This window comes from Amborella trichopoda, chromosome 2 (assembly GCF_054954075.1).
Source record: "Amborella trichopoda isolate Santa Cruz 75 chromosome 2, AtrichopodaSantaCruz75HAP2 v2.0, whole genome shotgun sequence".
In the NCBI taxonomy this organism is placed as follows: domain Eukaryota; kingdom Viridiplantae; phylum Streptophyta; class Magnoliopsida; order Amborellales; family Amborellaceae; genus Amborella; species Amborella trichopoda.
The window spans coordinates 13,480,236-13,624,414 of NC_142337.1; the positions used below are offsets into that span (position 1 = coordinate 13,480,236).

The 144,179-nt window shown below is 36.8% G+C and overlaps 3 protein-coding genes across 18 annotated transcripts; 1 reads left to right on the plus strand and 2 right to left on the minus strand.

Moving 5' to 3' along the window:
• The first annotated feature begins 4,204 nt into the window (after nucleotides 1-4,204).
• FTSH12 (FTSH protease 12) lies at nucleotides 4,205-85,197 on the plus strand. Of its 3 annotated transcripts, XR_016049215.1 has the most exons (20): nucleotides 4,205-4,779; nucleotides 5,336-5,523; nucleotides 11,160-11,386; nucleotides 24,857-25,134; nucleotides 25,774-25,851; nucleotides 25,970-26,212; nucleotides 26,816-26,956; nucleotides 27,091-27,258; nucleotides 44,011-44,123; nucleotides 47,043-47,259; nucleotides 49,828-49,899; nucleotides 52,381-52,499; nucleotides 52,771-52,890; nucleotides 53,016-53,132; nucleotides 53,345-53,521; nucleotides 53,608-53,727; nucleotides 53,839-53,913; nucleotides 58,004-58,111; nucleotides 63,454-63,534; nucleotides 84,686-85,197. XR_016049215.1 is itself a non-coding variant. In XM_011630175.3 (19 exons), exons 1-19 carry the CDS (start codon nucleotides 4,342-4,344, stop codon nucleotides 84,761-84,763), a joined length of 3,039 nt encoding a protein of 1,012 aa, XP_011628477.2. In that variant the 5' UTR covers nucleotides 4,205-4,341; the 3' UTR covers nucleotides 84,764-85,197. The 3 variants fall into 3 exon arrangements, 2 of the variants coding, with proteins under 2 accessions (XP_011628477.2, XP_088714224.1); XM_011630175.3 differs by lacking the exon at nucleotides 52,381-52,499; XM_088858098.1 differs by lacking the exon at nucleotides 52,381-52,499 and having other exon boundaries at nucleotides 25,774-25,844.
• A 6,382-nt stretch (nucleotides 85,198-91,579) lies between these two features.
• On the minus strand, nucleotides 91,580-104,174 carry LOC18448103 (uncharacterized). Its single transcript, XM_006858179.4, has 7 exons — nucleotides 104,063-104,174; nucleotides 103,515-103,604; nucleotides 99,495-99,730; nucleotides 99,112-99,405; nucleotides 92,296-92,376; nucleotides 92,126-92,185; nucleotides 91,580-92,042 (listed from the first exon to the last, which is right to left on the minus strand). The coding sequence occupies exons 1-7, from the start codon at nucleotides 104,142-104,144 to the stop codon at nucleotides 91,923-91,925; spliced, it is 963 nt and encodes a 320-aa protein (XP_006858241.1). The 5' UTR covers nucleotides 104,145-104,174; the 3' UTR covers nucleotides 91,580-91,922.
• Nucleotides 104,175-117,625: 13,451 nt separating this feature from the next.
• Nucleotides 117,626-128,458, minus strand: DEG15 (protease-like protein). 14 transcript variants are annotated; one of them, XR_016049226.1, is made up of 16 exons: nucleotides 128,244-128,458; nucleotides 128,060-128,146; nucleotides 127,873-127,919; nucleotides 126,891-127,074; nucleotides 126,728-126,775; nucleotides 126,535-126,615; nucleotides 123,385-123,531; nucleotides 122,675-122,806; nucleotides 122,396-122,499; nucleotides 122,117-122,220; nucleotides 121,380-121,536; nucleotides 121,168-121,262; nucleotides 120,373-121,078; nucleotides 119,266-119,461; nucleotides 118,475-118,566; nucleotides 117,626-118,116 (listed from the first exon to the last, which is right to left on the minus strand). XR_016049226.1 is itself a non-coding variant. In XM_006858180.4 (15 exons), exons 1-15 carry the CDS (start codon nucleotides 128,253-128,255, stop codon nucleotides 117,872-117,874), a joined length of 2,262 nt encoding a protein of 753 aa, XP_006858242.1. In that variant the 5' UTR covers nucleotides 128,256-128,458; the 3' UTR covers nucleotides 117,626-117,871. The 14 variants fall into 14 exon arrangements, 2 of the variants coding, with proteins under 2 accessions (XP_006858242.1, XP_020531565.1); XR_016049219.1 differs by lacking the exon at nucleotides 122,117-122,220 and having other exon boundaries at nucleotides 120,373-121,091; nucleotides 121,380-121,465; XR_016049222.1 differs by lacking the exon at nucleotides 122,117-122,220.
• Nucleotides 128,459-144,179: the final 15,721 nt, after the last annotated feature.

Consider the following 144,179-nt stretch of genomic DNA (forward strand, 5'->3'; position numbering starts at 1 on the left):
GGGGAGGACTTGAAATCCACAAACTGGGATTACGATCCCTTAGCTCATTGGTCGAACTTTGGTGACCTGCTAATGAGCCCCTGCTTGGACTGTGGGTCATGGGAAACACTGGGTCGGTCTGATAAAGTAAGTGTGATCTGTAGTCCACAGTTGAAGGTGGAGTGCCCCATGATTGTTGATTCCTAAACCATATGAATCATTTTCCCATCAAATTAATTTAATTGTATTTGTTTTATGATGAAAATTATTTTAAGATTATTATTTGAATTTTTATGAACCTCTGGATATTTTATTTATAATTTTTGGATTTATAAAATTAAATATATTGATTTTACAATTGTTTAAATATTCAAATAATATTTTAAAATCATTTTATTAATTTTAAATATATAAAAATATCATGGGGGCCCATTCTGCACATGGGCCCACCATATTTTTAGAAGATGGGGCCCATGAGTGCCTCCTTTGGGTGGCATGCCTCACCCTTATTCTCTTTCCTATTTTTGGCGATATGACATGTGGCCATATGGTTGGAAGATATTGACTAAATATTGACTTGACATATCTTTGAAAGATTTTGTGAAAAGATTGAGTCAAAGATATATCTTTGAAATCTAATTAAATCTAATTAAATCTCTCACCCCACAAGGCACCATCGATCGACAGTCTATGTTTAATCTCACAAGAAGAGGCAAGCCAAAGAAAACCCTAAGAAACCATAATCTTATTCAAAGCCTATAAAAAGAGATTGTCTCTACCAAAAAATCTATACACCTTATCTTTCTATCTCTCTCTTAATAAAGTTTATTTCTCTCATGTCTGATCTCTCTCTCCCACATTGTGAAAGAACCTAAGGGGTTAGTTTATGTAGTTATTCTCTCCTATTTCTCAAATATGGATTTATGGCTGAGGGTTTTAAGGTTTAGCAATAAGAGAATCCATCTCTCTCAAACTAGATTGCTAAGAGAATTCACCTAGGGTTTGAGTTTGTGATCAAAATAGTTCATGTTCCATTGGTGTGGCTTGGCCGAAATTTACTTTCCCGGTTCAAGATTGAAGCTAGACCATTGATCCCGTGCCATCGGATGGTAGTGACTCGGTGTGAGGTGTAATAAGCCTAGTTGAGGTAATCTCCAGCACTCTTCATTTTGTTTCTTACAATCTTATCTTTTATTCTCAAGCATAATGCATAGTTGTTTCAATGGCATCAAGTTGTTAAGATCTTAGTTTTATTGTTATGTTGATTTTATTTTGAAATTTATCTCATTATAATAAAGACCACTTGTAAGTGATCTTTTGCCAAAAGAAAGGGGTGAATAGAAAAAAAAATAAACAAAAATATTCCCCAGTAAGTGATCACATAGGTCTTTCTTTCAATTTCATGAGTTTATGTTTATTCGTGAATATATATATTTTTTCTGTTATTTGATAAAATTTCAATTGTTCTACATGCATTGCACGCAATATGAATGAACCGATTTTAATGGACCAGTCCAGTGTTCACAAAATTGAACCGGAGCGATTAACCAGACATGGGGTTGAGAGCGGTTTGAACTGGAACCGGACTAACCAGTCAGGTAGATTTTTTTTAACAAAAGGGTAAAAAACTCCCAATTTTTTTTGTTAAAAATAGAAATACTTAGATTAAGTGTATAATATCTTATTATATATATATATATTTATTTATTTATTTATCTTACAAAGAAAATTTTGAAACAACTTTTTATAAAGTAATATTCGAATACTATAGTCTTGTACATGAAAATATATGAAGATATTTTTGTCATGTAACGTTTTTCAAGAATTAACATATTTATCCCAAACGTTACATGAAATTTTTTTTTTTTTGCAAAAATTGCTCACATTAGGAATGAAAGGTTATGCAATTTTTTTTGCAAATAATAAAAGTACCTCGATGCTATTAATGAAATAAAAATGCCAACTAATTCAGATAAGCAATAAAAATAAAGCATAATTCATACAATATTTTTTCGATGAAGTTAAATAAGGCATGCTTCACAAAAAGTACATCTCATGATATGCAACAAAACGAAAAATCAATGCACAACACAATGATATGTTCTACTGTTCTTATATGTATCTATCATATCCATATCAGTGTGTTGTGCATTGATTTTATCAAAAAATAAGAACAATAGAGCAAATAATTTGATCAAAAAATAATTTTATTACGCAAAATAGAAACACAGTTCCCATATTTAGCATAAAACATATTTTATTAAAAAACCATAATTTTATTAAAAAAAAATTTACTAAGCAAAATGGAAAACCACTTCCCATATTCATCATAAAACATAATTTTATTAAAAAACCATAATTTTATCAAAAAATAATTTAATTAAGCAAAATTGAAAAGCAATTCCCATATTCATCAAAAAACATAATTTTTTTATTAAAAAACATAATTTTGTTTGAAAGATAATTTTATGAAGCAATATAGAAAAAAAACTTTCCATATTGACAAAAAACATGATTTCCCTGAGCAAAATGATTTTTTTTCTAGAAAAATCAATTTATAAAATGAGGGATGATTTGAAATTAAGATCACTTTTGTAAAACTCTCTATCTCTCTTTGTAGAATTGAGCCATATTGGGATTGGCCAGTGATCGATCCTAAGTTAGATGGCCGATTTTTTAAAAATTAGCTGATCTTTTAAAGACTCTTTCCATAACATTAAAAAAACCTTGATAGAAAATGAACAAAAAAAAAAAAAAAAAAGAAAAAAGAGAAGAACCAAGCACATATATGAAAGTGTAGCCTTTCATTGAACATAAGGCAACACAAATTTTTACATGGACTTAAAAAAGCAAAATATCTCACTTCCATCATTACAAATATAACTATATCAACTTAAAAAAATATAATTAAAAAATTCGAGAGACATTATCATGCACTTTTAAAAAAGAAAGAACAATTTCATCAAAAAAATAATTTTATCAAAAGAATAATTTTATTAAGCAAAATAGAAAAACAATTCCTATATTCATCAAACAACATAATATTATTAAAAAATCATAATTATATTAAAAATAATTTATTTAGAAAAATAGAAAAACACTTCCCAATTTCATCAAAAAACATAATTTTCTTAAACATCTTTCTAAGAAAATCTCTAAGAAAACATCTTTCTAAGAAACATCTTTCTCAAAAAACATCTTTCTAAGAAAATCGACTTTTCAAAAACCCAAAAAATGAAGCAACATTTCGATCAACAAACGACCCTCAATGTTTGAATAATTAAACAAAGGAGCATACATACATTGTAAAAGCTTCAATCATCTTTCAAACGTACTAAATATTGTTAAAAAATATTCGGTATTTTTAATTTAATTGAAGAAAAGGCGAAAATTTCAGATCTATGAAATTTTCATGATATGGTGCAATGAAAAAATTCATATAAAAAAAATTATTTAATCATAAATAAACATGCCAATTTTATTTGAGATATGAAGCCCCAATGATCAAAATCCACAACTGAATTTGATAAAAAAAAACTAATAAATGGACCAAAAATCTGTGTTTTTGGGTAGAACACAGGTTCTCGGAGAAGCAGCTTTTTGGGCAAAAATAAACCCATGATTTTTTGTTTTATGAACAAATTAAAATTTGAATCTAGTAAATACTTCGAATAGCAATCAAACTGCTCAAATTTCTTTAAGAACCATTAGGTATTGAGGAGATTATTGAAATAATGGCCGAAATTTTAAAAAACCTAAAATATCCACCATTTCAATCCAAGAAACTCTTTTTTTTTTAATGTTTAAATCCAAATTACTTGTTTTATATTTATTACATAGTGATTTAAACCATTAAAACATGAAAAAAAACCAAAAAATGACCGCAAACTGAATAAAACAAGGAGAAGAATTGGATTCACACTTTTCCTACTACATATAACGGTTTGTATTTCAAAATAACATCGTTATCGATAAATTACCGTTATTTACTCTAAAATGCCATTATATCGATGAATCGGTCCGATTAGCTGAAAACCAGCCGGTTTTAATAAAATATCGTCAGTTCGACATCAAATCGATTGATTTTGATACCGATTCTTTTTTAAAGAGGGCCGTCTATTAAGTAGTATTGCAAAACCGGCTTTAACCGGAGTGCAGCGGGTTCCGGTTCGGACTGTTCGGCACTACGCTACACTACATAATAACTTCCCGTAGTCGTTTGCACATGGAAGGTGGTACCCGTGCAACAAATGCATTGAGATGATAAACCCTTCTGAATCCCAGAGTTCATAGCTCGGTGCCTCCATTCCCGCCCTCTCATTCGCACCAGCCTCCTCTCCAGGGCTGCCTCTCTCTCAAGCCATGTCCTCTCAACCATTTAAACCACTTCCACTCTCCTCCATTCTCACCCAAAACTTAACCCACCCATTGCTATTAAACCTTTCTCCATCTCTCAACCAACTGAATTTCTTCACCTCTCAAAGGAGACTCTCTCACAGGAGGATCCATCTCCGTGCTTCTGCTTCCAACGAAAATGGTAAAAATGACAACCCACTAAGAAATTTTTCTTGGGAGAAAATAAGCCAGGGCGTTTCTCGAGGCTCCAAGCGCTTGTTCTCGAATTTCGGCAAGCAGCTCAAAGAAGAAACTGGTTTCGATGTGGAGGCGGCTAACTCTAGGGTAAATGGGTTTATGGAGAGATTTTCGAAAGCTAAAGAGCGAGGGAATGTGGTACTCGAGAGGTTGAGGGTGGAGTGGTTTCCACAGTTTATTGAGTGGAATAAATGGGATAATTGGAAGGTAATCTTTTTTCTGTTAATAATCAAGTTTATTGTTTTGACTGAATGATTCAAAGGTATGTTCGCATTTTTTATTTGAATCAAGATGTTTTTGCATTTTTGCTATCCTTATTTTTTTTGATGTGTTGGTTTTCTAAGTTTATTATTCTCCTTCATTGTCACCACATATTCCTTGAGACTTTGTTTGGGGTTGAAATTGTAGTTTTATGAGAAAAAAGGGTCGACATTTTGTTTAGACTTTTTTCCCTATATCATAATTTTGGATTTTACATTACACTAGGAAAGTTTGTAGTATGTGAACCTGCTCTGATCGAAATGAATAGGAATATTAGGATGTATGGTTTGAAGAGTGGTTAATATAGGCCATCTTATGTTTTGCCTGAATGGGATTCTTGAATTCATGGAATAGAGAGGTGTAATTCTTCTTGTCATTCTCTTTTGACTTTGTTTGGAATTTGTATCCTCTTGGATTTGGCATTTGAATCAAGTTAGTTGCTTGTTAATGAACCCATTGTTTTGATAAATGGAAGAATAAATTTTAGCTGGTTTTTCTTCAGGACCTCAAAAATTGGGAACCTGCCCGAATTGGTGCTTTATTGTTGTATACTTTTCTACTGGCGGTCACTTCTCATGGGATTTTTATGGCTGTCACGGTTCCACGGCTGGATCGTGGGGCCAAACAGAAGTTGACTGATGCATATATGGAGGCGTTGATTCCTGAACCATCACCAATTAATGTGAGGAAGTAAGGACATCATCAGCATAGTTTTGTTTTGATGCTGTTTCAATTTCTATTCATATCATTTAAATGTGGCGTTCTCTTTTACTGGCTTTATAAGAAATAATTTTTTTCTTTATTTTTTATTTTTGGGATAATTCAGTGGGGATGGGGTCTCTTAACCGTGATAGGAATGGAACTCAAGATGTCATGTCGTGGTGACCCACAAACCTACCACCTAGCCTTGAGCCCATTCCTAGAAAGAAATGGTTTTCCAACACATTGTATTCGTATATGCTAGAAAGAAATGCATTCTATAAGATGGCCATAATTATTTGACTTAAGTTGTTACTTATAACCGCGTCTTCTTGAAGTACATGTGCTTGCTTCTTGTTAATTTCCATGTGTGTGGGTTGGCCTATTTTCTCACTTACTAATATTCCAGACTGCTCATTGGAGATTAGTAGATAGGCATATATTGGCGGGCTATTTTAAAAATTTAGACTTTTAGTTATTCTCTGAGATCATTGTGTTTAAATGTTTTGAGGAAACTAATGATACAATGTTCACTTGAAGAAATCCAGAATCATGATTATTTAAGTCATAACAGCTTTTTTTATGGACAATAGTTGATGCTTTTGTGTTTTGTGGTACCCAAGATTCCATTGAATTAACACCTATGGGAGTTTTGTTTTGGACATACTAGGAGAAATGTTGGTTGTGTAAAATTCGAAAATAAATAGTAGGGAAAAGTTTATATAAGGTTGCAACCTTAAATTGTAGAATCACAGATGCACCTAAAAAATCTATCGGAAATGTTGTTTTAATGTTGAAGAAACCCTCTAATTGATCATCTCGACATTGAGATGTATGAATATGAAAAAAAAAAGTTTTTGAGTCCTAGAAATAGTGCATCTTGCAATACATTATCTAGACTGTCCATTTTCAAGATTTTCATATATTTATAGATCTACTTAACTTTGACCATTTTTGGAATTTAAAATTTTCTAATTAGGTATGAAAATAGGTTTTAAGATAATGCTAAGAATATTTTATAACAAAATTACATGTTATGATAAAATTTTAAGGTGCACCTTAATTGGATTATTTAAGGTTGCAACCTTATAGAAACCGCACCCTAATAGTATTAGGGAAATTATTGTTTAGAGTGAGCCAAAGTAGCTTAGGTTTAGGGGTGGCAATGGGTTGCAACCCAGACCCAACCCAAAAATGGGCTACCCTGGCCCGGACTTGGACCCGAATAGGTCCAGAGTCCCCAGACTCGGACCCGGACACAAATTGTTTATAAGGGACCCGGACTCGATCTAGCTCCAACCCAAAAATAAAAAACAGAGAGAGGAGAGAGAGAAAGCTTGAAACCCTAAAAAGAAGAGCGTACAGTTAGTTATGAGATGATTAATCCCCTCTGTTCATCTTATAAGAGAACAACAATGGGGATTAAACACATATTTCATATATATGTTAAATATATTGCATTATTTAAATGTTATAACTCTAAATGTCAATGTTGTTAGATTCGCTTCGAACCCTACTTTGGTTTGGTCTAAAAAAATGAAGCAATGCGATGCTTCGGCTGATGTGGGGGAAGACTTTGGTTCTTATTTATTTATTTAAAATACATAGAAATCTATTATTTAATTATAAAAATTTTAAAATAAAAAATTAATATTATATAAATTTATTTCTACACTTAATAATAAATATGATGGTTGAAATATTATTTTAGTACTATCATTTTTAAAGTTATATTTTAATCCTTAGAATTATCAGAATAATAATGAAAAGTACTTAGAATAGTGCTTACAAATTTTTTAAAAAATCAATCCTTTATTACTCCTTTTGACTGTTTTTGAGCCTGTCGGACTAGGTGAGGCAGTACTGCCTTGTTTGAATTCTCTCTATACGTGTTACAGTATGAAAGGGGGATTGTTTGTAATTCTCTTTATACGTGTCACAATATGAAGAGCTGGCATTTCCTTTTTGTTTTTTCTTGGTGTATGTGGCATTCACAAGTTTACATTGCTTATGGAAAGTTTTAAACTTTTAATAGTACTAACAAGTAAGTAATCTTCGGTTTGCCTCATTATTGAAGTAAGATCCGAAGACTTCGGGAGCTTCGCGAAGATAACAACAGTGTTAAATATAATTTAACGTAAGTAAATAAAATTCGCGTCGGGTCCACATTGACCTGGACCCTGACCCGAATACTATTCGGGTCCAAAACTTGCACACATATCCGGATCCAGATTAAGTCTACCCATCAAGGTCTCGGGTCTCTGAGTCCCGATTGCCACCCTTACTTAGGCCAAGCCCTAATCTCTTATTATGAGCTAAGACTGTGATCTTCTATCATGAAGTAACTTATCCCTAAGTTGTCAGTAATGAGATTCCCAGCCTTATTCATACTTGTCTTGTTCGATGATCAAAGCAGTTTTCCATTAACCATGGCCACTGTGCTACGAGCTCTTTCTCCTAAGAGGCTAAGCAATGGTCCTCTAGTGTTTATAAGTGTCATTACCTCTTATCGTTGGTTTTTATTCTTCATTAGAAAGGTTAACTAATGAAATGTGCCGTCTTTCTTGTCAGACGCCTAAAACGGGCAGTAGCCTCTTAAGGACTTGTGGCCAAACCTCTTGCAAATCTCCAATCTTCCACTTCCCATGGTAGCTGATTGCCTTCATTTCTCTTAGCAATCTTTTTTCTAGAGCCCAACCTTTAGAAGACCGCTTTCAGATGTTGAGACCAAAAGCCTTCTAGCCCTTCACGACCTTTTGCTAAACCTTTTTCTCTAAGTCTAATAAAATAATATGGACCCCCTCCCAAACCGGGATTTTCATTATGTCTTCTTTCTATTAAGCCTTCTCCCCGGTTCCTTCAAACCCTTCTCCTCCAAGCAAAGTTTGGATTGCTCCCATACTCCCCAGGATTCGAGTGTTTGGTTGGCCGATGATCTGCAACCCCCAACCATGCGGCAACAAGTTGTGAACGAGGACCAGCGAGCCCATAGTTGGTAGTTGCTATGCGCCGATTCTTATCAGAAATTGTCACAGTGTTCACCAATTCGTGATCTAGATCGACATTATCTAAAACAATGAAGGAACCAATTATCTAAATTTGAGAAAATTTAATAGGAAGTTTAGGAAAATAGAGATAGCTTGAGTGCTATTTCTCGACAAATAAAGTGGGATTCCAACATATCTAAGGACCTATGTAGGCCTATGACCAAAGACCAAATCATTGAAGTTGAGTAATAAAATTTTTGGGTCTTTAATTGTGGTGAGAGGCCACCTTTAGAGGAGAGATTCCTCAACTCTTTCTATGGAGACATTGATTGTACAATTCTGCCCTAGGTTTGGAACAATTTCCTAGGTTTGGAACAATTTCCTCCAAAGGTGAGAGTCCTGCTTCCTTTAATTTTTTGAGGGATTCCTTAAAACCCTAGCTTGTGGGTTCGAGGTTCTCCCCATTAAACTTGGGCACCTTCTCTAAATTACCCTCGTGTGGTACACCTCCATGTAAGATGCCCACCACCAAATCCTTGACCAATTCAAGCATTAGCATAAACAATAGTTCAAAATTTTCTGCCTCAGCTAATTTACCTCATTCCATACAACATCTATATACCCAAACCGTTAGCTCTTAAATTTGAGTTTAGACCACAAATTTGCCCTAATTCAGTCCTCAGATCCATCCCGTCATCCTCTTATCTTGCTGGATCAGCTAAATTTCAACAACTTTAACTACCGTCTAACTCTTTTATTTCAACTGTAAACTTCACCCTGACGTCACTAACCCATGGTAGTAAGTATGAATGGGTGACAAAAGGAGATAAGAGCTTGGGAAGCAAGTAGTAAAGTGATACATAATTTTCCAGAGCTGCATTTGTATTGATTTGGGGAATTTTAATTTGGGAAATGGCTGTAGATTTAAGTCTGATTCAGATAACTGGTCTAGAATTGTGGCTCTTCCCTTGAGCTTGGGGTTAGTGGAGCCTTTGGGTGTTACTTTGGAGGTTTTGGGTGACGTAACTAGATGCTGCCCCTTCAGATAGACGTAGCTGATGGCAAATTGAAGGACTTGATGCCATTGGTCAGAGAAGTTATAAGTTCAAAATATATACATTAGAACAAAGATAGGGTCGTCTAGGATTTGTAGGAGTGCGGTGTATTTGCAGTCAAATGCATGGATGAAGGTTTGTTGTAGCTGGTGGTTCCTAAGTTTTCCTAAGGATTTGGTTTAGAGACCAGAGACCCTACTTGCTGAACCTTTGGGTGTTATGTTGAGGATTTGGGTGGCTTATTGGATGTTGGCTCTCCAGATAGAAATGTAATTTCAAAATCTACACCTTAGCAATAGTGATATGAAAGATTAAATGGTCTGGGATTCGTAGGAAGCTGTTGTCTTCGTCAAATACATGGACAACGGTTTACTGTGTCTGGTGCTCAACAGCAAGCCTTTAAGTATGTTTTTTTTTGAAGAAGTGAAACCCTTGTTGTTGGTTCTTGTGATTCTCTATGAAGTAAAAGCCTTTCAATTTGATAGTTTTCAGACAATGGCATTCTTTCTATTTAACATGTAATTCCTATGTGTGCCTGAGAAGGATGATGATCATTTATTTTGCTTTACATGTTCTTGTTCTCATTCAAAGTTATGTTTTCATTAGCTATATTGATATCATCATTTTCACTCAAAAGAAAAAATTTAAATGGTTTCCTGGGTATGTTGAGGAAACAGGTCGTTATATTCATAGATTCCTTCATTATCTCTAGCGAAAGATTCCTACCTCTCAAAAAAAGGAAGAAAAGAAAATCTAATAATGGATTCTTTCTTTTTCCATCAAAACATCATGAATTGTCTTTTGTATCTAATCATCATATGGAGTATTGAAGCTTGGGATTTTGACTTCAATTATTTTCTTCAACAAATTATATGTAATCATTTCAATGAATGTCTTTGGTTCATGTATCCTATTATTACCTGTATTAGGTTTTCTTGAGCGCTTGTCTTTTAAGTTGCCTTCCAGGTTCTCATTGACTAAAACATGGAGTGGACTTATTCTCAGAATTGGTTTGATTGATTGCAATTTGGACGAATGGCTAATTGTTTAATGTGCTATTCTTTGGTTCGGCCAGCCAATTTTTACATCATCATCATCATGATTTGAGCCTTATCTCAACTATTTGGGGTCGGCTGTATGAATCATATTCCGCTATTGCACTCTATCAAGGACCATATCCTCAATCAGACCATAAGATACCGTATTTTTTCTCACTACTTCAGCCGTACCCTTTGGAGCCTTCCCTTGCCCTTTTAGAGTATTCCACTTGAATCAAATCACCCCTCGTAATTGTTGCTATTCTAGGGCGGTGCTGCACATGACCAAATCACCTAAATCTACTTTCTCTCATTTTATCGCTTATTAGAACTACCTCTAAGTACCCTCGAATGTATTCATTCTGAATTTTATCCTTCCTTGCCTTGCCACTTATCTATCTTAATGTCCTCATCCCATCTATACTTTCTATACTTAATCTATGGATATGTTGTTTATTGACCATCCAATTTTTATGTTGTTCATAAAAATAACGTTTGTATTGTTTTGTTTTCTTTGCATCTAGTTCTAATTTTGTAATCATATGCAGATTCAAAAAGGGTATGTGGAGGAAGACAATGCCAAAGGGCCTTCGAATGAAAAAATTCATTGAGGGCCCTGATGGGATACTTATTCATGATAACTCGTATGTGGGGGAGGATGCTTGGGAAGAAGATCCAGCTCCCAGTCAGGAAGATGTGGCAAAAATGATTGACCAAGAAACAAGTTTGGACCCAGAACAAAGAAAGGAATTAAAGGAAGAGTTAGGCATTAGAGGTTAGATTAACATATTTTCATTGTTATTTATTTCGCTTTTGATTTGAATTATTGTACTTATAGCTTAGTTAATTATCGACAATTGAAAACTTCGACTTGGGTAGGGCTTCAGCCCATGTCATTGGTCGGATTCAGTTGAGTCTCAACAAGTGTTGGCTTTCTCTGTTAGAAAAATAACATAGTAACTTGGAGAACTGGTGAGATTCTGTCTGTTCCTGAGGTTTTTCAACACTAATCAACACCTAGGGTCCGAGAAACTTGGGTAAGTTATAATCGCACTCGTCATGTTTTTAAACATTGGTTATTGATTTTGCACTATTGTTCTTTGTTAGTTTCTAAAGTAGAAGGCTGATATTGATTATAATGTGTACATGTGTAGACACACACGTGCAATTGCCACTGTACCTGTATACATACTGATTATGTATAATTTAAGCACATGCATATAGTTTCATTGTGCATGTCGATATGTGTATGGATATCTTGCATGACCTTGCTTTACTGTGTCCTTGATATAAACACCATTCAACTAGTGCAGTTTATTGCTTTATATATAGGCAACTTTCTTAAGTTAGATAGAATGTGCCTCGCATGTTTTAACTCATGCACTTTTTTTATAGGTAAAAGTGATGTTGTTAAAAGGGTGAGGCTTGTATAAGGTGCGCTCCTTATACTATACAAGCGCACCTCTAAATTTTGCTAGAAATTGTAGTTTCGGTGTCGGAAACTTTACGATGACTTGAAAATCCATGTTTAACCGTAATTATGAAATTGAAAATTCTATAAACTGTGCCGATCTAGTAGATTGATAAACACTTGAAAATTGACGGTCCAGATAACTTGTTACAAGATGCACTATTTTTAGGCCTTGAAATTCTTTTTTTTCTTTATATCCAAATATATTGAGGTCGAGATAATCAATTAGTAGATTTTCCAACCATGTAAACTCTTTTTTACTAGATTTTTTAGGTGCACCTTACTTCTGGAGTATAAGGTTGCAGCCTCATTTAAACTTTTTCCTTGTTAAAACTTTGTTGCTAAAGCAATATTCATCGTCATATCCTTAGTTTAAACTCGTGTGTGCTTTCAAAAGTGAAAGAGGATCCCATGAAAATTCTTAACATGAGCTTTCTGTTTATGTATAAATGTTTTATAGTTCAAATATGAACTTCTCAATGTAAGCTAATAAGTTGCTTAACACAAAGGGAATTTGACGTTCCAATACGAGAGCATAATGTTGCAAAACGCAAATGGAATTTGAGGTTCCAATATGAGAGAAAAGATTTGAATGCTTGTACTTCATTATGAGAAGGTGATGTCCGCAACCATTGGGCCTGTCATTATACAAAACATTAAATGCATTATTGGGGCTTGTATTGTAGAACTAAATTAAAAATGGTCCTTAAAAATATGGGATGATTTGGTCATTGAATAGTAGGGGCTTTACTGTTTTTTGGTACTTAAAATTTTTTATTCTTTGTAGTCCCCTCTATGTAATAGAATTTCTAAAGTACATGAGAGTGAAACCTAGGGATGAAAACACATAAACCTTACAATATTCTTAAATAATCATGACAAAAACCGCGTTTAAAAAATTAAGTCTACAATTGATTTTTGGTCGGTCAGACCTTCAGTAACCAAATAAATTTCCATTTCCACAAAGGGGGCCACAAGGGGTTAAAATTTTGGCCGTGTCCCCCTTTCAAGATATTTTGAGAATTTTCTAAAGCTATTTAAATGTTTCGAAAGAATTTTCAAAAGCATTTTTTGAAGGATATCCCCCCTAAGTGCAATAGGTAAAACTGCTTAGTCATTTTAGTCTCATGGGCTTCAAGGTAATTGGTTTTCAACTTTTGATGGGGTGACCTCAAGGTTCCTCCATTGTGCAACTCTTCAACTTTACTTTTGCATACCACTATAGTGTACCAGTTTGACTTGTATTACGCCTTTGTTCATGAGTAAACACATTACGATATTTTCATGCACAACCTATGTGGTTCACAAATTGACCATTTCCCATTGATATAGGAAAATAGTGGAATAATGATGGGCAAAACATTTGGTATATGTCCAAGGGCGTATGTGAACGATATTTGCTCTCCCCTGTATTGGGAAGCTTAGGGACATTATAGAAAGCTGAGCTCTCCCTTTATCTCTCATAAACAGCATAGATTGCAGTCCCCCTTCCTCCAAAATACAGCTGATTGAGCTCTCCCTTTGTCTCTAATACAGGAGCCTCCCCCTCCCTCGCTAATACAAGGGCCTATTGAGCTCACCTTTCTGTCTCAAAAGCACAAAAGAGAGCCGATCTCTCCCTTCCTCTCCCTAAGAAAGGATAGATTGACCCTCCCCCTCTCTTTAAAATAAGAAAGATTGAACTCTCCCTTTGTTTCTCTAATTTAGAGCATATTGAGCTCAAGGTTTCAAAAAACGCTAGGCGGCCTGCCTGGCGCCAAGAACCTCGGGTGCCCTACGGTTCAAATTCTTAGTCTTTTTTATATATTTGCTATCCAAATGCACATATATGCATATATTTGTGTCAAAATTTGTAATTTATTCCATTTGAAATTGAAAATATCGCAAGTTCGCAACATACGTTTTTATATACTGACATATCACATGTCTCAGCCTCTCAGGTAATCAGGTTGAGAATAAACTTATTCAAAATTTCGAACCATACAAAACATTTAAAAGTCTAATAGGCTAGGTCTGTAACTCTCATATTCTCCATATTCCATATCCATAAAATAAACCATAATACCATCCAAGTCTCCAACTGTCCAAGTCATCAACAAACTGACTTCCAAAACTATAAAAAATTCAGTAAACCACACAACGAAATAGTCCAAAAAGGCAAAAAAATTGCAAATCACATAACTAAATAAAAATCGTTCAAACTCCAAATGTCTAAAGCCCAAACCAAAATGGTGCAATAAAGTATTAAAGTTACTTCAAAAGCAGAGATAAGACAATCAGGACATCAATAAGAATCAGAATCATCATCTTCATTGCTTTCATCTGCATTAGAATTGAGGCCGTCATCATCAGAATCATCACCCTCTTCAACATATTCTTCTGAATCTGCCTCCTCTTCCTCTATCTCCCTCCTTGAAGTACCAACAGAAGAAGTTGCTCGAGTGGCCCTCCTAGGATCAGAAGCTTGCTTCCTCGACCATTTTCAATGTCAAACCCTCCCCAGGGAAGACCTCCTCAGTACCAAGATCATTAACTAGCCAATCTGAAGCATTCTCCATGTCCTTCTAAGAGATAGGGTCCTTCATAGGTTGGTTTTTCTTCTCCTTGAGTCTTTGATTCTCTCAAACAAAAACCGAGTCATTGAGCCTCTTTTGCTCAAGCCTATTTCTTCTCTTTGTATGCACCTATAAGGAAAAATAATGCATAAGTAACTACTATAGGTCTATGATCTTCTTACCTTTTATGAATCTATATTACAAAATGAACTTATAAACAAAAAAAACATATAAAATTGTAAAATAATAAAATAGTAAAATACCATCTCAAATGAACTCCAATTGCGCTCACAACCAGACGAGGTAGTTGTCAAACTCAAGATCCACATAGCCATCTTCTGGAGGTTTGGAGCGCTACTCTCATGTTGTTTCCACCATTGGGCTGCAATATGTGGGCAGCCTTTATAATTAATTTAGGTATTTAACATTATCAGAACTTGAAAGAAAATTATAAATTTATATTTTATAAAACAAAGTTACATAAGTCAAAAGAATATTACCTGGTTCGTCTTTGTTTCTCTGCCTTAATGCCATATTTTTCCCAAACGACATCAAAGAATACTTGTACGAAATTAGCTCTTTAGTTGATATCTTATCTTGGATATTTGGATCAGGAACTAATTTCTCAAGGCATTCATTAAAGCCATCCATGATTACCCCTTTTGACTCAATATCTGCATCTGCATAAAAGAATTTGGGGTTCAAGTAATACCCCACTGCATGCAATGGTCTATGGAGTTTCCTATCCCATTTGTCATCTATAATCTCCCAAATTGGGGCATACTTCGCTGCATCATTGCTCAAATTCTCTGCAATCTCATTCTTAGCCCTTTCCATTGCATCATATATAAATCCCATGGAGGGCTTATCAACATCAACCAAGCGCAAGATCTTCATCAAGGGAATAACTACTAATATCACATGCTTCACCCCCAGTGTTTTAAAATGCGGGATGCGGCCCTGATGTGGTGGGGGGCCGATGCGGCCCGGATGCAGGTGCATCGCGATGATGTGGTCAATAAATGTAAAAAAATTCTAAAATTTTTTAAAAAAATAAGTTAACGCATAGGAAAAAATATGAAAATAAGTTAATGCATAGGAAAAAATATGAAGGTGATATATGTGATAGTAGGTATTTTAGTTTAATGATGAACTTCAAAACTATTAGCTGTTGGAGATTCTGTATCTAGTTATCCACCCATATAAGTATTTCGACAGAGTAAGCATATCACACAATTTCTATCTTTGGGATTTTTTAGTTTAGCATATTTCCTAGCCAGATCCTTATTACTAGAAGATTGGGAAGAAGACATTGCCCAAAAAATATGTATAATAGTAATATTGTACAAGAAGGAAAAAAAATTTACCGACTCTGTGAAGTACTGCTCGATTTCTTTACGACCTCTAAAACCCCCGATTTCTTATCATAAATTCACCTTAACATCTCCAAATCAACAATCAAACGCATCCAATGAACATTCAAGTATCAAACAACCGCCAAATCAAAGATTTCGATGAAAAAAAAAATTTCGCCTAAATTTTTTTTTACCTCAATTTGATGTAAAAAAAGCCACAAAAGTGGCTGAAAATCTTTGTTTAGGGCCCCTAATACCCCCCCAAACAGTTTCTCTAACATTTGGATGGTCAAAAAGACCATTTTGCCCCTCCCCGAGGGGCAAAACAGGAAAACATTCGGCAGACATTGTAGCAGTGGGATGCGGTCCTGATGCGGCGCATATGCGGCCACATCTGTCAAAAGCGCATGTGCGCCTGTTTCTGATGTGGATGCGAGCGCATCTCGCGTGATGCGACGGTATTTTAAAACACTGCTCACCCCACGCCAAAATATTTCAAAAGAATAATATCTCGTGTCTTTTTTCCCTTGCATCTCTAGACCACTTGTACCTATTCCACTCCTCTGAAGCAAACATAGACCTTAATGCGATCCTCCTCTTATACATGCTCTGTAGACTAAGGTAGGCAGTGGCAAATCTAGTGACCCCAAGCCTCACTAGCTCTCTCGTTTTTGTAAACTTGCGCTTCATGCTAAAGGTAAGTATGCGACTGTATATGAAGAGTTTAACCTCCTTAGCCTTAGAAATAATTCCTTTAATAGGAGGTAATTCACCAATTGCCTCAAGCATAAAATCTACGCAATGTGCAGCACAAGGAGTCCAAAATATGAGAGGTCTCTTTTGTTGAAGCAAATTACTTGTAGCTAGATTGGAAGCAACATTATCTGTGACCACTTGAATTACAAGTTCCTCCTCAACCTCCTCAATGCCCCGCATCATGAACATCATTGGAAGCAACGACCACTTGAATTACAAGTTCCTCCTCAACCTCCTCAATGCCCCGCATCATGAACATCATTGGAAGCATCGATTGAGCACAAAAAAACTATACCCGTGGGACAATTTACTAATAAATTCATGTTACTCCTCCTCCTCTTATCACTTCACATATCTGTCATCAAAGAAACCCCAAATTTAGCCCATCCCTCTTTATGAGTCTTGAGATATTCATTAGTGTACTTGACTTCTTTCTTCAGTAGTAGCTCTCCAATCTCATAAGGAGTTGGAGCTTTCAAACCTGGCCCAAATTGCCCAATTGCTTCCAACATTGTATGGAAGCTATTCAAACGAGCAGTGTTAAAAGAAATGCTCGCTTGGTAAAATCACCGAGCAATATACTCTATCTTCCCTTTTAAACCTATTTTCAATTGTCACTTATTTTTTCCCCTTTTCCTTGCCTTTCTCAATTACTGTCTCAGGGCTAGGTGTAAAAAAACTATCTATAGGCCCTCTCGTACGAGTCTTCTTAGATCCAAAAGCCCTCTTAATCTTAGAGCTCTAAGTACCAACCATGGCTACCTCTTCTTCCCCCTCTTCATTATACTCTTCTTCAGTTTCACTATTATCATGAAAAATATGAGCCCCTAACTTTAATTCTGCTATATCCTTTATTTTTGCAATTTTTTTACTCTTTTCAGCTTCAATGTACTTCAAAATTTCTTTCTTTACAAGATCTGGGACTTTCTTACATGGGGTGACATCACCTCTAATACCGGCAAGATGTTTCTTAAATCTATTTATGCCGGCATTAGAAACATGTCCACATAAATTGCACATAATTTTATTTCTGTCATTCTTATTAGGGTTAACACAATATTTCCATCTTGGATCTCTAACCCTAGTAGACCCCGCAGAAGACATCTCAAATTGAAAAAATAACATTCAAATAAAGATTACAGACTGACCTTTTCTACCCAATCTCGGATCTTTGATGTTGGTTATCTCAATCGAGCTACGAATCTCAAAAGTCATCTAACACCACTAATAACACCCTAAAAATAATGAAAAACAAACTTTATCAATCCACAAGAAGTACTTTCGATTCTCTACAATTGCTTTAGATTCTCATAAATAAGTTTAAGATTGAGGGTTTCTTGTTTTTTTTTTTCAGTTTGTTGTACCCCTAAACTTCTTTTATACAAACTTGGTGGTCAAAATGACCCCCTTTGCCCGTTTGGGCGAACTTTAAAAAAATAAAATCGTAAACTGTGCTAGGAGCTCGCCTGGGTGCCCAGGTCGAGGCGTGCGGAAATATTTTTTTTGGCGCCTAGGCGGGTGCCTAGGCGCCGGGCAGACCCTTTTTATAAACATTGATTGAGCTTTTGCATTCTCTCTCTAGAACCAAACTTCCGACCTCTAAATAGGGAATGAAGGTTGCATTGGATGTCATCGTTTTGACTTCTCCTATTTTATGCATTATCCATTTGGTTGCTTGCCATTTGGCCCTGAACATTCGATGAGTTTTTTGCAACAATGGAGCAAGGTTTAGGGGAGAAATGTTAAATGACACAGTTATGAAGGTGTACAATAGGTATTAGAAGAAGTGTGGGCTCACTAATTGTGCTGTTGTGGCTAAAGAGATGTACTACCTTTTCATTTATTTCTCTGGTACTTCCTCTCTAATTATTTCCTTGCTTTCTTTTGTGCTTTTTCTCTCATAATTTCCATGCTTTCTCGAGTAATTTCCCTCTCCTCATTATTTTTGTGCTTTGTCTAGCACTTTCTCCCTTCTCTCCTTTGTCTCTTTCTCTCTATGGTACTTTGTCACACCTTTGCTTTCAGTTCTTGGCTTTTGTCTCTCTTTAAGTCTCTGTTCAAGTTAAGATTTTAGAGTATGGGGTCTCTCTCTAAATTCCTTCATTATGATTCTTTTCTCTCCTCCCTGCTCCGTTTTCTGTTTACTCAAGGCTTATGTTTCCTTCCCCTCTGCCTCATTTTGAGCTTCCTCTCTCGAAGTGTATTCGACATTTCTCTGTCCTTTGCCTTTGCTTCATGATTGGCTCTCTCTTGATTTCTCTAAGTTAAAATCTTAATTTTGGAAAAGGGGAAGGCAAAAGTGAGATTCAAAGCTCAGAAATTGCTGTTAGCGACATACCCACCCAACTTTCCTCTCTATCTCTCATCCAGCTATTCTCTCTCCTCTCTTTTCAAGTATTCTCTCTTTTGTCCAATTATCCTCTCTCTCTCTCTCTCTTGTCATCATTTATACACTTTTGGATCTCTTTTGCTCTCTCTAATTTAAAATTATAAATTTTTGAAAAGGGAAAGTGAAGTTACAAAATCAAAGTGCTTAGAATTCGCTGCTTGCATCATACCCCACCAACTTTTCCCTCCTTCCTTCCCCTCCTAACTTTCCCTTTTCCTCTCTAGCTCTATGTCTCTAATCCACCTATTCTTTCTCCTCTCTCATCAAGTATTCATTCTCTCTTCCATCCAACGGTCGTCTCTCTCTCTCTCTCTCTATATATATATATATATATATATATATATATATCTCTTGTCAGCAACTCGTTCCCTCACTTGTCCTCCCAAGTCACCATCACTATAAATAGAGAACATGAAACAACTATGGTAGATATATCACATAAATATGAAACTTTCATCCCATGGTTTTTATTATATTTTGGCTTATTTCTTAGGAGTAATTTGTTTCTTTCTCCAAGTAATTTAAAGGTTAAAGCTTGAAATTCATGAAAAATAAAAAATGAAATTCATTTTTTATGTAAAATGGGGCCTATCTCAACACCTTTGATGGTTCTTTATAAATTCATCAAGCCATGCATGCTCATGGAGAAACCTTTTATTGGTTGTCTTTTACCAAAGGTGGCATCCCAACAAATTCCTTAAATCCTAGTAGGTAATTTCATCCTAATATGAGAAAATGACCCCAACTTGGCTGCTGCTCCTCTTGCCAAGGTCAAGATAGTCATTGTTTACTTCACGGCCAAATAATTTATAACATAGTTTAAGGTATTTTAGTCCTTAGAGAGAGTAAACAAATGTGTGTATATGAGAGAGAGAGAGAGAGAGAGAGAGAGAGAGAGAGAGAGAGAGAGAGAGAGAGAGAGAGAGAGAGAGAGAGAGAGAGAGAGAGATGCTTGTTTTTGTGCCATTTAAAGGTTGTGAGAGCATGTGATTAACATTTGTAGTGGATTATACAGTCTAGTGGGAGTGTATGATGTTTGACTGACCAAGGGTTAGGTGGTCTATCGCCTTGGTCATGTCTAAAACCCTTATACCTGGCATATGGCACCACCGAAAAGGGTTTACCAAGGGTCAGAGGTCGGAGAGATACCTAGAGATGGATTGTAGGCCAGGAGAGCTGTGTGGTCTTGTGTGTGCGGATGTAGGCCTGTGAAAGTGAGGGTTAAATCCTCAACAAACTTCAGCTTGGCATGTTCATACGACAACCGTATTACTGAGAAACAATCTTCAAAAGGGATATGTGTACATGTGCACAGAGATAGTCCCCTTTGCAATATAGTAACTTGTGCTTGACTTGCTCTTAAGGGCGGGGGGGGGGGGGGGGGGAGGGGGGAACTATAATCAACATTCTGGGACTGTGGTTGTACTATTTATTAGCTAGGTTTAAGGAGCCAATCACGAGTCCCTATATGAGACTATGGGTCATGGGTTTTATTAGGTTGGTTTGAGAAGATAGTTGTAGATCATGATTACTGGGTTGAGTGGAGACTGGAGTTTCCTTATAGTCACTTATTTTGACCTATTGGTACAAGTCATACTTTTAGATTTTATTATTAGAAATATTTTTGCAATTTTTTTTAGAATTTTTAAAACTAATTTCTGTTGGGGTTTGTGGCCTTTAAAGGCTTAGAGATCTTGTATATAAAATCTTTTATAGTGATTTGTGCACTTCATTAGGAGTATACTGTGGCTGATTGACATAGGGTTGGGCAGTCTATGACCTGGGTCATGGCCAAAATCCTTATCCCCAGGCATGTGGCACCCCCATTAAGGGTTCATTGTGGGTCATCCCTTATTGAGGTTGGAGAGATGCCAAAGGACGTTTGTAGGCTAGGAGAGCTGTGTGGTCTTTTGTGTGCGAAGGAAGGGTCTGTGAAAGTGAGGATCAAATCATCAACAAAACTTCCGCATGACATTGTACATATGACGATTGTATTTTTGGGAAGCAACCTTATATAGAGGGACACGTGTATATATGCATAGAGAGAGCGTCCCCTTGTATTGTGTGTGCATTTTGACTTGCTCTTAAGGGGGAAACCTGTAGTTCACATATTGGGATTGTGGTTTTATTGTATATTGGCTAACTTTGATGGGTTAGTCATGAGCCCCTACACTTGATTGAGGATCATGAGTCCCATTTGTCTAGTTTGAGAAGATAATAGTGGATCATGGGGCCTGGCACGGGTAGTACCCTAATATTCATTTGTGTTTTACCGATTAGGTACCTATTACTTCTAAATTATATTTTTGTGTGTTTTATATTTTTATGAAGCTCTAGAAATATTTTTTTCAACTTAAAATGTGTTCCTAACTTCCAATGAATTTTTGGAAATTTTTAAAATTTAAAAACAAATTTTAAAGGCCGAAAACCCCTAAAAGGTTATTTCTGGAATTTTAAAAATACGAGGGTATTTCTGTATTTTTTGAAATTGTATGTGGGACTCACATGGGGGGGTGAAGGGCACAACCTCATACATGGGGAAAATCACGTGGAGCCCACTTGTCCCACTAAGTGGGGCTCCTACTTTATGTGCGATTTGTTTTAAAATAAAGAACAAAATAAATTTTTAAGTAATAAAATATTTTTTTAGTGAACATATTTTGGCTAAGATTATCTGAGTGACGTTCTTATTATCTAGAATTTTTTTGATCAAGTCATAATTTGATTAGAGGTCCTAATTATCTCTTTGTAAGAGGATAAGATTCCCAGTTTATCTTGGATTGTTCTAGGATAAAATTGATTAGTCAAAAGTTCTAAATGAATTAGAGGTGGATAGGGGTCAAATCTCAGGGGATAAGTTCTTACAAATTCACTCTAGATTATGAAGGCTAATCTTGGAGATGAATGGATCAAATTAAAGTTCTCTCTCACCTCATAAATCACCTAAATAATTTTAGTTCAAGTTGAACTCCTAATTCGATTGGGACGCCCTAGGCCCTAGTGGTCCATAAATAAGGGGTTCTCCCCCTCATTCCTCACATTTCTGATCTCTCTCATTGTCCTCCACGCCCCTCGCTAAACTTCTGTTGTCTAGCTCTCTATTTATAAGGATCCTAGATTGTAGTAGGTCGAGTTTATTGTATTGGTGGCACCTCTAGGTAGAATTTCCAACAATTAATAAAAGAAAAAAAGAATTTCTTTTGAATTTATAGCTCGGAATTCTTGTCATAGCCACCTTTCAATTTCTGTTGTGAATTCCTTTAAAAGGTTATTTTTGAAAATATTGTAGTGTGTAGGGGCACATGTGGGGTCCTTGAATCCAGCCCCACATGTATGCCACATCCCATGGGTGGGTCGTGGGGCCCATGTCACCCATAGTGGTGGCAGACCCCTCTCCTTTTTTTGTTTTACAATTTATTTTAATTAAAATATGTTTTTAAGTTAGAACATCTTTTAAAGAGATAAATCAGGAAGTTCTAGAAGGTTTTTGGATTGGTCTAATCCCAATTAGATTAGAAGTGGGAATAAGTCAAATATTGAAAGAATAAGGTTCTTGATATTTCTCCTCACAAATTTCCTAAACTCCTATTGGTCATGGTGAGTTATAATTAGATAGGCATAATTAGGGGCTTGAGGCCTATATAAGGAGGGGGGCCCCCCTTCATTCTCTACACAATTCCTTAGGCCCTAGCCTCCCTCTTGCTCTTGACTTTCTCTCTCCACCATGCCCCACTCGCTCTCTCTAGGTGGCATGCCACACATAAGAAAAAAAGGGGTGGCAAACCTAACCCTAGTTAGGGTTTGAAAAGAGAGGGGCACTCCCAGCCCTAGAAAAAGGGGGGTGCCTTAAGGCATGCCCTAATTGTTCATAAGGCTTTCCAATAACCCTAATTGTGTTTTATGCTATCTAAAACCCTAGTTTGAGAGGTATTGCCTAAGGAAGTTTCTCAACTCTGATAATTCAGCAAGACCAATTGGATTGAAGTACATCATTGGTCAGGAAAATGGTTTGGGGTGTGTAAGTTCTATGGGGGTGGCCCTAGGTACATGCTAGCTTTTATTTTTCAGTCGTATTTGCATAGTTTCTTGAATTTTCAATAGCATTATTTGTATTAAAATTGTTAGGGAAAGCTTGAATTTCATTCTTGGGTTGTGCTATTCAATTTGGGAGTAAAAAGGTCTTAGGTTGTATTTAGGGTTTTGTTTCTTAGTTATAACAATGTTTTTTTGGCACTTGTAAGTGAAATCAGATTGAATTAATAGAAAAAAAAAGAGATTTTTTTTTTTTACTGCCTTGAACTCCACATAGCCACTTTTGAGATCGAGAGAGAGAGAGAGAGAGAGAGAGAGAGAGAGAGGTAGATAAGCGTAAAAACGAGTTGAAGCGGAGCAAGAAATGAAAAACTTAGAAGTCTGTCCGTAATAATCTACATGATGATTGGTAAAAAGTGGTCATGAGAGTCAGCACCATCAAATATATTGGATGATGGTGCTGGAGTGGCGTTGTACCTACCCATAGTGTCGTGTTATGGTACTTCTATAAAAGTCAAATTAATGATTATGGGGATGTTGTCTTGATAGAACTTCTGATGGCATATCAAATTATTTATTTTGTTTGTGGTTGTGACATTTGGAGACATTTGTGGCATATTCACTTAAGTGAAGATAATTTTTGTGCTCCTGCCAGAGAAAAATATCAATCTGCTCCCTCGAGCAAAACCCCTAGCAAGGAGTAAAAATTTTGGGGTTATAACTTGCTCAACCTAACAACCAACACAAGCGAGAAAGTTTCAAAAAGCAGACCATCCAAGCTGGCCAACTTGCCTAATGTAGGAGGCTCTGGCTCCACTCCTTTTGAAAAGTCAAGGTTCGGCAAAAAATGACATTTTGGTATGCCCTGGATTACCTAGCCCTGGAGTTCAGATTGCAAGGTTCTAAGGGTTTTGATTCAAGTGACTTCTCTAGCCTAAAAGGCACATATACGCAGGGTTTTGGAGAAGTTATAGTGAGATACCATTTTCCGTTGGAGAGGTGAATTGAACATGACACAGAAAATTGAATTGTAACCCTGATCTAGATTGGCCTGATGCTTACTTGTGGAGTTGCATGCGGCTTTGCTTGTCTGTTAGATGTGGATAATTGCATAAATTAGTTATTATGCATGAGTTCAGGTTCGAACCTCATATATGTAGATCATGTTACAATCAATCCCTTCAGGTCCCTTCAGGAAATCTATGTCAAAAAATACTGAATAGAAAGTCTTTTGGCAATTACAAGAAGAAGCAATAAAGTATGTTGATTACATGTGCTCCCTAATATATGTATCCCTCCTCGGGCATCACCGTAGACAGAAAGGTGCTTCCACAATTCATTTGTTTACATACATAATCACAAAATATTGTTCTGATCGTAGTACCAGGAAATGGATTTACAGGGGCCCATTTCACTCTCACATTTCTGAGTTTCTTGAAATCAAATTCCCACAAAAATGCCTCCGTGGCAATAGTGTCTACAGGCATTACAGAATTTGTAGATGTTGATGATCACAGGGCAAGTTTGTGCATGTATAAATATATACAGCGCTTTCAAAATTACTAACCGTTCTGTAGCCCATATTATTGGAGCTGATTCTTGTACACTGGGGCTAACATGGCTGGGTCGTGCACATAATAAATACTTGTAGCTCTTTTCTCACTGTGAGTTCTTATTTGTACAACAGGAACAGAGCAAGAAAATAGTGGAACATGGCAGGAGAGGCTTCACAAGTGGAAAGAAATTCTGAAAGCTGATGAGCTGGTTGAAGAACTTGATTCATCAAATGCGAGATATGTTGTTGATTTTGATATGCAAGAAGTTCGTAAGAGTCTCCAACAAGAAGTGGCCAATAGAGTATCGGACACAGCAGGCACTAGGGGTTTATGGATTTCTAAAAGATGGTGGCGTTATCGTCCAAAATTTCCATACATGTATTTCCTTCAAAAACTGGATTCCTCTGAGGTGAAATCCTTACCCTTTTGTCTTGCATTATTTTGTACTTTGTTTCAGTTTTCAGGGGCTCGTGCTGCTGAGATTCTGCTGTCAGTTTCTTAGTATTTGTTTGGCAAATATATAGGGATAGTTCCTGGAAAACGTCATGGATAATGCAGGTGGTCCAGAAACTCGATATCAAAATCGGACTCGATATCAAAATCAGACTTGGACCGTTTAACAATTACTCAAACAAACCAGACTTGTATCTAATTATTATTTTTAGTCATTAGTTTATCCCAAGTAATTTTACCTATGCCCCTTACTTTTCCATGATTCTAGACATTCAAATTGGGGGTAAATAGTCTTCAAAAGATATTGACAAGTCCAGGTACTATCTTGATATTTCTAGTTCCTGGGTGTGTGCTCTGCAGGTGTTCTAAATACTGTCCTGATATGTTCCCTACCTATTTTTGGTTTAAGATTAGAATGGAACAAATGTTTTTTTTCGTTACTTTAATTGATACGTATTGGGTGGTTTTTTTTAGTTTTTAGGCAATGAATATGCCTTTTCCCAGTATTTTGTAGCAAAATGTATGCATGCACTGATTAACGTGGAACTGCATCAAAATGCAGCAATTCTGAATGTTCTGGTGATTACTTGAACAGGTTGCAGCTGTTGTCTTTTCAGAGGACCTTAAAAAGATCTACGTGACAATGAAGGAGGGATTTCCATTAGAGTATGTTGTAAGTTTGATTGTCATTTTATTCTTCTGAATCTGCTTGCAAAAGAGCCATCTGATATCCTTGTCTAGTGAAATGGTTGGCCTGAGCAATAGATATTTGATGCTGTTTCCTTTTGTAGGTTGATATTCCTCTTGATCCATACTTGTTTGAGTTCATCATATCTTCTGGGGCTGAGGTGGATATGGTTCAGAGAACTCAACTTCACTACCTTCTTCGAGTGGTGATTGCATTAGCTCCAGGGTTGCTACTTTTATGGCTAATAAGAGAATCCATGATGCTTTTGCATATCACATCTCAACGATTTCTGCATAAGAAATATCTGCAACTATTTGATATGGCATATGCGGAAAATTTCATCATGGTAACTGCAGGTTCAATATTTAAATTTGATTTTTTCCCATATTTTGCTGTTGTGAAAATATGGTTATTCCTCCATAGATTGTGAACCCATTTGAATTCCAGGATAATGGCAGCCAAATTGTAATTTCTACCAAATTAAAATTTAACCCTACAAGTGTGTTTGATTTTCAAATTGGTATTGGGAATCAATTGCAATTTGAACCCCCAACTGCAATTTGTGACAAAATCGTGTGGACTATTTTTTCCTCTGATGCTACTCCCTCCCTCCCTCTCTCTCTCTCTCTCTCTCTCTCTCTCTCTCTCTCTCTCTCTCGTCACGACCACCGCCCCAATACCACCACCACCACCACCACCATTGCGCTGCAGCTAATGCCATTATCGCCACCATGACACTGTGCGAGAAGAACTTGTAATTCCAATTAGCACAATCAAACACTCTTAGACAGCACATGACAATTGACCAAATTTCAATTTGGTTGATTACCATTTGAAAGAAAAAGATCATTTAATGAAATTTGATAATCGAATGGACCCTATTCTTTGTTTTTTTTTTTCCTCTTGTTTCTTTCACTCATTCATCAATTTGATCATGTAAAACCTCCAGCCTGTGAATAGTACTACTGAAACAAGATCCATGTATAAGGAAGTCATATTAGGTGGTGATGTATGGGATCTTCTTGACGAGTTGATGATCTACATGGGAAATCCTATGCCGTACTTTGACAAAGAAGTGAAGTTTGTTCGAGTAATTTTCACAACTCGTTCCTTAGAATTGTCTTTGAATCAGTTTTATTTCTAAGAAAGAATCCTTTATTTAGATTTAGCCTTAAAAAATCATGAAATCTAGTATGACTTATTGAGAGCTATCTCATTCATTAGGGAGTTCTTCTCTCTGGACCCCCTGGGACGGGTAAAACTCTCTTCGCACGAACATTGGCAAAGGAAAGTGGATTGCCCTTTGTTTTTGCATCTGGTGCAGAGTTCACTGACAGTGAAAAAAGTGGTGCTGCAAGAATTAATGAGATCTTCTCTATAGCTAGGAGAAACGTAAGTATGTTTTCAATTTACTATGTGCCATGTATGTTTCTATTATATGATAATCAATTCAACACACAGATCTTCCATTTTGGTCGCAAAGCTCTGCCTTCCAACGATAAGTTGTTACCCCTTATGAGCATTACTTGGAAAGTAAAAAAGCAAATAATATTGTAAAATTTGCTGTAATTACAACCTCTGTTAATTTCAGTCTTGGAAAGAATGAGCATAAAAGGAAAAGAATATTCCTAACAGCTGACTCTAAGGAGAAGATTAATAATTGGTTATAGGTAGTTTCTGAGAAGAGGAACTGATGTCATCTATGAGAGTTTATAAAAACAGCTTAAGAAAATAGTAAATCTCGGAAGAAATTTGTAAATCGTTCTATCAATTTGTAACCTATAATGTATTGCAACTTAGAAATGGATGCTGTGTATTAAAATTTGCCAAAAGATATTGTCATATTTGTTTTGTGCATCATATACTGTTACTGAATTATTCTCATAGTTTTTAGAGAAAGTGGGTGAGTAGATGCTTACCTAAAGATTGATGGTGGCAAAAGTTAAGTTATTTCCATTTTCTCCCATGATAGCAATTGTCTTCTTATTTATCCTTCTGCATAAGTTTGTTTGCAGCAAGTCTTTTATTGGTTATCCATTCCTCTCAAGGCCGAAATACTTCAAACAATCAATTGAAGCATGATATTCAGTACTTTTGAGAATGCTGTCTTGGTTTTGAGTTCTAGCATCTTATGAGAAGCTGCAGAAAAATTACAGTATGCTAGTTTCTTTTTATCAAAAAGCATGGTGAAATTAGATGTTCTTAAAGTATCTGTGTTATAAATATTGGATATCGTGGCCTTTAAAGGCCAAGAGAGCTTGTAAAATGATAACTTTATGATGGAAAAAGTTGCACAGCATGTACACATGATAGCCACACTTCTGGAAAGCAGCCCTAACGAGGGACCCATATACATGTGCATAAAGATAGCCCCTTTTGTATTGTGGTGACATGTATAACGCATGATCTTTAAGGGAGGGACTAGAATCCACATTCCAGGATCTTAGTCCCATTGTTTAGTGTCCAACTTTGACAAGCCAATCATGAGCCCCTGCATAAAGACTGTGGGTCATGGGTTTTTGTTGGGTTGGATAAGAAAACAATAGTGGATCATGGTTATTGGGTCAAGTGGAGTGCTCTTATTGTGGCTAATTTTCTCCCGTTGGTGCTAGTCCACTTTTAAAATATTTTATTTTGGTATTAGAAATATTTTATTTTGGTATTAGAAATATTTTTGTGATTTTTAATTTTTTTTTTAGAATTTTAAAATATCTTTCAGCTGTAAAAATTCATTAAAAGGGATTTATGAAATTTTCAGAACTTGAAAGGACACATGTGGGGTCCAAGGATCAAGGCCCTATGTGTGTGCCACCCATTTGTGGAAACATGTGGCCTTGTGGGGCCCACATAATCCCCCTAGGGTGGTATGCCCCAAATTTTTTATGTGCTACTTTTAGATGATAGTTTTAGTTAGTTGGGAATCTTTCAAAATTAAAAAGATTTGATTCCTATTCAAATGAGAGTTTTTCTTTAGAGATTATATTTGAATTCTTATGGATTTTGGAAGATCTAGATAATACTAAACGTGGTCAATATTTAAATTTAAAATGAAGTTGGACATGGGTCAAATTATAAGGGGGTAAAATTTGCTATTTTCCACACAAAATCATGATTATTGATTCGTGGGATGGATGGCTCTGGTTTAATCTTTCTCATCCCACAGATTTCATATATATCTTAATGGAAACTAAGATACCTAGATGGAATCCTACTTCAATTGGGACATAGATTTGTTTTTATTTAAACAGGATTTGAACCTCTTAAAATATGCTAAGGTCTCTCTCCTCTCTCATGCCAACTCTCTCTTCCATATCTCCCTCATGCCAATTCTCTCTCGTATATTCTCCCTCATGTCAACCTCTCTCCCCCCCCCCTCCACACCATATTTGCTCTCACACCAACCTCTGCCTCTCTCTCTCCCATATTTTTTCTCATGTCAACCTCTCTCTCTCCCCCCATAGTTTCACACGCTATCCTCTCTCCTCCTTTATGTGTGTAGTCACTCAAATAAAATAAAGGAAGAAAGATGGGATGTAAAACCCTATGTGGGGTTTGTTGATTTTTGAAGAAAAGAGAAGTACATGCAGCCTAGAGAGAAATCAACACTCAAGTTCAGCTCAAATCTGTTCCTCTAGGACTTCTTCAAACCCTAGTAGAGTTTTTGAGATTTCTAACACCTTAGAATGAAAGATATTGCTTGTAAAGTTTCCCTATCTCAGAAATTGTAGTAAGACCTAAAGGACGAAAATCGCGCAATCGGTCAGGGAATCGGGTGTGGGGTGTATCATGGCCATTGACCATTAAGGGCGACTTCATGCATCTTTTAGTAAGTCTTTCCAGTAGATTTTATTCTTTTCAGTCATATTTCATATTTTTCTGTGAATTTTCAGGAGCATGAGTGGTTTTTATTTACTTTGGAAGTAAAAGTAAATATCCTAGGTTGTATTTAGGCTCTTAATTTTGATTTACAACAGTACATAGTGGTCCATGTAAGTGGTCAGGTCTATTGAATAAAAACAAAAGAAAATTTTTAGTTTGTTATCTTGAGTTCCGCATAGCCACTCCTTTCATTGGTATTAGAGGCTCTATATGTTATTGCAATAGTCTAGGAGTTTTATTTATTTTTGAATCTAGAAATATGACAAGCTTTTTGGCTGAGTTTATTTAAGTCTGAAAGATTTGATGAGAAGAACTATGTTAGGTGGAAGAAAAAAATAGGTTATGTCTTCTTCGAAGGACTTAACCAGATGATTACTGATGATCCCCCACCTGCCCCAAGAGGCAATGTTTATGAAAGACATTCCATAAGAATTGGCAAAGCATGTTCTAGTTATGACCATGGATGACACCCTTGCTTGAGTGTGTAAGCACCTGAAGACTGCAAAGAAGATTCATGAACGACTTGAGACCAATTATGCTTCTCCTTCTCTCACTAGGAAAACAATGGCTATGAAACAATATTTAGATTTTAAGATGAAGGAATGAGGCAAATTAACCAAGCATATACAACAAATCAGAGCTTTAGTTCGCGAACTCGAGGCTACGCAAGTTAAGCAGGATGAAAACATGCAAATCTACTAGTTGCTGAGTTCTATGTCGAGCTCATGGGAAAGCTTCATTTCAGGCTTCACCACAAGAGAGAGCATGTTGAAATTGGACGAGATTATCACCAAGCTTAAAGCCGAAGAAGAAGCTTAAAGCTGAATTTGCCAGGGCTCAGCTGTAGAACACACCACGAGTGGATCTTTGAGATCAGCGATTAAACCAACAACTTTACCCTCTTCCAAAAAATCTTTACTATCATCATGATCCTTATCATAGATCAGATCTCCTAAGAAATCTTGTTGTTCATCTGAGTGTATATTGAAGATTGGCGGTGAATCCTAATTTATAATTTGCTTACTTTTCATGCAATCTGTGTCAAAATAAAGATCTCATCCTCCAAATCGAAAACCCTAAAGTGATGTTCCCCACATCTAGGTCTTTTATCGCTATCCTTATCACTCAACTCCACACACGGAGCGCAAAAGTGAAAAGGCTTGTATTCGAGATTCTCTTGGGCTGAAAAATCATTGTCTTGCTCATTACTGAGGCTCACGAACTACTGCACCGGCTGTTGTACTTGCCTTTCAAGTTCGTCAATTCTGTCATCTATGAGATCACAGAGTGGATCTATGAAGACCCCCTTTTCCTTGTCATAGGTTCGTCGAAATCACCAACCCTAGGCAAATAATCAACAAAAATTGCTGAAATCAGCAAGATCTAGGTTGTTTTGATGAAACTTTGACCAAAATTAGCAAACTTCAGACCCAATATAACTTTTTGTCTTTGTTGTTGATTTAGGGCACCAAAAAAGTGGTGCTACAATAACTCCGTACGTGCTACAGTAACTTCCGTATTTGCTACAATAACTCCGTACATGCTACAGTAACTTCCATGTAGATCGCAGGCTCTGATACCACTTGATGTTGGGGAATTTGAGGGAAAAATAAAATCAGCAAGAAACAAGCCAAACACAAACACAAGTTGAAGAAACCTAGGGTTTCTTTTCTTTTCCTAAGCTAGGATTCCAAAAGCCTAAGCTTTTCTCTTTTTCAATTTTTAAAAATCATGTGGAATTGACCATCTCAAGGCGCCATATACCTTATATATTGTAATTCAATGTTCAAAGATATTACATGTCCATACAATGATTAAAATGCTCTATGTATCCTAACTTAAACTTAAATTTCATAATGAGAAATTTACCCCTGTGAATAGCACCCATTAATAGTATTCATAAATTATACTTGTGAAATTTTCCTTGAAATAAACAAAAAATATATAAAAACCCTAGAATCTCTAAAAAACTAAAAACCCTAGAAATAAGCCCTAAAAGCAAACTATCATGTACATCCTTTAAAGTTGAATAAAAATAAAGAATAAGAACAAATTTTCCCTCCATCAAAAAGTAGGAACAAAATAAATGAGAATCAAAGGGGGAATAATGAGCCAAAGAACATAAATTCTTTTTATGGCCCCCGCCACCGCCCCTCCCCTCTTTGAGTTGCGGCCACCCCCCCCCCCCCTTCCCTCAACTGGAACTTCATATACGATCTTTACCCCAAAACCCATCTTCTCCAACCTAGCCCCCACCCTGTGAAACCGCCCCCCGCCCAACTCTACAGAATAGTAATACATGTAGAGCCCAGGAGACCTCGCCCAACTTGAAGAAGGCTACCTTTGCTCAGGTCATTGCAGTGTCCAAATCTGGTGCCAAAGCTCCTCCCGGCCCCCCTTTACCCTCTCGTGACCTCTCTACTCCTCTCTCATCCACCTACCTTCCTTTCTGTATCTCCTCTCCTTCAGGGGTAACAGAGTGTAACCACTCTAAACTTGCCGCAGCTCTAGTGGGGAGTTTTTCTCCACGTCGTGATGACCACAGAGGAATCGAAAGATGGGCAAGTTCTGCCTCAAAGAACCGAACCTTTTCTGTAGACGCCTTTCCAATGGCGATTATTTGTTCTCCTTTCCTTCCATCGTTGGAGCTCAGCTCGCCTTGCAGGAGGCGATCAACCTCTCTTTCAAAGGAGCCTGCGTCTCCCTTCGGGAATGGTCTCCAGAAGATGGTTCTTTCTGTAAACAAAGGGTACCACATCCCCCTTCACACTTGGGCACCCTATACTTTCCGGAGGATAGGGGAAGCTTGCGGTTCTTTGATCTCCATCCATTGGATCTCGCTTGAATCCCTTCCGTTGGGTTCCATTCGACTTCTCTTAGAGGTCCTGGACTCGAGCAGCATCCCTCAGGTGGTTTGGCTGAAAGTCGATAACCTCTTCTACCGCGTTTCTGTCTCGTAGTCTTCGGCTTCGCCTCCCTCCATGAAATTCTTTCAATGTGGTGACCCTGGTACCCCACTGGTTTCATCACCGGAAAACCTCGATTAGACTTGGACTTTGGTGTCCAGGAAGAGACGACGACGGCAGCGCCCTCGTAGACGGCCACCTGACCCGACTCGTGCTAAACCCGTCGGCCTTATTTCCTCCAAGCAGACTCCCTCTTTTTGGCGGCCTCGGACTCAGTACCCCCTATCATTGGCTTCACCCTCGGGTCCGCCAACCTGAGACCCGACCTGCTAGATAAGACCGGGTCACCCCATTTCGCATCCCCTGTTCCTCACCGACCTGGGAAAGAAGTGGTAGAGGATTCCACTCCACCACCTTTGCCCGTGGGATTACCAGACCATCCCGGCCCATCTCACTCTTCTCCCCCACTGCCTCACATCCCAACCCTTTCTCATCATTACCCCCCTGCCTCCCCTTGTTTTCCCCGTCCACGTGTCCCTTTGACCCTATCGCCGTATCCCACCTACTGCCTCCTCTGTCCCCTGGTAATCTTTCCCTGCGGCAGTCGCCTCCTCCTTGCCGACCGCCTCGTCGCCGACCCAGCCGCTTTCGTCCCACTCACAGCAGGGACAGCTGTACCTGACCATGCCGGCTGCAATCGTACCAACGTCGTCGACAAGCCCCCTTCTCGAGCTTCCCTCGCAAGCCCTACCTACTCCTCAGCTTTCGGCTCCCTGTTTCCCCCCCCTCCCCAGTTATTCCCTCTCCCCCGTCGCCTACCGGAGAATCACCACCCCTCGCCCTCGCGATTGAACCCCCCTCCCTTGGAGATGCCCACCCCCTTGTTTCCCCCGTTGAGTCCTCCTTGTTTCACACCTCGTCCTACCTTTCATCTTCTACCACTGATGTTACCTTGTCCTCCTCTACCCCTAACCCTTTTTCGGAGTTCAACCCCACCATGTAGACTTATCCAACTTGCTGAAGGCCCCTCTGTCTTCCCCTCCTTCTTCCTTCTCCCTTACTTTCTTCCCTCTCAATCTTGGCGACTGTCCCCTACTTGTCAAGGAAACAATGTCCTCTGAGGGCAACCAGTTCAACTACTTCTCGTACAGGGACGTTGTTCCCCTAGGCATCGTTGCAGTCTACTCGTTGGACTTTTCCCCTCTTGACCCAGCCTTTGTTTCTAGCCTTTTGGCCCCTCATCTCTCCTTCATCCCCCACCTCGTCCATATCCACCGGGTAAATACTATCCATGTCGCTTGGCCCTCCTCCTCTCCCCTGCTGTATTCCTCCTTCTCTGCCATCCAAACCTACCACTATCTCACTTTTATCCCTTCATACTCCTACTCTTATCTCCCCCTGACTAGCCTTCCTTCTTTAGCTTACCCCTCTACCCCCTCTCCCTTGCCCTCTCAAGCCAACCTCTCTGTCGCTCAGCCCATTGTCTCTCAACCAGCCACTCCTCTAGCCGCCCCTCCCCCAGCTGTTTCATCCTCACTCCCCGCCTCTAACCCTTCTCCCTTCGGAGACCTGCCTTTTTTACCCCTTGATCTCTAGGCCTCTAACAACCCCCCCTCCCCCGTGGCTGAAGCAGAGATTGAGTTTCCTGAGGTCGCCTTGTCCATCATCTCTCCCTCCTAGGCATTCTCAGTAGCCGAGGAGGTCGACAAGGATGTTTTTGACATGTCCGAACACAAGGGTTTGCCAGCTTCACCTCTGGGATCCCCCACAGACGCTTCGATCATCTCTTCCTCCCAGGTTTCTGAAGAAGCTGAGGAGGTCGACAGGGATGAATCTAACACAATCGATACGAGGATGAGAGAAATGTACATGATCATGGGCTTCGAGTATGACGGACCCGAAGGACCTGCCCACAGGTTTCTCACAGCTGATGCGGATAGTAGAATGCAGGTGAGACTTAAAGGCCAAAGAGAAATTTTGAATCTCTTCTCTTCACTACCTTTTGCAAGAGAGCCCCTTGCTAGCTCTTTTGCTACTCCCCCCAGTGCTCGTCCAAGGAGGTCCCCTAGACTGGCCTCTGTCCCTCCTATGCCTCCTTCTAAGTAATGAAGTTCCTCGTTTGGAACGTGAGGAGACTTGGACATTCCTCCAAAAAGAGTGCTGTTAAGGATCTGACCTCTAAACTCTACCCCTCTATTCTTGCCCTCCTTGAAACCAAACTCCCTGAACCTAACTTTCAATCACTTCGCCAAGTCTGGGGGAGAAGACCAAGTCAGTGGGTCTCCCTTCCAGCTAATGGGGCTTCAGGAGGGATTTGGGTGGTCTGGGACCTCTCTTTCTTCACCCTTAATTCTCATTTCATAGGGGAATTCTTGGTGACCATCCTCCTCTCCTACATCTCGGATGGGACCCCTTTGAAATTCACGGTTGTCCATGGCCCAACTTCTCTTGTTACCAGAAGCAGACTTTGGTTTATTGGGAAATGTAGCTGCTCTTCCACACCCCATTTGGTGTCTGGGAGGGAATTTCAATGTCACCCGCTGGCCCACGAAAGAAACTTGTCAAATTCCATCTCTCAAGATATGAGGGACTTCTCAGAATTCATCAATCGTATCGTACTTTTAGACATTCCCCTTCAGGGTAGCCGTTTTACGTGGTCCAACCACGCTTCCAACCCCATCCTCTCTAAACTAGACAGGTTCCTCCTCTCCCTGAATTGGGAGGAATGTTTTCCGAGGTCCTCCTCCTTAGCCCTCCCCAAACCTACCTCAGACCACTGTCCCATTCTGCTAGATACTGATGTTGTTCAGAGAGGCCCCGGGCCTTTCAGATTTGAACTTCACTGGCTCCTTGAGAAGGACTTCTCTTTACTATTACATACCTGGAGGAATATCCCTGCCTCACAGGTCTCGGGTAGAGCAGGGTACATCCTCCAGACCAAACTCTAGTTACTTAAAGCCTTGCTCAAAACTTGGAGTCGTTCCATTCCTAGAAACTTCTCCCAACTCAAGTCCTCCCTACTTAGCACCATTCAAGATTGTGATGGTCTCGAGGAAACAAGGCCTTTCGCATCCTCTGAGATTGAACTCAGATTTGAGGCTAAACTGAATTACCTCTCCACGTTAAAAAAAGAAGAGATCTACTGGTTTCAAAGATCTATAATCACTTGGTTGAAAGCAGGTGATCACAATACTGCCTTTTTTCATCGCATCGCAAATTGTCGCAGAAGAGACAATTCGATTACGATGATAAAGGTCAACAACTGCTATCTCACTCGACCTGCTGAGATCAGGCAATTTTAGAGTTCTTCGAGACTTTTTACTTAGCGTCCTTGGCCCGAGACCGAGGATGTCTTCACTTGAATTCCTATCCCTCGCAGATGACAAGCTCGCTGGCTACAACAACATTTCTCAGAGGAAGAGATCACGTCGGCTATCAATGCTTTAGCCAAAGACAAGGCCTCGGGCCCTGATGGTTTCCCAATAGCCCCCTTCAAGGAGTTCTAGGACACCTTCCGTCCTGATTTCATCAATTTCTTCGCCGAATTCTTCCATAGGGGCACCCTCCACAGAGCCATCAATGCCACCTTCATAGCACTGGTCCCCAAAATTGAAGGTGCTGAGGAAATAAAAGGCTTCCGTGCTATTAGCCTTCTAAATTCTACCTACAAAATTCTGGCCAAAACCCTAGCCTCTAGACTACAACACGTCCTTCCCTCTGTTATTTCCTCTTCACAATCTGCCTTCCTCAAAGACAAACAAATCCTTGATGGGGCTTTAGTGGCCAACGAGTGTATTCACTCGAGACATCTTGCAAAGAAACTTGGCCTCATTTTCAAAATTGACTGGGAAAAGGCTTATGACCATGTCGACTGGTCCATTCTCGATGAGTCGATGGCAAGTATGGGTTTCCAGGATAGATGGAGAATGTAGATGCGAGGTTGTTACGCACATCCACATTTCTCTATACTTATCAATGGAACCCCGAAAGGTTACCTTCCCTATTCAAGGGGTCTTCGCCAAGGAGACCCTCTCCCCCTTTCTTTTCGCAATCTCGGCAGAGGTCTTCAGTCGATCCATCTCCCGGCTCTATGAGACCGGCCTCCACTCGGGTTTCAGGAGTAGTAGACATGGTCCAACCGTGACTCATATGCAGTACGCAGATGATACTTTGGTGTTCATAGACGCCTCTTCTGATGAAGTGGATACCCTTGAACTTTTCCTTAAATGCTTCCAAACTGCGCCTGGATTCAAAGTTAACATGGTGAAATCCAAAATGCTGAGTGTAGCCTTGACACTAGCAGAGGTTAGATCCCTCATTTCGAGGTGGGAGTGCAAAGTGGAAGAACTACCGACTACTTATCTAGGCCTCCCTTTGGGTTTGGGGAAACCCAAGAAAAGGCAATGGTCCCAAGTACTAGACAAGGTAGACAGGCGGTTGGCAGGGTGGAAAGGTATTTACCTCTCTATGGCAAGAAGAACGACACTAATTAATGCCACCATTGCCAATTCCCCGATCTACCTTTTGTCTCTCTTTCACATGCCTGCCCAGATGGCCAATCGACTTGATCAAATCATGCGAAATTTCCTCTGGTCAGGGCAGGCTAATAAGACTAAGTTCCATCTTGTAGCTTGGGACAACATTTGCCTTCCCAAACAGCAGGGAGGACTTGGTATTCGAATCCTTCGTAATAAAACCAAGCCCTCCTTGGGAAATGGTGGTGGCGTTTAGCCACACAGCCAAGTTCTCTTTGGGCACAGGTACTACGATGTAAGTACAACATCCCTGCAGGTTCCTGGTTGCCCGATAGGCTTCATTGGCACAACGCCTCAGGGGCTTGGAGATCTTTTGCCTCGGCCTTTTCCCAATTCAGGAAATTTGTCAGATTCCATCCTAGGAGGGGCTCCAGAGTGAGATTCTGGACTGACTTGTGGCTGGGCCCCGCACCCTTGAGAGAGGTTTTCCCCACCCTCTATTCTTTGGCTCTTAACAAAGAATCCTACATTGCTGAGGACATGGTCCTCACAGGGGGACGTAGAGTATGGAGCCCTTCCTTTTGAAGGAATCTCACTGAAGAGGAGATCAACCAATTCCAGTCACTCTCGAACTCTCTTCACTCTCATTTCCTATCGCCACAAGGGACTGACGATATCATCTGAACTCTAACCGCTTCTGGTATTTTTTCGGTAAGATCTTTCTACAAGAGCCTTATTATGCCCCCAACTCTCACGTGGAATCCTGCAGCTATCCAATCCAAGGTTTGGGCCACCATTGCCTCACAAAAAGTGCAAACGTTCAACTGGCTTGCTTGCTCTCATAGGGCTCTCACGGTGAACCAACTACAAAAGAGACGAATTCCTATCCCCAATAGGTGTGCTTTATGCCTATGTGAGGAGGAATCGAACCAACACTTGTTCATCCACTGTGAATTTACCCTTGATCTTTGGGGTCAAGTTTTGCAACTTTTTTGCATTAAATGGGTCACCCCTCCTTCGGTCAAGGCCCTGATTTCCTATGACCTAGACCCTTGTTGGCCGAAGGCAGGAGGGTGCTATGGAAGGCAACTATTGCAGCAACTATTTGGACCATTTGGTTGGAGCGTAACTCTAGAATCTTTCAGGGCATCAAACTTCAAACGCCAGCTCTCCTCCATAAGACCATATCTCTGGTGACTTTTTGGGCCACGAACCACAAGGATTTCTCAGGAATTCCACGAACTTTTTTCCTCACCCAATGGACTAATGTCCTCCATCATCATCTGAGATTGGCAACCAGACCTCACAAATGGCATCCACCACCCCAAGGATACATTAAACTCAACTTCGATGGTGGCTCTCTAGGGAACTCGAGCCCTGCAGGGACTGGAGGGGTCTTTCACGATCATCTTAGCAACGTCCTCCTCACCTTTTCAGAGTACATAGGCTTTATGGACTCTAACCATGCCGAAGCTATTGCCCTTTTGATAGGCCTAAAACTCTTTAATCCCTCTTGGGGTCCACACTTGATAGTGGAAGGAGACTCCAAATTTGTTGTCTCCTGGGCAAGGAGAACAAGCACACTGCCATGGTACTTAGCCTCATTGGCTAACGAAATTGATCACATATGCAGCGATATGGACGTCTCCTGGAGGTATATATGGAGGACGTCCAATGACACTGCAGATCTCTTGGCGAAAGAGGGTGTTAGAAGCCAGGGCCAAGGACAAGCGCAACCCGGGCCTGACTCCTTTTTTGCTCAGGGCCAGGGGCACATGGCGTAATATGGCTCCCTTTTTTGGTTTTTCTATCTTGATGTATTTTTGCAAAAAGCTTCATGTACATCCTTGTAACTGGGCGTCTCTGTAAGCCCTTTGTGTACATGGTAGGCTAGCCTATTTTTTACTGAGTTACCCTCTCGTAGGGTGATCTCGGACACTCGTACTTGTAATACTCTCCATTGTAACTCTCTCCCAATAATACAATATTAACCTTTATCAAAAAAAAATAATGAGCCAAAGAAAAGGAAGGGTTTTTAAAGAATGCCTAGTGTTATGACTGCAACAAATATGTGCAAGTTGCGAAGCATTGTAGAGCACCCAAGAATACGAATCCCAAAGGCGATGGGGAGCATGCTTGTGTAGCCTTTCAGACCATGCTAGCTTACCCTAAGGTAGGGTCATGGTACTTTTACTCAAGGTCCATTGCCGATGTGTCAAACACTAAGGATGGGCATAAAAATTTTAAGCCTGTTGCCTCTGGGGGTCAGTATATAATTTGGTGGAAATCCGAAGACTGAAATTCTAGGTATTGGAGATTTTGTCCTTCAACTTGGTCCTAAAGCAAACGCTTTATGCTCTTGAGATGAGGAAGAGTTTGGTTTCGGTTGCTAGATTGGCTATGGCAGGCTACTCCACCATTTTTATTAGTAATAAGGTGGAGGTGAAATATGGGAATAAATTAGTCATGAATGGTCTTGTAGATGTTTTCTTTTCAGTTGCAATAATGAATTTCATTTCTTAAATCTTGTGTTATAATAATAACAACGATGATGCATATATATGGCACATGAGGCTAAGGCCCATAAATCCTAAAAAGATGGAGAGATTAAAGAAAGAAGGCTTATTGAAAAATCTAAATGGAGACTTAACCAGAATCTGTGAATCATGTGTTCAAGGCAAGCTGGTTAAGAAATCCTATGCGAAAGTTCATAGAGATATGCGCTTATTAGAAGTTGTCCATAGTGATAATTATGGATTTATGAATGTGGCTACACAAGAGGTACTCTATCACTTTTATTGATGGTCACTCTTGTTATGGCCACGTCTGTGTTAAGTTAAAAGTTTGAAGCCCTAGACCGTTTCAAAGAGTATATAGCCAAGGTAGAAACCCAAACAATCCTGAATATTGAAGTCCCTAGATGTGATAAGGGTGGAGAATATTCCTCACGGCTATTTAAAGAATTCTGTGCTGAGCATGGTATTATAAATCAATATAGTACACTTCTCAGCAAAATGGGATAGCTGAGAGATGGATCAGGACATTAATGAAAATGGTGAGGAGCATGATGGGACATGCTAATTCTCCCTAGAGTTTTTAGGAGAAGCTGTTTTGACCGCTAACTATATCCTTAATCAGACTCCCACAAAAGCTGTTCCATTAACTCCTCATGGGATTTTCACTTGTCGTGCTTCGTCCCTTGATCACCTCAGAGTGTGGGGATGCTCAGCCCATGTCCTAATACCCCATCAAAATAAGACAATGAGATCCTAAAACTGTTAAGTCCATATTCGTAGGATATCCACCACATAGTAAGGGATACTGTTTCTATGATCGTGGCACAAGTGTCCTCGAGAGTAGTTTTCCTTGAGGAAGAGTTCCTTAAGGGTCATGCCACTTAGATTAAGCTGCGTTTTATGAGATAGAAAGTGACACGAGTCAGGCCCTAGATCCCAAACCACCACGTCCTAGGAGAAGTAACTAAATTAGAAGAAAACTAGAGTTTTCACCTACCTAGGATAATATTATGAGAGAATTGAAGAAGAGTCCCTGCATGAACCCGGTGCCTACCAAGAAGCTATAACCTGTCATGGAAAGGCATAATGGGAAGAAGCCATGATTGATGACTTTAACTTGATTAAACAAAAACAGTTAACGTTATAAAAAAAAAAAAAAACTTGATTAAACAAAAAGTGTTTGGGAACTAATGAAACGACCTCCTGATAGAAAACTCTTAGGCTACAAGTGGATATATTAGAAGAAATTAAACTCAGAAGGGAAGTTGGAGAAATACAGAGTCAGATTAGTTCCTAAGGGGTTTACCCAGAAATAAGGAATAGATTATGATGAGACCTTCTCCCTTGTAGCAAAATTCCCCACCATTAAAATCCTAATAGCCATAGCAGCGCATTTCGACTTCGAACATCACCAGATGGATGGTAAGACTGTATTTTTGAATGGGGAGCTCGAAAAAGAAATTTATATGAAACAACCAGAGAGCTTCATAGAATAGGGAAAAGAAAACCTAGTATGTAAACTCAATAAGTCCCTTTATGGCTTTAAACAACCATCAAGGCAATGGTACATTAAGTTTTAGGAGACCTTGTCATCAGTTGGTTTGGTGCCTAACCAGGTGGATTACTGTGTATATGTTAAGTTCAGTGGAAGTGACATTTTCATCTCTTTATATGTGGATGACATGTTAATAGTTTGATGTGTCTCGTATGGGAGACAAAACCTTTCTTGTCACAACATTTTGATATGAAGTATCTTGGAGAAGCATTATATATTTTGGGACTCAAAATTACTCGAAACAAAAAAGAGAGAACTATTCAATTATCTCAAGAGACATATTGTAAGAAAATTATTGAAAGATTTGAAATGGAAAATTGCCGATCCATATTAACCCCCATTGATAAGAAGACCAAGCTTAAGCTAGCCATGTATCCCATTACTCCAGAAGAAAAGGAAGAAGCCATGCAGAGAATTCCATGCAGAAGTGCTGTTGGGTCACTAATGTATGCCATTTTTGGGACAAGACTAGATTCTTTTGCCATGAGTTTGATTAGTAGGTTCCATGCATGGAGCATTGGAGCGCTGTCAAAAGAGTATTGCGATATTTGAAGGGAACAATTAGTTACGCACTCATTTATGGAAGAGGCTCGGATATACATATACAAGGATATTCAGATGCGGACTATCAAGGCAATCCAATGAGATGAAGTCACATCCAAATATATCTTCACACTTGAAAGTGAGCTGTTTCTTGGTGCTCAAAGAAACAAATATTGTTGCACTCTTGATTGAGTGAGAGTATGTGTTTTGTTGCCTTGTGGCTAAAGAAGCAGTCTAGTTGAAGAAGTTCCTAAATCAACTTAGATTTGATCCAGTGAAGTGCCGTGTGTTATAATCTTCTGCGACAACCAGGCAGCTATTTGTGTGACAAAAGAGCCCATGTTTGACAAGAGATCGAAGCATATAAAATCGTGTTATTACCCCATTTGTAATGAGATCGGAGCAGGAGAGACTTAGATTGTTTATCTCCCGATAGAGGTTAAGTTAGCAGATCCTTTGACGAAAGGAATTGTGGCAAAGTTTTTACCAAACATGCACATGGGATGGGCTTGAGAGAAACTTGAAGGGAGTGATTATACAGCCTCCAAAGGCCAAGTGGGAGATGTTGAGTTTTGTAGCCTTTAAAGGCCTATAGAGCTTGTAAAATGATAACTTTGTAGTGGAATATGTACTACAGTGGGAGTGCGTGTATTGATTAGCCATGGGTTGGGCGATTTATGGCCATGGTTATGTCCAAAACCCTTACCCTTGGGCATGTGGAACTACAAAGAAGGGCTTACAATGGGTCCTTCCTTGTTGAGGTCGGAGAGATGCCCATAGATGATGTTTGTAGGCCAGGAAAACTTTGTGGTCTTCTGTGTACAATTGATGGTCTGTGAGAGCAAGAGCCATAGCCTCAATAACCTTCTGCACGACATGTACACATGACAACCACATTGCAAGGAAGCAGCCCTAAAGAGAGATGCATGTACATGTACATAAAGAAAGCCCCTTTTGTTTTGTGGTGACAAGTACGATACTTGCTCTTAACGGGGGGATTGAAATCCACATTCCATGATTGTGGTCCCACTGGTTATTGTCCAATTTTGACAAAGGCAATCATGAGCCCCTGCATAGAGGTTGTAGGTCATGGGTCTTTTTTGGGTTGGATAAGAGAACGATAGTGAATCATGGTTCTTGGGTCAAGTGGAGTGCTCTTATTGTTGCTAATTTTGACCCATTAATATCAGCCCATTTCAAAAATATTTTATTTTGGTATTAGAAGTGTTTTATGGTTTTTAAAAACTTTTTCAGAATTGTAAAAATTTATTTTTCTAGTAAAAATTCATTAAAAAGGGTTTTTTTGAAATTTTCAGAACTTGAAAGGACACATGTGGGGACCAAGGATCCAGCCCCCAGATGTGTGTTCCACCCATATGTGGAACGTGTGGCCTTGTGGAGCCCATATAATCCTCATAGGGTGGCACGCCCAAATTTTTTATGTGCCACTTTTAGTTGATAGTTTTAGTTAGTTAGAAATATTATAAATTGAAAGGATTTGATTCGCATTCAAATGAGAGTTTTGTTTTTTAAAGATTATCTTTGACTTCATATATTGGTTGGAAGATCTAGATTATGCTAAAAGTGGTTATTATTTAAATTTAAATAAAAGTTGGAATATGTCAAATTATAATGGGATAAGGTTCCTATTTTCCACCCAAAATCATGATGGCTGATTTGTGGGTTTTCCTATATAACCTAATGGTCAAGTTAGATCTATTTAAACAAGATTTGAGTGTCTTATATCCATGAACCAGTTTCTTTAGATTCTTGCACCACAAAATGATGAAAAAATTCCCAATTTCACATTCCAATTCACATTGTTGATTTGGCTGATGCCAAATGGTTTTCTGGTTTTCCTAGTGAAGATGGATAAGTACTTCATTGGGATGGCACCATTAGAAGGACTTTTCTTCTATAGGTTGGAGTAAATAGAGACTTTTGCCAGTCGCCATTTTGTCCTCATTTCCTGAAGTTTCATCCCTTGCATTACACTAAAATTTCTTTTTGACGATCTTTCATTTTTGTGATATACTGAGTTAACTAGTTAACCATTGTATGCCTCTCATTTAGTTAGTTTTTCAGAAATAATCTATTTGCTTAAGTATCAGTGTTGTAAACCTCTTTCTTTTGTCTTTCTATTCTAATTTTCAAAGAGAGAGTGTGTACCATGGCAAATTTCCTATTTTGCTCTTTTATCTAATTATCTTAAATTTATTTGGAAATACTATCATTGTCGTAATTTGAATAATTGACTGATGTTTCTGCAGGCTCCTTGTTTTGTTTTTATTGATGAAATTGATGCCATTGCTGGTCGTCATGCAAGAAAGGATCCAAGAAGAGGAGCTACCTTTGAAGCTCTAATGTCCCAACTTGATGGAGAGTATGATAATTTTCTTGCTATTATTATTTACCTTTAATCATATGTGCTGGCAGTTATTTGGAGGTTAATTTCTAGGATGCATGTTAAGCTTATGCAAAAGCTATAAAGAAAGAAACACTTAGACAGTTATTGACATCAATTTCCTATGAGTAGATGGCGATTATGATCCTTTCTTTTTACTTTTCTTAGAAGATGTGGAACTAAAGACGTGAAATTTTCAATTAAAAAAAACCCCAAAAATATGAATAAAACTGTACGTGCTAGTGGCTTCAGAGCTCTTAGGATGCGTACACATCCAAAGGAATTCTCCTAGGATGAGGACTTTATGTTGATCCTCATTAAATTCAAATGGAATTAGTCTCAGCATGATTCTTCTTCAGATCATGGCAGGACAAACTTTATATTTGTCACTTGGGGGAAACTGAAGTGTCAGGATTAGAGCTCCTTAATAGTATATATTTGTGAGGAAAAAAGTGACTTTGGAAATATGCTTTCTTAAGGCTTTCGTTTAACATCGAATTTTAGTTCTTGTCTTCCTCTCTCTTTCCTAGGTTTCACTTTTCACTTCCTCTAAAATTCATGATCCTTTAGGAGCCAATGCTATTGTCTGAATTTTTAACATTTTCTTTTTCATTACCTTCTAACTTCCTTTGGAATTGTTAGAGATTTTTTAAGAAACTGGAAATTGTCCAACTTACACTTAATGATCCCCACTGATACAATATGTGCAGTATCATAGTTGTCTATGTGCATTACTTGTTCTATACTTTATTCTCTTACGCAAGCGGACCGCCCAACACCTAGGCGGTCCAAAAGGCTTGGGCGCATCTCCCAGTCCTAGGCGGCCATACTAGGATGGGCGGTTCTTGGGCGGGCGCCTAGGCGGTATGACACCCGTCAAGGCAGGCCTCCCAGGGCTTGCGCCTGTCCAGGGGCGGAAATGGATTTTTTTGAGGGTTGTTTTGGGGTTTTTTTGAAAGAAAAAATGCTTTTAAAGGTGGGTTTTAGGTTCATTTGAAACCTAAACCCACAAGAACCCATTTTAAAGAGAGAGAAAAACCTAAAAAAAACTAGATTTTGTGATTTTCATTGGATTGAAGTGTTTCTCAAAGTTACGGGAAATGGATCCAAACATCACCCATCAATATTAGATTTAGTTTTGGAGTTTTTTTAGTCCTATTAGAGGCTGTTTTTGAATATTTTAGCACCAGAAACATCTAAGAGGTGGAAGTTTGGAGTTCGAGCAATCAAAGTAAGTACAAAACTTTATTTTTTAGATTGCTTGTATTATTTTGAGATGTCTTCTTCAGGGATCTAGTCGAAGTGGTGATCCGAGTTGGAAATATGGATATAACCTGAATCCGAATGACAAAAATTGCCTAAGATGCAATTATTGTGGAAAGGATACAAAATCGGGCATAAACCGGTTTAAGAAACATCTTGCCCGCATTAAGGGAAATGTTGCCCGTGTAAAAATCTTCCTGAAGCCATTAGAGAGGAGATTAACCAATATTTGAGTGCAGAAAGACAGAAATAGGAACAAAATCCTTGTCATTTGGATACGTCTATTTCTAGTATTGCTAGAAAAGGTGATCCGGGTTAGAAGTATGGTCATAACCCAAAACCAAACGATAAAAATTTTATAAGGTGTAATTTTTGTGAAAAAGATACCAATCGGGGTATTAATCGATTCAAGAAACACCTTGTTAAAGGGAATGTTGTTTCTTGTAAAAAGGTTCCTGGAGCTATTCAGGATGAGATTAGACAATATTTGAATTTAGTTGAACCAGAAAAGGTTAAAATGAGTCTTGTTTTATGGAAATATCTTCTCAAAGTTCTTCTAGAAGTGGTGATCCCGGTTGGAAGTATGGTCATAACCTGAATTCGAATGATAAAAATCGTATTAAATGTAATTATTGTGGAAATGATACTAATGGGGGTATTTACCGTTTGAAAAAACACCTTATCGGTATTAACGGGATGTTGCCCCCTGTTGAAATATTCCTGAGGCTACCAGGGAGGAGATTATACAATATTTGAGTTCAAGGAAGCACAAAAAGATAGAAAATGGTAGAGCAGCCAAAACTCTTAGGGCCTCATCTGCACAGAGTAAGAGGGAGGTAGAAGAAGAGGAGGAAGAGGCAGATTCAGAAACAGAGGTGGACGAGCGTTATGTTGAGGGAGATGATTTTGATGATGATGGCCTCGAATGTGATGCATATGATGAGGCTTATCTTATTCCTTCTGATGATGATGATGATGACTGAATATTTTTTGACTCTTGGAGATGATTTTTGACTATTGAGTCCTAGACTGTATGTTTTTTGAATTTGTGTATATTTTCTTTTTCTTATTTTTAGTTTCTAGTTTTTGCTATCTAACTCTTGTGTGTATCAGTGTATGCTTTATGGTTTTAGCATTATATGAAAATATGGATTATGGACTATCAAAATTCTCCTCATTCATGGAATATCAAATATGGATTTGGGTTGTGTTATATAGTTATATTGTTATATTTAGTATATAGTTAATGGAAAAAATCATAAAAATTGTAACATTTTTCTTTCTACTGGGCCGCTCAGGTTCTGGACACCCGCCTAGGTTCTATGCAACTTGGACTCCCACGGCTGCCAAGCGATTTTAAAACGCTGCTCTTACCATAATGTGCTTGGCAAAGTCGTGCTTAGATAAGCATATTGCATTATTGCCTTTATATTTTTTGATGAATTTTAGCTGTTCATGTGATAGAAAACCTTCTTGATAAGAATTTTTTTAGCCTGGATATTTGCTTTCTACGAGACTTATCTTCCTTTTAGACTTTGTTTAGCTGAATATTTGCTCTCTTAGACTTTGTTTAGTTGGATATTTGCTTGCTATGTGACCTGCTTTCTGGTGTATCCCTGACATTGCTTTTGACAGGAAGGAAAAAACTGGCGTGGATCGTTTCTCACTTCGTCAAGCAGTAATTTTTATCTGTGCAACTAATCGACCAGATGAACTTGATCTGGACTTTGTTCGTCCCGGTCGCATTGATCGTCGACTACACATAGGCTTACCTGATGCAAATCAAAGGGTGCAAATTTTTGGTGTGCACAGTGCCGGGAAAGAGCTCGCTGATGATGTGGACTTTAAGAAGGTAAATTTGTTGGTTCCCATTGAAAAGTTGTTGCATTTGTGCAGTTGTGATGCCATTTATATATAAATCACCATCTGTTGATATGTTTTCCATCTTGCTTTTGAGATGTGATAATTTTACATGTATTAAGAATGAAGAAATTTTGGACTGCAGACATGATTCTGGGAACAAAGATTACACGCATCGATTTTTGTAACTTGCCTTTCGTTCCCCATGCTCCAAAAGCATTGTTTTCAAAACGTCCATTTCCAGTGTCACTCTTGGTTGACACAGTTTCACTGTTGGAGTCCTGAGATGTTGCCTTAAGTTCTCTTTGACTTTTTATTAATGTGTTTGAGTTTCTTTGCGGAAGAAGTGCCTGTGGAACTCAAAGTATTAAACTTTTATTCAATATACCTTAATTCCACTTACAACGACCACTAAATATTGCTGTAAATTGAAAATAGTACCTTAGATGCACCTTAGGATCTTTATTTTCACTGCTAAAGCAAATAAAAAACGTCCAAGAGCAATAGATAATCTTCCACTATGATTTTTAGTACAATATGTGTTCTTGAAAATTGACAAAAAATAAGAAATATGACTAAAAATAAATCGACTGGAAGACTTACTTGAAGGTGCCTCGAGTTATCCTCGCAGGTCTTGATCCACCCCACACTCGATTCCTTGCCCGATGGCGTATTTAGTTTTGTAGGTGTTGCTGAAAATTTTGAGATGGGAAGCTTTTCAGGCAATCGCTGCAATACCATTCAATCTAGGGTTATAGAGAGCTAAAAAATTCTATAGGAAAAAACTAGGATAAGGCCTGAGGGTTATTTCTCTCTTGGATGGCTGTACATCTCTTCTTTAAAAATCAGTAAATCTCACTTAGGGTTTGAAATTACCACCTTTTTCTTTGATAGAAGCTACTCAAATATGGGGGCAGAGAGGGTGGCATGACTCTCTCTAAGGGAAAACAAGGGGGTCATGTGGTTTTAAATATTGAGAAAGACAGAAAAATATGGCGTCAGAGAGAAAGAGAACATGGCGTAATAGAGCGATAGAGAACTTGGGGCGTAATGAGAGGGGGGGTTCAAATCTTGTATATATAGTAACAAAATCTATGTCCCACTTTGAATAGGATTCTAATCTAGGTATGCTTTATCTAATTTCCAACTTGACCTTTAGAATAATTACAAAGTCTGTGGGATGAGAGAGATTTAATCAGAGCCGTGCATCTCAGAAATCAGCCATCATGATTTTGGGTGGAAAAATAGAAATCTTATCCCCTTATATTTGACCCAAATCCAACTCCTATTTAGATTTGAAATATAATCACTATTATTAGTGTCTAGCTCTTCCATAATGTTTAAGAAGTTAAAGATGATCCTTTATATTTTTAAACTCCAACTTGAATATGAAACCAAATTTATTTCAAAATTAGAAGAGTCCCTATCGAACACTTCAACTAAAAGTGGCAGATTTAAATATAAAAAAGTGGAGCGTGCCATATTTTGTTTAAAAGAAATGGGGCGCGCAACCCTAGGGTATCATGTGGGCCCCACATGGGTGGCACATACATGTGGGGGGTGGATCCTTGGTCCCACATGTGCCTTGTCAAGTTCTGAATATTTTAAAATACACTTTTAATGAATATTATTGCAGAATTAAAATTTTAAAATTCTAGAAAAATATGTAAAAATCATAAAATCATTTCTAATACCAAAATAAAATATATTAATAGTGGACTGGTACCAATAGGTCAAATTAGCGACAATAAGGGCACTCCACTTGATCTAATAATCATGATTCACCGCTGTTTTCTTATCCAACCCAACAAAGACCCATAGCCCACAATCTCAAAGCAAGAGCTTATGATTGGCTTGTCAAGTTGGAAAATAAACAGTGGAACTATGATTCTGGAATGTGGACTACAATTCTCCCCTTTAACAGCAAATCGACCACTTGTCACTACCATGCTAATGATGTTCTCTTTATGCACATGCACACATATCCCTCTAAAAGGTTGTTTCCCAGTAATACGACTGTCATGTTTACCTGTTGTGCAGAAGTTTATTAAAGTTTTGGCCCATGCTCTCACATGCCTATAACCGCACACAAGAGACCACACAGTTCTCGTGGCCTACAATAAAAACACATCTGAGCATTTCTCTAACCTCAACAAGGGATGACCCACTGAAATCCTTCTCGATAGTGCCACATGCCCAAGGGTAAGGGTTTTGGACATAACCAAGGCCATAAACTGCCCAACCCTTGGTCAGTCAACACATGCACTCCCACTGAAGTACATATTCCACTATAAAATATCATATTTACAAGCTCTCTAGGCCTTTAAAGGCCACAAAACCCAACAATTTGTAGCATGTTTTGGTAATAATTGTTCTTGTTGAGGTTACTATATATATATATATATATTTATATATTCGTGATAACATTATTGGTTGTTTTTCTTTCTTTTATTCCTCATATATTGTTTCTTATGGAGGTTAGTTATGATTTGGGCCTTTGTGTGGAATGCTTGAGTTGAAAATGTGATTAAACTTCATGACTTTGCTTGTCTTTCTACAGCTTGTCTTCCGGACTGTAGGTTATTCAGGAGCAGATATCCGGAACCTTGTCAATGAAGCCGGGATAATGTCGGTTAGTGCATTTTTCCCTCTTTTAGGGTGATAAAAATGAGGTATTGTTTGTGTTTTTCCTTTTGCTGTTGTTTTGGTAAGTCGGATCATTCTTGATCTTTCTTTTTTAGTGATAATTGCTAATCATTCTTTATTTTGATGAATATTTTTATTCTGAATTATATACTTTGATCTGTGAAGTTCTTTTTTTACCTTTGATGAAATTGTAGAATGCAGTACACTGCTCTACTCAAATTTTTTGGATTATTCGTTAACCTAAGAGCCTTTTAACCATTGTTACTATATTATATGTAAAGTCATATTCTTTCAAAAGGAACTATTTTCTTGATCTGTTGTCTCTCGTGAACGAAGAACGTTTTCCAAAATTAATGGTGTTCCAATTATACCCTGAATAAATACGGATCTCTTTTCATATTTATTTTCCTCAATTGTTTGCAATTCTATATCTTTTTTATATTTGTTTTTCTCATTGTTTGCAATTCTATATCATTTTACAGACTATGCTATAAAAATTCATCATATTCATAACAGAATTTATCTTGTTATGCTTGTGGTCTTACACAGTTAAATAACTTGAGGACTTATCTCGCTACTCCTTCCAAAGGAAAACTGCTGACTTGGCAAATTTCCATTCTGTTTCGTTCTTCAAATAATCTGATAGGCAAGAGAAATGTAGAAATAAATCAAGTGGTTTCATGTTACAATTTAAATGTTCAATGTTTTGATCACATGGAAAATGTTTTTGAGGAATGGTTGACTAGAGCATATTCATTAATCATCACACTGCATGAACATCAATTTACCAAATATGCACCCTCCAAAAGGAAATCAATGAGATCTTCTATTACCCTTGGCTATAATATTTGTACCAATTACGCAATACAATCGTATTAACCTTCCTGGCCATAGACAAAGACGGATACTGAACTTAATTTTAATCTTCTGTCTGTTGGCATAAATTATGGTGAGCCAAGTGTGCTTATGTTTCTCAAGCTGATGTAGGTGCCAAGCCTTTGGTGTGGTGTCTCTTTGTAGGGCGTTAACCTTGTTATAATTGTTCTTCTCAGCTCATTCTGAATGACCATGACTAGCTTCATAATGTGGTGGTGGTGGTAATTCATCGTTCTTACTCTCCCTATCTCCACCAATGTTATCATCATCTTGGTCAATCTCTGTGAATGATTGTCTACCCGAATTCGATACCAATTTTCTGCAAGTGTGCCAAAGCTTTTAACTGTGCCTTTTCTATAAAAACTTTGCAAAAGAATCACAAGACATAGCTACTGGGCCAAACATGAGGAAAAGATGATTGACCTGCCAGGATCTCTGGAGGATCACTGTTCTGGATCAATTGATGCAACTTCAGATGGAGTGGAGCCATTTTCTGCTGAATCTGATGATACGAGGTTTGCTAAATGCAAATTTGTAGATCCAGAGGACCTTGTAGGCAGTGGATCCGCCAAACATGCATTTTCTTTTTGTTTCTTCCTTTTATATCATTTGCATCGTTGAATCTGTGAAGATATATCATCTTAGGAGACCCACTTCTGGTGTCCCATATCCTGAGTAAGACCATATGTGCCCATATTTGTTCTCACTAGTTCCATCCATGTCCTTTTGGGCCTTCCCCTTGGTCTTGTACAGCCTTCTAATTGAACCAAATTATACCTCCTAGCTCGGCGCTATATTGGGTCTGCGCTGCGCATGGCCAGCCCACCTAAGTATACTTTCCCTCATCTTATCACCTATTGAAGCCACAGCTAAGTTCCTCGAATGTATTCATTTTGAATTCTATCATTTTTTGTCTTTCCACTCATCCATTTCAACATCCTCATCTCAACTATACTCATCCTATGGATATATTGTTTCTTGACCACCCAACATTCGGTCCCATAAAGCAATGCTGGTCTCGCCGTTGTCGTGTAGAACTTTCCCTTCAGCTTCATTGTATGTGGCGATCACATAAAACTGTGGTTGTACATATCCACTTCACCCACCCTGCTTTAATTCTATGTGCGACGTGTTCCTCATTCTCTCCATTTTCCTGGATTTTCAACCTAGGATATTGAAAATATTCTTAAAGTTCAAAACATACCAACCATTAAATTTTAGCATGTACAAAAGGACTTTAGAGGTCTTGTGTATGGTCTGTTCCTAAAGTCAAGCGGGGCCAAGTAGATTTGATGCCCCTCCCCCACTAGATTTGCTTCTGAGTTTCTTTTTAGCCATGCAGTCTCTATGCTGTGTGAACATATTATCTGGTGAAATTAGCATCTCATGTCCTATTTATATTTAGGTTTAGTAAAATCTTTATTTAGATTTATCTAATATTTCACCAGTCAATTGGAATAGTACCTGTACTTTTGATGGTATTCAGTGTTCCCATGATTTTGTTTTGCTTGAGATTCACTTTAGCATTGTGTTAGATATATCAGTTACTGGGAAATGTGACAGCACTTACACATTACTTGTTGTGGTTCAGGAATAGCTTCCAGCAACCACATGGGGATACCTTTGAACTTTTGTTTCTTTGATTGTCATCTCTCACTCTTGTGATATGGAAGCATAAATAGATCAAGATGAGTGTGGATATTGTATCCTGTATGTACCATTTCTCTGTCCTTGTTAATGTATAGGTGATGCTTCTTCTAATCAGCTTCCCAGGTATTTCAGTGCATTTGTCTCCTAAGAATTTGAAAATAATTACATTTAAGGCATTGGAAGAATAGGAAAAGATTGGATTTTTATCATGCTGAGAGCCTTGTTCATATTGACATTTAGGTGACTTTAAACTATGGATGAATTTAAAATTTAAGTGATGCCTTTATTGATCTCTTTTCTTACTAGATAATCAGCATTTAATTGCTTTTAGGTAAGGAAAGGGCATTCACAGATATACCAGCAGGATATCATTGATGTGCTAGATAAGCAATTGCTTGAGGGTATGGGTGTATTGCTTACAGAGGAAGAGCAACAGAAGTCTGAAGCGAGTGTGAGCAACTTACCTGATTGCTATTTGCATTTTGAAATAGTGTGATTTTGATTTATTGTAATTATCAATGTGTGTTAGTTCTGTAGCATTTGATAAGATTAGGGCCATGCGTGTTCAAACTACAGGTATCTGTTGAGAAAAAGAGACTTCTGGCTGTACATGAAGCTGGTCATATATTGTTAGCCCATCTATTTCCAAGATATGATTGGCATGCCTTCTCTCAGTTGCTTCCTGGTGGTAAGGTATTGAATGTCGAAAGAGTAATTTAGTATTATAAATTTAATTTTGTAATTGTTTTCTTTGGTTTGAAAAGGTCCCAAGCTTTTTAGTGGAAATATCTGTCATTTGCTAATGGCTGGGCAATTTTTTTATCTTTTTATTTTTGAATTGTAATGGCTGCACAGGTTCTCTGTTTTAGTTTCATGTCTAACCCATTTCTCCTGAATGGAATTAGGAAACTGCGCTTTCTGTCTTTTACCCGAGGGAAGATATGATAGACCAAGGATATACAACCTTTGGGTACATGAAAATGCAAATGGTTGTGGCTCATGGTGGGCGATGTGCTGAGCTTGTGGTGTTTGGGGATGGGGTTACTGATGGTGGAAGAGATGATCTTGAAAAAATATCAAAAGTATGAGCTTTTACTTTTCCGTTTCTGTAGAATTTATATGATAATGTCATGTGGATCTTTGTAGCTTACTGTAGTTTACACTCCAGATTGGTAGAGAGATGGTTATTAGTCCCAGAAATGCCAGGTTGGGCCTTACTGCTTTGATAAAAAGGTATGGAGTGACAGAGTCACCGGACAGTCCAGATGGTGAACTAATAAAGTATAAGGTACCGGTCATGTTTGGTATGGTTATTATTTGGTGAAATTTTTTATGCCCTTTAGGGTGCGAAGTACTAAGTTTTTCTCTTATCCTTCTGAATGCTCATTTTCTTCTGAAGTGGGAGGATCCTCATGTCATTCCTGTGGATATGACTCCTGAATTGTCAGAGCTCTTCACACGAGAACTGACTCGGGTACACTATTCTTGCTCCTTTTTTTTTATTGTCCTTTTTGTATTTTTTATATGTATTTGAAGGCCCTATTGTCGGGGTGATCAAATGTTACATTATTTAGTTACTGCTTCTGGTTATTGGTTGTGAACATGTGACGCTAGTAGTTAACATAAAGGTTTTAAAAATCGCTGATCCGAATCGGAATTGCCCGATCCGGATTGAAAATCGTTGAAACCATTATGTTCCCCCGTTGTGTTCCCCACCTTTATATATATTTTTTCTCCTGTTAAATTTTTTATATTACAATGTCTCACCTAACGAGTGGTGGCAAGGGCCCACCCTTCTTACTCAAAGGGAGCTGCAAATCACAAGACACCCATCCTTTGAGATGTGAACCTTTTATAGATGCCCTACCCCCTCTTGCTATCATATCGTCCTGATGTGGGACAAATGCTATCGTCATTTATCTTCATTTATGTGGCTGGTGAATACATTCCTCTATAAACGCTGCCATTAACACTTATTTTCTTTGTACAAACACTTTATTTATTTATTTAAAATTGTTCTTTCTACAAACACTTGTAGAAAGAAAACCTATCGTCATTTTTTTGCTTAGCATCAAACAATATCTTCATTTAAAAGGTGTAAGAGGTTTATAGAAATGAACACTATCTTTATTTATTTTTAACGTCAAGCTCTATCTTCATTTAAAAAGTGTTAATAAACCCCACATTTAAAAGAAAAGAAAAAATGAGTGCAATGACAATAAGAACAAGGTTTAAGGTCCAATAAATTTGTTGTCGAGGAGACTCATCAAACCCACTTTTCAAAGGCATGATTGTTGGGTTTTGTGGCTTTGAAAGGCCTAGAAAACTCGTAAAAATGCTATTTATAGTGGGAAATGCACTTCAGTGGCTTTCAAAGGCGGTTTATAGCCTTGGTAATATCCAAAACCCTTAGCTCTGGGCATGTGGCACAACCGAGAAGGTTTTACAGTGGGTCATCCCTTGTTGAGGTCGGAGAGATGCCTAGGGATTATGTTTGTAGGTCAGGAGAACTGTGTGGTCTCCTGTGTGTAGTTTTAGGCCTATGAGAGCAAAGGCCTAAGCCTCAACAAACTTCTGCACAACATGTATAAATGATAGCCGCATAGGAAGCTGCCCTATAGAGGAACATGTGTACCTATGTATAGAGAGAGCCTTTTTTTCATTGTGGTGACAAGTGCTAGACTTGCTCTCAAAGGGGGGGAACTGAAATCCACATTCTGACTTTATTATCCCATTGTTTATTATCCAACTTTATTATCCAACTTTATTATCCCACTGTTTATTATCCAACTTTGACAAGCCAATCAAGAGCCTCTGCAAAGAGACTGTGGGTCATGAGACTTTGTTGGGTTGGATAAGAGAATAATAGTGGATCATAGTTTTTGGGGCGAGTGGAGTGGCCATAGTGTCACTAATTTTTACTCATTGGTATCGGTCCACTCCTTGTATAATTTATTTTGATATTATGAATGTTTTCTATGGTTTTTAAATATTTTTCATATCATTTTTGCTATAATTTTTATTAAAAGGGTATTTCTGAAATTTTTGAACTTAAAATAACACATGTGGGACCATTGATCCATCCCACATGTGTGAGTTTTGTTTTAAAGTGTAGGGACCACGTGACACCCTCTCGTGAGCCACAATTTTTTTTAAACAATTTTGGCACGCCACCTTTTATGGAAGAAAGGGGGTATACCATTATTACAGGGAAAGAGGGGCACACCCCTTTTTTAGTTCTATTTTTAAATAAGTGGCACTTGACTTTAATTGGAGAACGAGGGGTACTCCCACTTTGTTAATAGTTGATTCAAATATTATGGGAAATCCTATTAGCTTTAAATTAGATTTGGTTTCTTATCCTTATGGGAAATCTAGAGATCTAGATAATCTTTAAGTTTGATTGTATTTCAAATTGAAATGGGAGTTCTAGATAAAGTTTATTTTAAATTTAAATAGGAGTTGGACTTGGGTCAAAGTCCAAGAGGATAATGTTCCTATCTTTCGACCCATAATCATGATGTCTGATCTATGTGATGTATGACTTTGATTAAATCTCTCTCACCTAACAGATTTCCTATTTATCCTGAAGGTCTAGCTGGAAACTGGATAAGGCAATACTGAGAAGGAATCCTGTTCAAACTAGAAGAGAGAGTAGGAATCCTGTTCAATCTAGAAGAGAGATTTCTTTCTATATAAAGATCAAATTTGAGCCCTCTCTTACAATTACAAGATCTCTCTCTCCTACAACAAATAGATCCTCTCTCTCTCTCTCTTTCTCTCACACCCAAATTCTCTCTCCCATAATTTTCATGCCCCTCTATTTAACCATCGCGAGGCACGCCACCCTCTCTCTCCTCTATATTTTGTCTTGAAGAAAAATATAGGTGGCTCTATAGAGAAACCCTAGAGCAAGGGTTTACTGTATTTTGAAGAAAGAAGAGAGACCCCCAGCCTAGAGAGAGATCGAGTGGCATATTCAGCCCTACATTGTTCCCATAGGGTTTTTATAAACTCTAGTTTATTTGTATTTTGAAGAAAAAAAAGTGAACCTCAGCCCAAAGAGAGATCGAGTCTCAGATTCAACCCTACTTCTTTCCCATAGGGTTTTTATAAACTCTAGTTTATTTTTGAGCTCGTTAAAAACCTAGAGAAAGAAGCATTGCCTCTAAAGCTTCCCTATGTAATAATTTCCAGCAACACCTTAAAGAGAAAAAATACACCATTGGTCAGGGAATCGGGTGTGGGGTGTACCAAGCCATAGGAGGGTTACTCCAGACATCTTCCAGTAAATCTTTCTAGTAGTTTTAAATTAATTTACAGTAGTATTTCCTATTTTCTGTAAATTTTCAGGAAATTATTTTTTGCTAAAAATTATAGTGGGTGTTAGTTTAAAGTTCTTGAATAGGTTGTATCTAGGGCATTATTTTGATTTTATAGCAACATATTGTGGCCCATGCAAGTGGATTTCAGGTATTTGAAATAAAAGTAAAATAAACTTTTTGAATTTAATCCCTTGAGTTCCACGTAGTCACACCTTTCAATGATGTAATGTTTCAAAATTAAAAATACAACGATGAAAAGGCCATTATGCAATTTTGGAAGATTCATGGTACTTCTATTAATTACTTTTGGTTCTAAAAAAAATTGCCATTTTAAAGTGCATCCACCTAAAGTGGTGGTGTCAAAAAGAAAGGATTTAGAAAAATGAAGTGAAAAAAAATAACCAGCTACTCTTGAACAAGGACAGATGAAGTTAAAATGAAGCAAAAGAAAATTTAGAAAAGAAATAAATAGAGTAATTTAGTGAATGAGGGAGTACCATGAAGAAAAAGCTGGGAAAAAAAAAATACTTTGATCCTTAGATTTATGCAAGTTCATTACGATAAAAATACAAATGGCAATTAATAAGTCATTCAATAAATTGATTTTCAGAAAAGGGGAAATAAGAAATGAGTAGGTAAGATCCCCATATTTACAAGTGCAAGTGGTAATGGAGATTATGAAAATAAAAAAATGAGTTAGAGAGATCCATTTTATTGCAATGAGTTGCATTTTAAATTTCACTTTGAATATTAAATGGATGTAGTGGTCAACAAACACTCAGGCATGAAATAGATTCTCAGTATTTACATATTTTTGATGAAATAATGAAAATCTACAATGCAATGTTCCCAATTTCTTTGGAAACATAAGAAATTAGTTTTTTCAGACATTTTAGTGGTTTTTTGAATGTTTTTACGCGGGATTAGGCCGACACAGCCGAGTCTCCGATTTGGACCGCCGATCTGACCTGGTCTTCCGGATGGACAAGCTGGGTTATCAATCTATTTTTTTTAAATCTTGGTTAACACTATTGGAAAAGGATCATTATACCTTTTAAGGTATAATGATAACAATACTCTTTTGTAAATGAGTAGGACTGTTCGCATCTTTCTTGTTCCTTGTAGTTGTTGGTTGATGGTATGTATTATTTCATCATGATATTTGTGATTGGATATGTTGATTTTATGTAATTATTAGGTGGGAGAAAGCTTTATATCCTCTCTTGGTTTTTGTGACAGTATTTTGAAGAGACAGAAGAGTATGCAATGGATGGTTTGATGCGCAACAGACATATTCTAGATCGGATTGTTGATGTATTGTTGGAACGATCAAGGTTGACAGGATTGGTATGCCACACTACCTTGATATCATATGTTTCATCAAATATCTTTTTTTTTGAAGATAATTTATGTATCAGGTCCTTCCTATCTCCATTTGTTAGTTATAACATGATTTACTAAGGAACATATGTGGATTATCTGATCACCCTTTGTTGGAGAATTTTGTGAATTCTGTCATATTATATGTGAGGTTTTAGTTATTTGGTTGTCTTGTATATCCTTTGTTTCACAGTCTGAACAGAACATTTCTTCAATTACCGTTTGGTATTTCTGCAATGGCACGATAAACCAGGGGACTGGTTTATTTGCTGCCCTTTTCTCAAATATATGGTTGTAATATCAAATATTATGTAAAAAACAATATGTATTTCAAATAAAATGCATTTTAACTTGCGTAACAAAATTAGCTTTGACTTCAGAATCAGGCTACACTTGATTGGTTGAACTACCCTAAAACGAAAAGCTTTGGCTTCATTAATTGTTGTTTATAGGTATTAGTAATCAGGCTTCGATAGAAATGAGTGTCTGTGGATGTACAGGCCAGAAGGTGGGGGGTGGGAAATGGTGCAATCTGTCATGCTCATACTACAGTGCACAGTTGTTAACATGCTCAGTTTTTGGATACCGATGTCCCTACCCTTTTGTAACTATTTTTGCAGCATTTAATGTGATATGTCATGAGCAGAACTAAATTCTTTACGAGCGACGCATTCTGACACCCCATATGCTTTGACATAAAACACATGTAATCCTATTCTGTCTGCCACTTCCAGTACCGAAAACCCTAGCTTCTATGCGAAGGTGTAGTAACAGGGTAATGTGTATGAATCCAATTACAAGATCAGTCCCTTGGAGTTTTATTTGTTATTAGCTCATTAAAATTCTCTTAAAGCTTCTTTCTTTATTTGTGGTCCGAATGTAAAGAAATCACATTAGGCTCCAGATTGCTTTTCGCTCGAATTTCCCTCTCATGTAAGCTAGTCACTTTTGTTGAATATTACGTTAACTGTCCATCAGATGAGCACAGGAATGTACTAGCTACCAGAGTATCAAAGGAGTTGCCGTCTATGGGTAAATCATTTGTATTATTATTTTTTATTATCTTGATTGTGATTCCGATTTTTATCTTCCCCTCAGATTAATATGCCAGAAGACCAAATGGTTTGACATCCTGGTAATGAAATTTCAGCTGTTCCCTAACATGGTTGAGCATGTTCCAAGTTGGATGGTATTCCTATCTTGGTTACTCAGTTCCATTGATTTTCTAATGTGTCTTCCTGAAATTCAATGAGGGCCAGTCTCATTCTTTGGATTTGTCTTGTTTTGTTGTTCAATACTTATGCCTACCTTCATAGGAAAATTCTAGAGAAACATAGTGCCTTCTTTCAGTGACAACCCATCTTTGTATTCTGGGCTTCAACGTATGAGCTGCAAGTTTTGGGAGTCCTTGAAATGATTCAGGTGCCTCTAATGTTTACGTGTTGACAAGCAAACTAGGTGCTTGTGCCTCTATAGATACTCATGGTTTCTACTGCTGACAATCTCAGTATTTCCCAACACATACATGTTGAAAGTTGTAGTTATGTGGAACTCAAGGTAATAAATTAAAAAGAAAAATCCTTTTTTTTTTGTTAATATACCTGAATTCCACTTATATGAACCACAAAAAGTGCTGTAAATAAAAAAATATAACCTTAAATACAACTTAGAACCTTTCCCTTTTCTGTCAAAACAAATAAACAACCCAGGAACAATATCCAATATTCCATTATGAATTTACGTACAATATATGATCCTGAAAAATCACAAGAATTGACTGACAAGTAAATAAAAAAAGCTAAGAAAACTTACTTGATCATGCTTTGGGTTACCCCCATAGGAGTTGATACACCCCATACCCAATTCTCTGACCAATGGCGCACTTTTGCCCCTTATGATCTTGCTGGATGGGAAGCTTTCATAGGCAATTCCTCTTAATCTAAGGTTTTAGAGAGCATGGAAACCTAACTAGGCTTTGTAGGAACCGTTAGGAACAAATTAGGATTGGGTTTGAAGGCATACAATCCTCGGCGTGACCCTTTTTCTTCTTCAAAAAGCAAAACCCTAATTAGGATTTCAATCTGCCACCCTTGTCTTATCAAATTTTGGTTTTGGAAGTGAGGAGAGAGAAAAACGAATTTTTAATGAGAGATTTAATACATGGAAGAGAGAAATATCTGTCTAGAAGAGAGGGGCTCAATGGTGCTTAAATAAAAATATTTCCTTCTCCAATTTGGATTAGAACTCCTTCTAAGTATATTCTTTATCAAATGATGCAACTTGACAATAGGAACTTAGAAAATGTGTGGGGTGAAAGAGATTAAATCTGAGCAATCCATCTTACAAATCAATGATGATTGATTTTGGAAGGATTATTAGGAACCTTATCTCCTTATAATTTGAGCCAAGTCCAACTTCTAATTGAAATAGAATTATATCCAATCTAGAACTCCTATTATCATTTTTAAAATTTGTAGGAAGTCAAAGATAACTTTTATTCAGTTAAAATAAACTCCCACAAAGCTAAGACAATCTTTTCTTTTAAAAGATTATTTTGACTTATAACTAACTGTAATTTAAAAAAAAACTACCATTTAAAAATAAGTTGAAGAAGTCATCCCTATAGGCCTCAAGTGGGCCCCATAGGCTACACGTCCACGCATGTGAGGGTGGCACACATGTGGGGCTAGATCCTGGGGCCCCACATGTGCCCTTCATTATTCTGAAAATTTTGAAAGTATCCTTTTCAAAGATTTTACAGCAGAAATAAATTTTTTAAAAAATGGAAATTCTTTTGTAAAATTCACATTAGTATTTCTAATACCAAAATAAAATATTTAAAAGTGGACTGGTACCAAGTGACTCTAAGTGCACTTCACCCAACCCAGTAACCAAGATTCAAAACTGTCTTCTCAATCAAACTAAAGTCGTATGCATGAATTCATGATTGGCTTGTCAAAGTTGGCCCAATAAAAGGTGGTTCCGTGATCCCGGAATATGGATCTCAGTTCCCCCATTAAGAGCAAGTCTAACACCTGCCACTGCAGTGCACATGGGGCTCTCTCTATGTACATGTACACGTGTCCCTCTATCGGGGTGCGTCCAAGTAATGTGACTGTCATATGTACATGTCATGCGGAAGTTTGCTGAGGCTTTGATCCTTGATTTCACCGGCCGACAATAACACACAAGAGACCCATACAATTCTCCTGGCCTAGAAACATTATTCAGGCACTTTTTTGACCTCAACAAGGGATGATCCACTGTAAACCCTTCTCGGTAGTGCCACATGCCCAAGTTTAGGTCATTTTGGTTTTTTTACTGCCTCTTCTAATTTGTCTTTCACTCTTCAGACCTTTTTCAAATGCCACAATGGAACATAACTTATAGACCATCTCCCTATTTGATTGCCCGAACAAGAACTTTCTTCCATTGTTGTACTTTGTGTTTCAATCTCTATACTCCCTTCTTGTTCATTGTCTACTATACTATCACCGTACAACATGCTACAAAGTCAATCGAACAGTTAGAGGCACAATTCTTGTCTTATTATGGATGAATATTTGTAGTTCATCTGTGATGAAGCCGTAGAAGGTTCTTTCAGATGTGAAGCAAGTTCTTTTCATAGTATCTTAAGGAGGTATTTATCACTATATCTAGCTAGTATACCATGTTTTGATTGACAATAAATCAACTGAAGAAGGCTTTTTGTTGTCTCAAATAACCCCCCTTAACTTGGTTTCAAATATTTGATCGTGCCATCATCGTTGTTGGTTCTGATGGTTGGCAACCTAGGTGATTATCTCCATGTTGGATCAGGAACATACAGCATTGAATGTAACATGCAGCATTGAATATACTTAAAGAATTCGATAAAATAGAATGGATGAAATGCCTTTGCATGATTTATGGAGCATGTGAGAGGGACCTTGAACTGTTACACTTGCTTAAGTGGTCATGGTTGTTTCCTTTGAGCGCATGAGGTTGAGCATATCTTGGTGGCTGGTCGGTCAGCAGTTTGTTTCCCAAATTGAGACCAACAAATGAAAGATGTGGCTATGTGGAAGTCATGATAGAACAAAAAAAAAAAAAATTCTCCTTACTTTTATTAATACACCTGAATTCCATTTACAGAGGCCCACAATTCAGTGCTGTAAATAAAAAATTGAAACCCTAAATACAACCTAAGACCTTTCATTTTACTGCCAAAATCAAAAGAAACAATCCAAGAATAAAAACCAAAATTCCACTATCAATTTTAATACAAGGTATGTTCCTAGAAATCACAGTAAATATGGAGATAAGACTGAAACACAAAAATAAATAGCTGGGAAGACTTACTGGATCATGCCTAAGGTTACCCCCATAGGACTTAGTGCATCCCACACCCAATTTCTGCCATGCTAACCATCTAGCCTTGAGCCTATTTCTATTTAAAAGATTATCTAACTTAAAACAACTTGAATTAAAACAAAACTAAATAAATAAAGAAGTTGGGTGTGCCACCCCTATGGGTGACATGTGGGCCCCATGGATCCCATGCCCCACCAATGGGGATTGGAACACATGAGGGGCTGGATCCTAGGGCCCCACATGTACCATTGCTTTGTTCCATAATTATGAAAATACACTTTTCAAAGAATTTACAGCAGAAAATAATTTTAAAAATTTAGAAATTTTTACAAAATTCATAGAAATATTTCTAACAACAAAAATAAAATATCTAGAAGTGGATTGGCAATAGGTCAAAATAAATGACTACAAGGCTACTCCACCCAACCCAATGACCATTATCCACAAATGTTTTCTCAAATCAACCCAATGAAAACCCATGACCCACAGTCTCATGCAGGGGGTTCATGATTTGCTCGTTAAAGTTGGCCAATAATTAGTGGAATCACAGTGCCATAATGTGGATTATAGTTTCCTCCCCTTAAGAGCAAGTCAAGCACATGTCACCACAGTGCAAGGGGGACTCTCTCTATGCACATGCATACGTATCCCTTTTTAGGGCTGCTTCAAGGTAATGCTTCTGCCATATGTACATAATATGTGAAAGTTTGTTGAGGATTTGGCCTTTGCTCTCACAAGCTTTCACCCGCACATAGGAAACACATACAACTCTCTTGGCCTAACTATAATTCGTTATGACTACTTTCCCAAATAAAAAATCGTTGACTTTTGTGACAGTAGATATACATAGAGATCTTCATCTTCGATTTACAAGTTAGAATAAAATGTTTCTCCCTTTTCTGGGAATCTATTCTTGCTTCCTTTTTCTGATCCTTTTCTTTTTATCCGTTTTTCAGGAAGTGCAAGAAATAGTGAGACAAATGAATCCCTCGATGTTTGATGATTTTGTGGAACCATTCCAGATTAATCTGGATGAGGTATGACCCTAATATACCAATATACTTTTATTCTGGTGGTATATTGATTTCCTTCTTTCTTGTATTATTTAGTTGATCTGTTTATCTTGATAATTTAGCATATCTCTTTGGCTGTGCACAAGAAATGTATTTTTCACAGGGTATCTATTCTATCTTGTATTGGTTAGATGATTGTCTGCATGTCAATTCTGTTCCATAATTTTATCATTTACGCTTTTGGACATCCAAAAAATTACATCAATAACTGACTTTTGAGAGAGAGAGAGAGAGAGAGAGAGAGAGAGAGAGAGAGAGAGAGAGAGTTTATTCCTTGTGTGTAGAGTTTCTTATTGATTTCAGAATTGGATCTCAATTCCTTTCCGTATTCTGGCTGATTTAGAGGGAGGGAGGTTATTCTTTGTGTAAAGTTTCATGCTGATTTTAGAGTTGGGTCTCAATTCCTGACCATTTTCGAGCTTATTTTTTATACTTGGCTCTTGTGCTTTTCTACTTTCTAACAATGTCATCAGGATCGGCTTGCCATCAAGCCGACGGAGTCATTGGTTCAGTCAGAGTGGACCTGTTCACTTATCATACTAGTCAAATTCTAAACAAGATTTAAAATTAAAAAAAATACAAATAAATTGATAAAAATAGAAAAAACCTGAAAACATAACAAAATCCAAAAAATAAGAAAGTTTTTCGCAATAATAAGAGAACTATAAATGCATAGAAAATAGCAATACATATAACATGAAGCACTCCACTAATACTATCACATGAGGCACTCCACTGAGGCATTAACTCACTAAAAGATGTCCAATTAGGGGATGAATTTGAAGGGTATTAAGCAAGTAATTTAGTAAAGTACTAAAGTAAATCTCATCATTATCCATAAAAATTGCTAAGTCCACATTCAATATCCAATGACATAAACCATGAAGGCATAAAGCATAAATCAACCCCGAAACTAGATGCTACATAAACGGTTACATATATATAAATAATAAAATAGATGTGAGACATATGTAATTTTCATCATCTTTCTCCTTCTTCCTCTTCATTTATGCCTTCTCATCATCATCATTGATATCCCCTCTAGTGAAACCCTCTAAATCATCATCTCCATCGCCAATGAGAAAAATTATGTATTACCAAGTTACTATTTACTGACAAACCGTTGGAGTCCCAGAATCTTGATTCCTAAAGTATCTAAATTTCCAAATGAAGTACTTAGCTGAAAATTTACCTCCTTGTGGTGGTTCTGTCTCCATCTAGTTATCTAATTGCTTTTCCATTCCTTATGAGAATTGGGTGCTCTTGCTAGACAACCCATTCTTCAACAATATTAATCTTCTCTAGGTTAATTGTGTCTCAGCACTCCAGTCCTTGGAAGGTCCTAGTCCTACATTCATATTATTCTAGCAGCTTAGAACTTTAAGCGCTCTAGCAATTGTACCGTAATAGAAAATACTATAAGAGTTTATTACTATAGTTTGTTGTCAACTTGTTATTTCCTTTGCCTCAGCTTCAAATTATTTTGCACAAAGATCAAGTTGTTGAGCCTCTTATGCTCCAACCTATTTGACTGATTTGTAGAGATGCATTTAATATGCTTGAATTAAAGCTGGTTGATGATATGAATGATGTATTTTTGAAGGTTTGGACTTAGGACGATCCCCAACAAATCATTCTCATAATTCATCTAAAATCGAATAATAGATAAAATAACATTAGAGGTTGTAACTTGCAGTAATCTTTAAGACATATACTTTGAAATTGATTTATAAAGTAACAACTAGAGCAATGGAACTTTGAAGTTGGAACTTAGAAGAGGATAAACTGAATTACAGGGGAGAATATTTTCCATCAGTATTTACATCTTTCGCCCATAATCTCTCTGATCCTCATCATACAAGCTCTTCTCCTCCTTAATCTTTACTTGCATAGTCTATTAAGATGCAACATCTCAATCATGGTATGCAAGTCTTTAAAGATCTCAGAATGGCTTAAAATGTGACTTTATTGCAAAAAACGTTGTTGAGCCAATAAGCAGATTCATGTATTGGGTGATTGTTGGGGACTGCGGGCTTTTAAAGGCCTTTAGGACATGCAAAAATTGTGACATAGTGATACTGTATTCCAGTGGGTATGGTTTGTGTGAGATTAGAGAGGGATGCTTCATGCTCTGGGCTCACTTGGGCTTTAGCAGTCTAGGCCCGGGAATGGAGTCCAAAACCCTGTGGCCCTGAGCATAAGGCACAATCGTGGAGGGTTTGTAGGGTTAGCCCTTGTTGAGGTCAGAGAGATGTTCTAAGTGGTTTGGCCAAGAGATCGTCAGGTCTCCTGTTTGTGGTTGGTGGGCTTATGAGGGCAAGAACCAAAATCCTCTACATTACCACCTCATGGCATGTACATATGATAGCCACGTTTATGGGAAGTGACTCATTGGGGTATGACTTGTACGTGTGCTAAAGAGAGTCCTCTTGCACTATTGCGATAGTTTGACTTAGTCCTTGGGGAAACCTGAAGTCCACACACTAGGCCGTGTGCCTGTCATTTATGGCTCAACTTTGATGCGCCAAGCATGAGCCCCTGTGGTAGGCTGTGGAATATGGGTTCTAATTATGAAGAAGGAAATGCATTAGTTGTAGTACGTGAAATACAATCCTTTGAGATCAACGGAGAATTCAAGTTTTAGTTTAGTTTTTCAGAGTTCGATAGTTCAAATTCCTCTACAAATTGTACTCCAAGTGTCTTCTCAGTTGGATCATAAAGAAGTACCCAGGAGAATGGTGGGACTTCGTCACCAACTTTTAAGACGACCTCTAAAAGATTTGAGTTCCATAAAGCTCGAGGCCAATCTTCTCCTAACTCTGGGAGAATGATGCAGATAAAAATTAGGAAAAAAATCCAAAATTAAATCTTATTATTTTTTTGAGTTTATTTTTTTAGCAAATGGGTAGGATGGAAAGTTTCCAATTTTTAGAGTTGACGGGGGTATTTCTTGTTTACTTGATTCGGCTCATGAATGAGGTTGGTGTGTTTAACATGGCTTAAAATGGAAAAGTCCTATTTTCATAGACTTAGGAGATTTAGTTAGAGATTCATGGGAGATTTATGGGGCCTCATGCTGGGATAAGAAGAATTTGTATAAGAATTGAGAAATTTAAAGATTTTAGATTTGAGAAAAATCAAATGTCGGTAGAGATTGAAAAAAGGAGTAAAAATAGAGAGAGAGAGAGAGAGAGAGAGAGAGAGAGAGAGAGAGAGAGAGAGAGAGAGAATTTTATGGCTATTTTTTTTATTTTTTATTTTGTATTTATGGGTAGGAAGTCCCTCATTGTAAACAGAGTTTATTGGTGATTGAGTAAAGAGTTTGTTTAGTTGGAGATTCATGGGAGATTTATGGGGCCCCATGCTGGGAGAAGAAGAGATTTGTATAAGAATTGAGAAATTTAAAGGATTTAGATCTGAGAAAAATCAAATGTGGGTAGAGATTGAGAAAAGTGGGAGTAATATATATATATATATATATATATAGCGAGAGAGAGAGAGAGAGAGAGAATTTTATGGTTATTTTTTTTTATTTTTTATTTTGTTTTTAAGGGTAGGAAGTCCCTCATTGTAAACAGAGTTTATTGGTGATTGAGTAAAGAGTTTGGTCTTGTGAAATGATTTTGGGGTGGACTCCCTTACAGACCCAGAGAAAGGGTATAATCTCTGAAAATTCTTTTTATTTATTTTTATTTGTTTGTTATTATTTTTCCTTGCATCAAATTTGGAGCACTTTTTAAGCTTCAAATCAGATTCTTGTTTAATCATCTTGGTGCATCATGTAACACTATATGAGATGTTTGGGGTCCATCATGCATTTCTAAATTGGAGTCTGAACCATGCATCCAAATGAAAATTTTGGGGCTGGAGGACCACCTTTCATTTTTCATTAATATCTTTTGACGGCTAGATAGGTAAGGAGTGGGAACAAGAGGGCATGTTGGGGAGTGTTGGTTTTCAAAATGTCCTGGGTTTGGAAGTATTTTAGGGAACACTATTGTGTGTATGCACACACAAATCATTACACTTAAAATTCCAAATTCCCTATGCTCTATTCTGAATCCAGAGGCAGTCATAAAAGTAACTCATTTTTTAGGTTGTTAGGTTGTTTGTTTGAACTTAAAAACCTTTACTTGTATTTACTCTTATATTGTGTTTAGTCTGGTTATTATTACTACTATTACATGTATCTGTTTATCAATATTGTCATCCTTGTTATCCATAAAAAACGAGGGGTCTCTCTTTGATTGAATTTTTTGATCTCTCAAATCTGTTGAATCTGATGATTTTTTCTCAAATCTGATAATTCAAATGGATAGATTAGGCAAATCTTGCTAATGTGCAAATTTGGCTCAAATCACACACCGTAGAGCTTCCAATATTAAAATCATCAGATTCAACAGATTTGAACCCCCCCCCTTCTTCCCACTTCAAGGACAAACTCAGCCCTTTAGACTTACCCGGCCCTTCAAACTTCCCAATAGGGGTGCCCCCGGTACCTGACTCGCAAGCTATGGCCCGCAGACCCAACCTGCCTGTGTCTCTTTCTTCTCAGCCTCTTGTCTCTCTCGCCTTCGCCGTCCTCCACATGGCCTACCTTTTCACCTACCCCCGACCACCTGGCAGCCGATAAGGCAGCCCCCACCTCCTCTTCTTTGACGCAGCCGCCCTCTGCTGCCCAGCCGTCCTCTCCCGTGTACGGTTCGCCGCCCTCGCCATCCTCCCCTATGCTGCCCTCGCGCCTTGTGTCGGAGGATCCTTCACCCCCTGGACACATGTCCATGAACCCACCGGGAAGCGCATCCTTTTCGCCGTCTTCCTCTTCCTCCCCTCTCCTCTCACCCTCTCCTCCTTCCTCCCTCCCTCTAGCAAAAGCTCCAGGAGTCCCGAATGAGCAAAGCCCTCCCTCTCCTCAGCCTTCGCTTACTTCGAGTGGACCCCTCCTCTCCTGCACCCTTTCTTTTTCTCCTTTTGGCCTCTCTCCCCAAAAGATCTACCTTTCCCAGGCCTGAACCCCGCGGACCCTGTTCTTCCCAAAGATTTGGTCCCTCTTGGTATAGTTGCAGCTTTCGTCATGGACGCCTCCCCTCCCGACCTAGCTTTCCTTTCAGACCTGCTAACGCCTACATCACTTTTGTCCCTCTTTCTAGCCTACGTCCCTTACGACTCTTATTCTCTCCCCTCACAGGGCTCGCTTGCACCCTCTGCCCGCTCGCCCTCACCCTTACCTGTTGACTCAACCCTTGGCCCCCTCTCCTCCTACCCTTTCCCCCTTCCGGCTCCCCTTCTTCATTCCAACACTCCCTCCAGCAAGCGCCACCTGAGATAGCTACTGTGTACCCTCACCCTCCCAATCCCCCCTCATCCTTCTGGAACTTCTCCTCTGAAGCTTCGCCAGAGCCAGTTACTTCGTTCTTTCCCTCTCTTCCCTCTGACCTTTACCCATCTAATCCCTTCTCTTCTTCTCTCGAACAAGATTACCCAGAACACAATGACCCGCATTTGCACCTGGATAGATATGATGGATCCTCGAAGAAGGCTTTGGAATCTTTTCCATCGAAGGACTCAGCTAAGCCTACTGTCCTCTGCATGGCCTCTGAGGCTCCCATGGCCTCAACTAGTACCCTCAAGGATCACTCCGTCTCTAGCACCTCTTCTTATCAAGTATCACCTGATGCAGCACCATTGGAAGAAGGCAGAGAAGACCCTCATAGGGAGACCAACAGAGAGGGGTCGAATACAGTTGATGAAACGATGCTTTCGATGTATAGACTTATGGGCTTCGAGTACGAAGGTCCGGAAGGCCCTGCTCACAGGTTCTTGACAGCTGACGCCCCGAGTAGGATGCAGGTGAGAATCAGGGGACAGAGGGAACCCTGCAACCTCTTTATTTTCGTAACCTTTGCTGGTAAACCGTTAGATCTCTCAATGCCCTTGGCCGTAGAGAACCGCCCGAGGAGGTCCCGTAGATTAGCCTCCTCCCACCCCCTTTCTCCTAACTCATGAAGTTCCTGATTTGGAACGAGAGAGGCTTAGGTCAAGCCTCTAGGAAGTCTGTGGCAAGAGCCTACACCTCCAAACTTTCTCCCTCTATCCTAGACTTGATTGAAACAAAACTTCCTGATCCTAACCTCCAACTAGTCCGTTGTGTGTGGGGCAGAAGGCCGTGCCAATGGATTTCGATGCCAGTAATAGGGGCATCAGGTGGGATTTGGGTGGTTTGGGACCCCTCCGACCTGACCCTTAACAACTACCACATTGGGAATTTCTCGGTCACTCGCCTCCTCACCAACATTTCGGATGATCTTTAGTGGAAATTTACAGCGGTCTACAGGCCAAATTCTAGTTCACTCAGGCAAAGCTCCTGGACTGAGTTGGACCACATCTCCTCTCTACCTCATCCCATCTGTTGTTTGGGAGGCAACTTTAACGTCACCCGATGGTCCTACGAGAGGAATACCTCCTCCTCGATTTTTCAGGAGAAGAGGGACTTCCAGCCCAACTCTGTCCAAACTTGACATGTTTCTCACCTCTATTGATTGGGATGAGAAATTCTTGAAAACCACGTCTCAGGCCCTCCCTAAACCTGCATCAGATCACTGTCCTATCCTCCTGGATACCAATGCAATCCATAAGGGCCCCAGTCCCTTTCGTTTTGAACTCCATTGGCTGTAAGACTCCAACCTCTTCTCATTGGTCCAATCCTGGTGGACTAACTTCGCCTTACAGGTGTCTGGTAGAGTAGGGTTTATACTTCAGACCAAGCTACAACTCCTAAAGTCGGCTCTAAAATCTTGGAGCAAATCCTCCCCTGCAAACTTTTCCCTCATCTTTCCCTCATCAAAGCCAGCCTCCTTGAAACTATAAAAACTTGGATGACCTCGAGGAAACCCGACCCCTGGACCCTTCAGAGCAGACACTTCGATCCAAAACTAAACTGGACTATCTCTCAACCATCGAAAAAGAAGAGACCTATTGGTATCAAAGGTCTCGAGTCTCTCGGCTGAAAGGAGTCCACAATACAACATTTTTCCATAAGATTGCTAATTGCCAAAGAAGAGTTAATTCAATCTCTTTGGTTAAATACAACAACTCTTACCTTACCCAACGTGGTGAGATAAGTAGGCCTTACTTTCGTACTACCAATCACTCTACTTTGCCCAAGGGCCGAGACCTAGAATGACCTCCCTAAACTTCTTAACCCTCCCTGCTGACCTAGCTTCGTGGTTAGAACGACCTTTTTAAGAGGATGAAATAACTCAAGCCCTCAATGCTTTACCCAAAGACAAGGCTCTAGGTCCTGATGGATTTCAAATTGCCTCCCTTAAGGCCTTCTGGGAGATCATCCGTCCAGACTTCCTTCTCTTCTTTGAAGAGTTCTTCCAAAGAGGAACCCCTCCACAAAGCCTTAAACGCCACTTTCTTGGCTTTGGTTCCTAAGATAGAAGGAGCTGAGGAAATTAAAGATTACAGACCTATTAACCTTCTCAACTCGTCTTGCAAGCTCTTGGCCAAAACCTTAGCCTCTAGGCTCCAATTCGTACTGCCCAGGGTCATCTCCTCCTCCCAAACTACTTTCGTCAGGGACAGACAAATTCTGGATGGGGCATTAGTCGCCCATGAGTGCATTCACTCCAGACACCTCTTCAAGGTACGTGGTCTCATCTTCAAGATCGACTGGGAGAAGGCCTACGATCACGTCGACTGGGCGATTCTACGCGAGACCATGGCCAGAATGGGCTTTGGGGATAGATGGAGAAAGTGGATGAGAGGCGGCTACTCCCATCCACATTTCTCAATCCTCATTAACGGCACACCCAAAGGTTTTTTTCGCTCCTCGAGGGGACTTCGTCAAGGGGACCCCTTCTCCCCTTTCCTCTTCGCGATAACGGCTGAAGTCTTTAGTCGATCCATCTCCAGAATCTACCAGACGGGCTTGCTCATAGGATTCAAGACTAGCAGTCAAGGTCCAACTTTCTCTCATCTGCAGCACGCAGATGGCACCCTTGTCCTCTTGGATGCCTCTGCTAGAGAGGTGGACACCGTGAAATTGTTCCTCCATTGCTTCCAGAAGGCAACGGGGTTCAAAGTAAACATGCACAAATCCAGACTGTTGGGTGTTGGTTTGACCTCTACGCAAGTCCGCGCCTTTGTGCTTAGCTGGGGATGCCAGTGGAGGACCTCCCTACCACCTACCTAGGTTTACCCCTAGGTCTAGGCAAACTAAAGAAAAGACATTGGTCGACTGTAATAGACAAGGTAGATAGACATTTGGCATGGTTGCAGGGTCGTTTCCTTTCCATGGCAGGTAGATCCACTTTGATTAAAGCCACTCGCGAACTCGCCAATCTACCTCATGTCCATCTTTCACATGCCTGCCTCAGTGGCCAATCGTCTCAACCAACTCATGAGGAATTTCTTATGGTCGGGACAAGGGGAAAAGCAGAAATACAACCTTGTATCCTGGGATTTGGTCTGCCGTCCCAAATCACAGGGTGGTCTTGGCATCAAAAACCTCCGTTCGCACACAATGTTGCCCTTCTAGAGAAATGGTGGTGGCCTCTTGCCAACCATCCGAGTGCCCTATGGGCTCAGGTCCTCAAGCACAAATACCATGTCGCTGTAGAAGATTGGCTACCTCATAGGACCCAGCGACATAACGCCTCAGATGCATGGAATTCTTTCTCTAAGGCATTTACCCTTTTTAATAGGTATATCAAGTTCATCCCTAGAGATGGATCAAGAGTCAAGTTCTGGACTGATCTGTGGTTGGGATCCACCTCCCTTATCAAACTATCCCTTCTCTTTTCTCCCTTACTCGCAATGCCAACTCTACTATAGCGGAAGAGGTAGTCCTGTCCGGAGACCGAAGAGTCTGGAGCCCCTCCTTTCGAAGGAGTTTAACTGATGAAGAGACCAGGGAGTTCCAGGTCCTAGCTTCTACCCTTCATTCTCGGTTCTTCTTGCCCCAAGGTAAGGATGCAATAGCTTGGACACTCCTACCCTCGGAAAAATTTTCAGTTGCCTCTTTCTATAAGAGTTTAGCAGCACAACCAACGCCCTCAGATTATCTTGCCTCGGCAATCTTAAAAGTGTGGAATTGCATAGCTCCACCTAAGGTTCAAACGTTTAATTGGCTGGCCTTTTCTCACGAAGCCCTCACGGTGGACAAACTCCAGCATAGAGGAGTCCAACTCCCCAACAGATGCGCTCTTTGCAAAAACAAAGAGGAAACCAACCTCCATCTCTTCATCCTTTGTGAATTTTCCTTTGAGCTTTGGGGTTCAGTACTTAATTTATTTGGTGTTAGTTGGGCTACCTCACCTTGGGTCAAGGACTTTTTTTCATATGACCTGGATTCAGGATGGCCCAAAGCAGGGAGAATCATGTGGAGGGCAGTGGTAGCAGCTATCATCTGGTCCATTTGGCTCGAGAGAAACTCTAAAATCTTTCGTTGAAGTAAACTCCAACCTCCGGCCATCTTCCAACGAGCTATATCTTCGGCAGTGTTTTAAAATGCAGGATGCGGCCCTGATGCGGTGGGGGGCCAATGCAGCTCGATGCGGCCTGGATGCGGGTGCATTGCGATGATGCGGTCAATAAATGTAAAAAATTCTAAAAAATCTAAAAAAATAAGTTAATGCATAGAAAAAAATATGAAGGTGATATATGTGATAGTAGTATTTTAGTTTAATGATTAACTTCAAAACTATTAGCTGTCGGAGATTCTGTATCCAGTTATCCACTATCCCCTGATAGAAACTAGAAACTAGGAACTTGAAACCAGCTTCATAAAGCATTCAACAATCAACAACCATAAGCACAAATTTTCACCATAAGCACAACCATCAACAACCACAAGTACAACCATAAGCACTACCATAAGCACAAAATAGTGATATTACAAAATACAAATCGAAAGTCAAGCTCAAGAAAAGTTAATAGTTAATAACTTAATACAATCATCCATTTTGAGAGTCAATTTTGAACTTTGAACTTCATGTTTTCAAATATTAGTCAGACAAGTCCTCTTGAGAGTCGTCATCAATATCATCCTCGACGGCCTCCATGTATTCTTCTTCATCGGTCTCCTCTGAGTTATCTTTCTTCTCGACCTCTGAAGCTAATGTGCGAGTGCGATTAGACCCAGCAGCTCCTCTACTCCTTTGTGCTCTAGTGTTAGGTCGATCTTCTTCATTAACCCCTGTTGCTAGCTCGACATCAAGCCATGTAAGATCCTTACCCTCACACGCTCTTGTCTTGGATCCAAACCAAATCATTCAACTTTTTCTGCTCTAACCTATTTCTTTTTTTTGTATGGAGCTGTGGTAGAAATTTGAAATCAGATAAATTAGATTTTAGATTAGAAAATTGAAATTCAAGAAATAAGGATTAAGGAATAAGGAGCAAAGGAGTTACATGCTCAAATGCACTCCAATTGCGCTCACAACCAGATGAGCTACATGTGAGATTCAACACTTGAATAGCGAGACGTTGTAGATTTGGTGTCTCGCTTTTATATAATGCCCACCATGCAGCTGTATAATATTTTATAATTTAGAATATAGTTAAAAATTAAGGGTATAAAATAAACAATGGAACTATACATAAAGTAAGAGACAAGTAAGATTATTTTTGGGCTTTTGGCCTTTACCTGGATCTGTAGTGTCCCTATTTCGAGTGGCAATATCTTTCCCAAAGGTTCCCAAGGCTAACTTGAACTTAATCAATTCATGGCTCTGGATCTCATTCTGAATATCTTTGTCTGGCACCAACCTCTCCAGCACATCTAAGAACCCACTATTTATTACACGATCTGACTCAATGGATGGGTGCTTGTAGTGAAGAGATGGGTTTAGATAATAACCGGTTGAATGGAGGTGGCTGTGAAGCTTGGTATCCCATCTCCTATCAATAATTTCAAGCATAGCCTTGCGCATATTTTTATCATCCTTTAAAACATCTTTTATTTCAGTTCTTGCCCTAGTCATTGCCTAATGTATGTAGCTCATGGCGGGCTTCGCATCACCATCAACCAGTCGAAGCACACTCACTAAAGGGTGAGCCACCTCCAATGCAATAATTATTTGACTCCAAAAAGATGTATTCAAAATAATTTTTTCAGCCTTTCTGCCATCCTTATGCTTTGACCATTTGCTTTGACTCCATTGCTCTGAAGCAAACATGGTCCTCAAGGCACTTTTTTGCTTGGCTAGGCTTCGAAGAGTGAGAAATGACGTGGCAAATCTAGTGATATCCGGTCTCACTAATTCTCTCTTCTTTGTAAAAGACTTCATCATACTTAGGACTATGGTGTGATTGTAAATAAATCCAACAACAAACATAGCTCTTGAAATCACCCCGCTAAATAAAGATGTACCCATTTCCTTAAGCATAAGAACACAGTGACCTGCACAAGGTGTCCGAAACATATGCTTCCTTTCAAAGTCAAGAAATGCCCAGCTGCAGCATAGTTGGCACCATTGTCAATGACAATTTGTACCACATTTTGCTCCCCAACAAAATCGACAATCTCATCCATCAAGCCAGATAAGTATATACCATCATATGACTTGTCTGATACATCAATAGGCTTAACAAAAAAAATACCTGTTGGGCAGTTAACCAAAAAATTAATGAATGCCCTTGATTTCCCATCGGACCAACCATCACACATAATAGTGGCCCCATATTTCTCCTACCCTTCTCTCTGAGAAATCAAAATTTTATTCACATTAAATATAGCATCCTTCAACAAGGGCTCCCTAATCTCATGTAGTGAAGGAGGAATAAGTCTTGGGCCATATTGCCCAATTGCCTGGACCATATATGTAAAACTATCCAGAGTTATAGTATTAAAAGGAATCTATTGGCCCTTTAGAGACAGGTGTTTTTCTCTCAGCACTACCACCAATATTTATAACCCTCTCTCTTGAGGTTGGAGTATGAGTACCCCTTTGCCTCATAGCAACTTCAAACACATCATCATCATCATCATCATCATCATCATCATCATCATCATCATCATCATCAACATCATCAAATAATTGCATATCATCAAGTAATTCCTTTCTTTTCTTTTCTTTTTTTCTCTTTATCCGTTTTCAATCTATCCAAATATTCTCTAATCTCCTTTTTTATATCATCTGTAGCTCGTGGGCATGCTCTTTTCCCAGAAATTCCGGCTAAATGCTCTTTTTGTCGAAAAATACCACCCATATAAGTATTTCCACAGAGCAAGCATATCACGCAATTTCTATCTTTCGGATTTTTAGTTTAGCATATTTTCAAGCCGGATCATTGTTAGTAGAAGATTGGAAAGAAGACATTGCCCCAAAAATAAGTATAACAGTATTATTGTACAAGAAGGAATAAAAAGTTACCGACTCTGTGAAGTAGTGCTCGATTTCTTCACAGCCTCTGAAATCCCCAATTTCTTATCACAAATTCATCTTAACATCCCCAAATCAACAATAAAAGGCATCAAATGAACATTCAAGTATCAGACAACTGCTAAATCCAAGATTTGGATGAAAAAAAGATTTTCGCCAAATTTTTTTTTTCCTTCGATTTGATGCAAAAAAAGCCACAAAAGTGGCTGGAAATCTTCGATTAGGGGGTATAGTAACCCCCCAAACAGTTTCCCTAAACATTGGAACAAAAAAAAGACCATTTTGCCCCTCCTTAAGGAGTAAAATCGAAAAAAAATTTCATGGAACAGGGCGAGATGTTGTCTGATGCGCCCATGATGCGAGATGCGGCCGCATCTGTCAAAAGCGCATATGCGCCTGAACGGGATGTGGATGCGAGCGCATCCCGCATGATGTGGCCGCATATGCGGTGATATGGCCGCATTTTAAAACACTGATCCTCGGTCATCTTTTGGGCCTCTAGCCACAAGACTTTCGCGGGCATTCCAAGGAGTTTCCTCCTCCCCCAATGGCTCAACCTCCTTCACCTTCAACCGCAATCTGTCACAAGGCCCAATAATTGGCAGCCCCCTCCTCAAGGAACACTCAATTTGAATTTTGATGGGTGTTCCTTAGGCAACCCAGGCCCAGCGGGGGCAGGAGGTATCTATAGAGACCATGTAAGTTCTGCCCTTCTTGGATGTTTAGAATACATAGGCACCAAGGATTCCACTCAAGCAGAAAGTTTGGCCTTATTAATAGCGCTGAAAAATTTTAACCTTTCATGGGGTTCTCACCTCATAGTCGAAGGGGATTCCTATAACGTAATCTCCTAGGCTAGCGGTCCTACCCCCCCCCCCCCCCCCCACCTTGGCACCTTATTTGTATCTTTGACGAGATTCAGTACATTTGCAGGGGTATGGACATCTCTTGGACGCATATCTGGAAGACGTCCAACGTGTACGCAGATCGGTTGGCGAAAGGAGCTAGAAGACAGGGTCCCCCTCTTTTTGACGCAAGACTGGGAGCAGCCTGACAGTTTGCCTAGCCTTTAGACCTTTCTTTGCACAGGAGCTTTGAAAGCTTTATCGTCAATCACTGTAACAGGGCGGCTCTCTAAGCCCTTATTTTTGGCTTTTCTTTACTTCACAGTTTTTCTAAGATACCGTATATTGTCGTAACATCCTTTTACAAACCTGACCCATCGATTTTTTACTGAGTCCTTGCCTGTGGGTGACTGCGGAACTGTGCATTTGTAATTTCTTTCTCTTTTAGTACAAGTTATCGTTCTGTCAAAAAAAACTTGGGGAACACAAAAAACATTTAAAAATAAAAAATTGTAATTGATCTCTCTCTTGACCTGTTTGTCATTCCCCTCACTCTCTCTCTATTGCTCCCTCTCTCAGTCGCTCCCTCCCTCCTCTCTCATCTCTCTCCCCTCCCACCCTCCCTCTGTCTTTGTTCATCTCTTTCTTTAGAATTTGCAACATAAAACCCCTGTACTTCATATTGCACTTTCATGGCAAGGCACTGCAACTCAAGGCTTCCTTCCCTGAACTTATCCGCCAAACCTTTTTCTCTCAAATCAAGGAGCCATTCGTCTATACTGTGGAGACCTAATAATGATGCTTGCAAGTCCTTCAAAGAGAGAGAGAGAGAGAGAGAGAGAGAGAGGGAGATCTGAGGGAGAGAGGGGCCTGTGGGGATGGAGAGAGAGAGAGAGAGAGAAGGGGGGGGGGGAGGGACTGTGGGGAGATGTGGCCAAAGGGAGGTCACATGGCTGGGGATGTGGCCAAATCATTTGTCCCTCTTCCTTTTCATGTATTTTTGGGTTTTTTTATTTTTTATTTTTAATTGTGTACTACTCAGGTAAGTCACTTAGACTCGCCCGAGTAATTTGGCTCAGGCCAAGGGCTCGCTGATCTAAATTACATCACATGTTACTCATTTGTAACGGGTTGATGCATTTAGTTGAAATTAAAGTAGAGAAGAAACTAGTTTGATAGGAGCTAGAGAGAAATAGAGGAAAGAAAATAAAGGAGAGAGAGAGAGAGAGAGAGAGAGAGAGAGACATATGAGAGATAGAGAAATAGACTAGGAAAGTAAGTGGCTCACCTTTCTTATAAAATAATAACCTTTATTACAACTTATGGACAATATTGTCATTATTTACAGACATAAGACAAGTAAGGACTAAACAAAAGATAAATGATAGTTTTGTCCACCAAATACAATAAAGCTTATTCTTTTTATTTCCAACACTCCCCCTCAAGTTGGTGCATAGATATCAATCATGCCCAGCTTGCTTGAGATATCATGTAATTTGTCCTGTCCAGCAGCTTTAGTCAAGATATCTGCAAGTTGATTTTTAGACAGCACATGAGGAGTCTGAATGATCTTGTAGCAACCTTCTCTCTGATGAAGTGACAATCTACTTTAATGTGTTTAGTCCTTTCATGAAAAACATGATTTTCTACGATATGAATCACTTCTTCATTGTTACAATATAGATTCATGGAAAGCTTAACTTTAACACCCAAATAAAAAAGAAAACTTTTAATCCACATTACTTTGCATGTACCATGAGCCATTGCTCTGTATTCTGCTTCAGCACTTAATATTGCCACCACATTTTGCTTCTTGCTTTTCCAAGTCACCAAGTTTCCCTTCCAAAATGAAGGTACAAATAGCCAGTTGTGGATCTTCTATCAATTTGGCAACCAGCCCAATCAGCATTTGTGTAAACTGCAACATCGGGATGTCTTTGATTTGAGAAAAATATCCCTTCCTTGATGATACTTGAGATATCTTAATATTCTGTACACAACATTGAGGTGGGGTTTATGTGGTGTATGCATAAACTGGCTGACCATGCTAACCACATAAGAAATGTCTGGTCGGGTGATTATGAGATATATAAGCTTGCCCACCAATCGTTAATACTGATTAGGATCTTTGAGTAGCTCTCCCTTTTGTCCATGAAGCTTATGATTAACTTCTATAGGAGTATCCGTAGGACTTAATCCCAACATCTCGTTTGTTGTAACAAGTCCAACACATATTTTCTCTAGGAGATGACTATCCATTTTTTTTATCTCGCTACTTCAATTCCCAAGAAATACTCAAGGGGTCCTAAATCTTTGATATCAAACGCCTTGCATAAATAAGATTTAAGATCTTGATGTCCTTCAGATTATCCCTTGTCATGACAATATCATCAACATACACAATAAAGGCAATAATTCCAGCAGTATCCTTCTTCACAAATAGTGTATAATCAGCTTGACTCCTTTTAAACCCAAATTTCAGTAGTGCCTCACTGAATTTTTTTAAATCATACTTTAGCAGGTTGTTTAATTCCATATATTGCCTTCATTAACTTGCAAACCTTTTTTGTCTTCCCCTTAATCTGAAAACCATGGGGCATGGCCATATAGATTTTTTCTTGGATGTCTCCATGTAAGATTGCATTCTGTTTTTTTGTCCTCATGTAAAAATGCATTCTTAACATCTAGCTGATGGAGGGGCCATAATTTATTCGCTGCTAGTGAAAGAATGATCCTCACAGTGTTCAACTTGGCCACAGGCGCAAAGTGTCTTGGTAGTCTATACCAGGAGTTTGGATGAAATCTTTTGCAACTAACCTTTCTTTGTACCTTTCAATGGTACCATCAGCTTTGTATTTTACAATGAATATCCATTAACATCCTACGACCTTCTTCCCTTTAGGAAGGTTAGTGATTTCCCATATATTATTCTGCTTAAGTGCTCGCATCTCGTCACCCATGGCAGTTTTCCATTGAAGTTGTGAAAGTGCTTCTGCAACACTGGAAGGTATTCGAACAGAAGACAAAGCAGATATGAAGGCATAATGAGAGGGAGACACATAATTGTAGGATATGAAGTTTCCTATTGGATGTTGAATTTAAGAATATGCACCCTTGCGAATGGCAATAGGTAAGTCAAAACTAGGACTCTCTAAGAGGGTGACAGAGTTATCTAGGTCAGGAACAATTTCTGATTCCGGGTTAGCGTTTGAGGTATGATCGCTTAGAACTTCGGGTTGTACCATTTTCTTTCTATTGGTATACGTCTTCAACTCCTTCTCTGGATGTGCACCATTCCTTTCAGATAAACCACTCTCTTCAGATAAAAGTGGTGTGGGAATTGGAAGGGAAACAACTGATGTTCTCTCTTCACTAAACTGTATTTTATTCACCCCTTGAAGCGAGCATTCATGACCTGTAAGAAGAAGTATGAACAAATTCAAAGATAGTGACATCCATGGATACATAACGGACCTTGGTAATAAGATCATAACACTTGTATCCCTTTTGATGAGATGGATACCCCTAAAGAATACATTTGGTAGCTTTAACATCAAGCTTGTCCCTCTTTAGACCAAGGATGCAGACAAAACATATGCATCCAAACACCGTGGGAGGTACAGGGAACATGGTTGAGTTGGGATGAACAAGTTCAGTGCAAGATTTTCACTTAAGAAATGAGAGGGCATGCGGTTTATTAAAAAGGCAGCAATGAGAACTGCTTCAGACCATAAAATTTTTGGAACTTCCATTCGTAGTAAAAGAGATCTGGTGACTTTCAACAAGTGTGTTCTTTCTCTCAGTTGTACCATTCTGCTGAAGTGTGTATGGACACGTTCTTTGGAACTCAAACCCTTGATCAAGAAGATAATCTCTGAGTTTGTTTGACACATACTCACCCCCATTGTCAGACCACTAGACTTTAACTTGTGCATCATATTGAGTTTTAACCATTTTGTGATGACCTTGGAATAGATTAGCAACTTCATCTTTGTGTTTTATTAGATAGACAGTTGTAAGTCTAGAACATTCATCCACAAATGTAACAAAGAAACGAAATCCAAACATAGATGCAACTGGTGAAGGACCCCACATATCAGAGTAAAGGAACATCACTCTTTTTATTGATACTAATAGGAAATGAAGTTCTACAATTTTTTGATGCACATCAAAGTGTATAAGGAATGGTGCACTAATGTAAATATACCTGATTGTACAATACGAGACTTAGAGGAGGAAGAAGGGTCTTGAATGGAAGTCTATTGCTTGAGATCCAGGAGCTTTCTTTTAGGAACAATCACCAACTCTTCTTGAGGATCAAAGGAGATGGTATCTTGCTGCCCTTGAGTAACTGGGGCAGTACTTTCATTGATTGTTACTGAATTTTCCCTAGGAAAGATTGGCCTTGGATGTCCAACCAAATCCCAACATCTTTCCCTTGTGTGTCGAGTCTCCCCATATTGGGTGCACTTTAATATGCCCTTCCCTTGTGTGTCGAGTCATCATTTGGTAATAGACTTGGAATAGAGTAGCAACTTCATCTTTATGTTTCATTAGATAGGCAGTTGTAATTCTAGAACAATCATCCAAAAATGTAACAAAACAATGAAATCCAAACATAGATGCAATTGGTGAAGGACCGCACACATTAGAATATATAAGAGAGAAAGGAACATCACTCTTTTTATTGATACTGATAGGAAATGAAGTTCTACAATTTTTTGATGCACATCAGAGTGTATAAAGAATAGTGCACAAATGCAGATACACCTGTTTGTACAATGTGAGACGTAAAGGAAGAAGGGTTTCAAATGAAAGCCTGTTGCATGAGATCCAGGAGCATTATTTAGGAATAATCACCGACTCTTCTTGAGGATCAAAGGAGATGGTATCTTGCTACCCTTGAGTAATTAGGTCAGTACTTTCATTGATTGTTATTGAATTTACCTTTGGAATGTTTGGCCTCGGGCGTCCAACAAGATCCCGACATGTTTCCCTTGTGTGTCGAGTCTCCCCACAGTGGGTGCACTTTAATTTGTCCTCATCAAATGTAGGGTTTCCATGGGTAAGTCCAACACCTCGGTTTCCACCACGGCTCCCAAAACATCATCCAGCTCGATTACCACTAGACCTTATAACTAGAGCGAATCTTTCAGTTTCACTCGTAGACACTGCCATTATCTTGCGTCGAATTCCTTCATATTGAAGAAGGGAGAAAACAGTACCAAGTGATGGAAAAGTCTCGCCACCAAGAACATTTGCCCTAATTGTTTTATACTCTCTACTAACTCCCCTCAAAATATAAAAAATATTCCTTTGTTCCAATCTCTCTCTATGTTCCTTTGCATAAGAACATTGTATGGGCTAATGTTGGTCCCAAAGACCACGTAGATGATAGTCTCCCAATGGCAACTCACCTTGTTTAAAATCATTGATTTGCTGCACCAATTCATAAACCCTAGCAATAATTATTTATTTTTGGAATAGAACTCAAAGACTGCTTCCCATATTTCTTAGAGATATTGCAGTTCATAAGCGACCAATTCATAGTAGGCTGCTTAGAAAATAGTATCCAATCCATAATAGCCATATCTTCAGCCTCCCAGTCTGCATATTTAGCATCCTTCATGTCAAGTTTTTCCACATGGTTGTCAATGTATCCCAGTTTTTTCTTTCCACCCAAAAATAGGCTAATCGACTTGGCCCATTCTAAATAGTTGGTACCATCAAAACTGATTGTGGTGATTTGGGGTTCAGATGCCTCCATATTTGATGTCTATAGAGACATTCTCTACTGTCGTTAAGATCTGGTTACACCCTTAGGTCTTAATCAACAATTGAGATCAAGGTACACGCTTTGATCTTTTCAAATAAAAAGTTTTACAAATCTGGTTACACCCTTAGATCTGATCACACTCCCTTTTTTCCCCAAAAACATAAAAAAACAGCACTAACAGTAGTTCTTTGATTGCGGCATACGAACCCTAACCCATACAACTAGGTTTTCGAATAAATACTTGTTTGGTATCCATAATCATAAAATAAAAAAATAAAAAAAAACTCACCTCCATTGGCACATATACTAATGGAAAAAAGTTAGGGCATGATGACATTATCTAACTGAAAGGATGATGTCATCCCTAAACACAGTTCATGCACACCTTTTTGAAGATCGACCCCCTACTACAATATTGTGCTACACTAACGTGCTACAGTACGTGCTGCAGTAACATGTTACAGTACCATCCTTACTGATCGTCTGGCTCTGATACTAAGTTGGATTAAAGTAGAGAAGAAAACAGTTTGGTAGAATTTAAAGAGAAAAAGAGATGAAAGAAAATAAAGATGATGAAGGGAGAGAGAGAGAGAGAGAGATGTGTGAGAGATAGAGAGATAGAGAGGGGTAGTAAGTAGCTTAGAGGTTACTTGTGGCCTCTACCACTCTTATAACATTAAGTAATAACTTAATCACAACTTATGGACAATTCTACCCTTATTTAGAGACATTAGACAAATAAGGACCACACAAAAGATGAGTGGCAATCTTGTCCATCAAATATAATAAAGCTTATTCTTATTCAAACTTAACTTTATATATATATATATATAAACTAAAAAACGCCTATAGGAGAAATGCTACAGTGTTTCACCTCCGTCATGGACTTGCTATGTCCGTGGCGGCTTATTGAACGGACTCGCAACGGTTCCGCGTGAATTTTTTAACTACCACGGTTCCGGCGGTTGAAAAACACATGCCGTCCGATTTTTTCAGACAGCGATTGGCCTATGGGCGAAATCACTGTAGCATTTCGTCCATTGGCGTTGCGTAGATGCTTCGACATATATATATATATATATATATATATATATATAAAACTAAAAACCGCCTATAGGCGAAATGCTACAATGTTTCACCTCTGTCATAGACTTGCTATGTCTGTGGCGGCTTATTGAATAGACTCGCGACGGATGGCGTCGTCCGTTGCAGTTCCGCGTGAATTTTTGAACCACCACGGTTCCGGCGGTCGAAAAGCAAACACCGTCCGATTTTTTCAGACGGCGATTGGCCTATTGGCGAAATCACTGTAGCATTTCGTCCATTGGCGCAGCGTAGATGCTTCCATAAATATATATATATATATATATATATATGTATATATATAAAATAAAGGTTATTCCTTTTTTTTCCAACACATTTACCACTGCTTTACTTATTGATGAACCAAATGGATTATACTTCACTTGTCTCGCCTTTTAAGACACTAGAAATGACTACCTCTGACTCTACTGTTCCAGTGTTCGGTGATTTTATTTTGTACTCCTCTTCAAACTAATGTTAAACTTCTATTTACATCTGGTAATGCTTCTACTCAAGTGAATGTCATTGTTACCTACTTGTCTTCTCTCATTGATTCAAATTTGTTTGACTCCACCTGAATCAGCTCATGAGCATTTTGGGCTACATAGATTGTCCTTCCTGGTCTGGTTCCTCTTTCTCCTTGGACCCAAATGTTCACCCAAATGCACACATGCATTAAGCATCTGAAATCTAAAAGACCAAAGTTATGTCTATTTTAAGAATGTACACATATCCATGTATAATTGAACTTGGGACAGAAATTTTCATGGAATACTCAAATTACTAGGCATATTAAGCGCTAAGTTATGCAATGGCTTCATTTTTTTATTAGTTACTTGATGCTGGGCCCTCGTACAAATTACTGGGCATATTCAGTGCTAAGCAATGCAATGGCTTCCTTTTTTTTACTAGTGTAGCTTATTCTAACATTTTAGGGCTTTCTTGGCATGCCGTAGCTTTTTCTTTTGTTTGGTATGATGATTCCTACACTGTTGCCGCTTTATTGCCGAATTTGACAGGAGGGACCTATGCCAGTCAACAATAAATTACGTTATCGTCCACTTGATGTATACCCTGCACCCCTTCACAGATGTTAAAGAGTTATTTGTTTGATGGGAGTGGTACAGTTCTGAGCCACCTGGGAAGATTTGGCCATTGATTTGTATGTGTGATGCACTGCAAAGAAAGCTTCTTTTGGGGTTAAGAAGCAAGCAATGCCACCTATGCTTGTGATCTTCCAAGTTTTGACCCCATTTTGATCTGTATCCAACAAGTAATGCAAAATCAAAGTGGAAAACTTCCAGGGGAACCTGGGATAAATCTGAGCAATCCAGTTTCTTCAGGTTGGTTGTTTTGGCAGATCACTTGCCTGCAATATGTCTGGGTACAAAATATCTGTCCCTTTGTAATTTTTCTTCTATTTCTGTCCTGGAGTATCTATTTTACATAATGCCAACAAGGAATAAATGTTACATTGTATTATCAAAATTCACTAGGGTGGCTTAAAGATGTTTATGTTTACAGATGTTCATTTCTGCATCATGAGTGAGACTAGAGTGTGAGGCTCATGTGAGTATGAACCATGGGTTTCTCGTATATATGTGTACATGTGCATATCCATGTGTTGTGCATATGTATGTATGTACATTTGTGTACGGATTCTCATGCATATGTTTTTGCACCCGTTCATGATTTGAAAATTGTCGGTGTTTCAAATGCATGACAAAAAAGCTTTGCTAGTGGAGGTGAGATAAATTCTGATGCTGAATTTTAAAAATGGAAGCTCAGTGGAAAAACAACCTAGTAAAGTTGAAACTAACTAGGAATCAGGCTTGGGTCAAGGCAGTAGCAGCTGGGTTTTCATAGCACTATGTCTCAAGTTCTATTCCTGTGTAACCTTGTCAAAAAAAGAAGTTGAAACCAATTCTTTTTGCTCTAGGCGTTGGGAATGTAAAAGTGTGCGAGTCAGTTTTATTCAGTGGCTCCTTTGGAATTTGGAAGCACTTGTAAATTCTCCTCAGCCTAAGAAAGATTAAAGATTCTCTCTTACATGATGATGCTATGAATCTTTGAAAATCTCTTCTTAAACTGGTGCCATCAGAACTTAACCGGACCAGCTGATCAAGCTGCCAACTGGTCTTCAAACTAGTTCAGTCCAGTGTTTTTTTTTTTTTGAAATTGTAGCTGGTTCATTCAGTTAAAATATGAATCTTAAAATTTTTTAGGTTCTCTGTGTTTTAGGGGTTCTGCCTGATTCTTATTGGCCCAACAAGGTTGATGATCCATTGAACTGCTATAGGAACTGGGCAAACACTTTTCTGGTATGGTGTCAGGTCCGGTTTTGGTGAACTTCTCTGAAAATCTGTTACTCCTGAAAACTTCTCTTCAGGATTATTTATTCTAATAATTAAAAATTTTAAGAAGATTATCGTATATAACACTCACGTTCTTTTTTTTAACTTAATATTCATGGACCCCCTATCGTACATCTTAGCTTTCTTTTTACATGTATTTCTCCTGATTCCTTGATATGTTCCCCCAACATTTTTTTATGGAAAAGGACGTGAACTCTTGAAACTATAATCTCAATTAACCTTTGGTCTTATAAATATCTCATGGAACCTCTTAAGTTAAACAAAAAAAAAAAACATCCAACCCCATTTTTGTCTTTTTTTTTTTTTGTCTAAATTATAAAATTTACTTTTCTTTTGTTTCTTAATCACCCGGTTATCTAAATTATGGAAAATCTCTCTTTCTTGACCTATGGACCTCTTCCTTCTACTATCTCTTGCAACTTTTTTAGATCTCTTTCATCTCGTGAACCTTGCAAGTTAACTTTTTTAGATCTCTCTCATCTCTAGCAACCTTTTTAGATCTCTGTCGTGTTGTCAAATTAAATGTACAGATATCAATTGGACGCGGTTATCATGCAGCCAGCCTTCATATTATAGAAATGTGGGGTTGGCAACAAATATATATTTAAACTATTATTTGATCCTAATTTTTAGAGTATATATAATCTTTAAGGATTGTAGACAGGGAGACTATTTATGTTGTGTACAAGGAGGTCACAATTACTTATAACCATCCGATGTGAAATCTGATAGCTTGGATGTATCATAAAGTTCGAGAAATTTTTTTTAATATTTTGACCTTGGTCAATGAAATAAATGTACCTATCAAATTTCACATCTGGTGGTCAAGGTTAATTGTGATCATTTTGTACCAAAGGTAAATAGTCTTATTATATATTTTCACTAATATTTGACATTGAGATCATGAATTTGAAAATAAAAAAAAATTGAAAATTATAAATAATAATTATATTAACAAAAACATTTTTGCCGTTAGGTACAATTGCTTTAGATGGACCACCTATTTCAAAGCAATACCGTAAGAAACCAAGTTGTGTCCTGAATCTTTTCTTATGGAATCCTTGCCTGCTCAGCCGCAAGACCAAGTAAGAATGATAGCTTTACTTTCAATTTTCTCCATTTTTTTCATGCTTACTGGTTTTCCTTCTTTCACCCCTACAATAACAACCAAACCCACCCCATCGGGACTAATTCATATGTCCCAGTAATTCCTTTAAATCAATCGCCATTCTCTCTCCAATCTGTATCTAAACTAGTGTTCACAAAATCGAACAGGAATGGTTAACCGGACATGGGTTCAGAAGCGCTTTAACCGGCTTAACAGATAAATTGATCGATTCAACCATTCTAACCGGGCAAGTCTCATACGGTCAAAAAAGTGTTAAAAAATAAAAAAGATACAAAAAAAAAATCTACTAAAATATGATAAGCATATAAAGAATGATTAAAACAAAACACATTCAAATGATGCTGAAAATTAATGAAAAAAATGGATTTTAACAAACCAGTTTTTGAATTAAAGTGGGTATTAATGATCAAAACAATTTTTAAGCTCTACTATAATGTAAATAATATTAAAAAAATGCATCACCAACCAAATTCTTTATTTTTGTGAATTTATATACATTTTTTTTTTTAATATTGGTTGATCACCAAAGCTACCCAAAACTAGAACCGCCTAGATCTAATCAGGTGGTTAGTGGTTAGATTGCCCGATTTTTCCAACAGTGATCCAAACCCAACATAGATGGAATCGAATCGTTTGATAAGTGGAACCGCATTGAATTTCACCAGATTATCTGGGGTCTTGCCCGTGGTGTTGTCGAGTTGAAGCTTTTTTTTTGTGTGTTTTAGGCCGTATTTTTTTTATGTTTCCCAGCTCTATCCCTGCCACGATCCAAGAGGAGCTTATCCACGAGCCAGCATCTTTTCAATTGCAACCGGCAACTAAAATAAGGGTGATGATGGCTTACTTTTGGTGTTTATGTATGATAATTTTACAACATTTTAACAGAAGCTCCCAAAGTCAAATTTTGTGTTCTTTCATTCCCTCCAAGAGGATTTTGTATAGATATTATTTCAGTAGGTTTTAAACCTACAATCTCAAGGTTGTAAGAAGTGCTTTTTAAATTGAGGATTAAGCCTTTCAAATAGGAAAAGTTTATATAAGGTTGCAACCTTAAAATGTAGTACATATGCACCTCAATAATCCATCGGAAAAGGTTGTTTTAATGTTGAAAGACCCTCTAATTGATCATCTCGACATCGAGATCCATGAATGTATAAAAAAAAGATTTTGAGTCTCAAAAATAGTGCATCTTGCAACACATTATCTAGACCGTCCATTTTCAAGATTTTCACATGTTTATAGATTTGGAGTTTAAAATTTTATAATTAGATATGAAAATACATTTTTAGATAATCCTAAAAAAAATTTACACTAAAATTACATGTTATAATAAAGTGTGGAAGTATGCCTTTAATTTGATTGTTTAAGATTGCAACCTTATTGAAACCGCACCCTTTCAAATATCATTAATCCCAATGAAATAAGGAAAGTGTATGTTGTGTTAGTGGATAAAGTTGTTGGGCTGTGTCCCCTCACATCTGGATCAGTCCTTTTTATAATGGAGGGCACACATGTCACCCAACTCTTAATTTTCAGACAAGATCTACACCATCCATTGTAAATGGACAGTCCATATAAAAGACAATCCCATAATTGCTTCCCCCAAATACACACAAAATAGATACACCCATAATTATTCAAATTCACCTGTGATATTGAAAAAATTTCCATATGCAGGTACCATGTGCTATGGTCCGCTACTGGTGTAAGCTTTTTCTTCAAGAACCTGTGTGGTACATTGTTGTGTAATCGTTGACATAATAACTATCATGTGTCTCAATCCAAAGGAGCATGTTAATAAATTACCATGTGCCTCAATCCAAAGGAACATATTTATTTAGTGCATCATGTGCCTTAATCCAAAGGAAGGTATTTATTTAGAGGTTTCTAATTTAGTCATTTCTATCAAATAAAAAAGATGCCCCTTATATTTCTAAGGAATGCGGTTGGTATTAGGCACCAACCTCAAATAAGGTGCACTTCAAACCTTATTCAAAGATAGAGTTCTAGTGCCAACAACCTTTATGCTGGCCTGAACTCTTTTATTTATTTATTTATTGAAATTTCAAGATTACTTTTATTATATAGGGAGTCACACTCTTCATCATCCAATCATTTTTCTAACTATTTGAGATTGATTACTCGAATCCTGGTATATCATTCTGCTCTATCAAAGACCATGCTCATGTGAGGTCATAAGTTGCCATATTTTTTGTCACTACTTCCAACCATGTCTTTTTGGGTTTTACCTTTTTGCCTTTTTCTAGCCTTCCACTTGAGCAAATTAGCACATCCTAACAAGTGCTATACTGGGTCTACACTGCACATGGCTATGTAACCTATGTCTACTTTCTCTCATCTTATCACCTATTAGAGCCATACCTAAGTTCTTACGAATGTATTCATTTCAAAATTTATTCCTTCTTGTCTTACTACTCATCTATTTTGACATCATCATCTCATCTACACTTATCCTATAAGCATGTTGTTTCTTGATCGCCCAACATTCTCCCCTATAAAGCAAAGCTGGTCTCACAGTTGTCCTATAGAACTTCCTTTTGAACTTCATTGATATGCGGCGATAACATAAAACTCTAGTTGCTTATCTCCACTTTGCACACTCAACTCTGGTTGCTTAAAATAGTAAAAAGAGCGGAAGAAATAGGTTCCTACTTCTAAAAATAACCATCCTAGACAAACAAAATACGTCTACATCACAGCTAACTATGACCCCAGCAAAGCTAATCATCGCAACATCCACAACTATGGAGCTCTCTAAACTCCTCCACTCAACCTAAACCCTCAATATATGACATCCCATAAACAATAACCTCACTTGCTGGGTTTGGGGCATTTCAACAACCAGCACTATACTGGCAACACCCATAATTGGTGGCGCACCAATGGGGATTGGCGCACTACTAGCGTCCACAAAATAGTGTTTATAAGGAATGGGTTGGAGAGAGGTGGGAGAGAGAAAAGAAAAAAGAGGAAAAGCATTGGAGAAAGGCTAAGAGAGAACACAAATGGGAAATCTCGAAATAGTGACTTTCAAGTTACTGCATCAGACTATTCATAGAGGTCGATACCCCAATAAGAAAGCATTGGCCTCCACGACATGGTGTAGGCATACCGTTAATTAGGCCATTCCCCAACTTGGGCGTTAACTCGAGTTGGTCAAATACAAGGGGCCACCAGGCCCTCAGATCCCTAAAGACCCAAGAAGCCCCTCAACAGGGTGTAAGGACCCCTTAGGAGAGAAAACTCCATTGTAGGCGTTAACTTTTCTTGGCGAGTAGAAAGTTGGGGATGAGGGGAAAAGTCGAAAGCTTAGGAACTGGTCATGCAGGAAAGGCAAAGGGCGGGGGCTTGGCCAAAATTTCAAAACAGATTTCATGCTTGAGCCAAGGCATCCGACAAGTGCATCCGACAAAGTTTGCATGGGCAGCAGGCCAAGGCATCCGACAAGTGCATCCGACAAAGTTTGCATGGGCAGCAGAGATGTTGAGCAGGATTATGCAATTCTTATTATTCTCTTCGACAAAGTTTGCATGGGCAGCAGGGATGTTGAGTAGGATTATGCAATTCTGATTCTTCTCTTTAGGTGACAAGACAATATTTGGCACCCACCAATCTACCCCTCTCACCACCTGTACCACTTGATTTCGCCACCGAGGATAGCTCTCTTGCTAACTACGAATTGACTAGACCCATATCCTTGCTTTTTAATGGAAAGTGAATATTGGCAACATACAAAATTCATAGTTGGCGAGTCTTTCAATTTTTACAACTTTGCATCAGTGGTTTATCCCATGAAAAGTTGGACAGTATTTACTTCAAAATTTGATTTGCCTGCTTTTTCGTTGAAGTTGTGAACAGTGAGCTAGATGAATTCATGTTGCCTCCTGTGGTACATTCCAAGAACATGTAAGACTCTGCAAAACATTTCAAAAATTAGATGAAGGAATAGTTATTCATGAGTCAGCGGGTGCAAGAGCCCGCACTCACCAATGTCCATCTCTAAGAAGGACGCCCGCACTCACCAATGTCCATCTCTAATATGGAAGTCGTAAAAAATCCATGGGCTCAAATGGAATTTCGACAGTGCAAAGATTTTCCTCAAAAAAAAAAAAAAAAAAAAAAAAAAAAAAAAATTCATATTCGTGATCATCTTAACCGAAATCATGAATCCGGATTAAAATCCATTTTTAAGATAGATTTAAGTGGGGGCCTGCATATGTACAGTATGAGTCGGCTGACTCGTAGAAATCCCATCCTTAGGTCTGTAACAAACGTATCTCATTCCAAGATTGACCAATAGGCAGTTCCTCAAGGATCAAATTAAGATTTCAAACCAACAAACAAATGGAAACAAATAAACCGTGCTACCTACGTATCTCTCCCATCAGTGCCCTTCGAAAACACTTCAATTCGTTCAGTAGCATTTTAAATATTCAATCAAGAACAATGTGTGTGAGGACCCAATAAATGGTTACATTGAAGAACACGCAGTGCCATTTTCAATAAATTTTACACAATATAGGGAATACATTTTTCATACACCGACCAAAGTTGAGATGTTGTATGAACAGCTTACATTCTTCACCTGCCGGCCGATTCAAGTTGCACATCATGATGGTTCCCTGAGAATTTCTGAAATCCAGAACAAGCTGAAGCTTCGAAAACCCATGCCTTTTTACTTCCTAATTCACCTCCCATCAACTCTTACATGACATAATTGGCTTATGTGAACTAGAGAAGAATCATATGGTCCTTACAGACATGTAACATGGCACATATATCATTATTCTTCAAATATTTCTCCAGATTTACCAAAATCAGAGGGACATACTCAAGGACCAGTTTCTTGCACTGAAACAAAGAGAAAACATAAGCATGTCTTGCTCTAAGCCAGGATGAATGAACAAGTTAACTTCCAAAAGGATGAAACTTACTTCTTTGACATGATCCTGGACCTCTTCACATGCTTGGAGCAGAATCTTTATCAACTTAAGCTGTAAGAAAAAGGAAACTTAGATACTAGTGGTCTTTATACTTTTATGGCTCATATAGCATGGGAAATAAAAGGGAATGCATGGAATCACTAGTAAACTAAGGGGGTCACCTTTGTCACTGGGTTTCTCAAATCTTTCTCTATCTCATCAATAGCACGGTGACAAGCATCACAACTTATATTACCTGAGGCCTGAAAGAAAGAATTTCAAAAATTTTGCATCAATTGAGATGCGATCTGTGGAGTTGAAATCATCAGCTGTGCAAATACTGGGACTGTATGAGTTGATGAAATAATAGTGCAGGAGAAATCTCAAGAAAGCATATCATTCAATGAGCAGTACAAATGATATCCATCAAAATTATCATTGCAAGAAAAGCAGTATTGATGATCTTCAGACAAGCCATATGTTGCTAAACATAGATTCTTAGATATATTCGATTCAGTTTATAACTTATTATTGTCAAAGGTTCTTCCCCTCAACATCCGCTGGCCCGAGCCCCCTTATTGGGCTCACCCAGTCGAGCCCTCTCACACGAATGCCGATGCGCACAACAAAACCCATACAAAAATATGCCAAAACCAATGTGTGTGTGCATGAATGGGAAAAACATACAAATAAAGCAAATAAGAAATAAAACTTATTTGACACCAAAATTTATGTAGTTCGTCTTTTTAGGCTACATCCACGGGAAAAAAAGACATATCCACTATTAGAATAATAGTTACAATGGTCTTCCAAGAAACAAGCTTTATTGGACTCACTGATTTCTTCTGAAGGTTTTCTCTCTCTCAGAAGCTTCTTTTCTTTTCTAATGACTTTCTCTCTCTAAAAGAAAAGTATCTCTCTCTCTCTATAACATGCTTCTCTCTCTCTCTCTCTTATTCTTCTTCTCTAAGAGAATGATAACTTTCTCCATCTTCTTCTTCTCTCCAAAAGAAAGCTCCCTATATTTTCTAATACACCAAGAAGAGAAACAAAATTTTTTTTTGTATTTTGATACAGCAATAAGAGGCTTTTCAAGAAGAGGATCAACTCAAGATGAGGCACGCTACACCCATTTTATCTCATCTAGCCTCTCACGTTGCTTTCCATATAATGTGGGACTTGATACCCTTTAACAAATCCACCTTATCATCTCAACGTGAGATTATTCTTTTTATGTGGTTTCTCTCTCTCTCTATCTCTCTCTCTCTCAGAGAATCAAAGATGGAATCTTTGACTACGACCACCTTTTATGGATAATTATCAACTCCAACAACTCAATGGGTGTTCACACTACTCCCCCTAATATTGGAGAATATTTAATTGGTGCAGCTCCCTCATGGCATGGGCTTTAATTGGGTGAGCCCAAATAGTTGTATCAGAGTCTTCCCTGACCGTAACCTAACTCTTGAGCATATGCTTACGATGGGGACAAGGTTCAGTGGCTCTCTGTTAATCTTGTTCGTTGACCATAATCAAAGCTCTTGGGCTTCGCCAGGACTTTGATTTTTTTTATTAATTGGCCTTTCGGGATGTTTTGGGACATGTCCTCAGTCAGAGACTATCAGTGAGTGGCCACTGTGCAAAGCTCTTGACCGACAGACCATCAGTCACTACCTTGACAACAAGGAACCGCCATTGTGCAAAAAAGGCCTTGACCAATGGACTGTTAGTCACCACCTTGACCAACAGTGAATCACTTTAACCGCCAGTAACACCCTGAGAGCCGATGAGTGCTTGACTGCCGACGGATACTTGACCGCCGATGAATTGACAGCCGGTGAGTGCTTGACCGCCGACGAATACTTGATCGCCGATGAATTGACAACCAGTGGGAGCTTGACTGCCGATGAGTTGACAAATGACGGATCCTTGACGACGATGGATCCTTGACTATCGACGAATACTTAACCGACGATTGGAGCTTGACAGACGGTGAATCTCCCTGACCACCGGTGAATAGAAAAGAGGGTGTAAGAGATAGTGTGTGTAGATTAACGATGGATTCCAGTACCGAGAGCAGGATGATATCGCTCAATGGGAATAACCGGATCATCTGGAAGCCAGAGATGGAAGATCTACTATACTGCAAGGACTTGTAAACACCCATTGAAGGGGTAGAACAAAAGCCCGAAGGTATGACAAACGATGAGTGGAAGAGACCGGACCAAAAGGCTCTCGGAACCATCCGACAATGGTTGAAAGAAAATGTGTTCCACCATGTGTCCACGGAGACATCCGCTAAGTTATTGTGGAATAAGCTACATAACTTGTACGAGAGGAAGACCATAAGACGTTCTTGATCGGGAACTTGTGAACATGAAGTCTAGGGACGGGGGATCCGTTGCGGAGCACCTGAATGAGGTGCAAAGCATTGTTAACTAACTCGTAACGATGAAGTTGTTTCTGGAAGATGAGCTACATGTTCTCTTTTTGCTCAGCTCACTACAGGACAGTTGGGAGACCCTAGTAGTCTCCGTGAGTAACTCAGCACCTGATGGGATAGTGACCATGAGTCAAGTCACTAATAGCTTGATAAATGAGGAGACGAGAAGATCTTCCGACACATCGCCGCAAGGCCTTGTCACAAATCGAGGAAGGTCCATGAATGGGGACCAAAATCAATCTAAAGATAAAGCTAGATCGAAGACGAGAAAGGGGATCACATGTTTTCATTGTGGCAAGGAAGGGCACATCAAGAACGATTGTCGGAAGCTCAAGAAAGAGCAGAATGAGGACAATGTCAAGAATGATGGATGGGAAACCACTGCAGTGACTACAGATTTGGTGTGGTTGGAAACTGTGGTGATGGATGCATTAATATTGCATTAGGCAACTCGGACTGGGTTGTAGATACCGAAGCATCATTTCACGTTACCCCACAAAGACACTATTTTACTTCTTACAGAGATGGATTTTTTGGCTTTGTAAAGATGGGGAACAACGGTTCCTCAAAGATAGTGTGTAAGGGAGATGTACACATCCAGACTGATATTGGGATGAAGTTTGTGCTAAAAGACGTCAGACACGTACCAGCTATCCATCTTAACCTCATCTCAGGAGGGTGTACAGATGATGAACGGTACCACTCAGTATTCTGTAAGGGGTATTGGAAGCTGATAAAGGGATCTCTTGTCATAGCCAAGGCCAAGAAGTGTTGTTCACACTCTACAGAACACAAGTGCAATCTCCAATGGCGAAGTTAATGCCGCCATGGAAGGACCCTCATTAAACCTGTGGCACAGGCGTCTTGGCCATATGAGTGAAAAATGAATGCAAATCTTAGCAAAGAAATGGATTCTCCCCAGTGTCAAGAAAGCATGTTACCACTATTTGCTAGGCAAAGGTTTCTTTCTCCAATAAGAACTCTAAGGATAGGAAAATCCTGAATCTGGTGTATTCAAATGTGTGTGGTCCCATGGATGTGAAGTCACGTGGTGGTGTATCATACTTCATCACCTTCATCGATGATGCGTCAAAAAAGGTGTGGGTGTGCTTAATGAAATTGAAAGATCAGGTGTTTGAAATCTTTCAGAATTTCCAAGATAAGGTGGAAAGGGAGAGAGAGGCAAGCGGTTAAAGTGTCTCATGTTAGACAATAGGGGGGGAGTACACCTCGAATGCTTTCAAAAGTTATTGTGTCAAGCATGGCATAAGGCATGAAAGGACAGTGCCATATACCCCCCAACATAATGGTGTAGCAGAAAGAATGAATTGCACCATTATGGAAAGAGTTAGGAGCATGTTATCCATCGCTAAGTTACCAAAGCCGTATTGGGGTAAAGCAGTCCTCACTGCATGCTACCTAATTAATAGATCCCCGTCATTTCCTCTGGATGTGAAATCCTAGAGAGGGTTTGCACCAGAAATTCACACTTGAGGGTGTTCGGATGCAAGGCATAGATGCACGTGCCCAAGGAACAAAGATCCAAGTTGAATGAGAAAGCACTCCTATGCATCTTTTTAGTGTACTCAGATGAAGAGTTCGGTTATAGGCTATGGGATCCTGAGAATAAGAAGGTGATCAAGAGTAGAGATGTGATCTTTCAGGAAGACCTTACTATTAAAGACGTGAAGAAGTCAGAAAAGCCATAAATCTTCAATGGCTCAGAACCGGTTATAGTTCCTCCTACCGTAGTAAATGAAGACGGGGGAGAAATGCAACAAGAGGATGGGCCTCAAGAGTTTGACATGCCGGTTCCGAGTGATGCAGGAGCAGCCTGTTCAAGAAGTGCCACCTACAGTTGAACTAAGAAGGTCCTCTAGGGGACATAAAGCCTCTACCAAATACCCTTCATCGGAGTATGTCCTATACACTGAAAGGGGTGGACTAGAAAGCTACCAAGAAATCAAAGCCGACAAACACAAAGGGGTTTGGGTTAAAGCTATGCAAGAAGGGAAAGAATACTAGCATAAGAATCACACCTATGACCTAGTAAAGTTGCCTAAAGGAAAGAAGGCATGAGAGTTAAGTGTCGGGCAGATCCCTTCAATCAAGAGGAAGAAGGAAGACATAAAGAAAGTACCTTATGGGTCGGTCCTAGGAAGTTTGATGCATGCTATGGTGTGCATGATGTCATATATCACACATGTAGTTGGCAGGGTGAGCAGATTTATCACTAATTATAGCAAGGAACAATGGACAACAATCAAGTGGATATTCAAATATCTCTAAGGAATATCCAAACTATGTTGATGCTTTGGGGGAGGTATACCTGTGTTACAAGGGTACACAAATGCAGACATTGCTGGAGATGGAGACTCCAAAAAGTCAATCTCAGGATACTTGCTTACTTTTGTAAGGGGAGCAGTTTCATGGCAGTCTAAGCTGCAAAGACTGTTGCAACTAAGGAAAATCCATACTGACGGGAGTACGTCGGATATGATAACCAAGACCTTGGCCAGAGACAAGCAAGAGCTATGCAAAAGCATGGCTGGCATAGGTTCCATTTGAGCACCTAGTTGATCTGTGAAGGAAAACCTCCCTCCTGAGATTGAAGGGAGAGATTGTTAGGTGTCCTATCCCATGAGGGAGGGCCACCAATGAAATGTTCCCCAATATTAAGGCGAGTAGTGTGAACACAGCCCATTGGATTGATGGAGTGGATAACAACTCATAAAAGGTGGTTGTGGGTAAAGATTCTATCTTTGATTCTCTTAGAGAGAGAGCAAACCACATAAAAAGGATAATCTCACGTTGAGATGATAAGGTGGGTTTGTTAAAGGGTATCAAATCCCACATTATATGGAAAGCAACGTGAGAGGCTAGATAAGATAAAAAGGGTGTAGCATTCCTCATCTTGGGTTGATCCTCTTCTTGAAAAGCCTCTTATTGTTGTATCAAAATACAGAGAGCTTTTGTGTTCCTCTTCTTAGTGTATTTGAAAATACAGGGAACTTTCTTTTAGAGAGAAGAAGAAGAAAGAAAAAGTTACCCTTCTCTTAGAGAAGAAGTGAGACATAGAAAGCCTGTTAGAGAGAGGAAGAGAACCTTTTCTTTTAGGGAGAGAGAAAGCCTCTACAAATTAAAAAAAACCTCTGAGAGAGAAAAACCTCAAAAAGAGAAAACCTAACGAGAGAAAGACTCTAAAAGAAATCAGTGAACCCAAAAAAGCTTGTTTCTTGGAAGACCATTGTAACTATTATTTTAATAGCGCATTTGTTTCTTTCTCCCGTGGACGTAGCTTGAAAATGTGAACTACGTAAATTTTGATGGGAGTAAGTTTTATTTCTTATTTGCTTTATTTGCATGTTTTTCCCACTCCACACATTGGTTTTAGCATATTTTTGTGTCCCATATATCCGAGTTCTGCTGCACGCATCCGCATTCGTGCAAGAGGGCCCAACACCCCCCCCCCCCCCCCCCCCCCCTCCACCTCCTACCCTCCCCTCCCCTCCCCTCCCCTCCCTACCCCACAAAAAAAAAAAAAAAATTAAAACTACAAACATCAACTTCGAACAACTGTTCAACACTAAGATTCCAGCAGGCATTTATCAAGAAAAAAGAAAAAGTAAAATGGGGCACGAGTTTAAGTAGGGAACTAAGAAATGTACAATCTCCTAGTCATGTAATATCCACGATATATTTACCCAAGGGCAAAAGAATTCATCTCCAATAAAACATATTAATAACTCAACAAAATAATATCAAACAAAATAGTTAGGAAAGGAGAAAACCGAAATCCTCACACACACGCACAAATCTTTGAGAAAAATGAGAGAGCAAGAAAGTAGAATGAAGGAATTGATAGTGCATCACAAAGGATGACAAAAGAAAGACAGTGATGAAAGAGGGAGCAAAGCAGAAACGAAGTCATGGGGAGTGCTAGTCTGTGTATGTGCATGTGTGTGCACACACGATTACATGTGTGAGAGAGAGAAAGGTGCACGTGCGTGTGTGTGTGCGTGTGCGTGCGCGTGCGCGTGCGCGTGCGCGTGTGCGTGTGCGTGTGCGTGTGTATGTGTGTGTGTGTGTGTGAGACACAGAGAGAGAGGTATAGCTGGTGCTTTGCAGATAGCAAATGGAAGGGAGTTGCCCCACAGGAGGGAGACTAGCGAACTCAAAAAGACCCAAAATTTCCTCCAGAACCTAATGCTGCTCTGAGAATTTATTGAAACAAAGGCTAATGGAAAAGGAGCACAAAAGAATCAGTAACAATAGATGCCCCTGAAAATGAAAAATGGATTTTATAGTATATTCTACATGTATTATACACTACCATTTGATGTGTACCATAAATACCTACTCTCAACTATGGGTGGCTGAAGTCAATTTTTCTCTGCTCAAGCAGATTTGAAGTATGATTGACAACAGCCATCCATTGTTCACAACCAACAACTGATGATACATAGGTAAATGCACCAAACTTAACAGTCAGATATGCATGTCATGACATACTTTTCCTATAAGATTTAAACAACAGCCGAGAATCTGATCTTACTTTCTCATTAAACCTCAGCAATACAGTAGAAGAGTGGTCCTTTTCATTCAGAACCTCTGATTGTTCTTGCCTTTGATATGCCATGTTCGCCACCTCCAATAATGTCTCCCTCAACATAGAAGAAAGTTTATTATAAAAACTTCCAAAATTCAACTGAATGTTCCTTTCATTATTTGAAATAGTCTCCCCATATCCAGGACATAGCCCTGTGCTATTGCAGAGCCTCTCTCCACTGAGATATTCTTGCAGGAAAACAACAGCCTTTTCTATGTAGCTCTTGAAGGATTCTTCACACTGAGATTTCACCCAATTATGGTTAGTAAACTACTAATGAAAGAGAAATAAGTCCAATATAAGTCAATTATTTGTGTGAGTCACCGAACCTCTCCTTGCAAGTTGGAAGGCAAAAGGGAGCAGATATCACCTGCACACTTCTTAATATTTTCTAGAAATTCAGGATCAGCCAAGACTTTCTCAGCTAGTCTTAAAGCCTCCAAGCATGCATTACAGATAAACTCCAGTGGAAACTCTTTCAGGGAAGGAATTTCTATTCTAGATGAAGAGCCCTCAATCTCAAACCCATCAAAGGACCTTATGTTGCCCAAAGATGTACTTAGACCTGCAAAAACCAAGATCATACCCGCCATATCCCATATGTGATAAGAGAAGCTGATCAGAAAAGAATGGGGAAATGAATAAAAATTAATTTGTAGCTTGTCATGGATAGACTCAACCATGAAAATTTTAATTAATCACACACGAGATGAGAATACCATGAAAATTTTAATTAATCACACACGAGACGAGAATATGATAAGCAACATCATTCTTGTTGAGAAAAAACCAGTGTGCAGGGAAGAGGAGCAGCATGAATCAATTGGAAAAAGGGGACATAAATTTTCAAATAAAAAAAAAACAATGCATTTCCTAAGAATCGCTAGATATTGCCATCCTTAGAAGTGCAGCATGAACTTCAAAAGGAAATGTTGTCACTTGATGTTAATAGACAATATAAAAGGATAAATCATAATAAATATATCTCGATTATGTCCATATCAACCAAGCACTAGCCCTACAATACACTCTCTGGAAAGACTTCTTTTATTAGGACATGTTAATCAGAACCTAGACAAGCATGCAGAAGTAAGTATTTGTAATTAAAACAAACCTTGAAGTTACTTCACACATCCCAGTGTTAATTCCTAGTGAGGTTGTATAGGATCATGCATCAGACATAGATTCTCATCAGAACTACAATACGGTAATGCCAAGTCAAGTAAGATACATTAGTTTCCACAAAACTCATGTTAAAAGTCAAATCACGAAAGAGTAACATTTATCACTAACTATTCCCTTCTAGTTCACCACACACACACACATATGTAACAAACACACAAACGGATACAAACTTGTTAAATGATTTTTAAATTTAAATTTATGGCAGGTTCCAATGCCGGTGAAAGAAGGAGGCTTGTGTCAAGTTGGAAGTGTAAAACTTTTGCCACATCTATTTCATGAATCTTGAACCAATGTTATACACTAATGCTAGGGTGTTCCCCTTGATAGAGCAGAATGCCGAATAGGATTCATGTAACTGACCCCAAATAGTTGGGATAAGGCTTAGATGATAACGACGACGATGATGATGATGATGATGATGAAGATGAAATTTACATTTAAAATGAGAACCATGAAACAGAATAACTGAACATAGAACATTACTAAAACTTCCATGATCCCATTAACTTCTATGCATGTCAATAGGATTATTTGTGCTGAACAGAATGCAAAAAATGCACCTTCCCATCGAAATTTTAAATGGATATGACTTTATTATTCTAGGGTTACACCTTTTATTGATTCTGCTTTGTTCTACTACTTACTTCTATTTGGTCTGAACTTGTTTGCAAGTCTCCTTCATGAGTCTTTCTTCTTCATAGACCTCATTAAAGGGGTTGAAGTGCCACATCCATCTAAATGTCTTCTGACTTTTGAAATGGTAGACTGAAACTTGGTTTATACTCCCATCCTTTGTAACATTCTGGAAGACCATGGAATTTATGGCCTTTCCAATCAACTTCCAACTGATGAGACCTCTCAATGCGTACCCGTCATGTAGAATAAATGCAAGCCACTACAATGATTTTAGGAGTACTAATGGAAATGTCCTTAAATTATTTGCTTGCTGCATTTCAATTGCAACAAATTCTTTACCTCATCCTTGAGGCTTATTCCCAAGTTACTGGCAATAAACATTGAAGCAAGAAATTAATATCTTTCGACAAGTCACAATTGGGAACTTTGCAGCGTCCTCTGACAAACATGCTGAGTGTAAGTGGGTTTACACCATTAACGTCAGAGAAAATGGGACAATTACAAGGAGCAATGCCTAGCTTGTTATGAAAGGTATTTATTTAGGATTGCTCATCAGTCACTCACTGCAAATATGAATACCGACAGCTTCAGCCCTTTTTTTGTTAAAGACATAGTTATATTCAGTGTACAAAAATAACACTTCATTAACAATAATTTTCATACAGAGATTTAAATGACAATGTCTAGCTATTCCATATCATCTTCTTTATAGTCTGTCAACCTCAAAGAGCCTTTATGGTCTCAAGTAGACTCCAAAATTTTGGTTTCAGAAATTTTGAGAATTTAACAGCTTCAAGCAAGGAGAGTAATTTCATTTTTTTCCTTTAATCATTAACATAAAGATTTATTATTAGAATATTATTATAAAGAAAATAAATAATTATAAAACAAAGGTCAATAGATTTCAAGACAGCATATTAGGTTTCCAACATTGAAATTGTAACTGAATAAGACGATTCTCAAAGAATCCCTTCATTGGCAAGGATATCAGCCTCTTGGTTAGCTCCCCTAAGAGTGTGCACCAAAGTCACATTCTTAGTGTCACAAATGTGAAGATCACCAAATATCATAGCCAACCACCAAAGAATGGAGCACCCCTTATGGGCCCGACTTATGATATAAAGACAATACCATTTCCTTTTGTTTCATTTTCTAGTGAGATTATCTCATCGGTTCATATGATCATTTTATTTATCAGTAACTGAAAATTTTATCAATATAGCAATAGTACAAAAGAAACTTCAAAAAAATTCCATAATACATGCCAAGGCAGTATATCACAGACAGCCCATATGACGATACTGCTATCTCTAGGGGATATTTGACTCTAGGAAAAATTTGATCACATTTCTTCTTAAGTAGTAATTTCCATCTGAGCTTCACATGAAGGACTTAGGATATCCTTCGGCTAATGGCAATAAATTGTCACCTAGGGTACATGTTGTAACATAGTAATCGGGATCATATGGCACGGGTCTATTTGCCAAAAGCAAGATTGTGCATACTCCATCAATATCTGAATCAATGACCATACACAAACTTTTTTTCCAGATCCTACTCATGCTGATAGCAAGTTAGAAGCATTATCTGCCCGATAATTGCTGTTACAACATCTTGAAACATTTTCACACTCTTAGTAAGCGTATGAATGTGCTGCGATGCAATCAGCTTGCTGTTGTTCAGAAACATTATTCTCTATCATCAGGTCCAAGCCTCAAAATTATATTCTGATGGCCACAAAAATGCCCTCCCATTTAGATATTTGCACTAATTCTATTGGCAATGAGTGTTGAATCTAGCGGTAGCTTATTGGGTTGACTTGGTACATCTCTCACTAGAAACAAGAATCATTTCTAATGTCTAAAATAGACCGTGGGGTGATGTCATTCATAACAATGAAATAATTCCAATGTTACTATCAACAAACATTGACTTTCCCCACAATCCTCCAACGTGATAGAATAAATGCAGTGTGGATTGCCTCCAACACAACTCTCATTATCTAACTTAACACATTTAAGGTTCTGAAGAAGCTTGTTAGTCGCTCATCACTGTTCTTTTCCACAGACAAGTAGATTGTAACTTTGGTGACTAAGGCCATGACCACCAAGTTTCATCAGTCTCTATTTGACAAACTCTCCCCCAATTGACATTGAGTAGATTTTGAGAACCATATTGGATTATGCATCTGTTTATATAATTCTAGCACTACCAGCAATCTTGCCATCTGTTTCTCCCTGTGTCCTTTATTTTTCCTTAATATACAAAATATTTTTTCTAACAACATTTACGCCTGTCAAACCCACAAGGCTTCACTACTTCACTTCATGAGAATCAATCATTCTAAAATAATATAGGTATCATATATGCAAGCCAAGTAGAATAGATTCAAATAATAAACCAAAATGACTTGTCATTGGTAGATAAAAAAAGGATTCTAAACTACTTGAACTGGCCATGTAAGCTATAATCCATGGACACATATGTTAGATAACTAGAATTAGAGAAAACCAAATCGAATGTCTCACCTATGTCCTCAGGCATGATAATTTTCCTTGAATCAGCAACCACCCATATGATGAGGAAAGTTACGACAAGCGGTAGGCACCTCATTTTCACTGCATATAGATAAGAAAGATAATTATTTTCCTAAAATTATGTCAAAATATACCAAGACAGTTCCTCCAAGTTTGGAACCGGTGGATCATTTAGCAGGCAGAACCCTCTGTAGACAACAGCCACCCACCAGAGCAACATCCAATCACAAAATTCTATTTTCCAAAGAATATAATGGATTCCCAACAACCCCAACTGTATATTTAAGTAAGGGGAAAAAGAAAATACCCAACACAGGAAATCTCATGATTTTGGATTAAAGATGGAAGAGAAACCACTCAATTTTCGCTATTAAAACTCCCCAAACCAGAAGTTTTTTCACGTTACAGAAAAATAAGATAGCCAAAATGAGATTTCGGAGAGAGAGTAACCATCCTTTTGTTAGGAAAAGGAAAAGAGGTGTCAGAAAAAATCAAACGAAATTATTGTGGAAAACAGGGATAATCAATGAGCAACTCACCAGTAAAAACCCACCCAAGAACAGGAAAGAAGAGACTTTGAGATTGAGGATGGCGGACAGAGCGCGATTCAAGACTTACCATCAAGGCAAGAACACTTCGAAGACAGAAAACAGAATATTTTGGGTTTGGCAGCACGCTAATGAAGTATGCCTAAAAATTATAAAAGTACTCCCAAAAATAAAATAAAAAAGTTTATAAAGCAAAAAGTTTATGTAGAGCCGAGGCTTTAAACAATCAAATTAGAGCCTATCTCAAAAATTTTATTAAAAAAAATTGTTTTGATGCCCAAATACCTTCAAATTGATTATTAAGATGCATGGACATGAAAAAAAATAGATTTCAAGTTTTAGAAATAGTGCATATTGTATTGCATTCTTGGACCGTAAATTTTCAAGATTTTCAAGTTTTTATATATATCCTCGATCTACAATATTTTTTAAGCTCTAAATTTTATATTTAAAGATAAAAATATATATTAAGGCTATCACAAAGATTTCCAATACTGAAACCACATTTCTCAATACTATTTGAAGGTGGGATCTAATTTGATTGTTTAGAGTCTCGGCTCTATACAAATCGCACCCATATATAAAACATGAGAAGGTTTGTGACTAGATGTCAATCAAGAAATTCATCTTAGGTGTAGAGTTTAGTGAGGATGGATTAGAGTTGGTTAGGATGGAGAATAAAGAGAAGTAAGTTAATTCCAGATATGAAGAATTAGCATGATGATTGAAGGTTTTCCCACGTTTCCATCAATAAATGGCCTACAACATATGTTCATTCCTTATTGCATATAAATGGAACTAATGCTAGAAAATAACATAGAAGCCGATCTTATGTGTTCAACGGTGTATGATCTCTCATTACAAATATGTACTAAGGACTCAAAATTTAAAATTTCCTTTTTAAAATACATTTTTAAAAATAGATTATCATATTTAGCATACATAAAATGCTTTTAATAAATATTTTTCTTGATGTATCAAGTATACATTGTGTTCTTATGGGTGCAATTTACAAAATATACTTTTATATTTTCGACCAGTACCTTTATTGTAAAAGAAAAAGTTTATATAGAGCCCAGGCTCTAAACAATGAAATAAGAGTCTACCTCAAAAATTTTACTAGAAGAGGTTATTTTGATGCCCAAATATCCTCCTATTGATCATCTCGACATCAAGATGCATGGACATGAGAAAAAAAATGGATTTCAAATTTTAAGAATAGCGTATTTTATGACACATTTTTGGACTGTCAATTTTCAAGATTTTCAAGTTTTCATAGATTTGTCGATATATATTATTTTTGAAGCTTTAAACTTTATAACTAAAATGAATATTTATTTTAAGGCTATCACAAAGATTTCCAATATTGAAACCTCATTTCTAGATACTATTTGAAGGTAGGCTCTAATTGGATTGTTTAGAGCCTAGGCTTTATACAAACCATTGACAATATTCTCCTTATCTTTAAATAAAAAAGTTTATATAGGGCCGAGGCTCTAAACAATCAAATTAGAGCCCACCTCAAAAATTTCACTACAAGCGGTTATTTTGATGCCCAAATATCCTCAAATTGATCATCTCGACATCAAGATATATCGACATGAAAAACAAATGGATTTCAAGTTTTGGAATTGTTTTTGGACAGTCAATTTTCAAGATTTTCAAGTTTTCATAGTTATACTCGATCTACACTATTTTTTAACCTTTAAATTTTATAATTAAAGATGAAAATATATTTTAATGATATCACAAATATTTTCAATATGGAAACCACATTTCTCGACACTATTTAAAGGTGTGTTTTACTTTGATTGTTTAGAGCCTAGGCTCTATACAAACCTCACCCTATCTTTAACAATATAATAATACTGGGTTATGCTAAGGTTTTCATAATATGGAGTATTTTATAATTGTACTCAATAAATTTTGGATACTTATGTGCCCTTGTTTTGTATATGGAACATTTTTTTTTTAGTATGAGGAGTTTTTGTCATTAAGAGGCGTGTGACATCATCTATTGGGGTATGACATCACTCACATAGGGCACACTGTGGCATTTAATGATCCATATAGGTAATGTCGCACCTCTCGTAATGACAAAAAATACCTTTATCAAAAAAATGCTCCATGTACAAAACAAGATAAAATTAGTGTCCAAAAATTATTGAGTACAATTATAAAATGTTATATGGTGTGAATACTCTAACATAACCCTATAATAAGGAACAGTCTAAAAAATGCATATGTGCAAATTTGAATAGTGTTTCACCGTGTAACGACTCTAGTAGAGCCGTTGCGGTTTTGCCTAAAAAAATGCGATGGTTGGCAAAATCCTGTGTTTTTTGGGTGAAAAATTTGGCTGCAACGGACCTACTATGTCAAAAACACGGGATTTTGCCAACCGTTGCGTCGAGCCTATGGGCATCCGTTGCGGTTAATCTATGCCATCCAAAAAACATTGGCGGCGCCGAGCCTATGGGCGAAAACACTTTTCATTTTCGCCCATAGGTGTTGCGTAGTGGTTTCCCTATAATAATATATAAGTATATAATATTTTCTTTAATTTTTCATTCTATTATTATTATCAAATTGATTAATCATTAATTTTTGCATAATAATTAAAATCGTGAATATAACATGCAATTACAAATTTTATGCAATAAAATTAACACACGTTATATCTATTATACTTTTGAAATTCAAAATTTTACTTAAAATTCAAAATAAATTAAAATTTATAATTTGGTATTAAAAACTATATTCTCACTTTCATAAAATATTTCACAAATTTAAAATGAAACAATTGATTTAAAAAAATTATGAACTCATGTTATAAATTTTACATTCATTTTGTTTCCCACTACTTGATTCCAATCAACAAATAGTTCAATGTGTGTGTGGTTCACACACACATTATTGATTCCAATCAACAAATAGTTCAAAATGAATGTAAAATAGTTATAAATTTTACGTTCATTTTGCCTCCCACTACTTGATTCCAATCAACAAATACTTCATTCCACTATTTGTTTCACACTTGTGTGTGTGCTTCAAATTGGTGGCATATACCATAGGTTATTATTGCATAAAATATACAATGGCGATAAGTGAGGAAATTATAACAACCTAACATAAAGCTGATCTTTACATTTTTTCTTTTTAAAATACATTTTTAAAAGTAGATCCCTATGTTTAGCATACATAAAATACCATTAACAAATATTTTACTTGATGTATACAGTGTACTCTTATGGATACACTTTAGACAATATACTTTTATATCAGCCATCTTCTTGGTGGAGTGGTGTACATCAATAAATAAACTACAAAAGTCAATTTTCATTCTTTAATCTTTAATTTAGGATTCTATTGTTATCATCAAATTTATTTATTATTAATTTTTATATAATAATTAAAATCGTAAATATAAGATGCAATTACAAATTTTATGCAATAAAATTAAGACACATCGTTACATCTATTGCACTTTGAAATTCAAAACTTTACTAAAAATCCAAAATAAATTAAAATTTATAATTTGGTATTGAAATTTATATTCTCATTTTGATAAAATATTTCTCACTTTTAAAATAAAACAACATATTTGGTCTAAAAAATTATGTACTCGTGTTATAAATTTTGCATTTATGTTGTTTCCCACTATTTCATTCAAAAACTATAAACTTTATATATAAAATTATTATTTATTTATTAATATGTTATATTAAATATTTATATAAATTTCTTATAAATACAATATCAAAACATAAAAATATTAAAATTATTTAATAAATGAGTTTAAAATTCTCACTATAAATTAAAATGTGTAGTTATAACTATAAAATAAAATTGATAATTAAAAAATATAATATTAATTACAGATAAACCTACAATATAGTCTAGCAATACCATAATTAAAAACTTCTATTTTTTTCTTATACGCATTTAAAGCATTAAGCCATCCTATCATTTGTAATACACATGCTCCTTTCAAATATATAATGAAACAATATATTCATTTTAAATAAATCCTACATTCATGTTGATTTATTTGAAATGAATTTGACACAAGTTCAACAGGTAATACAACATAGTGCCAACATAAAAATGACACATTGCACTACTACAAGGTTTATTAAAAACAAACCTACAATATAATCTAGCAAGATCGTAATAAAGAACTTCCAGTTTGTAATTTTTAAGCCATTTAATGAATATGTCCCGATAAACTCTATAATAAAACAATATGTCAACTTTAAATAAATTCTACATTCATGTTAAGTTCTTTAAAATGAATTCCCATAAGTCGAGTAGATAGCACAACATAGTGGCACCACAAAAATGACATTTTGCACTGCTCGAAGCAGTGGTTTACTTAAGAATACTACTTGTTTAAAATAACAACACAAGTTGTGCGAGTAACACAACATAGTGCTACAACAAAAGTAACGTATTGTATTGTTCTGCATAGTAGTTTACTTAAGACTAATATTAATTTATTGTCAACTTTAAATCTTAATCAATTATTTATTCCTTTATAAGTATAATATCAACTTATCAGTCAAATTATAAAGTTATTAAGTTACATTTGTTCTTACTCAATATAAGTTACATTGGTTATTCTTACGTGTTCTTATAGTAGAAAAGTTTCACTATTACCTCTCCCTAAGTATCTCTAGAGCCATTTATGGTTGACACCTAAACTCATGGCTGGCAAGACAATAAATCGGCACCATAAACATAGTACATTGCACTACTCTAAGCAGTATTTTACTTAAAATTAATATGCAAAACTATAGTTTATTAAAAGGAAAAAATTTATATAAGGTTGCAATCTTAAAATGTAGAATTAAGGTGCACTTAAAAAATCCATCATAAAAGACTATTTTGAAGTTGGAAAACCCTCTAATTGATCATCTCCACTTCGAGATGTTTGAATATGAAAAATAAAAAAATATTTTGAGTCCCAAAAATAGTACATCTTGCAACATATTATCTGGGCCATCCATTTTTCATATTTTTATATGTTTGTAGATCTATTTGATTTGAACCATTTTTTAGTCTGAAATTTTATAATTGGAGACAAAAATAGATTCTCGAGACATCTTATGAATTTTTTATATCAAAATTACGTCTGAGGATAAAATTTGATGGTGCACCTTACTTTGATGGTTTAAGGTTGCAACCCTATGTAAACCACAATCTTATTAAAAACCTTCTAATTTATTTTAAAAGAAATCAAATCACGTGTGGAGCATGTGGATTCTGCTAGTTTAAATATGTACATGTATTAAATAAATAATATGTAGTTATATTTATTTAAATATTTTAAAATATTATGTATTAAATATTATTCCAATAGTTATATTATTCGGGTTGGGTCCACATAGACCCGGACCTGAACCACCGGGTCCAAATTTTTGACCCATCCGGAAAGGTTGGGTCCAATCATTGGGTCTGAGTCCATTGCCACCCCTACTAAACTTTTCTAAATGACTAACTGCTATAGAAGGAGCTACTATTCAAGAGCTTTTTAAGGAAAGGAATGGTCTCAAAGCATCAGTGGTCACGGTGGTAATGCCACAATGATACAACATCTTGAGTTCTATTTCTACTATGGATAGAGAATCCCTTCTCTATTTATCTACCAACAAAGATCTCTATTAATCTACCAAAAAGGGAAAAAAGAAAAAAGAAAAATGAGAGCTTGAGAATAGATCATTGTAATCAGATATTGGGTAGCCCACCCTCTCTATCCATCTGGATCGGTGATTTGGTTGAAAAACAGCGAAAAATCGATTGAAAGATAGTATTAGATCCATGGGGATTTATTTGGAATTGATATTTAACGATGATTTTAAAACCAATGGATTATTGAGATATCCTTGGAGAAACTACCACAAAAAAGCCATTTTAGGAGTTTTATGCAATATCTAAGGCCTGTTTCATAACTAGAAACTTAAAGTTTCCGACGAAGTGGAAAATTTGAACTTTTAGAAGTTGGATGTTTTGATGTTTAGAACCGACAAATATTATTTTTCGTAATTTAGAACTGACAAATATTATACTTTGATAACATGTATTGAATTATAGGAAGTCTAGGAAGCTATGTTTGATTGAACCTAGGATTTTGAAAACTTTGGAGATATGAAATCCATCCAGTTTTAACCTTTTATTAAAGCTTTTAACATGATAGGGTAATATTTGTTCAATGAGGCAGAATTTTAAATCATAGGTCATCCACGATCAAAATGTACGGTTTTGATCACATAACGATTGTCTACTATGAGATCATTTATTTTGGTACAAGGAAGTCACAATCACTTTTAGTCATTGGAAGTCAAATCCAATAGATGCAAGTATGTCACAATATTCAAGAAATTTTATTTTAGACTTTGTGCCCAAACAATAACACATCCTCAACTACCCGATTTCAAATCTAATGGTTAATGATGACTGTGACTTCATTATACCAAAAATAAATAGTCTCATTATATATCTTTCCATCACATAAAATAGAGATTAATATGGTTGTAGGTCACCGCAAAATAGATGGTTGAGAACGTGTTGATGAACTCAAATTTATTTTAACTTTTTGTACATTGGATTAAGCTAAACGTTTGGGCATCTATATACCCTAGTTCACTTGTAAAAAGTATTAAAAAAAATGTTCAGAAAGATAAAATAGCCAAAATTCCTTTTAACTTTGAGAGACATTGCAGTCATTTTATTTTATTTGAATTATTTATTGGATTTTCACATATGTGCCTGAATGAGGTGAAAGTACCCTCCATTTTTCATCTAGATATGATAGTGGGACAAAATAAAAAAATGGACGAATATAAGCCAATTTAAAAAAGGAAAAATGACCTCTAACCTCCTCCCTGGAATTTCCATTCCTATTAACCTCTTGGGTTAACCAAAATCCCGTGCACCCCTTCAAGTTTTAAACTTTGGGACCATTAGCCCCCTCATTATATTTTTTTTTGTTCTTTTTACAAATTTGATCTCTTTGTTTTACAAAATGCCAAACATGCATTAGTCATCCATATTTTTTTTTGTTACTTGCTATATAAATTTTTATTGATGATAATAATTTATAATTATTATAATTATAATTATAATTATAATAATAATAATTATTATTATTATTATTATCACTATTATTATTATTATTATTATTATTATTATTATTATTATTATTATTATTATTATTATTATTAATGACAACAATAATATATTACTTGTTAAATATTTCATCTGTTATAAGTATTTTGATAAAGTTTTTTAATAAATAAATAATAATAACCATTAACAATAGTAACAAATATCTTGATTAATCATTTTTCAAGTTCAAATGATATTTATATAATTGTAAAATAGGTCATAATGTTAAATAAAAATTCTTTCTTTTTCATATCTAAATTTATAGAGTGGGATCCACAGAGGTAAGATTGGTTTTAGGCAACATAAGAGAAAGGGAAGGAAAAATTTTGTAAAATAAAAAGATCAAATTTGTAAAAAAAAACAAAAAGAAACACAATTAGGGGGCTAGTATTCTCAAAATTTAAAATTTGAGGGAGTACTGGGAATTTTGGTGAACCCAACGAGCTAATAGAAATGAAAATTTAGAGGAGGAACGCAAAGGTCATTTTCTCTTTGAAAAATAACTAAATACTCCATATGCTAGTTCGCTTAAAAGGTTATCAATGTCAACCGTCTAATCTTGAACTAGTTGATAGCATGTCTAAATATTTGAATTTTTTTATGTGCATGATAATGAGCTAAAATTTGAGGTCTCCATCCTTTTATACCTCACGCACCTCTTAAAAAAAATATAAAATAATTAGTTTGAAAAACTAAAATGACCAATTATCCCTAAAACTTTGAGGGGTGTTTTAGTCATTTAATTTGCTCAAATTATTTTTATATTTTTTTTTAGAGATATTCCCTGATGAGGTGCACAAAGCCTCCAAAATTGTTTTGATTTTCGTTTTATAAAACAAAAATAAAAAATTATATAGGAAACAAGTCAGCCTTTCCAAAAATTCATCGAAAATGGTTGGTTTAATATTGAAAAACCCTCTAATTCATCATCTCAACATCGAGATGTATGAATATAAAAAAAACAAAAAAGATTTGAGTCCCAAAAATAGCGCATCTTGCAACACATTATCTAGACCGTCCATTTTCAAGAGGTGGTTTCTATAAGGTTGCAACCTTAGACAAACCAATTAAGGCGCACCTCCAAATTTTATCATAAAATTTAATTTTGGTGGAAAAAATTATTAGGATTATCTTAAAATCTATTTTCATATTAAATTATAAAATTTTAAACTCCAAAAATCGTTAAAATCAAGCAGATCTATAAACATAAGAAAATCTTGAAAATAGACGGTTTAGATAATGTGTTGCAAGATGCACTATTTTTGGGACTCAAAATCTGTTTTTCTTTCATATTCATACATCTCGATGTCGAGATGATCAATTAGAGGTTTTTTCAACTTTAAAACAACCATTTTCGATGGATTTTTTAGGTACGTCCGTAATTCTACATTTTAAGCTTGCAATCCTAATAATTTTTTACACCAAAATTACATGTTATAATTAAAGTCCGAGGTGCGCCTTCATTGGATTGTTTAAGGTTGCAACCTTATAGAAACTACACCCTATTGTATTTTGATAAAGGTTGCAACCTTATAGCAACCCCACCCTATTGTATTTTGATAACATATCTTGAATTATACGAAGTCTAAGAACTTTTGTTTGATTGAACCTAGGATTTTGAAAACCTGGAGATATGAAATTCAGCTAGTTTTAACCTTTTATTAAAGTTTTACCATGATAGGGTGATATTTGTTTAATGACGAAGAATTTAAAATCATAGGTTACCTACGGTATGTTTATCAAAATATACGGTCTTGATCATATAAGAGATTGTATACTATGAGACCATTTATTTTTGGTACAAGAAGCTCGCAATTATTTTTAACCATTAGATGTGAAATCCAATAGATGCAAGCGTATCACAACATTTCGATAAATTTTATTTTGGACTTTGTGCCTAAACAATGATGCATCACCAACCACCCAATTTCAAATCGACCTCATTGTCACAAATAAATAGTCTCATTGTATATATTTCCATCAATTAAATATATAAAATAATATGGTTGTAGGTCACTACAAAATCGATGGTTGAGAACATGTTGATCTCAAATTTAGTTTAACTTTTTGTACACTGGATTAAGCTAGACTTTTAGGCAACTCTATTCCCTAGTTCACTGGTAAAAAATATAAAAGAGTATTTTAAAAAGATAAAACGACCAAAATACTCTTAAACTTTGCGAGATATTTTGGTCATTTTAGAAAAAGTTCATATAAAACCAAGGCTCTAAACAACCAAATTAGAGCCCACCTCAAAAATTTCACTAGAAGAGGTTGTTTTGATGCCTATATATCCTCAAATTGATCATCTCGACATCAAGATACACGAACATGAGAAAAAAAATGGATTTCAAGTTTTGGAATAGTGCATTTTATAATGTATTTTTGGACCGTCAATTTTTAAGATTTTCAAGTTTTCATAGGTATGTTCGATCTACACTATTTTTTAAGCGTTAAATTTTATAATTAAAAATAAAAATATATTTTAAGGCTGTTACAAAGATTTTCAGTATTGAAACCACATTTCTCGATACTATTTAAAGGTCGGCTCTAATTTGATTGTTTATAGCCTCGCCTCTATACAATCCACACCCTTTGTTTTATTTGAATTATTTATTGTATTTTCATATATGTGCCTGAATGAGGTGAAAGTACCCTCCAGTTTTCATCTCCACATAATAGTGGGACAAAAGAAAAAGAAAAAAAGGATGAATACAAGCCAATTTTAAAATAACCAAATAATCCGTATTCTAGTTCACCTAAGAGGTTATCAATGTCAACCATCTCATCTTGATCTAATTGATAGCATTTCTAAATATTCGAATGTTTTATGTGCATGAAAATGAGCTAAAATTTAAGTTGTCCATTCTTCTTTCTTTCGCGCACCTGTAAAAAAAATATAAAATCAATATTTTGAAAAACTAAAATGGCCAAATTATTCCTAAAAATTTAAGGGGTATTTTAGTCCTTTAATTTGTTCAAATTTTTTTTGTAATTTTTTCTGTTATATATATAGATATGCCCTTATGAGGTGCAGGATAATTTGGGCTTGTTAATGATATTTTTAGGGGAATAAAAACAAAGGGCTTGGTGGCGTCTAGCAGTTTGGCTAGGGGTCTTTGCACCTTAAAGATTGCTCGTGATTAACATTTTGGGTGGCTTAAAAAAGAAATGAAAAGAATGTGTTTTTCATCCCCTGTTTTACCCAAAATTTTCCCCTGCTTTAGCCAAAAAAATTCCCCTGAAAAGTTTACTATGTTTCTAGAGATGCACGAGTCCACCCTGGTTTTTTTTCTGGATTTAGGATCTCGAACCCTTCCTCTACCACTACAAAGACATTTCTTTGTTATATCCATAAATTTGAGGCTCAAAAAACAAATACAAATTTGGTCTTATAAGAAGACTTAAAAATTGATTTTTTCAAAAAATTTCAGATAGGCTATTTCTAAGATTTTAAAACATTTTTGTGGTTCATAGTCGATAGGGTTGATGTTATCAATTTGTGAAATTTCAGATACAAAATCTATGTTTACGACGGATTATGGAAGGCAGACACAAGGATAGGGTGTGTTAGTTGATGATTGCATGTCTAGTTGGTCAGGTTGACACACTAGAATGTAGGTTCTTCCGATCAATCAGGCCGCCAGCCAAGAACATAATCTAGTTCAAATAATACTAATGTATCAAGCAATGAAGGTGAAATCTCCAAGAGAATATAAGGCCATGTTTGTTTCACACAAGGGTACTTTCCAGCTAAATCACTACTTTCCCATGTTTGTTTCATTGGAAAGAGGTGGAACCTGTAGCACCTGTGGAAGAGCTACGGCACACCAAAAATGCCTCTTCATGCATTTTTGCAAGAAATATGGCTTGCATACCTGTTTTGGTATGAAAGTGCTTCTCATGTGACGGCGCTTTCATATTGAAAACCTCTCTCCAGATAGAGCTTTCCAACAAAAGAAAAAACGTAGGGCCCTCTAATTCACTTTCCTCTCATGAACATTACAAAGAGGGGTTAGAAAAAGGATTTTGACTCTAAAAAGCCTTGCAAATTTACAAACTTTACTTTTAAGCAACATTTGAACATTTGGATATGAATAAGGGCATTTCTCACACACGAAAAATATATTTGGGAAACTATAAATACTCCCCCAATTTGTACTTTTTAGGCATGATCTATCGAATATTCTAATTCTTGATCACACTATTAACTTCAAAACTATTTTCTTTTCAGCCACCTTTTAAGTAAAAAAATGATTTTTTTTTAACCAAAATACTCTCCATTTTACCCCATGATTCCAAAACATGATACCCAACATGTGTCCGCCTAGCGCAAACAAATGTGCCAAACCGATTCTATATCCAAGTTGTTTTGGTCCGGCACTTTTATCCTAGATTGGCACAACTTGAATACAGAGCCTGTACGGCCTGTCCGACACAAAAAATGTGTCAAATTGTCTCTATATCAAGTGTGTTGGACCGGCTTAGAGAGGGACCGGAAAACGTGGCCTAAAAAGAGAGCATTTAAGCCCTAAAAAGCCTACTTTTTTTACTTTTAGGAGGTCGTTACAAATATAGAAAGTTTTGGGGATAGGAGTGTGATATACAAAGTATTGGGAGGTGGCATGCATAAAAAGTAGGGTAAAGAGGGGCATCTATAATTTTCTCAAAATATTCAATTAATTATTCTAATTGAAGTATGCATCAATTCGGTTTGTGCTAGGGAGATCAACTGCTAAAGCATTTTTCTCATTTAAACAATTGATTGAGAAGTTTAGGACAAAGGAAAAAGACTTTTACATGGTCTTTATTGATTTAGAGAAAGTATACGATAAGGTAGAAGTTTAATTTGGTGGGTGCTGGAAAAGAAAATAGTCGCCAAAGGCCATATTGACATAGTAATAGATGTGTACGAGGGAGTGTTAACTATTATACAGACAACTACTGGAAAAACAAGTAAGTTCTCAATTACTATGAGCCTACATTAGGGGTCAGTGCTAAGCACATACCTCTTTGTTTTGGTTTTGGGCAAGTTAACCAGGAACTACAAGATGAGATGCAATGGTATATATTATTCACGGGCAGCATTGTTTTGATCAATGAGATTAGAGGTGGTGTCAACACAAAGTAAAAATATTTGAGGGACACTCTTGAATGTAATTAGCCGGATTAAGACAAAATATATGGAATCCAAGTTTACTAATAATAAGAGTAAATACGAAATAGTTAAGATTGATAGTCAATAAATACTTAAAAAGTATTGTTTTTAATATCTAGGGTCGATAATCCAAGAGAATGAATAAATTGTTAAAGATGTCACACATAAAACTAGAGTTGGATGGACGAAGTAGAGATGTATTTTTGAAATTTTATGTGAATGGCACATAGGGGCCATGCTTTACGAGACGAATGTTAGACGATCAAGAAACAATATATCCATAAGATGAACGTAGCTAAGATAATAATTTTTAGATGGATTAGTGGCAAAACAAAAAAAAATATAATTCGAAATGAATACGTACGAGAGAATTTAGGTGTGGCGTCAATAGGCAATAAGAAGAGAGAAAATAAACAATATAGACCAAATACAACATTAGTTAAGAAGTACGATTTGATTCAAGAGAGAAAGAGTAATAATACTATGAGACCCTCCCGCACCATGTGAATAGGACCCCAAGATATCACCATCAAATTTTGACACAGATCTCTAAAAAAAAATTAAATCATTCATCCAAGTTTCCAACTTTTCTAGAGATTTGTGTCAAAATTTAATAGTGATCTTTTGAAATCCTACTCACATGGGTGTGGGTTTATAGTATCATTTCGTAATGAGAAATGCTCTACAAAAACATAAAAAAATGTCCAAAAAGACATAAACAGAAGTAGTGAGAAAGAAATGGTAACTTTTGATCTTACTGATGATATAACTTTTAATAGAGAAAATATTCATATAACTGACTCCAAATAATTAGATAAAACTTAGATGATGATGATTGTAATAGGAATATGCACTCTCTCTCTCTCTCTCATCCAATCTTACTCTATATCTTGAAAATATTATGGTTTAATCGATAATAGCAACATCTTGATAATTGTCCTGTTAAAGGGATGTCTTCTTTCTGGTGAACATCTTTGTTTCGGCTATGCCATGATGAGTAAACATCGTAGACTTTGGCCTGAAGGCCCCAAATTATTAAAAATGTCTTCAATGGTCACGAACCAACCGAAACAACAAGATGTCATTATAAATGTACATCTTTTTGAATTCCAAATGCCTAACAAAGAAGAGTAAGAATCCAGCTAATTGAATTGGTACATCCACTGCTTAATACAAGTCTGTGGCGATTATTTTGAACTAGTTGGGAAAAGGACGATGCGTGGCAATTATTTTGAACTGAAGAGAGAATAAGTCCACTAGTAACGCATGCTCGTGTCTCTATGCATGAATATGTATATCATGCTCAAAAACCCCATCACTACAAGACCCACATAGATCTTTATATGGAAAGAAATGCTAGATAGGGAATACAAGGACATCCCAAGAAGATGTATACCACATGAAACAAAGAATGGGCTTCTCAGCCTTGAATATAATCAACTACAGATCTTCATCCTACTTTGCACTTTATCCTCTCATAATTTGCTTGGAATGAATTCAGCAGTAGAAGAACTGCCAAAACTTCCCTTCTCGACATGTTCGGTGATGAACTTGGCGAAACGGGATCCCTTTCCCCCTTCTTTCTGATCCAAAAGAGACTCGGGTAGATATGGAAATCTTGGCAACGGTCTTGGGGACATTTGGGGCATCAATGCCCACACAGTTGAGACAGGTTCATTTGGCTTGTCAAGAACCTGCAATACTGACATGTCCTGCATGTCTATAGACAAATATTTTTTAGCATTAATTCAATTTGGGAAGACATTTCAAACAACAGAAGATGTACACTTATCGCATTTAGTCTGATAATGGTTCTCCAAAAGGCATCAACCATTCTTTCCTAATGACAGATAGTAGAGATTTAACTATAGTAGGGCCAACTAGGACATTCCCAGGTAGAATTACCCTACACTATCATGCCCTTCTGAGTACCACACACAATAAATCCAATATATTATAGTATACCTGCCCATATATACACTGAGTTCTCTTCATGTACTGCAGTGTGACTATTAGAAGAGTCTTGACACACTGCTTTTAACTGAACCAAATAAAGGGGAATAGAGATAGGTAAATACCTTTAGCGAACTTAAACACGGGAATCAAAGCTGCATATGGTATGCTGAAGTTCAGGTGAGGTATGACAGTTCCTCCACTGTGCCTTGCATTGCTGTATTCAGCAGACAGATATTCATAAATAAGCTTGGGAACAAATAAATCACATTTTCCCAATGCATCACTTCCCAATTGCGGAAACTATAGCACACAGAGAGGGCGGCCACTATCCATTCTCAACAACCAACAGGTTAGAATCATTCGTGTTCTCTAGGACCATTACCTAGATACTATTAATCTCCACTGCCTGCTGTTGAGTACGAATGGTTAGGGGTGGGAACAGGTCGGGTCGGGTCGCCCCCTCCCCCCCAACCCAGTATGTGTTAGCATAAATCATCATCATCAGCGCCTTTTCCCAACTATTTGAGATCAGCGAATATATTAGTATAAATAAATATTATTAATATTAATTATATAATACAATATACATAGTATATTTTTTTTATTTCAGGTCCAAAGCATGGCTTTAACCGACCCGACAAGATCTAAGCTGGACCTGGACCCAGACTCAATCTTAGTAGGGTCAAGGTCAAATGGACCAAGACCCAAGCTACCCACTGGGGTCAAAACCAACCCAATTCCCACCCCTATGAATGGGGGATGCCCAGATCATGTATCATATACATACACAGGCAAGGTACGGATTACTTTTCCATCCCAGATTTTTGTGTTCTTGAGAATTAATCGAAAATGGCTCCTATTTCATTAAAATAATACTAGTAATGATTGTTCGCAGTTATGCCAAAATGCTTGCCTTGTTACAAGTCCAATCATACATCCATCTGTATTGACAACGGCACCACCACTACCCCCTGCGTGAACAGCTGCAGTTGTTTCGAGCATTGCTGGTAGATTTCTCTCCTCGGAATCATTTGACTCATCGGGCTTCACAGGTATTTGTGTTTTGACAACTCTGGCTACTACTCCAGAACTAACAGAAGGACAGAGATCTGGTGCAAAGATAATTTGCTGGGATGTCACTATCTAAGAGAAAGGAAACAGTTTCAATGCATAGGCAATTAGAGAAGGGTGCAGTTTGCATACGGACGCATCTGTAGGTGTAGAGGTAAGGTGCACCTTCAAATTTTATCATGGTATATAATTTTGATGTAAAATGTTCTTAGGATTATCTCAAAGTCTATTTTTATATCTAATTATAAAATTTTAAATTTAAAAAATGGTTAAAATCAAGTAGATCTATAAACATATGGAAATCTTGAAAATGGACGGTGTAGATAACATGTTGTAAAATGCATTACTTCTGAGACTTAAAATCTTTTTATTTTTCATAGTCATACATCTTGATGTCGAGATGATCAATCAAAGGGTTTTTCAACATTAAAATTACCTTTTCCGATGGATTTTTGAGGGGCATCCGTAGTTCTACATTATAAGGTAGCATCATTATATAAACTTTTTCCATTAGAGAAAGCACATTATAGTTTGATGGACTCTTAAAATCAAGTCCATTGCGATCATCAGTGTCCAAATTAAATGGCTGGTGATGGAGAGATGAGAACCACCATTGGGGTCGTTTCCTCTTCTGGTGGGTCTCACTCCCCATCACTGTCCATCATGCCATTGGTCGATTGTGATCCATTGGATACTAGCATCCGATAAACTAGGAAAAACATAGCCCATTGAGGACATCATCATCCAAATAAATACCGGAAAGTAATTGATGGGGCGAGAGCAGGACCCGCCATTGGAATCATGTCATGTTCTCCTGGGTCCCACACTCCAACACCATTAATGACATCATTGGACAATTGGTAGGTGATGATGCCCATTGTTAATTGAAATATAATTGAAATATAGCATACATCCCATCAAAGAAATGGAGATTCAGTGAATGCCTCACCTGAGCGTGGCCCAAAGAGGCCATGTCCTACAACGTATGCCCTTGACCCAGGGGAGGGAGACTGTGTATCAGGAATGATTGGCTGGAGAACATTTGGTATATGTTCAAGTTGAAGCAAAGCAATGTCCAAGGGCCCCTTGGAAATATAGATTGGTTTTGCATCACACCACATACGTGGCTCCCTATGATCCAGCCGGACTCGTATTCTCCTATAGCTCTTGTAGAAAGGGAAACCAACTGATGAAAGGATATTCCCCATGCTTCTTTCATGACCTGATTCCTTAGATTCACCAGACTCCTGCCTCTGAAATGATCTTTTGAAAGGTCTAGTTAATGTTCTTAATTTGTCCTCATCAGTTCCATTGAGTTGGGGTGTTTTGCCAAATCTCCATGGTTCCAAGAGATGAGCATTTGTGAGTATGAGGCCATGCTGATTGAGAATAATACCAGAAGCCCAGGCCCCATCCCCAACAGTAACAAGAACAACAGATGCCATGGCCTTTTCAAACCCCACTAGTGAGTGGGAGTCCAAACCAGAAGATAGAGGTTCCACACAAAGAATTGTTCCCCTTGGGTGATCACCCATTAAACACGCATCTTCCATGCCATACTCAGACTTCTCAAACATTTCATTCTTTGGAATGGTCATGCTGTTTGGTTGCTGCTCACGCAAAGCAGTTGCTATGGCATCCCATGTGACCACAAGCTGTCATACAGAGCTATGGAAAAAGTTGTTATAAAATTATTGATTGTTATTGAATAGAAGACTCAGCATAGTATTTCATTCAAGTTTACCTGAACTTCTGCACCCCCCGCTCGTTGCCTTAAGGGTCTGGTTAATATCCCAACGAGACATGCACAAGCATTGAAAACAGGGCTGCCTTCCATTCCTGATAAATGAGACATCCCCAGAAAGACATGAGAGCATAAACAAAAGATGTTGGCAAAAGCAAATCCCACAGTACTAAAATTATAAGGAAAACGACAACAAACACTACTTATCTCACCAGGCAGGCATCGTATATCTGCCATCAGTAGTGAAGGGTTGCAAGAGGCTGGCGGGCAGCAATTTGCCACAGCACCCACAGATACACTTGGTCCAAGCAGCAGGAGAATCAAATGATCAGATTAAAGAGAATCAATTACCCCAACCACCAGAGATAACTGGAGCGAGACCCATTAAGAATATACAATTCAAATTCAATCAGTACAACACTGGAGATACAAAGTTGCGGACCCAGTTTGACAAATTGTGAGGCTAGCTAAGAAATGCATTCTTGTTCCAGACTGCAACTTCAAAATTCTAAGAATGAAGTTATCCAAATTTCAGAAAAAGGAAAAAAAAGTATGATAGGGGTTACGAAATGACCAACACAAGCCAATATATTAACTCCTTGTGAAGTATGTGCTGCAAGACATTAGTTTCATTTAATGTGCAATAGCTTCTAACCCACAAAAGATGGAAGGGAAACCAAATTATGACTATGCAGTACAGTTCTCATTCACCTTATTACTGGCTTCATTGAAGTATCATTTAAATTGGTCAGAAAAGGTTACATAAACAACAGAAAAGACTGGCTCCAGAAAATAAACAACAAAACTATGCAAAAGGTACCATAGAAGACCAAGAGATGAAACCTTTTCTAGTTATGGTAGGAAATAATTGATTTAAAGAATCTATAAGGACAAGGAGAGTGGAGCTTGTTATAATTTTGCATTCTATGTAAGTAGGATCAGAACCAACTTTGTAAAACAGACCGCCGCTGACCAAGTGAACAAGAACTTGTGAGTAGATGGTCCCTGAAATCCTAACGGAAATCAGAGGTTCCTCAACAGCGTAGAAGGTCCCTGAAATCCTAATGGAAATCAGAGTTTGGTCAACAGAAAGTCTTTTCATAGAAAATGGAACACAAACACTACTATTTGAAAATGTACATTTGGCAAATAAATTTATTGATGAGAACATTGAAAGGCCTAATTCTACAAAAGAATAATAATGACAGAGAAAAGTCAAAGGCATTACCTGTTAAAGAAATGCATTGGAGATAGCACACCAAAAGGTGAACCAACTACCAGAAGAAGATCACCTCTTTTGCTGGGTGAAGCGATCTTGATAAGCGGCAAATCCTGCAACAATATAGATTCAACATTGTTTCTTTAAACCTGCAAGTATTGATCCATAGTAGCCATGCATAAAGAATTCTAGGCTTTATCAAAATAAAAAACTCATAAAATGAGAAAAGTAGGAAATTGCTCCATTCAGAAGCTAAAGCCCTTCGAAATCCTAGCATGAAATTTCAACCTTGGAAACTATCCCAGGGAGCCTGAGTAAAGCTAATCTAGAGGTCAACATGGCCATGGATCTAGAATTGCTTGGAACATCCAAGGTCTTGCGTTTCTGAATTTCGAAAGAGTATTTGACTCCACTTCCATCCTGAAAAAATAAGAAAACTACTTAATCTCAGATCATATCCAAGAACACCTACAGCTGCACAATTCTTTTGTATAATGATACACGCGTGTGTGTGTGTGTAAGAGAGAGAGACATTTGCAAATTCTCTTGATAAATGAAAATAAATCCAAAAGAATCAAAGTGTCATGATACTAGGTTTGATTTTCTTATAAACTTAAAGAGTCAATATGTGATTTAACTTTTTTAAGATATGTATTTTTATTGTAATGTTGGCCAACTTCACTAGGTACTTAGAGAGAAGGCTTGATGACTTAGGACCAGCTTGACTCTCAGTCTGGGTCCATGTTTTGAAACATTGACATCAATTGTTGACCAGATTGAAAACTAAGCACGGAGAGGTTCTGGATCAAGGTCAAGAGGTGTAAAACCATTTGTGTTCTATGAGATTACCTGTGATTATACTGTTCTACCATTAAATTGCTTCTTGATATAATGAACGTTCAAATTCATTAACACCATGATGACGATTAAAGGACACATTTAATTTGCAACAAATGTTGAAGAGGCCAGGTATTAGTAGAAGGATTTGAGAGGCCTACCTGAGTCCGAGAGGCATCCTCAATGGGCAGTGGATCATTCTGTAATGGGGCCAAGGACCAACCTACATCCCATGAGCCTTGCTCTGATGAACCACTATGAGCTTCTAAAAGTGTTTGGAGAGCAAGAAAAGATGCTGGCACATCCACCTAAATGACAGTTAAAATAGGTAAGGAAATAGTTCAAAGCACAATAGAGATGTATCTGAAATATTGCAGAACAACATATGGCTAGGCATTTGGAGAGCAAGAACCACTATGAGCTTCCAAAAGTGTTTGGAGAGCAAGTAAAGATGCTGGCACATCCACCTAAATGACAGTTAAAATAGGTTAAGGAAATAGTTCAAAGCACAATAAAGATGTATCTGAAATATTGCAAAACAACATATGGCTAGGCATTGTTCAAAATACCTAAGACATAACTCAGACCATGCTTCCCTTTCAGCAAGATCAGGACAATGCAGTGGAGAAATTTTGCAGAGAAAATTTTAAAAACACATCTATGAACCCCACTATGGTCCAATACTCATACGATAGTATATCACAAACTGATTAGGGATGTTTAACAGATATTTAGAGAAAATATTTATTGTTATCCCCAACATGGCTCAAGTACGAAACGACTGCTTATCAAAAATTTAGAACTCCATTAGGAGTGATTTCATTCTTTTCCATATCTACTTTCAACATATATTTTACTTCTTATGTGTTAATGCTTGAAGGAGAAACCATAAGGAAAAGGGCACAACATACTGACAGCTCCCTTCACTTGAAAAAAAAAAAAAAATGAAAAGGAATGAAAAGAAAAAAGAAAAAGTAGGTGTTGGGCAAGGGGATGCTATACTCCCTAAAAAGAAAAAGTAGGTCCTTCCTTGTTCCCATTTATGTTCATTTAAGCTGTAAGTGAACTTTGACTTTGGTAAACTGCAGTTCACAATAGGAAGTAGGATGATGATGCCATCTTCTTTCAAACCAGGCTGTCTCAAGCCTAGCCACTATGGTAACAAGAATTGAGGTCCAGTGCTAAGACAGCAAACCATGTCCAGTATTAGGGCAGCAATCCAAGTAAGAGTCCTCAATCATGGGATTTTTTAGTCAATAAGAGTTATGTAGTTTTGGAAGATGAAATAGAATATACCATGCGATATTATAAACTTTCTTTAAGATTCTCAAGGCATGTGACAAATATAAAAACTGAAGGAACTTCAGATAAGCAGCAGCATATAACTCCACCACTATTGAACCCAAAATTAGATATCTGCCTCCTCAGAAATATTGCCTAAGAGACAAATGCAAATCTACAAGTAAACAATATAGCCACAACAAATTTTTTATCATCAACTAAAAATTTTATCACTAATATAAAATCACAAAGAAACTCAAAAACATGAAACAAATATCAAATAACAAGACAACATCCATGGATTCCAACACTAAGATTGTGTCAATGTAGAGTGACTCTTGAAGAACCCCGCATGGGTATCAACCTCATGGTTAGCTCCCTAAGCATGTATAAAAAGGTCACACACCTAGTGTCACAAATGTCAAAGATCTCACCAAATATCATAGCCACCATCCACAGAAGAGAGAACTCTTTTATGGGCCCATCTTATGACATTCAAACAAGATCCTTCTACTACAAATGGATCCCTAGATGGAAATGGCACATCCATAAACCTGAAACCAAAGTACAAGCCTTCCCTAATATAGAATAACATATCCCAGTTGACCCAAATAGCTTCTATGATTCCTATTGTCTTCATCTTTAAAAATCCCACCACTACCTGCCGGTCCAGGATTAACTTGTGAATATCAATCAAAACTTAGCTTAGTAGTACCCATCACGAGAGCAACCCAAACTATCCTTGATTGAAACAAGAATGGACCTGATAAGGCCAAAATCTACCAATCCTTGACCAAATTTTTCTTTTCTTTTCACTAAGTAATCCTCACCCAAGTAAATTGCCCAGAAACAACGAAATTCTGATTGAAGCAAAGCCAGAGCGATCACCATATTCCTAACACTCTCCACGAGAATCAACTTGTGCACCTCTTGATCTCGAATTATGACCATTCCGCTCCTTACAAATACGCCAAACAATAGCCATGAGGCCCACGACCCAAGTTCTGAAAAAAAGAATCGGTCACCCAGATCGTCCATCCCAAAAATTGGGTTGGATCAGCAATAAGGATCAGAGAATCGGTCGGATTGGCAAGATCCGGCATTAAAAAATTTCAAAAAATTACTAAAATTTCTTAAAAATCTAATTTTTTTTAGATTTTCAAAAAATAGTGGTATTGAATTTTTTTTTTATTATCATATTAATAAATAAATGAGTATTGAGAACCTCTCTCATGTCTGAGTGTTTGCTATCCATTACATTCATTTTATAGTTATCCATTATATTCATTTTATAGTCAAATGAAATTTAAAATGCAATTCATTGCAATAGAATTCATCTCCCTTACTCAAATTTATATTAAAAAAAAGGAAGTGATTTGTAAACATATTTAATCCCTCTGTCTCTCCCTTATACCACAATCAGTATAAGAGTTCCATTGAACCGTTTATTAGCAACAAGCACCAAAGGAAACACTAGTGTAATATAGACTGGAAAAAGAGGCTCATTTGTCTAATGTAATGGCTTTTTGCAAAGCCACAAAATGGTTATCCTAATGTGAGAAGCACTCAGGAAGCATTACTTGGCCCCTTGTGCAATACCATCACACTTAGATTTTCACAGGTGTTCCCAACTTTTTAAAGCCTAGCAATCGTACCTGCAAGACACCCTATAACTTAGTATGCTAAAAAGTTATATTAGATAGGAGAGACTAATGCTTTGAGGCATAAACATACAACATAGTCACTATTAAAATACAAAAAGCATACAAGAGATCCAGCATGAGAATAAAAATGATGACATACATCTGTTTGCCTTCCGTACAATTTGGAAATAATGTCAACTTCCAAATTGTTAACCATCATCATCATCATCATAACCTTTTCCCAACTATTACGGTCGGCTACACGATTCCAAATTGTTAACCAAAGTTACAAAGAGAGACATACGACTTAAAATCATTAGTGATTCTACAAGATGACATAGCAAAGCAATCTCGTGTAAGATGTAATTGAAAAGCTGCAAATCCTACCAAGGCGACGAGATGTGATTGCATCCAACAAGGATTTTCATGATCTTCTTCCCTGCCATTATCCCCTGGTTTCCTCTTAATCTGTAAAACATGTTTTAATCCACAGATAAGAAAAAATCCTTATTATATATAAACAAAAGAAAATGGTGAATACAAGAGGGATATCTCCGAATTAAATGACTATAGAACATACCTCAACCAAGACATCGATCTCTGCCCCGTAAATCAGCTGAGGGGTTCCCTGCAAAATTTGGCTAGACCCGAGTCAAGCCAAGCCAAACTGAAACCACACAATCAAATAGACCAAACCTTGCATGTAATGAAGATATTAAGTTCTGAGAGAGAAAAAGTTCAACCTTTGACTTGGTAGATTGATGTTGGGCCGACAGAAAAGGTTCCACAATGGATGCGCTAGTGACAACCAGAGTGGACGCCGATGATCCGTGATGATCAAGCCCCTGGAGATTATTGCAAATGGCGAATTCACCAAATGAATCAGACAATAGGAAACCTGATGCAGAGAGAGCTGTCTTCCCCGACCTGAAACCCAAGCAAGCATGTAAGAACAACACAATGGCATTTCTCCCCTGACTGAACTTTAAGGGAAGTTATGTTCTGCAATTGATTAGATTCACTAATTAGAGACCCTATAATGATGACACAATAACACTGCCCAGAATTCTAAGATAGGTAAGCCTAAAAAGGCCAAATAATTTGACAACTTCTCTTATTCATCATCACTACAAAATATTTAGTCAAATTCATGGCGCTTGCAAGTATACAAGTTTCTTGAGAGAAAGAGAGAGAGGGCCAGTTATATATACGCCTATATTTCAGGTCTGATTGTCATTCAAGACTGAGCCCACCGGCCAAGCGCTCACATTTCAAGTCTGATAGATCTACAGGATTGAACCTGACTATCAAGCATCGGACATAGTATTTTTTATTTTTTTTGAATAATATGCAGTAATGCTTTAAAAAAAAACAATTCAAGAATTTTCTCATTCTAAGGCATTACATGCCTTTTTGTTTTTTTTTTTGAGAATTGTTTGACTTTGATAAATATAGATAATAGTAAAAATGGCAGCCCACAGGTTAGGTGCTCAGGATGAGACATGCCATGTTCCTTTTTATAATTCTTATTACTTTGGTTAAGCTATGTTCCTTAAACACTGTTGAGTGCAAAACCTCCATACTCAATAGCAAAGGTCAGAGAAGGAAGCACCAATTACATGAAATTCTTACTCTCAATTCTCACACTTCAACAGGATTCAGCCCATCAAGCAAGCATCAACATCAAAAAAGAAAAAAAAACCAAAATTATGGAGTCCAACTTACTCTGAATGGTGAAAAGCATGTCTTCTCATCTTCCGACCCTTTGGATCCTAAGAAGGGAAAGTTCACTCTCAAGTTACAAAACAGAGAGAGAGAGAGAAGAGAGAGAGAGGAGTCATCGATCTTCAACCCCCTCCTAAAACACAAGAAGCAAATGAACAAATTACATAAGCCAGAGAAACGAGCTTACAGGCCCCTGAATTCTGACCATAACAGCCAAACTGCGAGCTATTCCAACAATATCCGGCAACTCCATCGTCTCCTCGCGTCCTTGTTTCTGATACAAAAAAAGAAAAAGAAAAAGAAAAAACAGTTGCAGGCGAAACGAAAAACAACTCAGAAAGCAAGAAGCTAGGGTTTCAAGAGCAGCCTACTCCTCCGGCCATGGCGTCACCACTTCCGCTGGCCCCTGTGAGAGACGACGAAAGAGGACCTAACAGAGCTCCAAATAAGAGAACGTAAGCATGAGACAATGAAACAGTGTTCTTCAGTCCCACGAATCCCCATTTTTTTTTGCCCGTTTTGAACCACCAGAAAACTATCAAAAGAAATTGCCCTTTGTCCTTGCCCTAACTTCTGCAACCACCCGCACGAAGATGCACACAAGCCAACGACTTGCTTTGTGTCCGAGGCCTTTTCAGAAGATGCATAATAACCGCAAAAAACTTTTTACCATTTATGACTTCAAAAATTAATTATGGAAGGGAAAAGCTTATATAGAGCCGAGGCTCTAAACAATCAAATAAGAGCCCACCTCAAAAATTTCACTAGAAAAAATTGTTTTGGTGCCTAAATATCTTCGAATTGATCATCTCGATATCGAGATGCATGGACATAAGAAAAAAATGGATTACAAGTTTTGAAAATAATACATCTTGGAACACATTTGGGACCATCAATTTCAAGATTTTCAAGTTTTCATATATATGTTTGATCTACACTATTTTTTAAGCTTTAAATTTTATAATTAGAGATGAAAATATATTTTCAAGCTATGACAAGGATTTCTAGTATAGAATCAATATTGTTCAACACTATTTGAAGATGCGCTTTATTTTTATTTTTTATGGTAGCGAAAAAATTAGGATTTTAAATTCTAAAAATAGTATAATTGTAATAAATTATCTAAACTTTATAAAAATAATTGTTTCTAGATCCGCAACATTTGTACCTGTTTCAAATTTTATTATCAATATTGAAAATTGATTTTATAACTTTCATTTAAAAATTTGTTGCCTAAAATACTTTACGGACTAGGATTTTCAGTGAGGTTTTATTTTATTCTCATAAAGTCTAGGCCTCATCGAAACCTCATCCACTTATTATTGGACAAACGAATTTGAACTTGATGAGCAAAAGGAGCATGCGTGTGACTAAGCAATGAGAGTGACAGAATGTAAAAAGAAGCTTATCTTCGTAATCCTAGCGACTACACCTCTTTATCTGACAAATAAATTAAGTCCATAATATTAATCATCCTCTTTTTTAAATAAAAAAAAAAGTACCTTCCTCTATGTTATATATTTGTATTTGTCATGAGCTCACGATAGTCCATCAGCTTGCTTGCTTCCTTGAAAAGGTCAATCAATCGAGGACAATTATCCCTTCCTCCGAAAAAAAAAATTAATAATAATAAAATAATAATAATAATAATAATAATGGGAACTAAGTTGTATTGCAACAAAAAATTAATAAAAAAAATTGTAAATACCCACCAAATTCAACTTTTCAAATATCTTATCTTTCAAAAATTTTGTATCACACCCCAAACCCCAATACTATCTTTTTTATATATATATATGTATTTACCTTCCAAATCAAAAAGTCCATAATTTAGTACAAAAATGCTTTACTTTTTCTCTTATCTCCTTTTTGGGGTCACATGACTCTCTCTCTTTCTCTACCCACACACACTCTCTCCCTCTCTATCTTTCGCTTTCTCTCTCAAAATAAAAACCCATATCCTCTCTTTCTCTTATCTAAAAACCCATGTCTCCTCTCTCTCGCTCTCTTTTTTTAGTAATGCGGTCTGGCACATAGAATACCGAAATGAAATTTTTTTGCGGGTCCGACACAAAAAGGTGCCAAACGGCAAAAAAAATTTTGGTCCAGCACTTAACTCAAATCTACCCGGTTCGGCACACTGGGTGCTAAACCGCATTACAAGCCACGTTATTAGAACTCAATGTGGTCCGCACACTAGGTGCCAGACCAAAAGTTTTTGTGGTCCGGTACAAACAAGTGTTGAACCGCATTACCGCAAATAAGAGAGATATAGAAAGAAAGACAATGGGTTTTCACTTTGAGAGAGAGAGAGAGTGTCATGTGACTCTAAAAGGGGGAGAAGAGAAAAAGTACGGGTATTTTTGTCTTGAATTATTGACATTTTTATTTAGATGGTAAATATAAAAAAAAATAATATAGGGGTTTAGGGTGAGATACAAAAAGTTTTGAGACTAAAATATCTAGAAAATTGAATTTGGGGGTAACTATAATTTCTCCAAATTAATATCACAATTTGATTTGAATTTAAGTTCCACATGTCGATAATTTCGCCCTCAACCATGATGAATCTAATTGCTATTTCCTTCCTCTTCCTAATAACAAATGGGATATGTTAACAATTAATTATTCTTGATTTACAATTGAATGATTCATTAATGAAAGTTAAGTTATAAGATAAAAAAGATGTCATCCTATATGTTCTTTTATTGGAAAGTAGCAAGGTTTAAAAAAGTGGATCAGTGACTCGAATCGAACACACCCATACTCGTGTTGGATCGGTGGATAGGTTTGGACAATCGGCAGAATCGACAATTTTTGTCTCAATTTTTTTAAAAACAAATCACCGTAAATCTCTAAAAATAGTATTATTTTAGTTTTTAAAAGAAATAGGAGAGATATATTATGTATTTTAGTTACTTTGTAAAAATAAGTGAATACAGAGACGTTGTTTTCCCGTCTGGATGTATAATTAAAATAAAGTACAAGATTTGGTTACTAATATATAATTATTTATTATAATAAACATGATTCAAGAATTTCTATACAACGTAATACAATTCAAAATTATATCAAATTTTATTACTGTATAAAATGAGTTGTTATAATAATAACAAATTTACAATAAATTATTTGTTAATATTTGTAAAATTTAAAATATATTATTTAAAACTACAATCTAGACTAATTCTATAAAGATTATGTAACAATACTAATTTGTTAAATAACATAGCAATTTAATATATTAAATTATGTGATGTTTTAATGTATTTATAACAATAAAATATTTAATATAGCCATAAAAATTTTAACATAATTATACTAAATATTTTAACAATTTTACTATAATTATATTCATTCCACATAATAATATTAATATAATTTTAATGCAACCATATTTTTATAATTACAATTTAATAATATATGACTATATGTAGAGAAAGACATAGGGTATTTTGGGTGGTGATGGGGGAGGAGAGAGAGAAAGAAAGAGATTAATGGGTCTATTTGAAAGAGTACGCTTTCTATGTTCCCCGTACAGCATAAAACTTATATACTTCCCCTTATCCACCAGTCCATTCTGAATGGAGGATTAAGATTGCCTCAATCACGATGTCATGTCTCTACACTATCTTATTTTTATTTTTATTTTATAAATTATTTTGACACCAACTTTTGGATGTCCAATCCCCTATTAAACTTGCACTAGTGAAAAATATAAAAAAATATTTTCAATAAAATAAAATGACCAAAATACCTTTGAAAGTTTAAAAGGGTATTTTGGTCATTATATTTTATCAAAAAATTATTTTTAATAATTTTGATAGGTGCACCTAATGAAAATATGACACATATCAAATTTCATATTCATACAATTTGTATAAAAAAAGTAAAAATAAAATACTTTGAAATATCAGATCTAAACTCAAACGGTGAGTGACTCACTTTATCAAAATTGGGCGGCTAGAAGGTAGGGGAAGCAACTGTAGGGGAAGTAAATAGGAGGAAGCAATTGTCGAAGATGTATTTGAAGTTCAATATATGTAAAACAGGTCACAGTTACCGTAATGGTATCCACGTGAATGAAATGAATAGCTGTTTAGTACTTGCGAAGCTAATGATGTGGCTCCACGTAGTTAGTCTGGGAAGCCCTTTGTTTTCAAAATAATTTTAGAAGTGCCCAACCCGGTTTCATGACGTCAAAAGCAATATTGAACGGGTAATGTCTCCTACTTATGGGCGATTAATGATGTTATCTAACGTTGTGTTTTTCATGTAGATCCGGTGCGGTATGAGCAATTCTGGATCGGGTTACCCATTCTTTAAAGGGTGTGGTTTTTATAAGGTTGCAACTTCAAACAGTCTAATTAAGACGCACCTTAAAATTTTATGTAATTTTGTTATAAAAAATACTTAGTATTATCTGAAAATCTATTTCATACCTAATTAGAAAATTTTAAATTCCAAAAATGGTTAAAATCAAGTAGATCAATAAATATATGAAAATCTTGAAAATGGACGGTCTAGATAATGTATTACAAGATGCATTATTTTCAGGACTCAAAAACTTTTTTTTTCATATTCATGCATCTTGATGTCGAGATGATTGATTAGAGGGTTTTTTCAACATTAAAACAACATTTATGATAGATTATTGAGGTGCATCTGTGATTCTACATTTTAAGGTTGCAACCATATATGAACTTTTCCCTTCTTTAAACACCGGAAAGCAGTGTTAATTAGTGGGCTGAATCGTTTACCCATATATTCATGTGAGATTATTGATCTAGCGATATGAATGGGGTCCAAATTGGTAGTCCCAAAGATATTAAAAATTAAATTAAATTAAATTAAAATAGGGATTTATAGGACAGAGATATAGAGGGGATCTAAAAAAACATTAAATAAAGTATACATGTATACACACCCATCTATTTATTATAAAACACATTAATGATGAGCCTAGAATTTAGTACTCCAAAACTATTTACCATAAAATACCCTTACATGTTCAAAATTAAATTTTTACTATAAATATTCCATGTACATTGGAAAATGTATTTTGGTTTTTTTTTTTTTTTTTTTTTAAAAAAAGGTGTGGTTTCTATAATGTTTCAAACTTAAACGATCCAATTAAGGCGTACCTCTAAATTTATCATAACATATAACCTTGGTGTAAAAAATTCTAAGGATTATCAAAAAAAATATTTTTGTATCTAATTATATAATTTTAAAGTAAAAAATTGTTAAAATCAAGTAGATCTATAAACATATGAAAAACTTGAAAATAGACGGTATAGATAATGTGTTGCAAGATGTACTATTTATGGGACTTAAAATCTTTATTTTTTTCATAAACATACATCTCGAGTCGAGATGATCAATTAGAGGGTTTCTAAATATTAAAGCAACCGCTTTCGATGGATTTTTTATGTGCATATTTAACTCTACATTTTAAGGTTGCTACCTTATATAAATTTTTCATTTTTTAAAAATCTCTCCAAAACTCAATTTAAAATTAAAAAAGATTTTTTTGACTTTTTGAATGATGATTAGATTTTAAAATTAAATTTATAAAAATACCCTTCTTGAAATTTTTAAGAAACTATTATTAATATACTTTTTATATTTATAAGGGTATTTGATATTAAAAATTTTGGAGTACTAAATTATAAGTTCATCATTTGTAGGGTGTATTTTAGAATAATATCCATATGTTAGGGTACTCATATATATGAATATTTACTTAATGTATTCAACATTTTTCGTACTCAATACGCTGTGTAGTAACTTCTTTTTTTATGGGTATTTTAGGTAATTAAACACGGATAAAATTAAAATTCTTGATAGAATATAGTGGATAATGACATCATCGTTACATCACCCATATGAAACAATAATTGTTTTTTAACTATATAATAAATGCTGCTACTTTTTATAGAAATATATATTATACATCTCATATATATATATATAAGTCTTCCCAACACCTATAGGCGAAAATGAACTGTGATTTTGCTTATCCTCATCACCGTCCAAAGTTCATCGCACAATCACGATTGTCTGATAATATTTTATTTTTTATTTATAAATTAAAATGATCTGAAATTTGGAACGTGTGTATATCTTAATGAAGCTCACGTAATAAAAATATAAAAATAATAATTCACAAAAAACATTTGACCATAATACCCTGAAACTTTTCAAGGGTATTTTGATCAATTTATGTCATGTAAATTATTTGTCTGATATTTTTTATAGATTTGCCTATTTTTATGAACACACACTCCAAATTTCAAATTATTTTGATTTGTATAAAAAAAAAAACTAGCGGATAATTATGACCGTATGATGAACTTTGGACGGTGCCGAGGGTAGGTGAAATCACTGTTTATTTTCGCCTATAGGTGTTTTAGTGATTTTGCCTATAGGTGTTTTGTAGTATCTTCCATATATATATATATATATATATATATATATATATATATATATATATATATATATATATATATATATATATATATATATATATATATATATATATATGTTATGTTACTCCTACATGTGGAGTATTCCTTTATGTAAGTAATATTTTTTTTCATTTATTACCATTGCTTTGTAATAAAATTTTTTGAGCAAGGCAACTTTTTGTCATTAGGAGATTAAGATATTTTTATAACAAATTAGAAGTAATAATGATGAATGTGGGTAATATTACATCTCATGTAGAAGATGTCATTCACCACTATATCTAATAAATGATTTTTATGTGGTTTCCAATATTTTAAATTTTTTATCTAAATATTGTTTTGACTGAAGGAGTAGATGCACAATGTGCAACTCATTGACACACTCATGACCACCCGATTTGAAAACTTGTGACCTCCTTATATTAAAAGTAAATAATATCTTTGTTTATTTTTTAGTATAAGTGTTTCGTATGTTTTGGAAATAGTAGTTTGGTATTTTTAAAATCTATTCAAAAGTCAATTTCAAATGCAAAAAGATTCATTTGACAATTTTAAAAAGATTGGATTTTAAAGGTAAATTGAAATTACAAAAATACCATTTTCAAATAAGCCGTTGTTAATATATTTTTTATACTTGTAAGGGCATTTAGTAGTCTAAAACGATATGTGGACTTATGGCCTCACTGAGGATATGACCATTAGTCTAGCATAATGGAGAACCAAGATTCATATAACTGACCCCAATTGATTAGAAAAAGGCTAAAATGATGACGATATTTGTAAAGGTATTTATTGTTAAAAATTTTAGAGTATTAAATTCCAATCTCACCATTAGATGTATTATATATATACTATTTATCTTTGGTAAAAAGTAGTCGCAATTAATATTGACTATTGGATATCAAATTTGGTAGCTACATATATTCTATTGACCAAGCTCAAAGTTTAAAATAAATTTTTTCTGACTTTGTGGCACACCTGAGCTATCAAATTTCACTTCAAATAGTTACAAGTACACACCCAAGCTATCAAATTTCACTTCAGATAGTTACAAGTACTTTGGTACATTATATATATAGCTGGGATTAGCCCACTAGCTCATATGAACATATGAGTCCAACGACCCAGATTGAATCTGAGCCGATCTAATGATCACAAATATCCGGTAGTGTTTGAACTTTATTTTTTTTCTACAAATCCCAATCACTTGAAATTTTAAGTGTGTGTTCTTCTCATCAAGGCGCACCTAATAAAATATATATATATAAAATTATTGGCAAAAAATAAACTGACCAAAATACCCCTTAAAATTTTCAGGGGTATTTTGGCCAATTTATTTCATGAAAAATATTGTTTTGATATTTTTCGAATATTCACCTAGTATTGATAAACACACTCCTAAAATTTTAAGTATTAGGATTTATAGAAAAATAAATAAAATTCAAATACTACCTCTGTGATCGTCAGATCGGCCCAGATTCAATCTGGGCCGTTGAGCTCATATGTTCATATGAGCTAATGGCCTAATCCCAGTTTTTTCCTATATATATATATATATATATATATGAAAACACCACACAACACCTATAGGCGAAAATGAACATTGATTTCGCCTATGCTCATCACCGTCCAAAATTCACCGCATGGTCGCAGTTGTTCGGTAGTGTTTTAATTTTTATTATTTTTTACAAATCGAAATGATCTAAAATTTGGATCATGTGTTCATAAAAAAAGGAGAATCTAATAAAAATATTAAAAATAATAATTCATAACAATAAATTGATCAAAATACCCTTAAAAATTTATGGGGGTATTTTTGAGAAATATATATTTTGTGAAATATTTTTTTTTATATTTTTATTAGGTGCGCTTCACTAAGATATACATACGCTCCAAATTTTAGATCCGATTTATAAAAAAAAAAAAGGAAAAATGAAACACTACTGGACAATCGTGACTGTACGATGAACTTTTGACGGTGATGAGCATATACGAAATCACTGTTCATTTTCACCTATAGGCGTTGGGAAGACTTTATATATATATATATATATATATATATATATATATATATATATATATATATATATATATATATATATATATATATATATATATATATATATATATATATATATATATATATATATATATATATATATATATATATATATATACATATATATATAAACAAAAAAATTCCTAGGCAAATGGTATGTGTAGGCTCAACGGCCTAGATTGTATCTAGGTTGATCTAACGATTACAATTGTTTATTGTATTTGAATTTTAGATTTTTTTATATAAATCTAAATCATAGGAAATTTGAGTCTATTCTTCTCGATAAGACATACCTAGTAAAAATATTAAAAAATAGTTCACAAAAAATAAATTGACCAAACTGCTTCTAAAACTTTTAGGGGTATTTTGGTTAATTTAATTTTTTATAAATTATTTTGTTAATATTTGATTAGATTTGTCAATTTTTTAATAGTTGATACTCCAAATTTTAAGTTATTTGAATTTGTAGAAAAAAATAAAATTAAAATATGAAAAGTAATCGTGACTATTGGATTTATTCATATTCATTCTGGGCCATTAGGCATTTACAGTAGCGATCAGAATCGGATAAGGACCCATACCATCTCATAACTGGTTCAGCCTTGATTGCTTCCAATCCAGCGATCTAGATCATAAACATATGGGTTTCAAAACACTTTTCACCATAGATTAATTTTAAAATAATTAAATTATTGGGCTTTAACTTTTAGGGTGCCTTTAATTGGTGGAAGATGTAGCTCCACCTGCTGTTGCACTCTCCATGTTTGAACAATGGGAAGTATGACATTGTTTTAGAGCCCATGACATACAAAAGATTTATAATTCTATAAGGGTGTGTTTGATAACAAGAAGTTAGGGGAGGAAGAAAGAACTTCTCCATTATAGTACAACTTTTGCATTTGGAGCATGAACCTTATACAGTAAAGAAGTTATGGGGGAATTTCCTTACTCCCTTGTGCTTAAGAAAAAAGGTATTATATATATATATATATATATATATATATATATATATATATATATGTATATATATATATATTATATAATATTAATTGATATTTATAATATTATATATAATACAAATAGATATTAATAAAAATATAATATATAGTATGATATTTTTGTATTTTTATTTATATAATAGATATTTACAATATTATATATAATACAAATATGTAGATTAATAAATAAATATAAAATAAACTATATTATATATTTTTGAAATATATTATATTTTATTTATGTTACAACACAATGCATATTATATACTATTTTATATTTAATATAAAAATACCACTGAATATATCATATTTTAATAATATTTAATTAAATATACCTATAACTTCTTTAATATTCCAATATGTTATCCAACACAATCACCCAGAACTTCCTTTTGAGATCTTCTTTCTTCCCAACAAAGAAGAACTTCCAATTTTTAGGTAACCTTCAAGTTATCAAACATGCCCTAAATGTTGGATGTAGTAGTGTTTACACTCGAAAATATAGGGAAGGGACTTCGCCCCCACCTTGGTTTTGGGTGCAAACAAATCAAAGAGTTGGAAGATAATGAATCTCGTCAAATTATGTTATGAGGGAGAGTCAGGTCTTAAGACCTTATCCCTCTCGGACTGCCGGCGAGGCCGGCTTCCCTCCTATTTCGACATTTGAACTCAACAAGAAGGTTTTTAAAGGAGTTTGGAGATAAATAATGAGATTTCAGAAAAATAGATTTAGAAAGGGGAGAAGAGAGGATAACCACAAATAAACTAACAACCTAGGAAAGTAAAAATAAATAGGGGCAAAGAATTTAACTATGAAATGTAAAGAGAACAAAAAGATAAAAAAAATGGAATCTATGGAATCTAAACTACTATCTAACCTAAATATTTATTATCTACGCAAAGGAAATAAAGCTACGTAGGCAAGAAGACAAGTATAAAGGAAATATGGGAGAGAAAGTTACATTAAAGTAGAGAGAAGAGGGGATAACAAGAATAAAAATAGGGAGAAAACCAAGGAGAGAATGATAATAAAACATTAAATAAGAAGAAGATAAAATATATATTGGATGATAAAGAGAGATAATAAATAACATAAATGCAAGAAAACAGGAAGAGAAAGAGGTAAATAGGGAGAGAAAGAAATCTAAGCAACAAGATAAAAAAAAAGGGAAAAAGAAAATAAATAATACTAATTAAGGAGAATAAAAATAACAAAGGAAAATATAATAACTATTTAATAAAGAAGATGAGAAAAAGAGAGAGAAGGAAAGAGATCTATACTATCAGATAAACAAAAGAGGAAATGGAATAAATATCAACTAAAAGAAAATAATGAAAAGATGGCTAAATACAAACCAACAAGAACCATAAATATGATATTTGTGAGAGAGAGAGAGAGAGAAAAAAGGAGAACTAAATAAGAATAGATAAAGGCAATAAATATCCCATTAAATGGAGAAAAAAAGGAATAGTCAGGATCACAAAGAAGGAAAAATAAGGAAAGAGAAACACATAAATATAACTAAAAGGTGGTAAATGCAAGAGATAAAAGGAGAGAAAATAGAAAATAATGCTTTAGGCCAGGCCACTGGGCCCGGCGCCCTGAGTCGACGCTGATTCAAATTGAACGATTGCACAATCAATCTTGAAATTTTGATTTTTAATGGGGCAAATAGAAATAGGAGGAAGATGGTCCGGAAAGTCTGATTATCTACACTGCCTTCAGTTTGATAGAGTAGCTTGAAGGGGTTAGAAGTTTAGTTTTGAATTGTAGGGTTTAGGTGGAATGGGGTTTGCTCAAATGGGCTCACCTTGGGGCTTTCTCACAACCTCAAGCTTGAACTCAAGATCAATGAATTTTGGACATAGCCTAGACTAAAAAATCATTTGAATTTGGGCATAGTTTTAGCTCAAAAACCACGAAGATCCAGACCTTGAAACTGAGAGAAAAGGGGCTATTTATAGGTAAAATGGACCATGTACAACTTGTAGGTCGGTTTTGTGTGAATTCAGACCATCAGAGCTTTGACAACGTTTGGAGTGACGCCACAACACTTGGATCAATGCCATGTCGTTAATGTTGTAATAATGACGCTCAACAAATATTAATTGCTCATTAATGCAATTGATACGGCCATGTCAGTATCTCACGCCATTGGCAATGGTGCCAACGGCCTTCCGACTGCCTTCAAGTCCTATTTTGGACATATATCACGTTCTGATAATTCTAATCTGGTTATGATGGACCAATCACAGCTTGATGCTAATCCAAATGATGCTGGCGACGTTCGTAGTGTCGCTAGATGCTAATTGGCACGTCACCTTAGTTGCACTATCTTTTGATCATCAGCCAATTGCAATTCGACAACCATGGTCCATACTGACTTCTGATGTGTTAGTACGACCTTGCCATGTCGACAGGTACAGTCTAACATGTCAGTACATCATCTCAGTCTTGTCAGCCAGGCTGTTTCCCGCCTGTTGGAGGTCTTTAGGCCTGGCGGTGTTTGAATTGGAGCTGGCAGTATTGCTAGTGTCGCTAGACTTCTGATCATTCTGGAAGCTCATAGGGGCCTAGAATGTGGCGCTGTTTGGAGTGGCATTGGTACCACTAGAAATGCCATCAGGCTTCTGCCCCTTCTGGTCACCTACTCTGTGACTAAAGTGCCTTCGATGCTTTGTCTTTGGACTTTTGGTAAGGCTTTAGCGGCCACTGGAGCCTTCCCTTCTGAAAATGCTTCGAAGACAGGTCGCTCTGAATCTATATTACCTTATCTCGCCTCCTGTTGCCTTTGGTCCCATTGGGGCATTGTCGGGTTAGCGGGGGCTAGGTTACGTAAAGGGTTTTGGGGGGCGAATGGCCTAAAATGTTCGGGTGGTCTGCTTAGGATATTTCAGCCTATCCATAACTTCTCTAGTTGAGATTGGGGTGCCTACAAGCAACTTCCATACCAACAAACCACCACTTTTGAACTTAGTAGAAGACAAGGCTTTGTAAGTAGCGTCTTCCACAAATGAAGCACATCCTTAGCATTTCATATATGGATTATGGGCTATTCAAGTACCGTTGATTAAAGATTTGGACTTTTTGATGTTAATAATTTCTTTTAGACTTTTTGTTGGATGACATGATTTTAATTTTTAATAGCTCCAAATCTTCTTTTTTTTTTTTTTCTTTTATGAAATTGAGTGTGAATTGAACCACTATAACATTTGAGCCCAAAAAAAGTCCCTCTACTTGATTCTAAAGGGCCACACACCATTCCGCAGGTAGAGTGTCATGCATCACTACAGAAGTAGCATCCCATGAACGAAGTCCTCTCTTCTCTTATTAGCTTTAGTTTTGGTAAAAGATGTATTAATTTGGCTTTGGTCCAAAAAGGAACATATTGCAACAAAAAGCCAAAATTCATAGAGTTTCCAAAAAGCTTTTGAGAAAAAAAATGATTGTTTCATATTTTTTTGAAATTTAAGACTTAAAAGAAGATATAGGAAAAAGTTTATATAAGGTTGCAACCTTAAAATGTAGAATCAAGGATGCACTTCAAAAATCCATCGAAAAAATGTTTTTTTAATTTTGAAAAACTCTCCTATTGATCATCTTGGCATCGAAATTATGAATGTAGAAAAAGAAAAATATTTTGAGTCCCAAAAATAGTGCATCTTGCAACAAATTATGTAGACTGTCTTTTTTTAAGACTTTCATATGTTTATAGATCTACTTGATTTTAACCATTTTTAAAGTTCAAAATTTTATAATTTGATATGAAACTAGATTTTCAGATAATCTTAATAATTTTTTGCACCAAAATTACGTATGATAAATTTTGGAGGTTTGTCGTAATTGGATTGTTTAAGGTTGCAACCGTATAGAAACCACACCCAATGATATATAATTGCATGTTTTAGCTGAATTTGTTTAGGAAGGATGAGTCGAATAATGCATTACATGTGAAATAAGGAAAATTTGATAATACAAGTAATCAAATACTAGATCATCATTCACTTAAAAAAATCAATAAATAAAATAAAATAAAACTCATTATGAATTACATGTGAAATAAGGAAAAATTGATAATACAAGTAATCAAATACTAGATCATCATTCACCCAAAAAAATAATAAATAAACTAAAATAAAATAAAATAAAATAAAACTCATTCTGCAACTAAAATTGATTATGTTAAAATACTAAACTAAGCATATCAAGGGTTTTGGAATATCAAATGTAGGAGCAAGGTAAATTTGGAGAGAGAGAGAGGCTTGGTCCAAATAACTAAGAAAGATACGGAAATAAGGAACTTTAGTGTATGTTAAGGAGTAATTTTCTAAGTTTTCTTCAATAATGATATGAAATGACTATATTTTGTTTTCTCCAAAATTATGGGTTAAAGAGCGTGAGATGAAAAGTTTATGGTTATTCATCAAAGGAAAAAGTTTGTATATGGTTGCAACCTTATAGTGTTGAAGAAAGGTGCATATAAAAAATCCTACAGTGGAGAGTGTTCCCACATAGGAGAACCCTGCAGCTGATCATCTCGATCTTGAGATGAATGGACATGAAGAAAAAAAAAGAATTCTAAATTAAAAAAATAGTACATCTTGTAAGGGTCATATGGACCATCTGTTTTCAAGATTTTCAAGTGTTTATTGATCTGCTCGATCTATATCATTTTTTAAATTTAAATTTTCTAACTGAAGATAAAAAGAGATTTTGAAGCCATCATAAGATTTTCGATGCTGAAACGACATCTCTAAATTAATTTTATAGGTGCACTAGACTTCTATAGTATAAGGAAACAATTAAATTTTATAGGTGCACCAGACTTCTATAGTATAAGGAAGCAACCTTATACAAACCTCACCCTTCACCAAATTCCTTGTGATGGGCATTAGTTTAAGAATCGAGGGATTTATTATCGGGTGACAATAAAAACAAGAAAAAACTACACCCAATTAGTAGGGACAAGGTGAGGTGAGTGCACCAAAAGGGAATGGGCACTAGAAGATTAAAATTCATGCACATTAACCATTTAACTAAATGATGGTGGAGCGGTGCAAGGGGGCCAAACCAGCTCCGGAGAAGTGGTGGCATGCAAATATAGGGTGGACTTCATATCATCTTTAATTCGAAGCCCTGTGAATGAAGCAACTCTATCTTCAATTTGGAAGCAGATTGACTCTTGCAAGTCATTATACATGAGACAACAGAAGGGAGATCTATGGGTGAAGGCCACAACTTTAGTTTGAGAAATGGATCAGAGAGGTGCCTATTCAAGTCTCCTTTCTCGACGTTTTTGCAAAGGCATGCTATCCTTTAGTTAGTGCAAATGAGATGGTATATGGCATTACCATTGCTCTTACATGGTCCATCATGTGAATGTGCGCAACAGATGAAAGATATGGGACATCACTCATTTTGGTGAATTCACATTTATTTCATTATATTTTTTCCTTTATGTAGTAGATATTGGATCTTTCTGCAGAGTCTACTTTGGTGTGGTGCCTTCCAATACCCCACAAGGTTTAGCCTTTTGCCTGGCTACTGGCTCAAGAAAAACTACCAACCATTGATAGCCTAAGGAAGGAGGATTATATACTTTCCAATGTTTACATTATTCGCAAAACAAACAACAAGACAACAAATCACCTCTTTTTCGAGTGTCCTTGTGCTAGAAATGTTTGGAGCTAAGGCACACAACAGATTGATTTATACCCTATAAATCCATTTATCTACAGGCCATTTGTTGGCTCATTCTCTCTCTCCTTCAATAGTAAATTTATTGAGGTCTTATGTCAGCTCCACAATGTGGGAATATGGAAGGAGAGGAACTGAAGATCTTTAAAAGTCAGATAAGGTTATCTCTAGATGGTAGGAAGATTTGCAACAGTCATAGAAAAGGGCATCTGCACAGAAAGAGGCTGCCTTAAGACATTATAAATAAGTTTAGGGAGGTTGCAACAATTCAAATGCATAAACAATGACGTTATATGATTTAAATTAAACCTCAATGGGAGCTCCTTTGAAACCCCCACAATCCTAATTTCTCATCAAATTAAGTGTGAAAAAAAATTAATTTTTTTTAAAAATAGTCTTTTTTGTTTGCCTTTCAGTTTTCCAATTTCTGCTACAAATGAGGCCCACCACTATAGAGCCAAGCCCGGTAACCCCACGTGGCGCTTGCACTAATGGAACCGCTATCCAGCTAAGATCCCAACTGATCTGACCTACTTGTGGCCAATGCGACCAAGGTTAAACTCTTATTGCAAGGGTTGAGAGTTTTATTGTACTTCATTGTAGCAGAAAAGGTTGAATAATAATCGTGAATTGTCATCAAATGGTGTAAGGGTGAATCTGCTTCACCGCGGAGACTTTCCTCATTTTTGGTGGAAATTGAAGACATAACAGAAAGAGGAGAGTATACAAATTACCCAATGTTATCATGGAGCTAACATGGAAGTTGATATATTGGTTGAAGGAGGTAGTGACACATAGTTTTGGTAGTTACCCCATCGGGTTCTTAGTAGCTATGATTTTTGTAAGGGCAATGATTTCATGCAACCATTGTATAGTAATATGATGCAATAACCTTAAAAAACCGTCTTATGGCCATTTGTTTGATAAAAAATTTGCAATATACACTCTTTTCATTCTAATGAACAATCACAAAAAAAGAAAAAATTGAAACACAACCTAAAAAGTATTTTTTTAGCCCAATTAACATAGGCCGTTCATTTTGGTGAGATGCTTAGATCTAGGCCTTAGAAGGATTTTTTCAT

Bases quoted from the DNA above. Each gene is read 5' to 3' on its own strand.
- DEG15 (XM_006858180.4), bottom strand. The intron at 121,079-121,167 runs GTAAACTTGAAT...TCTGTATGACAG, and splicing joins CGGGGGGTGCAGAAGTTCAG to CTTGTGGTCACATGGGATGC. The intron at 118,567-119,265 runs GCAAGCATTTTG...TGCTGAATACAG, and splicing joins ATGATTGGACTTGTAACAAG to CAATGCAAGGCACAGTGGAG.
- LOC18448103 (XM_006858179.4), bottom strand. From the start codon at position 104,144: ATGGTAAGTCTTGAATCGCGCTCTGTCCGCCATCCTCAATCTCAAAGT. The intron at 103,605-104,062 runs GTGAGTTGCTCA...ATCTATATGCAG, and splicing joins TCTTGGGTGGGTTTTTACTG to TGAAAATGAGGTGCCTACCG. The intron at 92,186-92,295 runs GTGACCCCCTTA...TTTTTCTTACAG, and splicing joins TGAGAAACCCAGTGACAAAG to CTTAAGTTGATAAAGATTCT.
- FTSH12 (XM_011630175.3), top strand. From the start codon at position 4,342: ATGTCCTCTCAACCATTTAAACCACTTCCACTCTCCTCCATTCTCACC. The intron at 52,891-53,015 runs GTGAGCAACTTA...TTCAAACTACAG, and splicing joins AACAGAAGTCTGAAGCGAGT to GTATCTGTTGAGAAAAAGAG. The intron at 53,914-58,003 runs GTACACTATTCT...TTTTTGTGACAG, and splicing joins TCACACGAGAACTGACTCGG to TATTTTGAAGAGACAGAAGA.